This window comes from Lethenteron reissneri, chromosome 8, assembly GCF_015708825.2.
Source record: "Lethenteron reissneri isolate LAM-NWPU_2019-01 chromosome 8, ASM1570882v1, whole genome shotgun sequence".
Classification (NCBI taxonomy): domain Eukaryota; kingdom Metazoa; phylum Chordata; class Hyperoartia; order Petromyzontiformes; family Petromyzontidae; genus Lethenteron; species Lethenteron reissneri.
In genome coordinates, this window is record NC_083786.1 from 12,150,045 (window position 1) to 12,294,223 (window position 144,179).

General features: G+C 46.0%; 2 protein-coding genes across 2 annotated transcripts; one reads left to right on the forward strand and one right to left on the reverse strand.

The window, feature by feature from the left end:
- The first annotated feature begins 52,879 nt into the window (after nt 1-52,879).
- Nucleotides 52,880-77,017, forward strand: CHAC2 (ChaC glutathione specific gamma-glutamylcyclotransferase 2). The gene is made up of 3 exons (XM_061580329.1): nt 52,880-53,400; nt 68,877-68,912; nt 71,901-77,017. The coding sequence occupies exons 1-3, from the start codon at nt 53,266-53,268 to the stop codon at nt 72,312-72,314; spliced, it is 585 nt and encodes a 194-aa protein (XP_061436313.1). The 5' UTR covers nt 52,880-53,265; the 3' UTR covers nt 72,315-77,017.
- Nucleotides 77,018-81,728: 4,711 nt separating this feature from the next.
- Nucleotides 81,729-119,342, reverse strand: LOC133361404 (A-kinase anchor protein 12-like). Its single transcript, XM_061580335.1, is given in 7 exon segments — nt 81,729-87,662; nt 91,139-92,432; nt 92,434-95,249; nt 96,617-96,718; nt 102,199-102,382; nt 117,028-117,172; nt 119,076-119,342. Coding segments are annotated over 5 exon segments (4,467 nt in total). The 5' UTR covers nt 117,133-117,172; nt 119,076-119,342; the 3' UTR covers nt 81,729-87,662; nt 91,139-91,172.
- Nucleotides 119,343-144,179: the final 24,837 nt, after the last annotated feature.

A 144,179-nucleotide genomic window follows, 5' to 3' on the forward strand; every position in this document is an offset into this window, starting at 1 on the left:
GTTCCAGACCCGGGCTTTTGGCGACTGTCGTCTGCTTCGCAACGTTCACGTTCGCACATCCAATTAGCATGCATCGGCTTGCTGGGGCACTGTCAATTCTAGATTGAAACAATACGGACGATATTAGTCATTGCCCCTGGAGGAACGATGAAAATATTTTTGTAAAGCGATTCAAATGTTTTAAGAACAGAGCAAAGATTATATGATAATCAGTTACTTATACATTGCCATAAAATATTGCGAGCACATTTCATTACGTTTAAATCCCATCACCTTCAGACTCATGGATGCAGAAAACAAGGTTATTATGCAGATGTTCCGATGTTTGAAAATAACCCAGACAATCCCATCCATAAAGGGAGCCTCTGGTTATTTTGCAATTAACTTTGCTTCATTATCACAGCCGACTTATTTCACCTCTGATGGATTCAAAATGCATCAGGCTTGCATCAGTTTTGTATAAATGTACGTAGATTCATGTTGCCTCTTGATGAAACAGTAACTGTTTTCATTTGTCAAATATTACAACACATTGAAGGATCTAATTGCATAGCTAATTTAGGAGAGACTTCAACGAGTACAAATTGGTCCAACAATACCAGAGTACAACTGTAGCACCTTCAAAATGACAGCATGTGCCCTTAATGTGCGTCAATGTCGAGTACATACGGGTACATTGTTTTGATATTCATAGCGTGTGAATGTGTATACAATGGCAGGTTTGTGTTGTAGGTACCAAGGTGCGCTGCCTTGCTGTAATGGTGATCACCCTGATTACACGCCACATGAAGTCTAGCCGCAGGTCGGGCGTGGTGGGATAAAGTGTGGGACTCGCACATATTTCAATATGTTCAGCCAGCGTGGAAGATTAGGCCAAAGTACCATTGAGATGGACGCATAATACACGCGTTCGGCTTCTATTGAGCAAGTTGTTTTCAAGCTGCATATTTGCCAACTTAATTCTAGCTACCATGAGCTATCTGCACTGAATTTGCATTTTACTGCATTAAATGGACTGAGCAAACATTCAAACATGATTTAACTTTCTACATTGCTACACATGGTTTTACATATATGCAGGATTAAGGTTGCCACTTGTCTTAGTTGTCCCAAGGTCATATTTTTAGGGTAACTGCTATTCTTGGGACATCTGTAAAAGCCTTCCCTGGGATATTAAAATTGTCGGTGTTTGCCATTTGCAAAACAAGACGCCACTCAGGGGAAACATTTACACGAAGTGTTCTCCCAATCTTCTGGTGCTGTCAGATGTTCTTCGACCATTTGATCTGCCCCACTTTGTGTCTAAGAGGTGGCGACCTTAACATGGACTTTCATTTCTCGGTATGAATCAGCTTATTTTTGTTTTTGAACAGGGGAGACTGTTTTGATGACGCTTGTAGTGTCGATTTTTTTTTATTAAATCAGAATGTGGTCTGGAGAGTTCAATCACTTGACTTTTATTCTTTCATTGTGTTCAGAGGCCCCTACCTCCCTCGCCTTCCCATCTGCCTCCAAACAAACCCCGGACGTCACCAAAGCAGCTCCAGGTTCCACAGCACAGCCACAGAATTCCCTGCGGCACAGACGCACGCACGCGCACTTTGCACGCACGGCGTACGAGGAGGCATTGCCCAGTAGACTCACACATTGCGCGGACAACAGAGAGACAAAGAGAGAATACAAAACATAATTTTGAGGTCAATGCAACAACACACCGTTATTCGCTAAAATAGCAGAGCGGAGACAGAGTGTGTGTGGGCTGACACGCGGCAGGGAGCGAGCGAGCGAGTAGCTGCTGCTGGCTCATCGGCGCGTTACCGGGCGAGAGGGGTGGACGCGAGGGTGGAGCGCTGTGCCTACGCTGCCGCTCGACTCGCCGCGCTGTCTATTAACCCGGGCCAGGTGCGGGCAGTAGAGGTAATTGAAGAGCGATTGCATGCTATTATAATCACATTTACGGTCAATCTAAATACAATGAATCTTCATAACACCTGATGCAGATAATTTGGCAGAATCCCAAGTCTGGCTGCGGCTGCTGCAACGTCTGAATTTACCACCTCCGACTCATTATAGAAATAATGTATATACGTGTCACATAAAGATGCGGTCATGTATTATGTATAAAGCACTATAAACGATCAATCCTAACCATTCTCAATTCACCAGTGGATGAAGGCCTGCGCACACCATGTGCGGTGATGGTTTTTTTCCCATATTGTTTTCCCAGACTTCACCACGATGGACAGTGGGAATCGGTTCAGGGAAGGAAGGGCAGGAGGATATCACTTCACGCCGATGTTCACCGTGTTCATGAATCTAACTCGGCTAGCGAGTGCAGTGTGCCAACCACTCTACCACCGCTCCACCCCCCTCCCAAGAACGGTGCTTGACAACCCTCGCGAAAGGCCCCCCGGCACGATTCGTGGGTTCCGCCACAGTCGAGCGGCAGGTCACGTGTGGCGGGGTAAGGCTTGGGTGCCCCACCTCGTGCAAGATATCTGGCCAACATCCCCTCTACAGAGGGAGCTGGGTTATCTTGATATCCCTCGAGTGGAGGCCCTTCACTCGGGGGACATCAAGAGTGTTGGGTTAACACCATGCAATGTAAAGCTCTCGTCTAAATGAAACCGCATTAAGCAACGGACGTGCTTTCATGGCTTTAATGGCAAAGCACAAACCCGATTGTAGGGGTTGCTTGCTATACAGCTTGACGGCCATGGCAATTGATGGCGTTGCAATCCAGAAGTCACCGGTTTAATTTCTGGATGGGGGCAATTGAAACAGGGGGGCCAAATGCTCTTATTAAATCCTGCCACCAGAGTCACGTGATCGGCAGGCCGCGTGTGGTGGGTTAAAAGTTGTGGGTGCTCCAAAGTCTGCCAAAATGTCTGGCCACTGTGGAAGAGTAGGCCAAAAATAACCTCAAGAGTGGCTTTTGAGATCTTCAACAGCAGTGGCACGATCAAGCCATTTCAGGGCTGCACCTTTACCATTTTATTCGAGTCTGTCTGCTCGTGGTGTTTCTTATTGGGCTTGCTAAGTGAAGCATAGCCCCAGAACTCCAACCTGGAAACGGGTTCTGTGAGTTCAGTGAAAGAGACTGCCCCCCTCCCCCCCGTTCTCGTTGGAACGTTTTTTGCTGCAGGCGCCTGTAGCACAAAATGAACTTTGAAACGAACTTGGAGCAGACTGTGCAATCTCCAAACACCGAGAAAGTAAAAAAAACGAGGTTAGAAGAGTGTCTCGCGTCTGGGCTCTGAGATGGCGCCTCTCCAACCTGTCTGGTGAAGATGTATTTGTACATTTTTGCCTTCCCATTTAACTTACCTTTGAAACCGCCGTTTCGCTTGGCTTTGATTACCTGGAATAAATCTTTACAATTGCATATACATTGTACTACCGCACTTCACTTGTATGCGTCTACCGTTTACAATTTTGAGAATTCATATATAGTAAAATTAATGAGTGAATTAATTCCCGGGGAAAGCTAAACCAAGTTGCTTTGGAAAAAAGTAATTGAAGCGCTATATTACAACCTATATATATGGGAGTATGTATTAATTTTTCAATGAATGTAGATATATAAAGTGTGTGGAAAGAGAGGAGGTAACTGAGCATTGTTAGGATTCCAAAATGTCCAAAGTGTAGTTTAGCATGTTGCGGGGGAGTTGGAGGCAGTGGCCCTCCAGCAACAACAAAAGGCAGAGGAGCGACGCTCACAACAACGAGCAAAGTGCCGGGTGGCTAAAGCGCAGAGAGTTGCCACAGTGGGGAGCGCAGGTGGTGCATCTGCCAGTCATTTCAGTCAGCCAACCCATGGCACCTGCTGGGTCTGTTCCGTGACCTCCTGCACCTAGCCTGGCATGGTAGGGGGTACAGCTGGTGGTGCATCAGCCAGTCATTTCAGTCAGCCAACCCATGGCACCTGCTGGGTCTGTTCCGTGACCTCCTGCACCTAGCCTGGCACGGTAGGGGGTACAGCTGGTGGTGCATCAGCCAGTCATTTCAGTCAGCCAACCCATGGCACCTGCTGGGTCTGTTCCGTGACCTCCTGCCAGCGGGCTTTCGACACTTCACGTGGCCTCAACGTGCACCTAGCATGGCACAGGTACAGTGGTGACATAAACGCCACGTAGTGGTGAACGACGGTTGTTCAGTCATGTTATGCTTCTATTACACAAGCGATTATGTAAGGAACTCCATCGTAGTGTGTTTGACAGGAGGTGTTGGTGTACAATCCAATCCAGAACAATGTGACTAAAACTGTAATTGCCACGAAAAAAACAGTTGAGGAATTCATGAGGTAAAGTATGAACTCAAGAGATTTGTTTAGAAGTTGTGGTGTTTCTTTTCCCACTAATTATATTCCATTTCACGTGCTGTCAATTATCAGAGAGTGAGTGAAGCTCTGTGTCAGTACGAGACGCCCACTGCGAGTTCCCAGAGTGAGAGAGCATTGTGGAAATTGATGGGACAGCAGGACGTTTACACTGCTGTCTGCTCGCTCACCTAATTATACCTGTCCTGAGGTAAGGGTGCAGCCCTGCAATTGCCCGTCCTCTCGAGAGCCCCTCTAGAGGGAATTTGGCCTACTCTTCCACACTTCACTGTTGTGCACCGATTTATGTATATACTCTATGTTGAACTTTTTTTGCACCGTACTTAGCCAACCATGTTAATCGGAGGTGTGGGTCCACAGACGAAGGGGAGGGGGGCGTTCAGTCACGTGACACCGCTGTTTCAACCGTCCCGACGCGAGATTCTGACCTCTGACCTCTCTGCACTCACCGTTGCAACTGCTCAGCACCAGACGTGCGCGTCATTTGCACGAGTCGTCCACCGTTCGTTTCCATCGCGCACATTTCGATACGCGCATCGTGAGCGTAGGAATCTATTTCGATCGGCGAATCGGCGCAGCTAGCACGCCGTGAAGCACGGGCACATTTAATGATGTGGAATCGGTAGCGGCTCTCGGCGACTCGAGTGACGCAACCGAACTCGCGACATGGAGCAGCAGCAGCAGCAGGATGAGGAGTGAGAGCCATAGACAGCCCAGGCAGTAACCTGGGACTTGAAATCAGAGCTCTCAAGTGGGAACGCTCGATACCCCGTATCGGTGATGGCTATCGTCCACGTGCCTTCACTGCGGAGGGCAAACCAGCAACACCCATTGTTGCACTGTACTCCTATGCGCCAACCTCTGTGCCCTCCCGCCTTCACCGACCCGCACTGAACCGCACAGCGTGGGGATTACAGCCCATTGTTACTCCACCGCTGGATTAACAATAAGATTACAGCCCATTGTTACTCCACCGCTGGATTAACAATAAGATTACAGCCCATTGTTACTCCACTGCTGGTTAACAATGAGATTACAACCCATTGTTACTCCACTGCTGGTTAACAATGAGATTACAGCCCATTGTTACTCTATTGGTAATGAAATTACAGCCCATTGTTACTCCACCGCTGGAGTAACAATGGGATAACAAACCCATTGTTACTCCATTGTTCATGAGATTACAGCCCATTGTTACTCCACTGCTGGTTAACAATGAGATTACAGCCCATTGTTACTCCACTGCTGGTTAACAATGAGATTACAACGCATTTTTACTTCACCGCTGGAGTAACAATGATATTACAGTCCATTGTTACTCCACCACTGGATTAACAATGAGATTAAAGCCCATTGTTACTTTACCGCTGGAGTAACAATGGGATTACAGCCCATTGTTACTCCACCGCTGGAGTAACAATGGGATTACAGCCCATTGTTACTTTACCGCTGGAGTAACAATGGGATTACAGCATATTGTTACTCCACCGCTGGAGTAACAATGGGATCACAGCCCATTGTTACTTCACCGCTGGATTAACAATGAGATTACAGCCCATTGTTACTCCTAAGGGCTATGCGTTAACATATATACATACACACACTGTAGAGGACAATCATTTACTCCAATTGTCGACATCTTAATGCGTCTGCTCTTACGCGAGGGCCAGGAATATAGCGCCAGAAGTAATGGGTCACTTTCTGCCTCGCTAAGTGTAGTGGATGGGTCACGCGTTGACAGTGACTTTTCGGTGGAAACTCGTTTAATCAAGGCACATTCACATTCATATCGGCAATTGACTCTTTGCAAGACTTTGTGTGCTGACCACGAAACGAACAAATTTATATTACTTTAACTTTACCCGTTAGCACTAGACTTAGACATTCATAATTAGACCAGTGTTCTGTCAGATCATTCAAATAGGCTTTGAAGTGAGAGACATGTTTTTTTCCCCCTCACAACGTTCCGTGTGGAATAGAAACTCGGAGGTTGCCTTAAGATACGCGTGTCCTCGGCTCCATTCGCATTGACTGCAGTGTAAATGCGAGGCGGCTCCTTGACATTGCGAACTCAACTATCAGAGTCCAACATTAGGCGGAGATTTAAGTTCAAAGCTCTTCAAGTTGCTCTGGATCACACGCTGTTGGGGTCACATCACACAATGTGAAGCTCTCGTGTAAATGAAGCCGCAGGAAGCATCGGCCGTGCTTTGATGGCTTTCATGGCAAAGCACACACACACACACGTTTGCTGTGCGTTGCTTGTCACACAGCTTGGCGGCCGAGATAGTGGTCCCCAACGGACGCTATATTGTTTTACGAACATAATATAAATATGCACATGGTAATATTAAAGATAATTGATGGAGTTGTAATCCAGAAGTCGTCGGTTTAATCTCTCTAAGGGGGCAATTTAAATAAGGGGGGGGGCACGATTTTCTTAAATCCTGCCACCTCTGTCCGCTAAGCAACATAAATCGGTACACGGAAGTTGATTGATGAGTGGGGTGAAGTGTGGGTACTCAAAAGTCTGCCCAAATGTCTGGCCACTGTGGAAGAGTAGGCCAAAATAACCTCTGCAGAGGCTTTTGAGAGGTTCCTCGAGTTGAGGCCCTTCTGCCAGCAGTGGCTTAAGTGAAAAATTGCAGGGCTGAACCTTTATCCAGCATACTATTTCATGAAGTGCTTGTATGCCTCTAGGATTACTAAATTGCATTGTTGCGATTTGAGCTTTTTTGCAAATTTGTTTTAGTTTGTCATCAAAAAGAGGCTTATATTTAGAAAATTAGAATACTCGGCTTATATACTGTACCCGCACAAAGTCAGATACTTTAAAAGCCGTGTACATTTGCATAGACAAAAAATATCGTTCATATTTAAAATCATTGCAAAGAGTATAAAAGTCACCATGGTAACGGTCAATTAATGAACCTATTGAGAGACGAATTAATTAATAAATGATAACACCTTTCTGCCCAAAGCCATCACTCTGCCGCGCAATCTCCCGAAATCCTGAAAATCCTCGACGCCCTTGACTTGGCAGAGTTCACGAGGTGTCAGCTGGGACCGCGCTGCAGAAAGTGGTGCTTCTTGGGTGCGTTACACATCTCTGGGTGGGAAGACAGATTGGCCGAAGGGTGCACCTTCCTTTAGCCTACAACCCTGAGCCTGTGCGAGTAGAATAATAAAACGTAGACATGCACGGGGAGGGGGTGGAGGCGAAGAGGGGTCGCATGCGATGCTCACGGCCAACAGAGGTGCGTGGAAGTTGCCGTGTTACCATCGCTGCTTTCAGCGACTTTCATCGCCCAACGAATGCTATTTTTAAACGCTGAACTTGGAAAGGACTTGACGAGGTGATATTTGCGATGATCTCACATTCTGCTGACGACCAGAGTCATTGTGACGTCCCGGTAAGGATGAGCTGCAAGATATGTTTGAACTTAGAGTTGGACTCAGGTGAAATGTGAGCAAACTAAAGGTCGCGTGCAACAACGTTTGCTCAACGTTCGGAGGGAGGCATTCTGCCGGGAGGCTTCCAATTGGAAAACGCAGTCGAATGTGTGTACCTGGGCCGACTAGTCCATGCGGACAGGAATTAAAAATGATGAACTGCACAGGGGGGCGAGAGCAGGTTGGAGTGCTTTTGGAAAACTGAACTTGATAGTGAAAAGTAACACAGAGTGATGTGCCTAAAGAGCAAAGTGGCTAATTAGTGCGTGCTGCCTGCTGTGACGTGTGGCGCAGACACGTGATCGTTAACAAAGATTTTTGTTTAAAAAAAAAACCTGAAATGTGCACAATAGATCACGGACAGATGTATGCTCGTAATTACATCGAGAGAGAGAAAGAGAGAGGCCTGGGTTAGCGAACTTCCGCGGGTTAATCAAATAATTCAAACTGTTAAGAAAGGTGAGTGGGCTTAGGAAGGATTCATCGCTTGATGGGATGACGGCCGATGGTCAAGAATAATGATTCGTCTTCTTCTTCTTCTCCGTTCGTTGCAAAGCAACAACGGCAATGTCCCATCCAGGTGGTGGCTAAGCCTGATAGCGGCGTCAGGAGCAGCGTATCGCTGTGATGTCTCCTTCGTATTTGTGGATCGGGCATTGCGTGGCTATACGATGTTCGTTCATCAAGAATAATGATGGAGTGGCATCCAAGGAATGGAATGCATCCGAGAGACCCAGTGGAATGGAGCGATGACATCACGTTTTGTGCAGGTGCTAGGCGACTTGTTATATTGCAGGGTCATCAGAGATGGCGACGTTTTGGGGAAGCCGTCACCTAGTAGTGGATTGGTCATGACTTATGATCATGATCATGATTACGAGTATTAATAATGCAAAGTCAATGAACGCTGTGCTTCATGAAAAGGTTACCAAAACAAATGTGATTTCCAGCAAAGCAAAACTGCATTCAGTGTCTTCTTGGTTTTTTCGGTAAAGTCACGTAGAAGGGAAGTAATAAAATAATAAAAATAAAAATAATAAAATAATTCTCACGACGTTTCGGCTACAACGCAAGCAGCCGTCTTCAGGTGAAGAATGAGACACTGCCAAGCTAGGAGCTTATATATAAGCTGAGTTGGAGGTAGAAGAAGAGCGCCTTAACAAAAGAATGTGCATATCAAGAGGAATTTAGCATATTCATGGAAAATGCGTAGGAGGTGGGCGGGGGGGTTTCAAAGTCATATTATGCCCATGCATTATGCAGGATCAGCAGCACCAAAGAAAGGGAGCAGGGTGTAGCATTAACAAAGGGGGGGAATGTTAATAGTATGTAGAAGCAATGAAACATGTGAATGGGAAAACGGTGGCAGGAGACCCGCAGCGGAGCAAATAATTTATTCCCTTTGGAGAACACAAGATACACAGTCAATGCCAGTGAGTGGACTGCGGTCTGAAAGTCACCGTAAACGTGAACAACAATCAGTTAAGATCCGAAATGGTTTATTACGTCCTTCCAATGATTGCTGAGCCAGAATCCATCTTCTCGGTTGAAATTGTCTCTGTGTTTGTATATGTAGATCGCCTCATGAACGAATCTCTCATGGTAGCCAGATGGCTTGCAGAGAACCTCTGTCTTGGAGAAGTCAATGTCATGTGAGCCCACTGAATTGTAACAGTGATCTGCCACGGCTGAAGTGTTTCTCCTACCGTGTTTCAGGTCAGCTTTATGTTCACGGATGCGGTCCGAGACATGGCGTTTGGTTTCTCCAATGTAACTGCTACCACAGAGGAAACTTAGTTTGTAGACGCCAGGGTACTGTATGTCTGGAACCACGTCTTTTACAGACGGGACCAGATCACGGATTTTATGTATTGTGTTGAATCGGACCTGAATCTTGTGTTTAATCAGGATTTTGGAGATATTTTTTGTGACCCCAGCAATGTAGGGTAAGGTGATGGTTTTGAAAGGCTCCTCAACAGGATCCTTCTTGATGGTTGGAGTGATGGCTTTTCGGATTGTGTAGTCGGAGTAACCATTAGCCTTAAGAGCTTGGCGTACGTGTTTGAGTTCACTGGCAATGTGTTCCTGGTCGGAAATGCATTGGGCTCTATGGTATAGAGTCTTGATGAGGGAGTTTTTCTGGGATGGATGGTGGTGGGAATCCGGTTTTAGGTAAGCATCCGTATGGGTGGCTTTCCTGTAGACAGAATGGCTCATTGAACCATCAGGTCTCCTTCTAATTAAGACATCCAAAAAGGGTAGCTTGCCATCTTTTTCGCATTTAGTGTATTGCAGCTAAATAGTGTGCATACACAAAATCGCTCTATTTACAACTCTCAGCAGTTGTGAAAATCAAGTTAAAAAACCAACTGAGGTGATCTCTAAGGCAGCGTGCATTTTCGCGGAGGGTATCTTTTAAAGTGATATGTTAAGTAGGGGCTGTACGCAGACATTACCGCGCTACTTATTTTAGTCACCGTTTCCCTGAATGTATTTTAATGACTGTCCTCTGAATGTAGGCGAGCAGCTTCAAGAACAAGGCACATAAAAAATCCAAACCAGCCTAAAAAAAAGATTAAGGTGCAGGCCTGCAATTGCTTGCTCACACCACTGCTAGCAGAAGAGCCTCCAGTTGAGGGAGATCTATCGAGCCCTCCCCCCCCCTCTCCAGCCCTCCAGGGTATTTGGCCTCTTCTTCCACGCTGGCCAGGAGTCGTGGAAGAGGTGGGAGTCCCCACGCACTCCGCCACCACACGTGACCTGCAATCCGGGCAGCAGCAGCAGCATCTCCCTGCAGGAGACAAACATGTTAAAGACAATGCTACTGTCACGGATTTGTTTCTTTGCTTATGATGCATTCTTATTTTCACACGTTGTTGGCCCACGTGCTGTTCACCGTATGAAACAGGGATCAGTGGTTTCCATTGGTGGTCTGCCATACCACAAAGGTTGAGAAGCAATGCCACAGTCCTTAGTCACTGGAGTACTTTTTGCCTGAGTATAATTTTGGCATCATCAGCAAGTGGAATTAACAGAGTGATTATCGCATTTGCTTTTAAAAAATGGTCTGTTCATTTAACATAATCAAGGATTTTGCCCAATTGAATGATTAATTATTCACGTAGAATGAATACAACGGAAAGTAAAACACTAACTAACGACAAATTGTCTGCACATATTCATGGCGCAGACCGGCAGGAATATAAGATGAGGACTGCTGCAGTCATTAGGGCTGCTCGTGTAACCTGAGCATTCTCACGCAATAATACTGATCCACTACGCACACTTCTGTAGTGAGAACTCACCCCCAGCACTTGAATTAATCATCACAACGCCGGCAAAGATGCTATTGTTATTCCGCGCCGCATTGCAACTTGTAAGCAAGTTTTTTTTTATCTCTCCATGTTTGTAATGAATTCCAACGTCTGTAGTCGCATGCTGCCTGCTTCGACTTCTTCTGGAACACCCAGCGACAGGGAAATGTGCAGCTCTGCAATTACTCACTCACACCACTGCTGGCAGAAGGACGTCCACTAAAGCACCCGTCTACGGCGCATTTTGGCCTACTCTTCCATATTGGCCAGACGCCTTTGAATAGTTGGGAGTGAACTTCTCCTCGCCTCACCTCGCATGGCCTGCTTGTCGACGAGCTGCGTGGTGGAGGTTCAGCCCCGCAGTCATTTGCTCGCGCTGTTGCTGGCAGAAGGGCCTCCAATAGAAGGAGCTTTCGAGAGCCCCCTTTAGAAGGCATTTGGCCTACTCTTCCACTTTGGCTATACACATTGGAACAGATGGGAGTAGCCACACTTTACCGCCACGACACGCAGCCTCGATTCATTGTGGTGAATTCACTTGTACTGCTGGGTGGACAGAGGCAAGCGGCATTAAATAAACTTGCAACATTGTTTCAACTGCAGCACCGGGAGAGATGGAGCCGGCGACTTTTGGATTGCAAGTCCAGTGTGCTGACCATCACACCAGGACGCCTGACGCACCCACACACATTGTTGCAATCACTAATTGAGTGCACACTTATAACGGTGTATATGACCTCCACGTGTCATTCGGATTGCATCTTGATATAAGTGGTTTGTCTGAGATTTGCATCTTTGGACAAGAACGTAGGCAGTCGCATGCAACATAGACAAAAGAATCAACCATTGTTACACTAACATGGCTGCTACATTTCCATACGATGTCCTACATAATAGCATTGCTTGTTGGTTCATTCAGGTATCTCTGTTTCTTTGGAAATGTCAACGATTACAATTCCGCAGGATCTGCAGGCTCATGGTTATTCTTAATGAAAGATCACGGTGTTTCTTTTCCCCATGTCTGAATAGTGGCGCATTGCCTAGCGCACTGCGCACCCATTCCATTGAGACCCATTTCAATTACAGCCTCCCTTGCCCTGGTCGCAGATTCCACCAGGTCACCCCAGCCTGCAGTGCGTGCCTGGTGGCCCCGGTCAGCTTATCCCCCTTTTGCACTGGCATATCCGAGTCGAGCCAGCGTGAGGCTGGCGCTGTACCGATGGCGTCCCACCGGCTATTTGCTGAGATGATGAGCCGGAACTGAACGGTGCCATGCTGGCTTCGCGAGACACCTAAAGCCGTCGGCTTGAGGGTGAACACGTCGGGGCTAACGACGCTTTGATTGCGTTTGTGACATGAGCACGCTGTGAGGACACAGTGTCTCCGCATCATCTACACGCACGGCTCAGCTTTGCAGTGGAAAAACAACTTGGTCCCTCGTGAGTTGCACAACCAGGCTGCCTTGGCACGGCCTCGCACAGCTTGGATATACATGCTGGTCGAGATGTCTTGTGACCGCCATTTAATTATCTAAAATTGAATATATTATTTAGAAAGTAAGGTTCATTTAAAACAGAAAATTAATATGCAAAGTGTAAACAAAAAATTGTTAGTGGGTAAATAAAAATTTTTTTTTGGGGGGGGGGTCACAAGACATCTGGACCAGGCTGTAGAATGGGAAAGAGCCCTGAGCCTCGCAGTGGGTGTCTGGATCAGGGAGCGCGCGGATGGGGTCAAGCTGGACATCCATCCATTCAGCGCCACGGTATACAACACTTCCTGCTGTTTACCTGCCTTGGTCCATGCTCACAATTATAGCGTGTATGGAGTTTGCATGCAACGTTCATGTTCCCAAAAGTTTAACCAGGAAAATGTTCCTATTGGAGTTCTACTAAGGTTTATTTTTCCTGTAAAAAATGGATGCAAACCTCACAATTCACTTTTGTGTCCACCGCCATTCGTGAGTAAAGTACAACTAACAAACGTGTTCCCGTGGACAATAATACATTCTCAAAAATAGATATTTTTCAAACGTTGAATCAACACAATAGCACGCGCGAACCCTCCTGTTGAAAGCCAGACGGTGTTTATTGCCGGTATTGTCCAGCAACTTTGCCGTTCTCTCTATTGAAAATCATTCAACCCTTGATTGTGTTGATGCTTGCTTTGTGAGGGGAGAAATTTGTTTTTCCATTCCCTTGATGTGACAATTTTCCTCAATTACCTCGTTTCTTCTTTAAATTAAAACAGGTTGGGACAAAATATACCCCTGTGTGTGTGTGCGCGCGTGTGCACGCGCACGCTCCTAGCCCATTTATGGACTGTTATGTAGATTTGACGACGTGCGGCTAAATTGTTGGGATTCCTGCGGTGTGATGCCCCACTTTGCGAGGAACAGATGCACAGCGCGACCAGGCAGCAGAAGCAGCAGCAGCTGCTGTCTGCGTTGTTTACGCGGCGTTTGCACTCCGACAGAGAAAGGGCGTTGGGTGGGGTGGCAGCCACAAATGATGATGATGATCATAGGGCCCCAGACGAGCTGCCTTCGAGAGCCCCACGGGAAGGGGTCTGGCCGGAGGAGACAGCGGCAGGGAGTTTGTGGAGGAGAGAAAGAGAGAGACGGGGGAGGGGGAGGGAGGATGGAGTAGGGAGGTGACGAGACAAGAGGGCGTCCAGTTTCGCTGTTCGGGTCGGCGCGTCTCAGAGACCGCGGAGTGGCAAGAAAAGGCGTTCAGAGGAGCACAGAAAGACGCGCCTTCGGAATGGCGAGACTGGACGAGAGAAGCAATGCGTGGCGTTTAGAACAAATAACAATCTCATTTCACCCTGGCCAACGATAACGGTGAGGCAGAGGCAGCGCGGTGTTCCATGCCCCTTGCTCTAAGCAGCAGCAGCAGCAGCAGCGTGTGCCCTGCCCTTGATTCCCAGCGACGTGGAGCGTCTCCACCCATCCCGGGGTTTGACTCTTTAATAAAGCTCCACTGACCAACGTGGTGAAGTATGGTCAAACGTGACAGTCATGGCATGGAGGAGGCCTTCATCTATGGATGGATTGATAAATGACTAAATCATATTTTTTTTACTCTTTGTATTCACAAATATTAATGGACTCGAATGGCACATTTGACTGGGAGAAATTAATAATAGTTGGCTAAGTGGAGGGAAGTTGGTCATAGCAAGATAGCGTGGGGGTGATGGAGAGTGAAGTTATTTTCATTTATGGCCTTGAGCCATGACATCACTTGCGTGTGATCGAGGTGCGTTGTGTGCTATCAGGCACCGATCTGCAATGCAGCATAAACAGCAACCCCCGTGTTTGTCGCTACGTATGTCTATGCGTTGTTAAAGTGGACCAACCAGAATGCTTAACATTGTCCAAGACATCCAAGATCTTTTGCGAGAATTAACCATCAAATACTGTACCGGGCTCTTGGCCTATGACCAAATCACCCCGAATACGCCTCACCTCGCCTGACCTCCACTGACCTCACCTGACCTCGCTTCACCTCGCCTGACCTCGCCTGACCTCGTCCGATCTTGGAAGCTAAGCAGATTTCAGCCTGGTTGATTACTTGGATCGGAGACTACACACTCAGCGTTTACCAGGTGTTGTAGGCTTGCGCTACAAGGTGGCAATGTAACGTCTACAGCATATGCAATGGCATTGCAGCAACGACTTCTTCTATTAAACCATGGGGAGCTTCTCGGCTTACCCTCCTTGTATCCATGTACTCAATCCTACACGAAGTAAAAACTCATTATTATTTTAAAAGCCAAACATGCCAATTGCAGGACCTTCCGGGAGCGGAATCTTGAAGCTCATTAATGCTTTTACGAACAAACAAATGAGATTGTTGTAATTATTCGTATTATCATCCGGTGGATTTCCCTCGCACGTGCCAAAAACAAATGGAATTTGCGAAACATCCCATCGCAGGACTCTCTTGAGACTCCGCAGGGCATTGCTGAGCAAATAAGGGCACGAGCCACCATCAACAAGCTGCTTAGCACGGAGAGTGGCCACAGGAACAGCGGGCGAGCAGACAGACAGAGGTCGTGATCGGCAGTTCGCTTAAGGACGAGAGCCCAGAGCTTCATCAGTCTCGTTACAAAGGGCTGTGCCATCTTAGAGTCGTACCCCATCACCCCCGCTGCGATGCTACCGGCTCGGGCAGTGTCGTAGCGTAGTTTGTGCGAAAGAGCAGATGTATGGCCCACTCAACGGAATGGGAAATTAACCCGGCGTTATTTAAATACACCGTCATTATTACCAGCCATTGTCTATACACTGATGGACGAAGGCATTCCCATGCCGCTGCCATCGCTCTGCGATGCCACAATCGCTGTCGCCCCTGCGCATAAGGCGATCTCGTTGCTCCATCTCCGTGGGTACAGCTTTGTCCTCTTGGGCACATTTGACCCCTTTGGCTGGCATTCTGTCGCCAGTCTCTTCCACCGTACGTCATCCCTCCTAGCCATGATGCGCCTTCATCCAAGCCACCTTATTCTCCTCCATGATCAGCATTAAAGTTGTCATCTTTGAATCTCCTGCCCATTGGCATCGCAAAAATATTCAAATCCTGCAAAAGCACAGAGCTCACATGTCTTCCTGGACATATACGATGTGACTGTACACTTTATTTAACAATACCTACGGAGGATGGCACTAACGCATGTCGTATGTTGTGTGTGTGTGTATGGTCTACGTGCCCATGATGGGAATTTATATAATTTTAAAAATGGTCCATTAAAGTATGCACCTTCACGCTTGTTACTTTATTTGTTTAAATATAGGAACTTTTAACGAGGCGAAAGTCAATGCACTTATGAGCCAATGCACTTATTCAATTATATGAAGTAATCAGCGGCGCAGAGACAGAGCTTCAAAATAAACCCAACGTTTCTTCTGCGCTGCTACATTATTATTATTAATAATGATTGTTGTGATATCCTCGCACTGACATTCCTTGTTCCACTGCTTCATATATATCGGGCATTAAAGTGATTTACGTTATTCTCATCAGAAAGACGCGTCACTGCGGATGACATAGTGCGGGAGGATGATTATAAAATGACATTTCTTGACATTTCCATTCTCATCCTAAACTGATAGTTTCTTAAGTGAGCCGCAACTGATCAAAATACGTATTTTTTTTTAAAGCAACCCAATTTAATCTGTGTCGCGAGCAGACCAATTTGCCTCGTGATTTTTATTTATTTCATCGCAATGTCACCCTCGCGTTAGGCCGCGCAACAAACAGCCAAGCACACAGATGTCCGCTGCCTCTTAATCCGGCACCCCCTTTGTTGCCTCCTTGCATGGAGCGTGGTTGAATATAACACACACACACACAGACACACACACACAGACACACACAAATCTGTTTCGTTTACAATGGAAGGAAGTGTGTTTGGCCGATCTTGCATCTGCGGGCGTGTTTTTGTGTGTGTGTGTGCTGATAATGTGGCCATCTGCTGCCACACACAAAAGCCACAGAGGGCTAAGAAGGTGGATGTTGCTCTCTGACAATAGGGCACAGTGATGCTATGCAGGAAGCCAGCTGGAAGCCCGCACGCCTGCTCACGCACAACCTGTTTACTTGCACTTGCTTGCCTTTCGGCTTCCTCTGGGCAGAGGTGTCAAATTGAAATGTTCTCTTCTCTCTACCGCCCCCACCCCCACCACTCCCGGCCTGTGCTTCCCCACGACAATGTCCCCAACCCCCTCGTCAATGTCCCCGACCTCCACGCAGTCCAGGGTCCCGGCAGTGAGCGAGAGGGCAGCAGCGGCAGCAGCAGGGAGGGGTTCACACCCACACCTCCGGCACGAGCACGCGAAGCCGCATGCGGAATGAATATGAATGTCACTTCAAAACATGAGCACCTTACAAACATCAAGGAGGCATTAGAGACAAAAATACCGAGGGGAGAAAATAACACCCGTGCATTAGCGTGTGGCTGTACTCGTGAGTATTCGATACGTTCCGCTTCAAGCTGCACCGTGAGATGAGGTCACACCTGATGACATCATTGGGAGGAGAGGGAGCGAGAAGGCAGCCACTTGCGTCTCTGCTGCCAGGGCACAGACGTCGATACGAATAGTTTTAGCACTGATTTTGTCTCCCAAGTTTTGGCCAACCATTGAATACATTTGGCCAATTTTCTATAAAGTCCCTAATGGCAACACTGCTCTACACTAAAGTTTTGTTCGTATTAGATGATTTTTACGTGAGTTACCCTGACCTCGTGCTACAGACATAAACACAGACAGAACGAATGCATTAATGCTTTGAATCTTAGTGGAAAAGCGTGAGGAGCTGCTTTTAAGAGTAGCACTCACCGTCGAAGGCTAACCGCTAAAGTAATATGCTGGTATCGACACAGCCAGCTTTCTTGCGCGTCCACAGTGGTTTTAATTTTCTTTCATATGGAGAGGCTGGCCTCAGACATTAATGTTTAATTTCACTATTGGCTGATGGTTCCCAGTAGAAATTAGAATAGCCTAGTGCTTGTTTAGACCATGACTTAGGTCTTTAACAAAGCCTACTCATTAAAAACAATCTATATCCACCCATTAAAAAAATACCATAATTTATCAGTCCACTGCTGGATGAAGGTCTCTTTTCACTATGTGGGGCATAGTTTTTTTTACCATACTTCATCACACTGGTTAGTTACAGTTGTTAAAGAAGGATGCCCATGGCAGGTTCAGGTATCACTCGCCACTGATGTCAGCTTTGCCTGGGTTCTCTGGCTTCATATCGCAGCCACTGCTGCAATCACTGCACCGCAGTCGTTACGTAGATTCTTGTACAACTGCAACCACGAAGTGTGTTCTCCCCTCGGGAGGGCTTCTGCAGTATGGGTCCATGTTGTTGTTGTTCTACCAGCACTTGATGCGGGTAATCTCGCTTCACAACGACAAACTCATCTCGTCCATTCCAAAGCAATGTACGTGCTCATATCACTTCAAGGAGTGAATTGTCAAACAAAAGATCCCAACAACAAAAATCAGTTGCCATTCACACTGTCACGTGCTCCTAATTACCTGCCTGTATTTATTTTGATGACGCTGCTATGTAACTGCCTTACAGATGCCCCCCGTAGTTCCAAAGTCACAAGAAACAATTAAGCACAAATATAATTAGATTTGTTCTTTAACAGAAGGCACAAAACCGTGGATACTTTTTGAAACTAGACTTACCATATTAAAAAAACCTCTGCATCTTAATCACATGCTGTGAGCTCCTCTTAGGATTTGGCCCAAATTGACAAAACCTCTGCCTCGCGTGTCTTCCAGCATAACTTTCAGTACGTGGAGCGAAACGTCGGACATCGTGCCGAACAACGCGCGGAATGACCCGAAAACGCACCGGAGTGGCAAGCGGCACGACCGCGACAAACCCAGGCGCCGATTAGACGACGACGTCACTGCGATGACGCAGAACGTGAACATTGAGGCCTCACATTTGTGCCAGACGAATTGTTTCGTACGTGGCTCCCAAGTAGCGAAGCAAGTAAACCGAGCCCACACTCCGTCTTGAAAATGTTTTCCGATTTGGACACGGGGGTGATTGCTTTTTCATGAAAAATGTTGTTAATTTCATTCGTTTCAAAGTCTATGGAAAAATCCCTTACCATTGTAATCCTCGTTCCCGTTCTCGGTGTCTCTCTTTTGATATAAATAAAGAGCATGTGACGAACGCATTATTGCATTACTTGCTACAATATGTCTTCGGCACGACGGCCTCTTACATGCATTATGTTGACGTTGAAATATGCAGCCCGTAAACTGATGTTGTGCAATTTAAGGGAGATGAAATGTGATTTCACTTTCAATTTCACTCCATACTGGTATCCTCTAAGTGTATTTATTCAATCTTAGCACTGTGGCAGCTAAACACAGTTTTATTTATGGATTATAATCGTCATCGGTGGCTGTCGCCGTGCAGCGGGGAAGGCTGCACAAGTAATGCTCCAGGCCCTGAATGCTCAGATTCAGGGTTCAACTCCTGGCTCCCCGTGCTGTGTAGTCACCACACAAATGTGGGCTGTACGGGGCTTTCTCTGAGGTAAGGGCGCACCCTGCAATGCCGTGCTCATGCCGCTGCTGCTGCCGCCAGAAAGGCCTCCACCAGAAGAACGTCGAGAGAGAGCTCACTCTTGAGGATATTTGGCCTACTCTTCCACGCTGGCCACACACCTTGGAGGAGGCGGGAGTGTTACTCCACCACATGCGACCTTCCCGGTCGACTAATCGTGGCGTACTTGTTGATACCCGCTGGGTGGACAGAGGCGGGGTGGGGGCGGATTAAAGAAACGTGCCACCAGTATTTCGACTGCCGTGCCAGGGAGGCTGAATCGAATCGGCGACCTATGAATTGCAAGTCCATTGTGCTGATCAGTACGCCAAAGCAGCATCTCTCTCCTTTAAGGCTGCATTCAGAAATGTAATCCCTTCCCCAAGCAGACATTAACGATTTCACGTTACTCTTTATAATCGTCGGGCATTGGGGTCCATTTTGTCTGGCCAAATCATTCATCTGTTTTCAGGAATAATGCTTCACAATAATGAGAATTGTGTCTTTGTAACCACACAAGACGCAGCTTAAATAAATAATCCTCAAGAAGGTGCGAGGCATAAGAAAATACAACAACAAAAAAGATGGATATCTCAAAATGTTTCCCCGGATGGTTCCACTGAGACGTTACATTCCACTAACAGGCAATTGTGGCACTCACAGGGACATGGATATCACATCCAAATTAGTTTTTGTGGGTAATGCGGAAATTTGGCAAATTTGGCCCGTAGTCATAGCGCCAATTCCGAACGTAACAAGCTCTCTCAGCCTCATTAGGGTAACCAGAGTTGCATGCCAGTTGGTAGAACTCTGTTGGTGAAATGAATTGCACCTCCGCTATGGTGCAGGAGACACAATGGAAAGGAGTGAAGGGTCGCTGTCTACAATTATCTCCGTTGTACAATCGTGTGTACGCTTAAACAAACAATCCCATCAACATTACCAGAGGTCTGCTTTTAATTCCAGGACCCAAACCCAAACCGCAGCAAGGACCTAACCCAGGGGCCACCAACCAAAATCACAAGAAGAGACTTTTTTTTTTCAAATTCCGTAAAAGAAGAAACCTCATCATTACAAGAGCCGCAATGCACGTGAACCAGAGACGGTCCTAATCAGTGACGAGTCACTAAGCAGTTACCGACCCCTGACCTAACCCATGTTCCATGTGGTGTTTTTGGTTTGTACTGTGCGTTGTCAGGCATGATGTCCGACGTTTCACTCCATGTGCTTGCAGCTTGTTAAGGAACTGAGTTCAGCATGTGGAGCGAAACATGGCACATCATGCTTAACGGCACGTGGTACAACACTGACTACACATCGGATATCTATGAAGCAAAAACCTCGAAAAACTACCCAGTCGTACCTTTTTCAGGTGCCAACTCTCAGCTAAATGTTCATTTGAAAGCACATTATATCCTGAGCATGCTCACTTATTTATTAGCTTACTGTCAATGCCACGCCAAAGTATGCCAGTGCTGTGAGTGAGCAATTGCAGGGCTTCACCTTTACATTTTATCACATACTGCTCAGCTAATCACAGGCACAAGGGCATCAACTTTATTCAATGTGGCATCCGAACCTTTTGACTTTTTTGGAATAAAATGGTTCTTTCTCTTAGCCTTAGATATTTCTGCAGAATCATACGACTTAAAAAAATTAAATACATTTTTCGCAGAGAAAGGACATTGATTGTAAACGCATTGCACATGCCCTGATGTGCTGAACCATTTCACTCTCAAAAGTTGTTTCTTCTTCTTCTTGGGGAATGGGAAACTTTTTAAACACTCGTACGTAAGATTGATGTCCCACGTTATAAAAGAGATAACACTATAAATGTATTTTTTCCTTGCAATTTATTTTATGGAAATAATTCCACAACTGCCTTTTGCTAGTGTCGATGATTGGTGGTGTACAGGCACTGGCAGTTTAAAGCTCACTCATGCAGACAATCTCTTGAAGGCGAAACTGAATCTGCTCGTTTGTGAAACAGAACAGGAGAGAACACGATGCTTATGTTCAACATTTCCCTTGCCTCTGAGCAGATCTGGCACTGTAATTGGCAACACGTTTTATTATAATTCTCATAACGCCAACGGAATCTTAGCTCAGGATGAGTAAAGGTAATTGGCAAATGTCCCTAAAGCTGTATTCTTTTTTATAAATACAGATTGCTGTGGTTTTGAAGACAGATTTTGCCTTTCCTTAGCTAAGTTATAATCAGACGTTGATCATGAACTTGAGTCGATCGTACACTTACAGCCCTTTGCCAATCCACTGCTGGATGGAGGCCTCCCCATGCTGTGTCAGTCATGTGGCTGGTTTGACCATACTTCACTGGAGGACCAGAACCAGTGCAGGTATCACTCACCACTCATGATAGCCATTGCCGGGAATCAAACTCAGATATTCATGTTCGTGGTGCTGGATGCAGACCACTGGATAACTGCTCCCGCTCCTCCTAATGTAAAGGGTGAGTCTATAGTCTTGTGACCACCGTTAAACTATCAAAAACTTAACGTATTTTTAATGAGGTTTATTTAAAACAGAAATGAATATGCAAAGTGAAATATTTTTTTAGTGGTCAATTAATTGGGGGTCACAAGACATCTAGACCACCACCCCGTACGTACAAAGTAAACATATTCACACCCATGGGATGCTAGACGAGGTATCTACATGCGACGCGAGTGTAAAACATCTCATAACGGGGTCTACATTTAAACTCCATTAAGCAGAAACATACAAGCAGCCCTCATCCCATGTGTATCCTATACCATTAGTGCAATTTAGAATATCAAAGTGTTCTTTTTTGTGATAATTATATCTGCTGTATCTGACCTCTGTATTTTTGCCATGATTGGTCTGACTTGGCCCGTCGCAATGCAACATATTATATACTTTTTATCTCTCTCTATATCTCTCTATATCTCTCTATATAGCTATATAAATCAGATCTTGTGTTGATATTATTGTGGGGGTGGGGGGGGGGGGAGGTAGTGAGATTAAAAGTTACCAAACATTTTTACAGAACGTTCGGGTCAATATTTTGCACAACACCTCGGGCGCAGGTAAACACGTCCTCTTTGTTTGTGCTCACATTTGTTTTTGTTTACACTGATTACGCCTGTGAACAGGTGGCAACAGGACGAATGCTTGCCTCTCAATTGCCTGCTGCCTGCACCTGGGGTTCAGAGTCACATTTTGTCCCTGGCTGCTGCTGCTGCTGCTGCTTGGCACAGCCAGTGATGAGTGTGCCTTCCCGTGGAGGGGACATTAAGGCAGCTGCATGAATCCTGTTCCCTCTTGGATATTAAAGTGCCCACTTAACGAGTGGCGGCGCTGGGCTTCCAATCACAGACGCTGCTGCAAGTTTTTCAAATTTCTCACCGCCACCGAGTGCGCGTGCGTCGTTCTGAGCGGCGGTGGGTTCGCACAGCGCCACGAACCCGGCCACCCGAGTTCGATTCCCGCGTCACAAAAAGTCAGACCCCCCCCCCCCCTGAAATATGACGTCACAAAGCTCTGCCCCCCACCCCAAAAAAAAACATGCTTCAAATCGCTTAAAACTATTGTCATTGTAGTGCGTATTAAATGTGCCGCTGCACTATGATGTAGGAGAAAACATTTATTAAATGTTTTATTTAATTAAGTAGAACGTCGATTTAAAGCTTTCGTGACTGCAGGAATTCATCTTCTTGGTTCTTTCGGTAAAGTCACGTAGAAGGGAAGTAATAAATAATTTATTATGTTTTATTTTTATTATTTCATTACTTCCCTTCTACGTGACTTTACCGAAAGAACCAAGAAGATAAGTAGAACGTGTTGTCTATATTTATTTAAAGTTGCGCATTTTGATGTGACGTCACATTTCTAAACCCCCCCTCCCTCGTCACACATCGTCACAAATGTCTGACCCCCCCCCCTCCCCTAGGTGCGTGACGTCATTTATGGACGGCCCCATAGACGGCAACACCGTACACCGCCTTAAAAAAATTGTCAGGACACTGCTGCAGAAGAGTTTTGAGACGCAGGCAAAGCTTCATAATAATACAAATTAAAAAGATGGCATGGCCTTGTTTCACGAGTTTGTAAGTGTGACGAGTGAGCGCGAGAAGTGGAGTCTTGCCGAGGAATGCGCTCCACGTGTCTCTCGCCCCCCCACCCCCCACCGTGAACGAGGAGGCGCGAGCGATTTCACCTTCCTTGCTGCTTTAAATAGGAAAAATGAACGCACACCATGCTCGACCTGATATGAAATATGTTCGTGAAAATTGCCTCGGTGGTGGTGGTGAGCAAAGACAAATAGCTCAACACATTCTTCAATAACACTGCCCTAAATATGTATATATATATACATAAGTGACGCTTCGGGTAGTGGCCTTGCTTAATAACAATTATAGAATAGATAACGTTGCCGGCAAAGGTAATTCCTCATCACTTCCTCTTATAAAGAAATGGCATTGCACGGAACATCACAGTATTCATTTTTTGTTAAGGCAGTGATATTGAGGATCACATTGAGTTTTTTTTTATTCTATTTGGTATCAACATGTTTGGCCTGCTCATGAATGTGCTCATACTTTTGCAGCTAATTTGTGTCAATCCACTGCTGTATGAGAGATATTTGGTCATACTTCACCACGCTGGTCAGTGTGGTTTGGTGATGGTGAGGTTTTGGAGTGGAGAACAACAAATGACGTTCGTGCACTCTCCTCTACTCCAACTTGACACCAACTGCACGTGTCCTCCAGGCTCAAACATGCTCTGCTGACTATTGCTCACGAGATGGGGCACATTCCGCCTCATTTGGTCGTCGGCTTTTCGCCATTAATATCAAACGTCGTTGACTTTTCCCTTTCACTTTCCGGCATTTGCTCAACTTTCAAACGCACCGGCTTCGCGTACAATATATATAATGGGCTCGGAGTTCCCGGTCAAGGTTGCTAAAACTCTGGGGAAAAGAAATCTCAATCCGCCACTGCGTTTGTGTGCTGCAGTGAGCGGGAGTGTGGGCCAGCTGCCGTGCGATCGTGTGGATAACCCCGACCTCTGCCACCCAGCGTGGCCTGTGCGAGCAAGAGGCTAAGTGCCCCATAAAACGCTTTTCACCTGCCTGGGCACTGCACACAGACGTGACCTTTGCCGGAGGACGTTTTCGGGAGTCGATTTTTTTTATCTCTCTCAGGGTTGTGTAGCAGTGAACTTAACACACGTGACGCTGCATGTGGCTGCCACTCAGAATAAAAATGCAGTTGAAGGGAAGGGAACGCTAAAACCTAACCTTGTAGCCACAACTCTAATATATGTCCCAACATAATCATGCTCCTGCGATACTGCACAGGCACCGGTGCCACAGCCACGGTTACGAGATGTTGACTCCCTCGCCTGGTGTGCAGGAGGTCGTGGATTCTACCCCGATCCTGACGCCTGCTGCTGTATATTTGGAATATGCGTGTCTCTCTCCCCGTGGTCGCGTGGATTTTTCACCCGGTCCTCCGGTTTTTCCCTCGACGTTTATAAAAATGCGTTTCGAGCGTGTCACTGCTCTCCCAAAATACCCAGCACTGCCCTCTGACAAACAATGCACCCGTGAGTCACACCTCTTGAGCAAAGCGCGTTAAGTGAATACGTAAATAGATGCGGCAATGAATGCGTATCGCATGTAACTACTCTCAGGGATCTGTGACCAGTGAAATAGCGGAGGTAGACATTGATCGAGCATGTGCTCGAGCGCGTTAGGTGGATATTTACATCGCTGCATCGTGAGAGAAGGAGGCCACCACGGCTGATGGCGATGATGGTGATGATGAGTGAACCAATTAATCGAGTTGTCAACGTGACAGTTATAGTGTCGGCCATGGAGGAAGCTGTTGTGTTCAGCACAGGCACTCCCGAACCTGCCAAGCGAACAGGAAAGGGCCCCTCTGCGTGATTTCTTTTTTGACAACTCGTAATTTAGCGTTGGCAAGCTATTTTTTTCTCTCTCTCTTTCCAAAAGTGGAGACGTTATGTTCTTTGTGATGCCGGGATACAATAGCTTCTTCCACTTTTTGAATTGTCTAAAACACTCCTTTTAGTACCCGCTTCACGGCCAAGGCTGTGTTCTTGCGTTAAGTGCCGGGCAGCACGTGGGGTTTCAACGGCAGCGGTGAAGGTGCAGCGCTGTGATTGCTTTGCCACGCGCCTTCTGGCAGAAGAAGCGCTTCCAATTGGAGGGAGCACGAGACAGCCCCTGCAGACTGTATTTGGCCTACGCTTCCACACTGGCCTGCCATCTTGGAAGAGGTGAGAGCACCCACACTTTATCCCACCACAGGCGATGACGATGGACTAACTGATCGGATATGAACGCGTTAATCTACACTGCTGCGTGGACAGAAGCAGGAGTGTGAACAAAGTAAACATCTTGCATCATCGTTTCAACTGCCACGCGGGCACAAGTCCAGCGCACATCACCATTCCACCACGGCTATCTATTACACCGGTAAATAAATGAACGAATCGAGTTTTACGTTCTCTGCAACTGCGGTCAAGCAGTCTGCGTCAAGAGAGCGCCACGGACCGAGCTAATGAATAAATGAGCATGGCAGCAACGGCAGCTGCTGCTTTTGTTGTTGGAGCTGGCCATCTGCGGGCCTCTGTTGAGGAAGGTACCGTAGAGGACCTTTGAGTTAACCCTTTCATGTCAGTCGCTGCTCTTTTGTTCGTTTGTCTACCCCACCCCTCCCCCCGCTTGGGCAGACGAGTGTTGGTTGTCTTGTTGACTTCATTTTCCACAGATAAACGTCCTGCACGCATCGATTGCGAGTCTGTCGCCACTGAGATCGCCTTTTGGGTGTCCTGGGTGGCATTCGCCCTCTCGTGTTTGCCCTTTTTGGAGTAAGTAAAGAATGTAAGAAAATGGTTAAAGCGCAGCCCTGCAATTGCTTTGCTCACGCCGCTGCTGATTGAAGAGGGAGCTCTAGACAGCCCCTCTAGAGGGTGTTTGGCCACCGCGTCTACAGTGGACAGACGTTTTGGAAGAGGTTGTAGTACATACACTATACCCCACCACGCGTGACTTGCCCATTGTTTCAACTGAGAACAAACCGGTGACTTCGAGATGACAGATCCAGTGTGCTCACTATTACACCCGAACAGCATCTGTGGAGATGGATCAAATAATAATAAAAATACAGAATTAGGTGATAAACAATTTCATGCATTCAAAACCGTTGTAATTCTATCAACATTGTAATCCAATACCAAAGATTCCCAAATCTGGTTTGTCTAAATACTACAGCATCAGCACTCTGCTGATTTAGTGCCTAGGAGGCCGGGGAACAGGCAGCAATGAGAAGAGTGCAGTTGGCTGCCCGCTTGATGGGCTAGAACACAAGCGCTGCTCAACGCGAGGTGGTCAATAATGGGCGGAGACACCCTTTCATCGCAGCTTGGCATACAATGTTCCAGATGTCATTTAACATTTTAAGAAACTTCAGTTGGAACATTCTAAACTTATTTGCCAAATTTAATTCGCGGCCTGTCATTTGCATTCTCACTTCCTTGGCGCGGTGAACGCTGCGACCTAATTCCCGTTGCCGTGGTGCAAATGGAAATGGGATCTCGGCTGTGACGTTACAATAATAATAATATTATTAATAAGGCCGTGGGGAATTTGTGACCGGACAATGGACAGAGAATGATTTCGAGCGATGATCACGGAAGCCGTAACCATTTTGTAAAAGTTTATTTAAATTATAATAGGGGGCCGGGCAGTGGAGCAATGGAGAGAGAGATGCAATACGTTTACAGAACGGGGATTAGGACAGGAGATATCTAAACCCGACCTTCTTCTTGGTTCTTTCGTGTGTTATGTTTTATTTTTATTATTTTATTACTTCCCTTCTACGTGACTTTAACGAAAGAACCAAGAAGACGAATCCCTGCAGTCACGAAAGCTTAACATCGAAATGTAAACCCGACCTATCTCGCCCTTCCCTAGCCCGGGATATGTCGTCCTACGTGTGAACGTTGAACTACTTACGCGCCGCACGCAGACATCCGTGCTCATCGAGGTACGAGGGAAAGGTAACTAACTAAACGTAACAATAAGTTCTAAAGGGATTTGTTTTTGGAGTGGTGGTGCGATAGTGGTGGTGCGATAGTTATGAACCCAGCGGCCGGAGTTTTACTCCTTGCCACGGCAGGCTTGAGTGGATAGTGAAATCTGCACCAGTACCCCCCCCCCCCCCATCACTAATGTGCAATTCTGAACGTGGTGAAAGTTTCGCCAATCAACCCCGCTAACTGGCACAGCACGGGGAAGACGTTATCCAGTAGAGGATTGCTGTACATCTCAACTATATCAGTGTGCAATGATTCAAAGGTGCCTCGCGTCTGCTGGGTGCCCCCCCAAAACAAATCACTAAAACAAAGGTCGAGCAGTAAGCCCTGGCTCTTGGTGAATGAGGGGGTTACGCCGACATTGCGAAGAGAGCGATAGGGGATGAGTGGGGCACTGGGGGCTACCAGGGTAGGGGGGAACAGGAGACGTTGAGTTAATGAGGCATTTTGGATGGGAATTAATAATTACGAGCAGGTGTGGCACGCGATGTCTGGGGTATTTGCCGCCCTCGTATTGTTGTCACGGAAGTAATTAAAACACGGGATCGGTGCGTGAGCGCAACTTTTCCGCGTGAAGGGGGGACGAGACAGCCAGGCGAGGTGTAGACACGTGCGGCGGACAGGAGATGCCCTCTGACCTGCTACCCGATTACCCGCGACCCCGTTGGGTCCACGGAAGTTACAATTACCCCGATTCTTTCGCGTCTTCGGCAAGTGATTTTACGCGCGCAGTTTGCGACAGGGCATCACGTACTAGCTTCCAAAAATACGCACGACGAGGGCATTAATGTTTTCTCACCCAAGAGTAGATGCAAATGCGGATAACCTCGCAGATAATAGGACGCGCGATGTTGGACCACCCTCCCCCCGTGCGTCACCATGGAATAAGAGAAGTTTCCCTGAACATAATTTTTTTCAAGAGGAGGTCACTGATTCATTAATATTGTTAGGATGAACTACACAACTATTCGAATGAAAGCGAAGGGGGTGGCATGTGGGGGCGACGGAGCTGTGAATGATTAATTGCTATTTAGCCCCATCTCAGGCTGGCACGCAGCACTCCTTTAATTGATCGGAGCTCACCAATACAGCAACATATCTAAGCCATGCAAGGAGTCCGGCCGCTTGGCTGTCTGCAGTCTGCCGATACCCTCATTTACCTGAAACAGGCACAGAGCCCGGCTCCTCGATTGATGATTCCATGCCAATACTCCCATCTACCGCAGAGGGGGAGCGGGGGGGGGCTTAAAGGAAAGGCCCTCGGGAAGATTCAGATGTGCCGATACATCCTGTTAACCGTGCCCCTTTAGAGGAGAGTGGGGAACGAGTGGGCGATAAGGGAAGGGGAGGAGTGGGAGATCCCATTTCATCTCATCTCTGAAAAGGCACCCACAGGCCCATCTCTCCGGAACAAGGTGGAGAGAAACACACGCACGCGCGAGTGTTATAACCTTCGTTTTCATTCCTTTCCCTTCTTCTCCTTTGGTGAGTGTCCTTGCTTCGTGTGCACCACATTACCACAATGACAACATGCACGCGCGCTAATTGAAAGCTGCACTTTTGAAAATGTCTTTTTTTTACGATTTGTGTTTTTTTATTTCACAATTATATCCTAATTATGTTATTGTAGTTTTGTCATAAGATGAAAAAATTCCCACTTGGAATATTAGCCGTTAGTATTGGACCACCTTGTGTTGGGGAAAAGCACCAGAAGATGATGTCACATAACCACAAACATTGTGTTGTTCTTTTTAAAAGCAGGTGCCTTGGCTGAGACCCATACATTATCTAAACTTAACAATCCAGTTTAAACACAGGTAGCTGCTAGCGTTGTTGCCTGTCCTGTATTTCCAAGGATCATACTCTTTTTGAGATAGCTCGTTGTCCTGGAAAATCTGTAAGTATTCCCAGATCATTAAAAGTGATATTGCCTTTTTAAATCGGTTTCATGAAGATAATAGTAATACACCATTCAATACAATTAATTATCGTGTAGTTCTGCCCTCTTATGTAAATATATTAATTTATTCTCTCCATGATATGTCCTGATCTGTTTTATATCTCAGAGGTGGCAACCCTAGCAGCTGTCCAGGTTCAAACCCAGGATGTCAGCAGTGCTGGCTTGGTGTTCCACGCTCGCTTCCTGGGCCACCAGGCCACATTCTGCCTGCGAACCAATTTCAGCTTGAACAGAGTTGAGGCTTCCGCAGCCTTTTCCCAGCAACACCTTCCCCGCTAAGTAACGAGCCCAATGATGAACCTATGCAGCTGTGCACTAAATGAGGCACGACCCAAGTCCCATACAGTGCACAAGTATTGACAGAGCGGGTGGCGTATTACCATTACAGTATTACAATGTTTTATAGAAATATTCCTTTGCGTGGCAGACGATGTCGTGGTGTAATTGATAGCACACTGGACTTGCAATCCAGAGGACACCGATTTGATTATATTTTACCGCATGGAAATTGAATCAATGGTGCAAGTTTCTCCAACCACCCCTCCTCCTCTGTCCACCCAGCAGTATAAACGAGGGTGGGATAATTATTCGCGAGTCCTCTCACCTCTTCCAAGACATCTGTTGAAGAGAGCCCTCTCGAGTGGAGGCCCTTTAGCCAGCAGTGGAGTGAGCGAGCAATTTGCAGGGTTGCGCCTTTACCTTTTTGGATGAAATCCACCTCCTCCTGCTGCGCCCGATTTACCAAAGTGCTCACAATTGGCCATAAAGTGGAACTGGACATTTGTGATGGAAAAAAAGAAAGATCTTTATAGCTCATCGGCTTCCTCCGGTATAAAAGAAATACTCTGATGTTGGATGTTAAATGAACATTTGATAATAATTCGAGCAATTGCAGGGCTGCTCTTACGAAACAGTAACGCGTCCCTTCACATGGGGTAAGTCTCAGGCAGAGAGACAGCTGCTGTGGACAGTGGGAGGCAAGAGCCTGGAGTGACGTCACATTAATCACGCACGGGATCTTTTTTTTCTCTTCCCCGTGGCCTGCAAGAAACGGATGTTCACGAGGCGACACACACACGCACGATGTGACAATTACACTCAAATTCAAACACTTCAGCTGGATTTCATACGAGAAAAAAAACAATTGGTTGGCCAACTGGGGTGCGACAGAGTGTGTGGGTACGTTTGCCTTTGTCAGAAGGCCCCTCCTGTGTGTGCGTCTGAAACTGAAATAAGGTTTTCAAGGTTTTTTTTATTTGCATAATTCATGAAGTCTCATCAATCAATACCAGAGGGTTCTGTTGCTCGTGAATTTGCTCGCTAATTTGCCCTTCTTCCCGCAGCCACACATTTATAGCGAGTCGCTTGATGCTTTGTCAGTGGGAAAGAGACCTCGCCAGACGATTCTATGATGCCCTCGTTAGGCCACAGTCAATTAGGGTAGAGGCCACGACGACTGGTGTGCCGCAAGCGACACTTACACGAATGTCGTGGTCTCCAAAAACATCGCCTGATTTGCGAAATACAGTTCCACGCCTACCAGCCGAGGTCATTCTTACATGGGCATTCGTCATCGACTGGACTTATAAGATTGCGCTGATAACAGATGTTCGGACTTACTGGTGTACTTGAGTTTGTGTTAAGTCTCACACTTTGCGTTGTTACGAAATGCATAGGTATCGGATGCTGCCGCAGCGTACGGGAGCGGTTAGCATCACCTGGACTACAGTCCAGACAGAGGTCACGGTTCGACCTCCTGGCAGTCGCAGTTGACACAATGGGCAACTTTCTTAAACCCCTCCAACTCTGTCCACGGCCGTGCAGTATTAATTGGCATAGTACAGTTAGTCCCTCGGCAGGTTGTGCTTCGGTGAGGTGAAGTGTCGGTAGTCACACCTCTTCCAAGACGTCTGGCTGGCGTGGAAGAGATGGACAGATCGCTTCTGCCAGCAGTGGCATGAGCACGGCAATTGCAATTCTACAGCTACGATAAACATTTCAGCTGATATGCTTTATTGAGGAGTGTCATAAGATGGAGGCTTACAAAGTGGCCCCAATAGAGCATCTGCATAGGGAAGCAAGATAGGAAAAGCTTTTTGAAGACGACTTCTCGAGGCATACATTGATAATGCTGTCATTTACTCGGAGTACAGTACATGTTAAGTGTGGTGGATACATTTAGCATAAGGAAGGTTTAATTTGTACGTGACATTAATGCAGCAACTCCAAGCACAAGTCAGGGGGCATCCATGTCCAAGCTGCATCACATGTGAGGTGTTACTGCAGTATGGATAGACCCAGATCAGCGCAGTGGTTGGCTATGTCCGGTACGAAAGAAGTTCAACATACGTACATGGTTTTAGTTGCTCAAGCGTTCCACACCATTAAATACACTCTAGTCACAAAAGGAGAGTGTGCAGCCCTTTCGTCAGTCCGCTGCGGGATTGAGGGCCTCCCCATACTTCGCCACGCTGGCGAAGGTGGAGAAGGTCGATGTGGAAGCATGGTAGTGCAGTACAACAAGGGATAGCAATTGACTTTGCTGCGCTACTTTCTACCGTCCACCGCTAAGCCCCGCAATCCCAGTGACACGACCTGTTGTTCCACAGCGGTCGCCCATCCAATCGCTTGGCAGGCTCCGGCCTGCTTAGCTTGCGACATCTGAAGAGTTCTGGCGCAATTCCAGGTGATTTGTTCAAATGCTGTCAATAAACGCCTTTGACAGATCCATCTGGTCGGCGTTACATTTGCCCCTTTTTTACTGTGGAAATCTAAACAATTGCAGTACGGTTTTGTTGGGGTTCTTCTTCCTCGGGATCGCGTTTATCAGGTAACATTTACACAGCCGGAGGCGTGAGTCTCCGAGACATCCCACAACAAGCGGCTCGGCCACTCGCAAGGCGGCTTCGTGGCTGACAGAAGGAGGCCCCGCAGATGGAAGCCGCTGTGCCGGAGGGAGAGCTCCCGTCGCAATGGTCACGTGGCTCGTGGCGGTGCTTCATTTGAAAGCGGCTCGGCAAAGACGCCGCGGCGGGGTTTTTTCTACCTCTCACTTACGCACAGCTGTCAACCCGTACGATTTACCGCGTCTTCTTGTGCAGGGAAGTTGAGTTTTCAGGTCCATACGACGTACCGCCGTTTCAATGCGGGCATTCTTTTAGTATCTTTGTCTGTGTTTCTCCCTTGTGATGGGACTTTGTAGGATGAACGTTGAGATGTATATGGGCACGGGGTGACCAATGAGGTCTGATGTTTCTGTACTAAGGTAGGGCAGCACTGATAAGGAGTTGACAGGTGTGCTTACAGGTTGCAGAAGGTGGTCGAACTTGACGTGAGTTCGCCTGCGTAGCAGCAGGCGAGCCACAACTTCGCGGCGACCTCGGCGGTGTGCCATGCAGAAGGACCATTGCCCGAAACGTCACTTGTTACTTATCTTTAGAGGCAGTGTTATCGATGGAAGTGTCTTTTTGTTAAACGGCATAGCAAGCTTACCACACATATTGTCATATAGCCCCGAGGCCAATACATCTGTGTATCTGACGCGAACAAAAAGTTGGATACGAACTCATTGTGGGTTGTTGTGGACCATTGCGGGTAAAAGTGTTGCATCAGCAGAACTTGGTTCTGTATCTCCTATAACAACACGCGACATGAGACGTGTCACGTGCCCTGGAGTCAGGGAAAGGAGGGAGCATATCTGGGTGTAGTTTTAGGCTTCCTTTGTTTGAAAATGTCAAGTACGTGTTAATTACTTTAAATACATAAGTGCATTGATGGTCATAATTACTTTATTGAACACAATAAACATAAGCGCGAGTTTAAATGCACTATGTACTCCATAATTACAACAACATTTTACAGCCCTTGTTCAATCTCCGGTTGGCTGGAAGGCACCCCAAGCCACTACCACCTCTCTTGACCCTGAGATATAATAATACACCTAGCACCTGCACACCAACTTATTGAATCGCTCCATCTCCCAGGGTCCGTCTTCTAGGATGCGTCGCGACTGAAACACGAAACAAATGCAGTTTCTGGAGATAGAGAACGGTAATTGATGACAGGCAAGCAGACAGATTCCCTGCGATGTAACCGTGTATCGGTATAAAGTGCCGGTAATTGTTAACAAATGTACAGCCATTGTTAATTTAAAATCTGTTCATGACAAGAAACCCCATCACAGCCGCGCTCGAACGCAGCGTCGTACCACGTGGTTCCATCAATGTAAAAATGAAAGAATCGCCAAACTTCGACCGTGAAGAACCCCAAATCATCAAACGCATCTCCGCCGACGACGATTCGCGCCGTCACCCACGGCGCGTACCCTGGCGGTGGTGTGGCCGCCATCCGTGCCGCGTGTGCCGCCTCCTGGGGTTGCTCGAGGGACCTTGACATTCAACTGTGACGTCATCCACACAAACCTCCCCCCCACCACCACCACCACCACTCCCCCGAGCCGTACGGAAGGAGAAGAAAAGTGAAAAAAGAATGGAGGCTGGGAGCAAACAGCTGGTGATCTTGATAAACCTGGTAACTTTTGGATATGCGGTGCATGTTTTTGAGTGTTATTAAATTGAATGTAATTTCAATTGCACAACCCAGATTGAACGCATGCGGCAGAACAGTTCAAGCTGTCAAGCAGACCCATTATATATGTGCACTTCTTAAATACAATTTATGCTGTTAACTTGTTTTATGTTTTTCATTTTCGTCGTGCTTTGGTAGTAGAATTTATATTGGCATTGCTCTGTTCCAGCCGCCGAATATGTCTCTATGCCTATTCAAAATAAAGTGATAAGAATTATATAACACACGCATAGTGTAGATGGGAATGTGTGTAGATCTGACACATACATAATACATGCTACATTACATTATCCCAAGATTACTTACGCTTCTTTAAAATTGCATTTTGGGACACGTTAGTGGGGCTTTTTTTTATTCTTGAAAGAAGATACATACAAGGGATTTGTAATATTAATGAGTATTATGAAGTAGCCCACTTTAAATTATTGCAAAAATCTTCATTACATCTGATGGAGATATATTACAAAAGCATCAACACTGTTCAGAGTAATATATTTTTTCTATTTCGAGTTGAATTTCAAATCTACCACTCACCGTTTACGACGTTACTAAGGATGAGTATCAGATGTTGGAAATTGAGATTTTCGAATGTTTTGATTTCGCATCGTTTTTCCTTTTTAAAAATAACTTCACTTTTAATTTCAATCTGCAAGAAAAACGTATTTCGGATCGTTACAAATTTCGTGCCTAGGCTTCACTTTCTGAGTTTTTGGATTAGTCCAAAATCAGGAGGACATCCCTAGACTTTCAATTTATTGCAGCCATCGATAATCACATTATAACAGTGGCTACCGGTACAATATGGTTAGTGGTAACAAAGATAACATTCGATATTTAACTGAATGGCAACATGAGTGAAGATTAATAATTTCAATATACAAAAACAAGCAGGTGGAGAGAAGTGTTGGAGATAGTTTAGTCTGCCGTGGTGTAATAGTTAGCACACTGGAATTGCAATCCAGAGATCACCAATGCAATCTCCGGGCACGGCAGTTGAAGCAGTGGGCATTTTTTTACCCTCCCCCCCGCCTCTACCCACACAGAATCATACGTAACTAAGTTGCATGTGGTGGGGTAAAGTGTGGATAATCCCGCCCCTTCCAAGATGTTAGACCGGTGCGGAAGGATAGGGCAAATACCCTTGTGAGCAGCTTCTTAGAAGAGATGCCTCCAATGGAGGACCTTTCACCTGCAGTGGCATGAGCAAGGCAACCACGTGGGCTGCCCACTTACCTTGCACAGTCGTGGGAGGGAGTGTGCAGCAGAAGAAGTGAAAGTCAATTTGTCGCCAAATTTTTTTTTTCAATTGCCTGCAAGTTCTTTAACTCTCGAGAAAAAGTTACGGTGCATAATTTTTCATGATTTGTCAGTGTTCTTCACTTTAAATGTGCTTCCTGGATCTCATCAGTTAAAATAAGGCTTCATTAGCAAACGCGGTGATTGATTGCGCCATTACATAAAAGTGCGTTAATTATAACGAACAGAAGAGACAGGTAAAGCCAACAGGAAAGTACTCTGCAAAGTAAAATATGGAATTGCTAGACTTTTTGGATTTCCATGAACGGTTCCTATTCTAGTCAGTTGGCACAATTACCCACTATAATCACCCAGAAATGTCTGTCCGTCTCGCGCGTGACGTCACTCCACATGAGGCCCACCCCCCGCGTGACGTCACTCCACATGAGCCCCCCCCCCCCCCTTCATTAATATTCATGTCCGCGTGGAAATTTACACGAACGCACAAGGTCGTGCACTCCACATGCTGCACCCCTCCCCAATAACCATGAGGGGGTGACGTCACTTCACATGCTGCACCCCTCCCCTCATTAATAATCATGAGTGGGTGACGTCACTCCACATGACGCACCCCTCCACAATAACCATCAGGGGTGACGTTCATCCACATGCCGCACCCCTTCCCAATAACCATTAGCGAGTGACGTCACTCCACATGAGGTAATCCCCCTCGTTAATAATCATGAGCTGAACTATTTTTCTATTGAATATTTCAGATTTACTGGACAGGCAAAAAAATCTAGCAATACATATTCAAATGCTCTGCTTGCTTGACTTAAAGCTTCGTGACTGTAGGAATTAATATTCTTTGGGTCTTTCGATAAAGTCAGGTAGATAGGTTCAAAGAAGATTGCAAAAAACTACGACGTTTCGATCGCAACACAAGCAATCGAAACGTCATAGTTTTTTGTTATTTTCTTTTAACATATCTACGTGACTCTACCGAAAGACACAAAGAATACTCTACGTGCATTAAGGAACATCTGACCCTTATGGCGGTACCTCGGGGTACCAAATCATACTAAATGGCCGAGGCAATTAAATATTTTATTTCTGGGACACTATTTTTCCCAGGGGTGTACTTCACTCCACGACTCGGGTACCAATCAATCCCGAAATCAGTGCTACTCCGCGATGTCGAAACGCAGCGAGGACGACGATTGCGCCGAAACGCTGAAGGCTCGTACGCACCGCAGCGATGCATCGTGAGTACAGCTCGTCGAGATGAGCGATAGCATCATCGCCGACCATCGACAGACTAGAAATGACTGCATCACGGACATTGTGGTGCCCTGGGGTACCGCCACAAGGCTAAGTTGTTTCCATTGTAAGCTTTTAAAAGACACGTTTTGCCTGTCGCTTGTCATACCTAGCACTTACTTTATGCTGTCAAATAAAAAAGTAGTTCTGGAAATTTGAACGAGTGGCATTTATTCCCATTAGGGTTTGAAGTTAAATTGTAACTTATATTTTAAGTTGGAGGTCATTTTTAATCAAAAAGTAAAACTATAAAGGAAATTGATTGAAAGCCATTTTTAAAATTAAACTTTCATACGTGCCATAATTTTTGACACGATGTTAAACCGTCACATTTGGTTGTGCATTTTATGGTCTAATGGTTACGTGAAATTATGGACATCTGCAAAAAAGGGACAGGACTAATGCACTCGACACTACCGGCGAGTTAATATGCTGTCGTTTGCCCTTTTAAAATTTCGAACATGCCGTTTTAATACAAAGTTTTACACACTGTCCATTCGTTTATTTATTTATACGGCGTATTTCAAGATGGTGAAGCAGAAAAATACGGAATAATGTTTACATAGGATGCATCATATGCCATGCAAACACAGTAAAGTACAATAATTATGCACCACCAGTATTTAAAGACCTTTTAGTCAACAAATGTAAAAAAAAAACAACAACAAATGTGATACTTCGTTGGCAGTGGCACAAAAGCACAAATAACAACAACTCAACACGTTCGATGATAATAATAATAATACTGGCCTCGAAGGAAAATAGAATCAGTGACATTTCAGGCAATATCCCTTCTTCAGAGAAGAATGTTCTCGAATCGCAATTGAGAACTTTCTGCGGTGAAGAAGGGCCATTGACCCTAAACATCACCAATAATAAGAGCGGTACTATTGATTAAACATAATAATTGTAAAGCACATTTCAAAACTTTTTAATGATACGAAATAATAATGCAGTTGATTATTGATTGTGTTTTTGAGCATATTCTCCATGAATGACATGTTTATACATCTACATATATTTAACTTTATGCTTAAAACAATAATCCATTGTTGATGTCCAATTATACTGCTGTTAGTGTCATTGACTTTTCAACAAAAGCCACCGTGTGTAGTGAGCACATTCTGTTGATGGACGCTTGCGCCGTGCTCGACATTTTAAAAAGGTTCCTTCAGTTACAGGCACCGCTGTTATTCCTCGCCAGTTGTGTTTTACACAACGCCCGTTGCCTCCGCTCTTTCATTACAGACCACGAACGACAAAAAGAGAGAGAGAACATCTCCAAGATGCTATATGCTGGAAACTTAAAAAAAACTAGCACATCTCTTTCACATGTATTTGCTCGACTCCTTTCCCACATTCGTCGGCACAGCCATTTATTTAGGTATTTATTTATTTCATAGTCGCGCTCCACAAATCCCCATTGCGGCACGCGGGCTGGTTACGCGGGGCTTTTATTTATTTTTGCTGCCAGTGGCACCAAATCGGTGGCGCGCGCGGGCACGCGCTCGCTCGCGAAGGCGCTCAGAAACAGAGACGTCTGTGGCCACATCTGCCGTGCGAGTTCACGCTCGAATCACGGACAAAAGGCGCACCCCCTCAACCTCCCGGCGGTCGGTTCCCCACTCGACGACGACGACGCTGCTGATGCTGCTGCTGCGTCTTCGCCTCATCTTGGCTCCCCACACTGGGTGGCACAGCAGCGCACGTACGTCCTGGCGAAGGGGCGCGTCGCGTAAGAACAAAGGAGACCGCCCCCCTGCCCCCCAGTGGAGTTATGTCTGCAGACAGCTGCTGCTCTCTTTCAAAATGAGCTCCCCCACCCACCCATCCGTCCGTCCCCACAATGACAGAGCCCAGATCCTGGAGCGACGAGCACCTGTACGCTCTTTCAGGGGCTTTGTATAGAAATGTCAGCTCCTTTTGGCGGACAGAATGATAAATTGCGGCGAGTTAAATGGCGGGGAGAGCCTTTTTCACCGCTGTAAGGTTGCGCGGTCTATCGTGACACCGACCACCTGCTCGCGAGTCGAGCTAACACGATCTATCGGCGTGTTTTATTGAGCCTCTGGGGTGCACTCTTTGTTACCGCTTGCTCTGCGACGCATTGGCGAGCTGAAAACGTATTTATTTTACTTAGTAGTGTGGGGGGGGGGGAGCAGTTTTGGCGTTGACATGACGTGTGGCCCATACCATTGATGCACCGGTCGCCGTTCATGCCGAGGCGACAATAATTGCGTGACACACACACGTGTACAGGTGGGGAACACCGCAGTCGATTGGCGAGTTGCATGTGGCGGGGCAAAGTGCGGATACTCGCACCTGTTCCAAGACGTCTGGCCATCGTGCAAGGGTAGACCAAAGGTGACCTTTCTTGTGCAGGTCCTTCCGCCAGCAGTGACGTGAACGGGCAATTGCAGCGTTGCACCTTTACCGTTTGCCTCGACACACGAGCCGCGTGAGAACCCTGAGGTTGACCCCAGTGGCCGTCACGGTTTGTTTCCATGCTGCAGTAGCAAGAGCACGCTTACTCCTGCTACTACTACAGAATGACACTCTTTCATTTGAATTGTGTCAATGTAATGTCGTGTTTACAGCGTTCGTTGTTAGTTTCAAACAAGTTATTCCTGGCTGTGCAACTTTTGTCTCAAATGTTTCAAAACATCGATTCACTGCCGCCTGCCGGCATGTACATCCGAGGTGCACCCCGCATCGCCGTGCCCGCGTAAATCCCTGCACCTGCTGATGTGGGCTTGTGATGAAACGGGTAGCAAATCATACATGGGAACAGCTGGCCAGTAAACTGCAACACCGCATCTCAATTTTTCTTCCCTAAAGTACAGCGCGAGAACTGCAGAGCCAATCTTTGTTTGTCCTCAGTAAATGTTTCTCCATTGTTTGTGGTATTATTTAACTCAGCGGTGCAGTGAGTGCGTCCACCTTTTGGGCATTCAAACAACCGACTGCGGTGGTGGTTTGCCCGTGTTTTTTTGTGTATAGTTACAATGACTCAACACCGACATTTGTTCGTTGTTTTATCTTGTATGCTTTGTCTGTGTATACATCGTGAATTGTGCGATACAAATGCTCAAGCTAGGCTCATTGCTACTGGGTGGGGTTTTCGTGTTTTGTGTCACGTGTCGTGTAGCCAGAAAATAAAAACACGTGGCACAACCATCAAGCCAAAAACAAAAACCATTCGTGTCATCACCGTGCAGTTATTGGCCCAGATTATCAGCTTCATGACTGTTCATTTGTTAAGATGTTTTAAACGTGACATATATGTGTCCATTGCCATTAAGTGGTTCAAATTGTCAAGGTGATGTGTTTCAGCCATTTAGTTATGATGTATGAATCTGGGGCTATGTCAATACTCATGCGATGCATTCGTTGTTGTTAGGTACTGTACATAGAATATTGGAGAGAAAAAAATATATAGTAGGTCATTGAAGATCTTCACAACAAATAAGGCTGCATTATTGGGCTCAAGATACATATAATATAAAAAAGGAATGATATGTAAAACAAGCTTGCTTAATAAATGAAAATAATCGTAAGAGCAGAACTGGAAAATAAAAATACGTATTGTATATCTATGGAAATTAATCAGAGCAGATCAAGGTCAAATGATGAAAGAAAGATGAAGACAGGAGCAGGGTGGAATGCTTTTGGGGGCGAAAACAAGAATGTGATAATGAAAAGCAACATTAATGCTTGTGTAAAGAAGCTGGTGTATAAACCCAACAACGCCGACAGAGAAAATCGATGAGAACCTGAAAAGTGCACAAATAAGCACTGGGAAGTGCATTCTTGCAATTACACTGCGAGCCAGAAAGAGGAATACATTGAGGAGGGAATAAACAGAGTAGTGAGTCGGCGTGCCCATACATCTACGAGAGCGCGTGGGGCTCTTTTAGTCTTTCATGCAGACATTCTGAGAATGCAGCTTGATTAAAAAAGCAAAACAGCACACGGTTGAAAATCATTCATTCTTTTTGTATTTACAAAAAAGACCCATGTCTGTTGTGGATACATACAGTCGTAAATATACAATGTAAGAATGTTTATATTGTACCAATTGTACGAATATATTGTATGTGAAGGTTAAAGAAGGTAAATAAATGTGCAGCACTGCAGTTATTTGCTCTTGCCACATCTGGCAGAAGGGCCTATCTCTCCCATAGGCTACGGTCTTTGACCTTGCACCGTTTTGTACCATTTGTTTCAGCTGCCGCGCCGGGAGAAAGAATCGTACCAGCGAACCTCTGCATTGCAAGTGTGACGTGATAAACATTAGAGCAGCAGCCTACCCCACAATCTTGATGAGGAGTAAAGAAAAAACAGTTTGTGTTTTGTCCCCACCTTTTCAAAACAGGTTGAACAGGGGTAAGGTTTTCCTGAAGGCATAATCTCAGTGCTTGGACCTGTTTGTCGACAGCGTGCTTCGATGAAAAAACAGTCGCTGCTTTAGAATGCGGTGTCCGTGCCTCAAGCTGGGCCACTGAGTGATTGCCTCACCAAGGTGAAAGTTGATGCCCTGAGAAATTCACGACTCCGAAGAATGGTTTATTGTGAACGTTTCTTTTTTTATACAAAGTGACGTACAGTAAGGTATAGGATAAACGAATATATATTATAACCAAAATATATATCTACATCTAATTTATGCTAATCGCCTTGTTCTAATTGCATTCGTGTAATGCTACTTTGCTCGGTTACATTATATCTACAGCACGCACTGAACACGTTTTGAGATGTTCTCTGAGGATGGCGTTGGTGGTCGCCAATGTCCCCTTTGTGATTACAAAACGGTGATGTTTATGAGCACTGACTTCTGTAATGTATTGCCGGATCCTAACTTTAATCCGTAAACTACTAAAACAACCCCCATCATAACCCTGATTAATGCCAATACTGCCACCTACAGACTAAAACTAACTGCAGGGAATATTTTATTCACAATATTTCCACAGCATTAGTGGTCCAATGGCTAGAACAAATAGCTGCCACCCCGATATCCGGCCTTTCGAAGGCGTGAAACCCCTTCAAGCAAGCCATGTCCAGTGTGAAGCTACTGATGACGACGATGCTGATGAAGACGTGTACTGTGGTTGCGACTTGTCTGGGTTTAAACTAAACTATTTGTTTATCTTACCAGGTAAGGTCCACTGAGCTACATAGCTCTTTTTCAGATGCGACCTGGCCACAAATGATAACTCGACGAAGTGGCTTGTCATATAGAATTTATTGCAGCCAAATACTTTAAATGCATGTTCCTAAATGTGGAAGGGAAAAAAACCGGAGAACCCGGAGAAAAATCCACGCCACCACAGGGAGAACATGCAAACTCCAAATTTACAGGTGTCAGGGTCGGGATTGGGATCGAACCCACAACCTCCTCCACACCAGGCGAGGAAGTTAACATTTCGCCATAGTGTCCCCTTTTGACCCGTAAAATTGGCATCCATGTTTGAGTGGCAGGAAATAAGTTGCACCGACATTTGGTGGTTATTGTGCTGAACTTTATCACAGCATACTGCAGAGTTTTGCTCGACTTTGGCTGACTGGGACAAATATGGCCTGATTTGGTCTCTGGAAAAGGTGACGACCCTAGACGTCAACAAACCTGAAAAACAAAAGGATGCAGCAGATGTCAAAGGTCTAATGATCGTACCGCCTTGAATGCGCAGAGCATTTGAGAGAGGGCGACTGACTCTCAGACTGATAATGACCTACCCAGTGAACACTGCAAACGTATTACAGTACCGTACAGCTAGCGATCCACAGTACTTTCCTCTGATGTGGTGACAGAAAGTGTAAATCGTGACTTCTCCAAGTCAGTGTGTCCTCTATCTGTATACTTTTCATGAAGGATCCTCCACAAACCAGTGTGTCGGTGATTCTTAATTTTATTCTATTTGAGATGACCACACATGGTGTATTTATTTTGCTCTTAATCGTGTTGCCAATGTCATAAAACAACGAAAGAGAATAAAAAAGTGAGTTATGATATTCATCCTGACATCAACAAGATAAATATCTCGTATACATCATGCTATGTAGTGTTCCACAAAAGCCCTTTGTGGTCGTAATGAATTTAAAAACGCATTGGGATCCCAAAGGCTTTGTTTCAATGTATTCCTCGATCCTTGAAGAGATTTAAACATGTTTTTGCCGGATAGATGTATAATTCTGTTAGAAATACTGCCTGCATAAAGGAAGCTAAAATGTGCTTAGGTCATTTTATGTTTGTTTAGTGTTTAGGGTGCTGGAAGTGAGAGAGAGGGGGTTGGACTTTGTTCAGAATTATTTATCAAAGGCAATAGATGTAATGGGCATATGTAAGTTTACACTCAGATATGAATGGGGATATGGGAATGTTGCAAAACTGTCATAGCGGGCAAACTGGTACGTGGATGTATACATGCAAAACATTCAAAATGCACGTTCCCGATCCCGTGCTTACACATTCGTCACGCGACGTGTTTCAGCCAGAGTGGGGTTACCTTTGAAGAATTCCTTCTTTCAGAGATGGCACAGTTCATATGGAGAGGGAAAAATTGCGCGAGCCCTTTGATGTTATCAAAGTTTTGACCTGGTCATGGTGGATCACAAGTTGTATGTTCAAATTCGATCTGAGGTGGTCCACTTTCTAAGCCTCGTGATGATAGGGCTTTGCTACAACTTGGAAGTTGCTCTCTCAAAAGAATTGCCGATATTTTTCCCAGCAGACTTTGCCAAGCGAGCAAATTGGTACGTGGACTTTGCCAAGTCTGCTGCCATGTCTGCTACTCCAATCCAATTGTGCTCTTGCATTAGTACACGTCAGCGGGAGGCCCACTGTGCGTTGGTGCAACGGGGCAATTGTTGGAAGCTGCAGCAAATAAATACCGCATTACTACGGCCTTAGTGATTCGTTGATGTATCGCTTAAGATACGGTAGATTCCTTCATGCCTTTGTTGCATTTCCGATGAGCACGGTTGGCTATGTACGGTGCGAAAGAAATTCAACATACATACAGTGCATGCAATTAGTGATCACAATTAGGATTGAGACGGCGTCTAAGTGCACCGGAACTCAAGATGCAGCACAAATCGGTGGCACATTCATCGCGAGGATCACGGAGATGTGAACTTCAAATCTAGAAAGATGTGAACTTTATCAAAGACAAAGACGCAACACTACAGCTGCTTATTCATTCCCCTGCCGCTGAACGCATCTCCACTCGTCGCAGTTCTAGAGAGACCCTCAAGACGTCTGTTGGCCACACGTCTTAGACAAAGTCGGTTGACCCACATTTGACCTCGCAGCACGACTAACCGTGATCTATCCGTGGATAACTCCTGGGTTAACACAAGACGTCAGAGTGCGACAATTGATATTGCTGCAATGCCTTCAGCTGCCCGCTACACAGTCCTGCAAGCGTTTGGTGCTATGAAGAAGGACCATTGCCCGAAACGTTACCTATTATAGACTTTTCCTTTCAAGGCCACGGTGTTATTGACGAATGTGAGTTTGTGTTTTTGTATGGTGGTCACTCTTCGACGGAGCGCGTATGCAGGATCACGTTGCTGCTTCATGTGAAAGATCTGATCAGCTTTGATGCATTCCGGTACTTCTATTTGGTCACATTAACGGTGAACATCTTAAATACTTTATTGCTCATTGGATGGAGCCTTCTCATAACACGGACCTGCATTTTCCTGCCTGGGACTTTGTTATGACACCCGCCGTGTCTGACGATGTCTCCAACCTCCAATCGCAGGGTTGTATCGCAGCACCTCTGCGTGGCTGCATTGCGCTATTGCAATGTTAAATGCAAATATTGTAGACGCCAAGTTATTAGCAGTGCTGAGGTTGTCGCGGTTGTGCTGTACGTACAGCTCTGAGGTGTGTTTTTGGTTTGTGCCGCATGCAATTGGGGGTGTGGAGCGAAACGTCAGACATCGTGCCGATCAACACGCGGTACAACCCGAAAACACATCGGAGAGCTGCATTGTACAATTTATATTTGCACACGAATATTGTGTTTATCTTGTGTGTGGTTGGTCAAAGGTGTTGTCACAGCCGTGCGGAGTCGTACGCTGTGGTCATTATGGGCAAGCAAGTGCAGTGTTTGCTCCACGTATGACGCGCTTCGAACGTGGAAGGCAAATTGCCAAATTTCTAATTCATTTGTGGAACATGGAATAATGAGAGACACGTTTCAACTTGACAAAATATTTCAGCTTGAGGAGCGAATAAATAATATAAGCAATATAAATGTGGTGAGAATTTAATGTTTTATTTGTATTATTTCCCTTCTACGTGACTTTACCGAAAGATCCAAGAATATAAGCTTGCTTAAAGTATATCTAAACACCTTAAAGACGATCTTATACCGATGCAAATGTTTCCTTATTTGACACTGATCCTAGTTTTCATTAAATAATGATAAATAAAGCTGAGTCGTCGGGATCTGTTTTTTCATGAGGTTCCTGCATTGAGTTTTTATTTCAGGATGTGTTCAGCCAATTGATGCTTTTCAGCCACTTTAGAGTTAAGGTGAAAAGAATAAAAAGAAGCAATCCAGCAACTTGGAGGCATTAGAGTCGTTTGTCGAGCCAGATGAGAAGCAGAGAGAGCAGATTTGGTGGATGGAGCGGATCTCAAGGCCATGAAGCAAAACCGCGTTGGGGGGCCAGGGCATTAGCGGAGTGTGACTTGGGGGGCGGGGGGGGGGCAAGGGTTCGCTTTGCCCCCCCTCACATTAGAAATCGCGGGTGCATATAATTAATTAACTTTTAATCTTAATTGTAAACTACTGAAAATAAATTAATAAAGGTGTCCAGTTTGGGCGGGGCAATGGCCCCCTCCCATGCCCCCCTGCTGCTGCTACACGTGTAGTAGCTGCTCTATTACTATAGTACTATACCGCCTTCAACTTTTATGAACGACTGTGTGTTTAAGGTTATCGATTTGTCGTCTGATCTGGCTGTATAGCAAATGAAAAAATACAATTACTTTACGATGCAAGTTAAACATTTGTGTTTTAATATTTATGTTTTTTTGTTTTAATGTAGGGCCCCTTGATAACGTCATACGCTACAGGCCCCGCACGAACTTCATCCGGCACTGACTCTGTCACCTCTGGTGGTGAGCCAATTATTTATTTATTTTCGGCACGGCTCTCCAGGAACTTGAAACTGACCGTGCAGAATTCATTCTTCATCTATTAGTCATGCATTTGTATTGTAAGACAGCCATGCATCACACTGCTGTGGGAGCGCAACAGTCCATTCACAAGTAAGGCCATATGTAATGGGACGAAAAAACATTGGCCATTCTGTCATGCTTATTGGAAAGATTTTTAAAGAAACATAAGAACAGCCATAACTCAATAGTTCAACAACTTTTAGAAAAACAATTGAACGGAAAGGATAAAACAGAAGCGTGATTTGTGTGTTACGATTATCTTTGATGTCATCAGTTTTGGCTACATTTTATGGGAATAGTGTTGAGTGCTATGCCGTTTACTTAGCGGCAACCAGCAGTCCTCTACATTGTTTGTTGCTTTCCAACTCAAGTTAAGAACGTTAATGCGTTCCGTCTGTCTGCAACAAGGAGTTACTATGATTCTAAATACAAAGAATGTTTTATGAAGTTGTGTTGCTTTATAAACTAACAAAGAGAAGGCCGATCCAAAAGATCAAAGGGTTGCGTAAAAATTGGTTATTGAGAATTAACATTATTGCGGTTAGTTTACATTGCCTTGAGTATGAATGTTTTACTGAATATTGCGCATGCATGATTTTTCTTCCTTGTTTTTACTGCGTGCAGTTTTCAACTCGAAAAAACGTAGCATATGATACGCCTTCAGTCGCAATGCATGACAAACAACTGACACACAGGTAGGGTGTTTATCATAGCAACTGAAGTATGAGTCACAACAGTTTGCTAAATGGGACTTAATAATAGCGACTCTGTGGCCATGCGCGTGCCTGGTGGGATGCTGAATTGTGCTGATTGGCTACATACCACTGAAGTGCCTTCATAATGCACTGTACTCTGTTGAGTTCGATAGAAACAAGTACAAAATGTCGAGCAATGCATGCAAGTTTCTGTAAAAAAAGGTCACCCAACCCTTTTCTGCTGCTGGATAAAGACCATTCCCACGTCATCGCCACCTTATAAATGCCATTTTGAATGCCATTGTCATGCATGCATTTTTCCCATTTGTACACATCCATTTATTTGTTTATATGATAATTATTATTCTGTATTATAAACATTTCCAAGTTATGTTTACATTTCTCTACTTTGTTCTATACTACCCCTGTAAAGCCTCCCTCCCCATGTACAGGGTAGCCCAGTTGTCTTCTGACCCCCAATTAATTAATTGACCTCTAAAAAAAAAATCCTTCGTAAGAAATGTGGACCACCCTGTAGTGTAACACGCTTGCTGCTTTAACCGGGACACCATTGAAAAGGAGTTTGTTAGCTTAAGAGGCCTCGAAATAAACAGATTCCCAGGGGGGCTGATGCCACAAACCACCACGCTTGCGCACCGGAGCTGATCTCATTGCGGCATCTCCACGGTGGTCGTCCACTCAAGATGTGTTCTCTCCTTTGGCTGTCAGCGCGTGGCCAGTCTGGACTCTCAGTAATTATTCCAGCCAGTGATGTGTCCTAACCAAGCCCACTTAGTTTTCTTAGCAGTCAATAATATCCTCATTTCTTGTTTGTTTCTCATCAAAGTGCTCTTCTTTTGTCTCTCGCTATTATTCCCGACACTCAAATCTACTGTATTGTTATTGTGCATATCATATATAGTCTTATTTTGCTTTGCAGATTGTCCACATTCCTGATTCACGTGTTGAAAATTGTGTTAAAGGTAAAGGTGTAGCCCTGCTATTGCTTGCGCATGCCACTGCTGGCCTGAGGGCCCAACCTACAGGGAGTTCTAGATGGTAACTTGGCCTACCCTTGGCCACTGGCTAGATGTCTTCGAAGACGCGCGCCCCCCCCCCTCGCTACGCCCCCTCCCGCCGCGCTACTTCCCCCCCCCGCGCGCTAACCGCCCCTCGCCGCGCACTACCCCCCCCCGCGCGCTACCCCCCCCCCGCGCTACCCCCCCCCGCGCTACCCCCCCCCCGCGCGCTACCCCCCTCCGCCCGCGCGCGCCCTCCCCCCGCCGCGCTACCCCCCGCGCTACCCCCCCCGCGCTACCCCCCCCCCGCGCTAACCCCCCCCCCCCCCCGCGCGCTACCCCCCCCCCGCGCGCTACCACCCCCCCCCGCCACCCCCCCCCCCGCGCCCCCCCCCCCGCGCTACCCCCCCCCGCGCTACCCCCCCCCGCGCCCCCCCCCCCGCGCTACCCCCCCGCGCGCTACCTCCCCCCGCGCTACCCCCCCCCCGCGCTAACCCCCCGCGCTACCCCCCCCGCGCTACCCCCCCCCGCGCGCTACTACTCCCCGCGCCTACCCCCCCCCCCGCGCTACCTCCCCCGCGCGCTACCCCCCCCCCCCGCGCTACCCCCCCCCGCGCGCTACCCCCCCCCGCGGCTACCTCCCCCCCCCGCTCCCCCCCCGCGCTCTACCCCCCCCGCGCTACCCCCCCGCGCTACCCCCCCCCCGCGCTACCCACCGCGCGCTACCCCCCCCCCCGCGCTACCCCCCCCGCGCTACCCCCCCCGCGCGCTACCTCCCCCCCGCGCTACCCCCCCCCGCGCTACCCCCCCGCGCGCTACCTCCCCCCCCCCGCGCTACCCCCCCCGCGCTACCCCCCCCGCGCGCTCCCCCCCCCCCGCGCTACCCCCCCCGCCGACCCCCCCCCGCGCGCTACCCCCCCCCCCGCGCTACCCCCCGCGCTACCCCCCCCCGCGCTACCCCCCCCGCGCTACCTCCCCCCCCCGCGCTACCCCCCCCGCGCTACCCCCGCGCGCTACCCCCCCCCGCGCTACCCCCCCCCCGCGCGCTACCCCCCCCCCCGCGGCTACCTCCCCCCCGCGCTCCCCCCCCCCCCGCGCGCTACCCCCCCCCCCCCCCCCCCCCCCCCCCCCCGCGCCCCCCCCCCCCGCCCCCCCCCCCGCCCCCCCCCCCCGCGCGCTACTCCCCCCCCGCGCTACCCCCCCCCGCGCGCTACCCCCCCCCCCCCGCGCGCTACCCCCCCCCCCCCCGCGCGCTACCCCCCCCCCCCGCGCGCTACCCCGATGGATACCGCTGGGCGGACAGACTGGGCCACTTGCCTGCTGTTTCATTGGCAATGTTTTCTGAGCACATTGAAGTGGTAATTAAACACAAACTCACATTACTGACTGGCCCCAATAATAAATAAAGAGCCTGGTATTACATCTGCTGTGTTTGGGCACATAATTTCCATAGCACGGCTTACTGGTGCCCAAGATTAAAAACATCACGCTGACATCACCTGCAGGGCAGTGAGTTACCTCAGAGAGGCGGTGCAGCAGAAAGACAAACAAACACTTGCCACTGTTCCCCTGAACACTGCCTTCTAACAGAGATCTGTGCAGGAGTAGAGAATGCATGCTGTCACACTGTGTTGGCAGTGCTGCAAAATCACAAATAACAAAAACAACCTCAACATATCCGTCAATAACAGTGCCTCATAATAGGTGATGTTTCGGGCAGTGCTATGAAGAAGGAACATATCCCAAGTCGTTACATATTATACATTTTTATTTTTTAATGCAGTGTTATTTACGAATGTATTCAGTTTTATGTTTCATCTTCTTGGTTATTTCGGTAAAGTCACGTAGAAGGAAAATAATAAAATAATAAAAATTAAACATAAGAGTCAGAATGCAGTCAGACTCTGCCTTCTCGACAGACCTGTTCTCCACCTGAAGACGGCTGCTTGCGTTGTGGCCGAAACGTCGTGAGAATTATTTTATCATGTTTTATTTTTATTATTTTATTATTTTCCTTCTACGTGACTTTACCGAAAGAACCAAGAAGATGAATCCCTGCAGTCACGAAAGCTTTAAATCGAAATTTTATGTTTTTACATATACACTGTATATACGTAGAGAAGTAGGTTACTTATCTGCGCAATTTCCCTTGTCTCTGGTCTGAAGAAGTGCCGTTCTTTAATAATGACAGTCTGCTCTCTGATTTTTTACATGAAGCCAGTACTAACACAATCATGACGTTCTACTATATGTCGTTTCATATTCTTAGGTTTTTTCGGTAAAGTCACGTAGGTAAAAAAACATAAAAAGTAAAATAAAAAATCACGACGTTTCGGAGGCAACACAAGCTTCCGTCTTCAGCTGGTACCGTCACAGCCACGACAGCTGTATCAAGTAAATGAGAGATTGCAGAAGCTACCACTCCGTTTATATAACCATGTGTTGCCTCCGAAACGTCGTGATTTTTATTTTATTTTACTTTTTAATGTTTTTTACCTACGTGACTTTACCGAAAAAACCTAAGAATATGAATCATTGCAGTCACGAAAGCTTCAAATCTAGAATTATATGTCGTTTCTTGCAAGGCATTTTAGATGCCATTGCATAATTTGAAGTGGTTATTATCGTTGGTGAGGTCCTGTGTGCTTATACGTCACTGACAATGATATTACGTAAGGTTTCAATGATTACTCTTCGTAGCCTGCTCTACCAATATTTGCATACTTTTATTGTTCCGGTTTTTTTCTGAACACTAAAAAAAAGACGTTCCACACATTGGATGATAAGAGATGGTGGGGGCTTTGGAAAGCATTCATCCAACAATGAATTGGCGACCATAGATGACTGAGTTCTTTTTCATCATGGAACCCCTTTTGCTAATACCAAAATATACTAATAGGAATTTTACCCTTTTTTCAGGTAAAAAAACTGACACCTTTTGCAAGGAATCATGCTTACATTAACCACAATACTTGCAGTCAAATGCAAACAAAAACAATACTCTGATAATTTATGCATTGTCTTTGAAACTGATTGGTCCACACCAGAGACAGCTTTCTTTGGAGCCTAGTTTCAAAGACAATGCATAAATTATCAGAGTATTGTTTTTTGTTTGCATTTGACTGCAAGTATTGTGGTTAATGTAAGCATGATTCCTTGCAAAAGGTATCAGTTTTTTTGCCTGAAAAAAGGGGAAAATTCCTATTAGTATATTTTGGTACTGGCAAAGGAGGTCCCATGATGTAGCTGCTCACCCCGAGCTCTCATTACTCTGGTAGTGCGTTGTCTTTGAACTGTGTGCCTTTTGGCGTCATCTGGTCGAACACCATATGAGACTAGGCTCCAAAGAAAGCTGTCTCTGGTGTGGACCAATCAATTTCAAAGACAATGCATACATTATCAGAGTATTGTTTTTTGTTTGCATTTGACTGCAAGTATTGTGGTTAATGTAAGCATGATTCCTTGCAAAAGGTGTCAGTTTTTTTGCCTGAAAAAAGGATAAAATTCCTATTAGTATAGTTTGACTGAGTTCTGTTTAATGTTTCGGAGCAATGTGCCAATTCTGCTGAGATCATTAAACTAAATTTCGATTTAAAGCTTTCGTGACTGCAGGGATTCATCTTCTTGGTTCTTTCGGTAAAGTCACGTACGTGACTTTACCGAAAGAACCAAGAAGATCATTAAACTAGTTTTTCAAGTTTAGTGAGTCTATACTCTCAGTAAAAAAAACAATAACATTTCATGCCCTGTCAAATTCAACCGTGGAGAATGAACAATAGCTGCTAGAATACCATGTATGGAACATGTTTCTGTAACAGAGCGTGTACGAACATGCATCTTTTTGCATGTCGATAATGAAGGTGATTTGATGGCATCTCAGAAGTAGTTTAGTTATATCTCTTTCTGTGGGACATTCTCTAACACATGGGGAGATGCACTACTCTCTGAGAGTTTGGAATGACACAATCTCGTAGCATGAACCAATGCAATTGGAATAATACTGGAAAAAGAAAGCAAGATTTAAACATTAATATGTATTGGCCAAACACCACAAGACAGGGCCTTTCTTAAAGTGTTGAGACTCATTGATAGATATATTTTATTTATTCCAGCAGGAAAGGCCCAATGAGCTATCAGGTTATATTTCATGGGCGTCCTGTGACTGTACAGATGATTTTACATAGTAGAGATCTTACATAGTACAGATCTTACATAAATCACAGTACAGATCTTCGTTACAGTCATGGTTACACAGATCACGATACAAACAGCAAGCATCGCAACGTGTTTTGCATGTTACGGGAATCGAGAACCGGAGAAAACGTAAACAATTTATATAAAGGATGACTACATTATTATTTGAACTAAAATTAAGGAAGGAAAAAAATGTCCGTTGTAGGTATGAAAAATGTTGACCTTCTTTCGCACTGTACATAACCAACCGTGCTAATCGGATATGTAAAAAAAAACACAATAAGTAACAGTGCTTCTCTGGAGATGTTGGATTTACTCTCCAACACACCGGCGGGCTGAAGTAGTAACTAATTGGCGTTTTGTTTACGTAACAAATCCCTTACTAATTGTCTGTGTCGGGTGGTGGAGGGTTACGACACATTTATACTTACGCGATCTAACCCAAAAAACTTTATTATGCATACAACCCAATTTGAAATAAGTAATATTTTAAAACACTTTTTTTAAACACGCTTTAATGAAATGTACCGTACGAGTAATGGCAAAACTCCAGGAAGTGGCCCCGAAGCTTGCCATAACGTAAGAGACCGTTGTGATTTACAGCCAACGTTAGTTGAGCGTGGACAATAAGATCCAAGCCGAAACATAACATGTAAAAAAAGATTGTTTAAATTTATTTTATGATAGAATATAGTATTGTCATCAGTATGACATAAGTATACCAAGTTTGCAGTCGGTAGCACATTGGGAAGTGGGTAAAAATTGAGTTACAAGATGTTTTCGAGGATACAACAACAGACGGAGTGAGTTAAATAAAAGCGTGTAATAATAAAATACAAAAGCCTGGGTCTGGCCAGCGCTTAATTTGAGCTGGAGCTGTCCAGGGCTAAGCTCCAGAAAGAGTTTCCCACACCCACCCACCCCAATTTCCCACCGTCATGAGCGTGTCTGGGGGTTAGGGGGCCCTGGGGAGTTCTCCGTGCGAGATGAATGCCAGGAGGGTCAGGAGGGTCAGTCTCCCCCACCCACCCGATTGGACCGTTCCGGTTCCACTGCATCTGAAGGGGTGTGAAGACCCAATTTAAATTCGTAGTCCGCTCCCTCAACCGCGGTAGGCGCAGCCAACTGATGGATATTTACGGGGGGGTGCGGTTGGGGTGTAATTTCAAATAACGAATTATACGGAAAATAAATTAACGTTAAACCGTTGCATATTATATAATATTAGTTATACATTTTAATACATCATCTAATGATATAAATCTACTTGAATAATACAAAAATAAATGACTAAATATCGAATGTTTCACCCCTTGATGTAGCGGGCAGATGGTATCGTCCACCCACGGCCGCCTCTTCGTTGGCCGGGCGGACCAATCGCGTGAGGCGCCGGGGGCTTCCCGGGGCGGATCCGCTCTATTGATTTGAGACGGCCCACGGGGCCGGCCCTCACCCGGCGTCTCTCCGCTCACCACACTCCTCCTCACCACACTCTCACACACAACTCGCTACTCACCACACTCCTCACCACACGCTCACACCCAGCTCGCCACACTCCTCACCACACGATCACACTCAGTTCGCCTGCCGCTCCTCTTACAGGCAGCTGTACGTCTCTTATCGCTCGCCTCACCACCAACAACAACAACAACTCACTCGCTGGACACCGCTCCACGCTCACCACTCACTCGGCCCATCAGCTCAACTCTCACTCACCGCTCACACCACACTCCCCACTCACTCACCGCTCACACCACACGGAGCCATGTGGATCTTCGGCTACGGCTCGCTGGTGTGGAAGGTGGACTTCCCCTTTGAGACCCAGCTGGTGGGCCACATCAAAGACTACAGCCGCAGGTTCTGGCAGGGCAGCACGGACCACCGCGGGGTGCCGGGCAAGGTGAGCTGCTAGCCCCACGTGCCCTGCGTGGTGAGTTGTGAGGGTGATGAGTGAGTGTGGTGAGTGATGGGTGATGGGCGAGTGTGGTGAGGGTGAGTGTGGTGAGTGTGGTGAGGGTGATGGGTGAGTGTGGTGAGTGATGGGTGAGTGTGGTGAGGGTGAGCGTGGTGAGAGTGATGGGTGAGTGTGGTGAGGGTGATGGGTGAGTGTGGTGATGGTGATGGGTGAGTGTGGTGAGTTGTGAGTGAGAGTGTGGTGAGAGTGATGGGTGAGTGATGGGTGAGGGTGAGTGTGGTGAGGGTGATGGGTGAGTGTGGTGAGGGTGATGGCTGAGTGTGGTGAGGGTGATGGGTGAGTGTGGTGATGGTGATGGGTGAGTGTGGTGATGGTGATGGGTGAGTGTGGTGATGGTGATGGGTGAGTGTGGTGATGGTGATGGGTGAGTGTGGTGATGGTGATGGGTGAGTGTGGTGATGGTGATGGGTGAGTGTGGTGAGTTGTGAGTGAGAGTGTGGTGAGAGTGATGGGTGAGTGATGGGTGAGGGTGAGTGTGGTGAGGGTGATGGGTGAGTGTGGTGAGGGTGATGGCTGAGTGTGGTGAGGGTGATGGGTGAGTGTGGTGATGGTGATGGGTGAGTGTGGTGATGGTGATGGGTGAGTGTGGTGATGGGTGAGTGTGGTGATGGTGATGGGTGAGTGTGGTGATGGTGATGGGTGAGTGTGGTGAGGGTGATGGGTGAGTGTGGTGATGGTGATGGGTGAGTGTGGTGAGTTGTGAGTGAGTGTGGTGAGAGTGATGGGTGAGTGATGGGCGAGTGTGGTGAGGGTGATGGGTGAGTGTGGTGAGTGATGGGTGAGTGATGGGTGAATGTGGTGAGTGTGATGGGTGTGATGGGTGAGTGATGGGTGAGTGTGGTGAGTGTGATGGGTGAGTGATGGGTGAGAGTGGTGAGTGTGATGGGTGAGTGTGGTGAGAGTGATGGGTGAGTGTGGTGAGTGTGGTGAGGGTGATGGGTGAGTGTGGTGAGGGTGATGGGTGAGTGTGGTGAGTTGTGAGTGAGAGTGTGGTGAGAGTGATGGGTGAGTGGTGAGTGTGATGGGTGAGTGATGGGTGAGAGTGGTGAGTGTGATGGGTGAGTGTGGTGAGGGTGATTGGTGGGTGTGGTGAGGGTGATGGATGAGTTGTGAGGGTGAGTGTGGTGAGTAATGGGTGAGGGTGGTGAGTGTGGTGTGAGTGATGGGTGAGTGTGGAGTGAGTGATTGGTGAGTTTGAGTGAAATTGAGCGGTGAGCGTGTGGTCGATGAGTGAGTAAATTATATTTTCGGTACCACGGTGGGTGGCAAATGCTCATTATGATTTTCTTGTGGAACGTCATCGTAAGGTCACACATACCTATGATAGCAAGGTCCTATTGGTAGCATTCTATAAGACAATATGGTGACAGTGTACAGGATTAAGGAAGGTACCGTATGTTTGATGGAGAATATAATTTTGCGGGGAAAACAAACGAATGTGATGTGAAACATTTAAGCAATATGAAAGTCGCTAACAAGTGTATCAATGAACCAGGTAAGTACGCTATGCTATCTGCCCATGGTGGACACATGGTGGACACTGCTCAAGGTGTTACTTGCCCATGGTGGAGACCAGAGAAGCATTTGCCACCCCAGGTGGTACCGGCCAACTCAGGTGGGCCTAATGCAGGGGGCGAGAGTCGGGGCAGGGCACGGATCGCTTGTAACCGGAGCTGCCCGGGACTAGGTACAGGAATATCAAGGCCGTAGCCATGGAGTCAACATTGGGGGGGACCAAATCTTCCAGGGTGTCTGGGGGTCCCAACCCAGAAAAAAAAAATCTAAATTTGAAAACTCATTTCCTGCCTGAAATATTAAATAATTCACTAACACATGGGATGGACTTTTTATTTATTTTTTACAATAATGCCTAATAGTGTATTGTATTACATAGCTCTGTTTATACTTTTTTTGACCATTTATTGTTTCATTGTATGCAATGGCAGAGATTAGGGATTAATAAAATACAACCATAACCACAATCATATAAACAGAAATCTATGCATTGATTTATATGAAGACAAGTCCAGATATTGTGGCCAAGGTTGAGCAAATTGTTGTTTTTATTTACATAACATAGTAAAAAATTTGTATCGCAATATATTGGGGAGGGGGGGCATTTTGAGCATATTTGAATATTGGGGGGGGGGGTGTCCCCCCAAATATGTATTATAATTACGGCTTTGCGGAAAATATAACCCCGGGTGTTTGGGCGTTTAGAAGCTCCAGAAAAAAATAGGAGTAGTCCTCGACTTACGAACGTGCCCCGGTCCCTGAGACCCGTTCGTAAGTCGAACGGTTTATGAGTTTGAACACAATACTTTACTGTGTTTAAATGCACACACGGTCAGTGTTATAAAATGTGTTATGGTTAAACATAAAAGAGGAGCATTGTTGAACTTATAAATAATGATAAATATTGTACATTTGAATGTAACGATGTAATAAATACTGTGTAATATTTAAAACATTTAATAACATAAATAGGAACAAATAAGTGAATTATTTTCACTTGGCCTGAGTTCTGATGCTGGCTTGCTTATCAGAAGGGGGGCGCATTGAGTGACCACAATTGTACACACACAGGGGGTGCACACGCACACAGACACCCTAGTGACAAAGATCCCCCGTGTAGCCTGAACGAACTATTACTGGCCAAGACTAATAAGATAATCCATTGAAATTGAGAGAAATACAAATAATTTTAACCGCTGTGACAGCTGCAGGCTTAGTGAATCCTGGAAGCGTATTGCAGTACATATAAAATTAACCAACTCCAACAACATATACGTGTGCGAATTTAAAATGATTTGTATGCTTTGCACGTGTCATGAGCATTTACATTTAATTTAATCACCAAATTGGTGCATCGTTATGTGCCTACTTGCTGTCATTAAGGTTAAAATTCATACACTTTTTAACCATTTTCCATTCGGATGATATACATGTACGTCATCAGTTATTCTTCCGGTTCCGTTCCAACAAAATAACTTTATCGGTACCGAGGCGCCCACAAGGCCATGCGGGACGGCGTTGTGGCACAGTTTGGCGACGGCTGTCATAGAGTGCGGTCGTGTCGCAACAGTTCTCTGCGGTAAGTACGACGCCTTTTAAAACAACGACGCCTTTAAAAACAACGACGCTATGCCTCTCTAAATATAATTTAACGCTAACCGCTTGCGCGTTCCGCGATTCGGTGATGAACAGGCCACCGACCCTGCAATTTGCAGATGTGTTGGAATGGGAAAGGGTGAACTCTGGGATTTAAGCCATGGCCTCTGCGTTTAATGGCCTACGCTTGCAAATGATAGTGTCGCTCTCTTCTTGGACAACTTTGACATTTGCCATGACTTGGTAATGCCCACAGAAATAACCGGATGGCAGCAGGAACACTGGCATGATAGAGTGGTGCGCACACTGGACTCGCATTCCCAGAGGTCGCTGCATCATCCGATCTGCTGGTTCGACAGCTGAAACAATGGGAAAGTTGCTTAAATCCTCCGGCCTCTGTGCACCCAGAAGTACGAGCGTTAGTGTGCACGTGGCTGGGTACAATGTGGGTACTCCCCCCTCTTCCCAGACATCTGACCAATCGTGGACGAGTTGGACAAAATACCCTCTCATGAATGGTCTCTGGAGCTCTCCACAAGCGGAGGCCCATTTTGCCAGCAGTGGTGTGAGCAAGGAATTGCATTGCTGCACCTTTACCAATTGTTTACCAGCAGTCACGTGTCGTATTAGTACTATATAAACTAAGTAAAGACATGCCTAGCTTACGCAGTATGGTTCTATGCTCTTCTTGCTTATGGCAATATGTACAGGAGTTAAATACCAATGTGATGATCTTCTATCCACGAGAGGACTTCAGGAGAGAGTTTGTGTAGTGCGATCCTGTGACCATATGATCGGACATATCCCGTGTGGCGAGTCACTCGTTATGGTTACAGGTACGAGCACATGGATTGTGGCCAGGTGATGTGTAAGTACAGTAATTTCCCGGTTTACGTCGGGGATGAATTCCTGAAAGGGGCGACAACGAATATCGAAACGACGTCAATCGAAGCGGTGCACAGGGCCGTGGGTGGAGGCGAAGGCTGAGAGGCGACAGATACGAGGACGGACGGACGATGCTGTGAGCGACTTGAGTGTGCGTTGAGGCGCGGCAAATAGAGTAGTAGCAGTGTTAATCAAGTGACGACGTTTTTGCGAAACGACATGAAAGCGGGAGACGTGAATCGGGGGAATTGCTGTGCTGAAAATGTAGTTTTAAGCTGTGTTTGTTGTACACTGGTGTCTTGTATTTGTGACTTGACATAAGGGAATATTGAAGGAAAGAGTGAAGGAGATATATCCTCGAGGATGTGCCGCACCTAGTAGCCCAGCCCTTTGACAGACTGCCAGGTTCTGAACCGAAGGAAATATGCATCATGTTGTGACTAAAAGATCAGATATTTATTCCACACATCTATACCGATAATTATGTGCATATGCTTAAACAAGGGGATATTGAGACGTTAGTGGAAGGCCCCAAATACATGTAAATTATTATTATAGATGGTACAATACATTTTTTAAAATGTCCTATTTTATTTTATTGGTTGATAAAGTGTTTTGAATGGAAATATGTTTTACATTAAATATTTTGTTTTATTGCGGTTGAGTTGTACCATTTAGCTGTGTGGACACACCACAACGATGGGGAGTTGAGTAGAATATATCATCGAAACTCGTTGGCTCTTGATTCGCAAAATATTTTTGAGCACGAATACTGCGCCTTTAGGATTCTTTGGGTTCGGAGTTTATTCCCGAGGCTTACGAACAGAGCTTTTGAGAGCAGCACACCCACTGGGAATAAGCTCGTTTAAAGAAATGCTGACGTTCTGGATTTATATTTGTAGGCAAATAATAAAAAAAAAACATCTAGCATGTTGTCTTGAGCAAAATTTTGCATTTGTGCTTGAGGGCTGGCAAAAATTACCATTGAAATTATCGTAAAAACTTGAGGGAGCATTTTGGCAAGTAATTTCACAGTTGGTGGTTATGAATGTGCCCCATTGGCAATGTCATGAATAGTTCAACGATGTGGCGTGCTTTCATAACTCTTGGTGTTGTGATACGGTAGACTTTAATGTCATAAATTTATCATAGGTTAAAGAACTCTGAATAAGAGAAACATGTTTTATTATTGCTCAAACTTGGCTGTAACGTCGATTTAATGTAACACATATTTGCTCTTTCACTCCCACTTATGTTCAATTGTGCTATTATTCTTTGGTTCTTCCGGTAAAGTCACGTAGATATGTTCAAACACATACTTCACCGGGAATGTAACATTCTACAAACAAGTTGAAGGCAGCCCAATTGGTTCTCCCTTATCTCCGGTTGTAGCCAATGTTTTCATGGACAAATTTGAGACAGACGCCATCCAGGCATCCACTCTGCCCATCCTTGTGGAAGAGGTACGTAAATGACACGTTTGTAATTTGGCACATGGCCTTCCAGCTCTGAACCAATTTCTCAACCACATAAATTCCATACACCCAGCCATCAAATTCACCATTCAGGTGGAAAAGGATGGCAAGCTACCGTTCTTGGATGTTGTAATCGAAAAGAGACCAGATGGCTCAATGGGCCATTCTGTCTCCAGGAAAGCCACCCATACGGATGCCTACATAAAACCTGACTCCCACCACCATCCATCCCAGAAGAATTCCCTCATCAAAACTTTACACCATAGAGCTCGATGTATTTCCGACCATCATCACCTAGCCAGTGAACTAGAGCATGTACACCAAGCCCTCAAGACGAATGGATATTCAGACTACACAATCAGTAAAGCTATCACCCCAACCGTTGGGAAGGAGCCATTTGGGGACCCAATCAAAACCATCATCTTGCCATACATAGTAGGGGTCACCAAAAAGATTTACAAAATCATGAGCAAACACAAGATCCAGGTTCGATTTAACACTACATAAAATTCGTGATCTGATCCCATCTGTTAGGATAAGATCCCTGACATGCAATACCCCGGCGTCTACAAACTAAGCTGTCTGCGGCAGTAGTTACATTGGGGAAACTAAGCGACATGTCTCAGACCGTGTTCGTGAACATTAGGCAGATTTGAAACACGGTAGGACCAATACCTCAGCCGTGGCTGATCATTGTTTTAATGCGGCTGGCTCACACGAAATGATTTCTCTAAGACGAAGGTACTTTGCAAGCCCACTGACTGTCACCAAAGATTCATTCATGAAGCCATCCATATATATAGACACGGACACAATTTCAACCGAGAGGCTGGGTACAAACTCACCAATCATTGGAAGGACGTCATCAACCAGTTTAAGTCATAATTAGCTGTGATGTTTTTATCTTGTCACCTTCCGATGTTAGTTTTATTTTACTAAATATGGGACAAGCAATTCCAGTTCCTGCGGTGTCGCCCCCTGCATTTGGAGTACCACAAGTTTTTTATTTCTCCACGGCTCGTACGTTTACCCAATTACATAACCATTGCTGCTGGTTTACCAGGACGCTTGGGCTACGCCCATTTTTAACCTTTAAAAACACCTTGCCTTGGGTGGCTTCCCACCTCCCCTTTTTTCCACCTAATGACGACCGCTTGTGTTGCGATCGAAACGTCGTAGTTTCTAGTTTAGTTTTTTACCTATCTACGGGATTTTGATTTAAAGCTTTCGTGACTGCAGGGATTCATCGTCGTGAGAATTATTTTAATATGTTTTATTTTTTATTATTTTATTATTTTCCATCTACGTGACTTTACCGAAAGAACCAAGAAGACTATCTACGGGACTTTACCGAAAGAACCAAAGAATATGAATTCCTGCAGTCAGGAAAGCTTTAAGTCAAGATACAATTGTGCTGTTGGCATTGTCTTAGTATAAAAAAAGGAATTACTACAGCAAGCAGCACACCACCACGTTATCACGGAGCAGTCCCAGAAGATGTCACAGAACTACTCCCGATGACATTTCAAAAGGCATTTTTTACACAGTACGAACACACCTTATAAAATGTGTGCCGTGTACGTCAAACTGAAATGTCTTGTTTAGCCACGGGGCACTTTTATCGATGTAGTTTTGATTTAAATAACAGTAGTCTGCTGCCACATTACAAAGATGCATAGATGTAATCTAATTCACTTGAACTTTATATTCTCAAATTCACAATCTTATTTTCTGAAGTGAGGTCAATTGGAGTGCTTCTCTCTAATGTGATGGTCATAATCCAGAGTTGTTGGATATATCAAATAAATGGGAAAGCACACACGAAGGTAAGTATGAACTTTCAATTGAAAATAGTGTGTGTGTTTGTTCTGTAATTCACACTCAGGTCACCGACTTTGGCACAATTGTGATGAACAGAAGCATAAAATGCAGTGCTGAACAAAAATTTTGTGATTCGTTAGATATGTTTTGAGTCGGGACAAGTAATGGTGTGGCTAATTTGTGTTGTAAGAACCTCTACCACCCGACATGGCCAAACAAGTGAAATTGTCAAGCGGAGAATTATATGTTTCTAATTATTTTTGTTCTAGCTTACTGGTGAAATGAAAAACAATTCTCGCAACCAAATGTAGCAATTATATACATGACCTTTTGCCTGAAACTATGTGAGTCATCTTCAGGGAAATTCAGGAAGTCCGGTTCATTAAACCCATTGAATGTTTCTTCCACTCATGGAGCAGATGGTAGCTTTGGTACACGCCACATTCTTATCATTATTTTGTATTTAATAACCACTGGCGATGTTTGCCTTTTGCTAATGGTTGATATTGGCCATACAATTTTGTAATATTTCCTCTAACTGCTGAGGTCCCCCGACTGTAGAGTAATTTTGGATACGATAACCCTCCAGGAAGCCAAGCAGGGTCCCATTGGCGATTCTTCAGCAGTGCTCTTCGTTTGCAGTTAAGCTTTTGGTGACAAGTCAAGAGAGACATAATGCCAAAGGCCACCATCCATATTTACACACTTTATATTCTACGGCTTCTTGCAGTGCACGTTTCCACATTAAACTATGGATTGATATCGTGCAGCAGACAAGAGAAGCTTAATTATGCCCCCAAATTTTGGTCGGAGCCAGAAAGACTGCTGTTGTAGAATTGGCAAGTTGTGATACTTTGCAATATTTTATACACACCAGTTTCTTTATTTGATGAGTAAAACATATTACAAATACATTTACAAAAAAAATATATATATTACAATTGAGTAGATTGTGGCGTAATATTTAATTACATTCCGTGATATGTATTTATTGGCATGCGGCGTTTGTGATCAAATACAAGTCGTGTGCTGTGGCTCGATAAATCAGAAAAGTATACTCTATAGACTGTCTGTTTAACACGTAGCAGGCTTTCGTGACCAATATTATACATCATACAGGTTTTTTGGGTTAGATCGTGTAAATGTATAAATGTGTCGTTAAACCCGCCACCACCCGACACAGCCAATTAGAAAGGTTTGTGACGTAAACAGAACATGCCAATTTGTTACTAGTCCAGCACACCCGGTATGTTGGAGAGCAAAGCCACAACATTTATAATTTGTCAGTAATTACAACTAGCTCTATCAGGTGACATCCAGATTTGTGGAGAAATCGCCTGTTTCGTTCCTTAAACAGAGGGTAGATATGTTGACAACACTTGTGTGCTCTTCTTGCGCGAAGTGGGGGGGGATTAATGAATGCATATAGATGACTATGGGTACTGTGTGTAAGGTGCAGCCCTGCAATTGCTTGTTCACACCACGACTGGCAGAATGAGATACACGAGAGGGAGCTCTCAAGAGCTCCCTATACAGTGTATCTGGACGACTCTTCTACCCTGGCCAAGAGGTGGGAGTTACTCCAGTTTTACCCCGTCACACGCAACCTCCCGATCGACTAACCATGTTGCACCCATGCCTGGGTGGACAGAGGTGGCAGGGATTTAAGAAAGTTGCACCATTGTATCAACTGCCACACCGGGAGAACGAAATTTAATCGGCGGCCTCTGGATCGCAAGTCCGGTGTGAAAACCATCACAGCGCGGCAGCGGCGCTGTAGATTGTGTAAACATTCATTATATGGACACATTCATGTTTTATGTGCTTTAAAAATAATTTTGACCAATGCGCACTATAAGTGGGACCTAATGTAAATAACGATCAGACATTTGTGCTGAGCAGTAGCATTTCATGGGACCCGTGGCCAGCACTGCTTTATGGTTTAACCCGACAGAGCCAGCGTGATGTTTGCACACAACAGGAGACATTATTGCATTCAGAGAGAGCCTCGCATCCGAGGGGGAGCGACTTGGCATATAACACCGTAAATATCGGAGCGATAAAAACAGCGGGTTGGACAGCTACTTTGTGCTTGGTTTGCGTTTTGATTGTCGATGGAGAGAAGAAACATTGAACCTTTGTTATTTCGGCTCTTATAAGAAACGGTGAGTAGATTATGTTGCTCTACCTTGGATTGTAATTGCAGAGTTTTGTTTTCTTTATTACATCAAGCACAGCTTCATGGACTATTTGTAGATGTTGCTTTTTTCTAAAAATCATCATGCCGTGTCATTTTGGAGACCCTTTAATATTGCACTGCGTGTAGCAATAGTGCTATGAACCAGTGTCCTCAAGCCTCCAGTACACGAACACAACATACTGACATTCTTGCAACTCTCTGTAGTGAATCGGAAGTGAATTTCAGCGATTGACATCATTTATTGATAAATTGATGCATCACTGCATTCCATTATTCTTTCGTCAACAAAAGCCAATATAAAGTAAATCGTTAAACTGAAAACGTACTGCTGAAATTACAGAGGCTTTATACATTTAGACAGTCACATCAAAAACGGTTTGGCAACAATGTCCCCTTTCTTCCAAAGAATCAACTTAATGAAACGTTTTACTCATTCGCTAAAGCGTCAGCAAACATTTGGGCTACTTTTTTTTGTCTTAAAGGCACTTGAGATTTTGTTTGGCCAAAATGAACGGTATGGCCTCACCAAAACGTCTGAAATGTGTTAGAATTGTGGCAAGCGAGCTGCTCTTTGTAATTTATGCCACGGTTTGCCATATGAATTTAGACCCGTGGTTGCTTCTCTGAATACCAGTGCTCACATTCATTGGCACCGCTACGTTCTATTGTGTTGCACTTCAACGTACTTTTGGTATTTAACCGTGATTCTTCGGTTTAGATGTTTCATTTCAGTTGTGTTCTCCCGATTATACCATCCATTTTTTTGTATTTTAAAGCAAAACTTGGGGGTGCTCTATAATCTGGCAATTGGCCTTCATTGACACCATGGCTACTCCCACCGTTACACGTGCGACCAGGTTTAAATAACATGATTGAGCCTGGCTACATTAGACCACGCTGTCACTTATACCATCACCATATACTCCAGATGATGAGGCAATCTTTTCCCCCAATGTCTGCTCCACGCTCCCTTACTTTATATCTGACAACAATGTTCCCCGCTTTTCCGGGTTGGCGTATTCTAAGTTTCAACTTTTTTTGTTTCAAAATGACCCAAAGGTTGGAGCGCATCTTACCTACTAGAGCACCTTACAATCTGGAGAATACGGTACAGTGTAATAATTGCATTACAGCAATTTAGTTTGGCAAGTAAAATTATCTCAGGGCCTGTATCGTTGATATCATGCTGTGATACCATATGTGGCTTCAACTGGTTGTATTCACAGTTGATATTTAATTTACTAATATATTCTATCATCATTTGCAAAATTGGAAATGCTGTACTGCCTTGTAATGGTTTCACATTAATATGCACGCATGTTTAAACTGTGACATTTACAATATATTTTACATAAGGGGAAATTATATAAATTTGTATCCACAGCCCTCTTATTCGCAATGCCTAATGTCCGCCGGGCTGACTGCAGTCTTTATATTATCCTTGTATTTCACAAGTAATAGAATGTATATAGTCCCTATACAGTATGTTGCTCCTTCCACTTATTCAAAGGAATATCGATACTAGACTAGCCGGGCTGCCGATCATGGGCATCTTCCTATTATCTGGAGGTTTTCAGATAATAATAATATGCAGGAGCTGTATACGAGTGCTAAATGGATCCTATTTGACGTGCCATGCCTCTATAAAGGCCACCAACATTGCGCCTCTAAATCCATCCTCTTATCAGCAATAATCTGCAGATAATAAAGATTGATGATGATGGAATGACTGTGATGGCAGTCACGGATTGAGATGATAGTAACATTTGGGAGTAACGATACATCACCTTGGCAATTTGATCAATTGTCGCGAATTTGTGATCTGATTTTTACAAATCTCTTTTGCGTTGTTTCGGTCTCGTTCACACGCTCTCTCGCCATTATCCTAAATGTAACATGAGAATATAATTAATTTGTTGATGATTTGCGATCACTCGATAATAAGACCTGTTTAGCAGATGCGTCGGGCACATGCAGATTCAGTTCTAGCCTCCGGGATGAATGTTTTCACACAGTTCGTCTGTGTATGCCTAACTGCCATGCACTTTACCCGGAGGCTCAATGATGCAATGCATTAAAGTCACGCAAACCTGTTTATTGTGAAAACAGTATGGCGTAAGGTGAATAAAGCGTGGCTTTCTTTTCTCTGACATGCATTGATTGCATGCAATTTTTCAAAAGGTCTTTTGATTGCAATTCCGGGATTGTATTGCATGTAAAATAGAGTCTGCAGTCAAGAGTTGAATTTCTTAGGTTCTGTGCAATCCTGCATTTGTATTCATTCCATGCCATCGCTGAGGTTATACCACAGCAACAGTTAAATTAGTTTTCTGAAAAGTGAATCATAAAAATAAAGGCGTAATAAATACATAGAGAAAAATTGTAAGCCATCTCAGATTTGCTGATGCCATAGTTATAACAACTGAAATTGAACTACAGAAATTATTATTGAAGATCATCACGAGAGACTGCATTTGTTTTATTTTTTTTTATCCAGTATGGTCACTGGGTAATTGACATTCGTCTTCTATAACCCTGGAGGAATGTATTATTCATCTGGCACAGCATTTTACTCGAGTATAATTTTAGATAACAATGACGTCACCCTACGCCATGCTTTTCATGACATTTGCACAATGGCAAGACCACTTTACAGAGTTTCGGGTGGCTTTAGTAAAAAACATCCTAGAATTGTATGGTTGACAGTATTTTGTTTTTATGAACCGAAACAGTTGAGCAGAGTATTTCAGTGCCAATTTGAACAATACTAGAATGTTGGCGGCCTTCTGAGCTGCCTTGTTCCAGCTCCTGTGGAGGACTTCCCGGCGCGGGGGGGGGGGGTCTTGCCCGTCGCCCCCACCCACGTCTGCTTCTTTCCCCTCGAGCCCCAGTGTGTGCAGATACTACTGACTCTATTGTGTGTAGGGTGTGTAGAGGCATAGACACCTACACACGCTACAGATACTACTGACTCTATTGTGTGTAGGGTGTGTAGGCATATACACCTACACACCCTACAGATACTACTGACTCTATTGTGTGTAGGGTGTGTAGGCATATACACCTACACACCCTACAGATACTACTGACTCTATTGTTTGTAGGGTGTGTAGGCATAGACACCTACACACCCTACATATACTACTGACTCTATTGTGTGTAGGGTGTGTAGGCATAGACACCTACACACCCTACAGATACTACTGACTCTATTGTTTGTAGGGTGTGTAGGCATAGACACCTACACACCCTACATATACTACTGACTCTATTGTGTGTAGCGTGTGTAGAGGCATAGACACCTACACACCCTACAGATACTACTGACTCTATTGTGTGTAAGGCGTGTAGGTAATTATATTGGGGGAGGGGGAGTGTATTGTTGTCAACTTGGGGGGGGGGATTCACTTTCTATAACTTTTTGATTCAGGCCTTCTGAAAGGCTCTCTTATAATTTAGTTGACGGACAAATGGAACGCCGGGCTTTTCTAATCGATGTATTTTGAACCCGAACTCTACCACGGAGTGAGCATGCACAAAATACGTTCATTTTCTAGTTTGTTAGCTGACTTGAGAAGGACACCGCACTGCTGCAGGCTACAAAAGTACTTGGTGGCGTAAGTTTTGCAGTTATCACGGCTGATTACATAAAGTAAACTTTGCATCATGGTTTTGAAAGTTAATTTTCTTGGTGGAGTGAGGCCTATTTGCATGTAACTACTCAAATAATGCCTCCTGTTGTGCCCGGGGAGAATGCTTTAATCACCCTGGCATTTCGTTAATTTTGAAATTGATGGCAGAAGCTGGGCCCGCGCTTAAAATGAGAATAAAGTAAAGAGGTAGTGATTGTATTTCTTGTACCATCATTTAATATTTAACTTGATAAATGTTTTTATAGTATATCAAACGTATATATTATTCCATTTATTTGCTGTACCCAGAATAAGTGAATGTTAATCGACAATGTACCATCCGCTGTAAAGAATTCACTCAATGCTCAGTCTTATCGTATTATCGCTGCTAGCTGATGAGTTTAACTCCAGTAATGCATGGCATGTCATCTGTACACTCTACATTCACATTTAGAATGGATGGTGATTGGCAGGCATTAAAAAAAATCATAACAATGCTCATTTGCATGAGATTGGGCAACAGCATTTTTTCTTGATAATAAATAGACATTATTTACACTTACATTTTAATGATCAATGCTAAAGGGGAAAATGGCTGATCCTGATTAAAAAAACCCCTCCAAAATCATTATTTACATATGTAGGATTGGTGTGAAGATGTTTTTATAACACCTTCAAAAATTATTCTTTGTTTTTTTTGGTAAAGTCACGTATAAAGATAAAATAATAAATTAAATAATAGCATACGATGTTTCGATTGCAACACAAGCAATCATCATCAGGTATAGTGAAATAGCGACATAAAATATAACCAGAAAACTATAGACAGACATATAAGCAGACAGATATCACCAAGATACATAGATCGAGCAACACAGGTACACCTTAAAAAAATCTGTGTTCTTTCCTACATGTTTGTGGTCTACGTGGAGCCCGAGTCACTGACCCCCATTAAGTGAGGAGCGGCACAATTGACCCAGCATACACAGCAAGATGTTTATTTTTGCGCAAGCACATTTGCCGGGAAACCCGGATAGTCTGTCCACGGATGATGAAGAGTTAACTATACTTTGCATTTTTTTAAGGAAACCAATTCACGACTTGTGCCCCGGCGTTTTTGAGCCGAGTACCAAGTGTCGCTGAAAGTGCGAATCAAGCCGCTCGTTTGTAAAGTTCAGCCACGGCAAGCGGCGGAGTGGCGATAAGCCTCCCGGGAGGTGTGCTCGTGCATAGTGATGCGCTCCGTGTTTGTACAGCTGGTACTTTTTAGCGGGATCAGACGTTGAAATGCGTGCAATCCGTCTTTACTGAAACGCGCACGACAGTTTGGTTAAATTGAAAGCAGCAGTAGCAGCCCGCACTTTGCCGATCTCTGTGCACACTGCGGCTGCCAGGCGATGTTTTTTGTTTTTATTTCCCACTGAGCTGGTGCTGGAGCGGACTGCGTATTTGCATTAGAATGGCCAACGGGATAAAATCATAATTTGTTGTTGCTGCGAAAGCTTTTTCTTATTCATATAACTGCCATAGCAATTCAGTTTATAATATATATATTAAAAAATACACAATGTACTACTTGTGTGCACTTAAGCAACATCACGTTGAAAGTGATTTAAAAAAAAATCTTGTTCAAAGGTGGCCGGGGTGGCTCGGAGGTCAGAGCACGCAGCCAGCATCGCTGAAGTCAATGGCCAGGATGGCGTAGACCCAAACACCCTCCAGAGGGTCTCTCCAGAGCTCCCTCGAGTGGAGGGGGACTCCTCTGCCAGCAGCTTGCACTTTTTTTTCTTTTGTAATACAGGCCTGGATATGTCAAATGTCAGAATTAATTTAAATCCGGTGAACTTTGGACTAGAAGCACAGGGCAGCATGCTTAAAGTATGCCTTGTTCTTCTTACAGCATGTGCCTATTAGCAGAGGTGTGGACTCGAGTCATGTGACTTGGACTCGAGTCAGACTCGAGTCATGAATTTGATGACTTCAGACTCGACTCGGCAAAATGTACAAAGACTTGCAACTCGACTTGGACTTGCATAACAATGACTTTGTCCCACCTCTGAGGTGTGGACTCGAGTCATGTGACTTGGACTCGAGTCAGACTCGAGTCATGAATTTGATGACTTCAGACTTGACTCGGCAAAATGTACAAAGACTTGCAACTCGACTTGGACTTGCATAACAATGACTTTGTCCCACCTCTGCCTATTAGTGTTACCCAGAGCGTGAACTGTGTGTGCTGCATCCAGTAACTTTGAATGTGATTTTGTCTTTTGGCAGCCTGGCAGAGTGGTCACGCTGGTGAAAGACCCTGGGGTGAGTACCTTAGTGTTGCATACATGTGAGCTGCTTGAAGGTTTCCATACACACGGTATATTATAGACGCAACTCTTCAATCCCCCCGCGATCGATGCAATGAATCAATGTAATTCAGGGTTGCCGTTCAGGACGCACCAGGTTGGTTTTCCACCGTAGAACCGAAGCCGTGGAGTCAGCCTGTGGCTGACATTACGCGCGACGAATGAGTCGAGGTGCAAGCAGATGATTGTGTGCTGACACTGCGTTTGAGTTGTACTGACTGATGTCACACGATGAATGCGGTATTCATTAGCCCCTGCCTCTGGCCCTGTGCAAGACTCGGATGTCTTCTTGTGAGGTCAGCATATCGCAATTTGGTTGCGGCATCAGCATGGCAAGTAGCCAGTGGAAACCCTTCCCCAATTGTGAGGGCGTGGCACTGGCCCACCCCAGATGTGCCAAAAGAAAAAGAGGTTATTGGTTTGAATTGATTTTAAAGAAATTACAAAGATCTTCAAATAAAAGTTAATACATCTTCCATGAAGGCTGTTTTATCATAGAGGAATTTAATGAGTAGCATTTCTAGCATTGGTGCTTCTTTGTAAAGAAAATTTTCCTAATTATATATATTTTTCTGTGGCAGTGTTAATTATGAAAGTGGTGAGTTTTTTTATTATCTGGGATTGCAAACAGTGCCTTACTTCTCTATTTAAATTCTATAGAGGAGTGTCAATCGATTGGCTGCCAGTAAAATTAAGTTTCAGCTGTGACAAATTGACATTCAGAGTTGCAAAATATATACGATTCAGATAAATGACGTTCCTGTTACAGATACTTTTAGCCACAGGCTCAGTGTTCAATTAGCTCACTTTAAAGTACAATACGGTAACTTTAAGATCTCAAATAAATACGATGACTCGCACTTGTTAAGATGAGGTAGTAACATAGTTGAAGGCTTAATAAATTAATCAAAACTGGCATAAATGTATTATTGACAGCGTTGTATTTGTCTTTGCGCGTAGCTCTACATGTGTTGACGTGGAATGTTGAAACGTGTTCAGCGTAAAACTGAAAGGTGCGCTTAAAAAAATAAAAACTCCCACAGCGTAAGAATGGCTCATTTCATCCCTCGCGTGGAAGCTGACTGTCCAACCTGCTGACGAATGGTTGCATCAGCAGGTCAAAGTCCGCCAATGCTACGAGGTCTCTTTGTGCTTCCCTTTTGGAATGTTCGGAGCCAATCAGGCCGGGTAGACCTCGTGCCCTGTTAATAACTGGCATCGTGTAGCTTGCTCTGCCCCTTTAGCTGTACGATGGAGAAAAATCGTACATCTTTATTTTGAATTATTTTGTTGTCATATTGGTGACCCAGGCCACTCTTGCAAATGAGACTCTATCGTGGTTAAACAAAATACATTTTACTTAATTTATCCTCTTCCATAAAATCAAAAGAGTTGCATCTTCATTAGTTGAGTGTATTGTACAGAAACGATTCAATCAATCATATGTGAAATGTTAATTTACATCAGGTGTGTATTCACACCTGTCCGTTGCACGTCCAGAAGATGAGACGTAGCCACGACATTGTTTGCGTGTGGGAGCTAAGTGGACTTTCGGGTGGTTTTACGGGCCTTCAACCAGCAGTGCATTTATCATGGCTGATGATGGGTCCATCACATGCCCTGGAGAACCAATTACAACATTTCGAACCTGGAGCTGTTCGCGTTACCATTGGCTGAAAGTTGTCTCGTGAGAACTCGTATCGCTTGGCACATGTGATGCTATGCAGGGCAGTTTTATCAACCGGCATTCAAGCTGACAACTGAAACGCAACGGTCAATGCGGAAAGTAACCATTTTTTTACATCTCTTGCATGCGACAGAGCCCCACGATGTGTTAGAGTGGATACCTCGTGCGTTAGATTCAAGACAAATTTGGAAGTGGGCAGTTGAAGAACGCACAGCGTTAGCCTGTTGGCTGTAGTGCCGGCGTTACCCTGTTGGGTGCTGCATGGTGTGGTGGTGGTGAGGTCATCGTTTAGTGAAGTCAGCATCGTGTTTAACTGAAGATGTGACTGATCGCGCTAATTGTTAAATGTGTTGTGCTAGTCATTGCACCGCTATGAAGAAAATACAAGCTTACGTTATTGTATTTGTGAGATTGATTCTGCTTGAAATAATTTATGTTTCCATTGCGTGTTTTCACAGTTAAGAAAGCAAGGAAAATTAATGTTCGTGGAGGTTATTTTATTTGAAAACATGTGAACAAACTGCAGTGTGTGCACTTGTTGAAAGAGCTTATTTCACAGGCTTCAAGGCATGTACTGCCCATTATTAAACATGGTTTTTTCCAGCATGGTAATGTTCCATTATGCGCCGGTATTGCATTCACCGTGTGCTAATGTTATTATTGTATAATACATGTGGTCATGCAGTAACAATTTTCTGACACAGTGTTGCAAGTGTTACCATGGCTGACCTTGAGTGGCACTGTACGGTAACACTACCCCCGTCCTCTCACTATGCGCCGTCTTGAGATACACTTTATAAAAATAAATTACGAGTCTAAATGTAATCACACGTTGATGACGTTTATTTGGTGGATGCGGTAGTGCCGGAGTGGTTACTGCGCAGCGCTACGAACCCGATTCCCAGCTACGGCTAAGATCAGTGGAAAATCACATCAGAAGCGGCGCTTTGATTTGCTGTGGCATTTAGGCGACCTATGAAATGTCATTGCTACGCGGAACCAACGGACGGAACACATCTGAGAGGACATCCATCAAAGAGAATTGAGCGATGAGATCGATTCACGTGTGGGTGCCGGATGGATTGTCGCATCGCAGGATCGTGAGAAGTATTAGTGGCTTGGGGGAGACATTCATCCAGCAGTAGGATGATCATGACAGATGATGATTTTGTGGATCTTTGTGTGATGAACTTACAATACTTTGCGTTACAAGCCAAACCCTCTCTCAATTCCCCCCCCCTTTTCAACATGCGACAGAATTCCGTGTGGGGGGTGGCGTATAAAATCCGCGACGACCTCCGGGAGGATGTCAAGCGGAGGCTGGACATCCGCGAGCAGGGTGGCTACAACACGAGCTTCGTGATGTTCTACCCCCGCGAGGTGGAGAAGGAGCCTTTCCTCTCCATGCTCTACGTGGGCACCGAGGACAACCCCAACTTCCTGGGGCCCGCGCCCATGGCGGAGATCGCCCAGCAGATCCTGATGAGCAGCGGCCCCAGCGGGCAGAACACCGAGTACCTCTTTGAGCTGGCCAACACCATGAGGAGGCTTGTGCCCGAAGCCCCCGACCAGCACCTGTACACGCTCGAGGAGATGGTGCGGGAACTTTTGATCCTCTGCAGCAGCAGCAGCAACAACAGCAGCAATGGTAGTGTCGTGCGTGCTCAGTAGGGCTGCTGCTGCTGCTGCTGCCGATGTCTTTCCCGCCTCTGCGTACGTGGCCGCATGCAGCTGCGGTGTCGCTCCCAGTTTTTTTTTCGTGACGCGTGTGAGCTGACGTTAGCCTCACGGGTAATCGGGAGTTAATCTCAGACGCTAATTGTTAATTGGCCACGGATCAGAATCCTTAGAATGAACTGAAAGTGGAACGTGGGGAGATGTATGGTGCACCTCGGTGTCATGGTTGGAATGCCATGCTTGGGTTTAATGGAGTATTTGATAAGCTACGTTGTATAATATTACAAATATTTAAACGGGCCCATTTTAAAAGAGCATTTCTTGAATTGAGCTTAATTGGCAGGAATGAGTTTGTATGTGTGTGCTTTAAGTGCCTTCTTTAAAGCCACTTTAACGTTTTAGAGAAGTTTGCTGCTCATTAGAAACTTACATTTTATGCAATGCCATATGTTTCATAATTTTCCATGAGCAGAGTCTCATTTAAACTTTTTCTTTTAAGCTAATTACAAAACAGTAAAGGTGAGGTGTTGAGTCCGTAAAAGTTATGTTTGTCAGTTTGTGCAGAGTAGTTGAATAATGAAATTGCAATGTATGGATTCAGTCAAGGTACAAATGTTGCCCACGGCTAGAATACTCAACCTGCCCTGCCCATGGGTTGACGGTTAAACTATTTTGCAATATAAAATGTAAACAAGCATCGGAATTCATAATAATTGACATCGTTTACTTCAGAGTGCTTGAAAGAGTAGGCCAAGTACCCTTGCAGGGCCTCTCTAGAGCTCCTTCTCGTGGAGGCCCCTTCTCGTCGTGGCTTGACCAAGCAACTGCAGGGCTGCACCTTTATCTTTAACTCCAGGTGTGGCTATTACCATAAGTGTGTTGGCTTGCGTAATTAAGTCTTCCACTAAATTGTCCCCAAGTGTTTGGACCAATTTTAAGTACAGTTACCAATGTAGATTAAATCTATTGTCACTCTACAGACAGTGCTGAGATGAACTTAATGGGAACAATAGTTTGTTTTACTTCATTGAGTAATCTAAAATGATATATTAGACGGTTTTGAAATTTATCAAATATTTAAGCAATTAAATTTCGACATACCTCATGTACCCACCACCTGTTGATAGACAACTTTAGTTATTATTTATTTCACTAAGCTAAAGAGAGTTGTGGCAAAAATATCTTTGTATTTTCGGTTCCATATAGGAACAAATTAGTGTAACGTTTAGAACGTTAGCAATAATATAATTGTATGAATAAGAATGGGTTCAGTTAAATCCAAAGTAGTGTGCTAGCTAATGCTTTTAAGTGAAGATTTCCCAGCACTCACCAGATGTCTCGTTCCATTTCCGATAAAAACGAATGGGAATACTTGCCTCGTGTGCCCCCCCCCCCCCCTCCAGTCCTAGCTTCAGCGGGCTCGGGTTCGCTAATTTGTGGTTATTCACGTAAAAACTATCCATAATAGAGAATATTACAGTTGATATAATACAGGAGTGTTGAGATGTTCAAACACTAAATAGACAGCTCTTACGAGACATCAAGTCGGCATTAACCACACACAATTGTGGGTAAAACGTGCAAAGAAACATCGTTATATGATGGATGCGTTGTCCTTGAAGCTGATTGGCCTACACCAGAGAGCCTCCTTCATGGCTTCCTTCACTGGTGCTTTAGACCAAATAATGCCAAAAGGTGAACAGCACAAGGACGATGCAAATGCCAAAGAAAATTAGCCTTGGCGTTTGATAAATCGTTTTTTTTTTGAGATGCGGAATTCAAGTTATTGATGTACGGGAGAACTTCTGTTATCCGAGCCCCTATGTACTCGCAACTGCTATGATCTGCAGCAGCTGTAGAGTCCGCTAAAACTGTTTTTATCTGTGGCCCTATTTTAACACTCGCAGTTATGAGTGATTTTACCCATGGTGCTTAGCAAAGTTGCCTCCTAATAATTACATTGTTTCAGGTGGATAAGAGGGGGTCACGTGGAAAATTCGCCCTATTCACCATTTGGGTTATTTGCGATATTTCCCCCCGCAGATAAGAAGAGTCAAATTACAGATAGCCCTGCCGATAAAAGGATCCACGGTTATTAGTCCCCCATATCACCGTGGATAAGAGGAGATCTCCTGTAGGACACTTATTACAATTTTTTTTTTTAAATGCCATTAGCTCTAATGCACAGCATTATCTGTAGTCCAAAATGACAGAAACAGGCACTGTATTAATTGTCTACCATACCACGCTTAAAGTGCCGTATTGTGTACGCATAATCTATTCAGATGTTGTGTACACAATGGTGAATTCATAATTGAATTACAACAAGTTTACTGACTCGAGGCTAATTTGTTTTTGGACTCCACTAAACCACTGTTTGTGTCTTTCTGTGATGTTTGCATGAACAAATAAGCATCTGTCATTTTCTTTGTTCACCAGTTCGCAGATGGCGATGGCAGACTTTATGGAACATAGAAAGCACTTGGGGCAAAACAAAACCAATTGTGATAAGCTGTGCAATATTGTGTTTTTAAGACTTCCATCTGTAATATATAAACGAATAGACTTGCAAGTGCAGGGACGCTGACGTGGTGCAATGGTGCACACCTCGGACTTGCAATCTCGAAGTTGCCCCTTTGATGTCGATCTCCCAGCTCGGCAGTGGAAACAATGGTGGAAGTTTCTCGAACCCCCCCCCCCCGCCTCTGGCCACCACGCAGTTTGAGTGAACGGCATCCCGCAGTCGGTTGGTCGATTGTGTGTAGTGGAGTCAAGTAAACTTCTTCCAAGACATCTGACCAGCATGGAAGAGTAGACCAAATACCCTTCAGAGCGGCTCTCTAGAGCTCCGTCGCCAGCAATGGCTTGAGAAAATAATTTCAGGGCTGCACTTTTATCTGCACCACGTGGTGGATACTATCTTTGAGACAAAATACTGTGGTACACTAAATGCTGGAGAAGATGATGATGATGATGCAGAAGAGGGCGCTGAATTGGTTGACTGTGCTCTGATCCACCCCGACTTCTTTTATAAATTCCAACCGTAGATAGATTCATGCATACTCTTAGTTTTTTTCGGTAAAGTCACAAAACAACTATTAGTTGTTTTCATTTAGTTTATTTTATTGATTGTTTTACTTACGTGACTTTACAGAAAAAACCAAAGCGTATGAATCCTTGCAGTCACGAAAGCTTCAAATCTAAATTTCATGCATCTTTGGGTCGTCCCATTTTCACTCGTTTTTTCCAAAGCTTCTTTCTCCACTATCATCCTGCAACAGTTTACTTGGTGCTTTCGGATGCGCTTCTGCGGCCGTCTGGAAAGCTCGTCCGATGTTATAAAGCCACTGGAGCTATGTACATTTCAATCTAGATTGAAAACGTATTTCTGTAGAACTGCTTTGTGCGTTTAGGTTGTCCTTCCCCCCACATCTCCAATGAGCACGGTTTGCTACATACAGTGCGAAATAAGTTCAACATACATTCACATTCATTGGCTGAAAATCAATGAATTTAAAAGCATAAAATGCAAGACCCTTCTGAAAAAGAATAATTGGACTCCATGTGGCTTTCTGGTAAATAAATAATACTTTTTATTATTATATTGAATGAGCCAACTTCAACATATAAACCTTGATGTCCAATGTGAACTGGTGTCCTCATATATACATGTACATTCGTATGTGGCAATGACGGAAGTCTTTAACACTTCCGGCAAAATATTGGTGTTATGGTAAGGATTGTTTTCTTTTTAGTTAAGTGGTTGCTTATTTTGTAGATACTGTCAGAGAAAATAAAAACACTCATTGACGGGAAAATGTGGTGCCTACCGATACATCTGGCCTGTGAAGTACATCGGGATGATTACGCATTTGTGAAAAAAAGACAATATGTATACGTTCATATATTCTTCACGCGTTGTAAAGCCCACGAGCCATGCTCACTGTTCAATGTTGCCTTGAATTGCGCGCATGTCAGTTGCGTGTTGTGCGGTGACCAAGCACACGGGGTGCGGTGGAGAGGGAACTCAACACGCTTGCTCGCCATTCTTTAGTTCACACATCGTGAACGCCCGTCGATGTAATCTACAGAAATGGCGTGTTCAGCACCATTCGGCTGTTGTGTAACATTGAAGCCATTGTTTGCACGGACACATTTGAAAGATTATAATCTGTTCACATTAATGGCACCCGACACGTAACAGGGGTGTCTGTGAGGAGGCTCCGATCTCCCATCCACTTTGTCCTCGGATGACTGTGAACGTCTGCACCTCTCGACTTTGCGCTGCGTGCAGATACTCGCACGGCGAACGTCGCCACGCGCAAATGACCGCGTGCGTTCGTGGTCATTTTGCCGCATAGGGACTGCTGTCATTAGGAAAGGGGGGTCCCCTAGGTAATAAATAAATAAATACAACTGTGGCTGGGCATTCGACTTGTTGAGATGCAAGCGATGTAAGGCGCTCAGAGTTGCTGGCGAGTTCAAGCACCCAGCACATTCAAATGCATCGCTTATTCATGAGCATCCCATCAATCTGCTCACAAAAACCTCACTACCACTATAACCCAGAAGGTTTGATGAAAAAAAATTGCATGAATGCCTATCGGGTGTCGGGGATTGTTTATTTATTTGATGGATTTGTTTTCTGCAATGTAACAGCACGACAAAGTCTGCAATAAATACGGTGATTAAATGGATTCGCTGCTCTTTCCGTGGTCACCCATTTTACCCTGTGGCATTGGAAAGTTGGAGAGGTATTTTTTTTTACACTTCCAGCACCCCAGACCTGTCACGCAGCGCTGTGGATTCGATATTTGCTTTGCTCTTGTTGATGGTGCGTGTTCTGTGGTTAACATTGATAGTGTACCGGCCAGCATGTGACGGGCACCACATCCACCTCACTTTTCAAGTGACAACCACAGCACGGCTTGGAGCTACTGCGCAACTTGACTTATTGTTCAGCGCGATCCATTTGTAGACACCCCATAAAATCACCCATGGGTCAATCCACTGCTGGAGGAAAACGTTACCAAACCATCACCATCTCTCGTGATCGTACAATGGAATAATCCAACTCGCACCCGCACACGCTAATTCGATCGCTCCATCGCCTCGATGGACATTCTGATCTTGCCCGAATAAAATAATATGGAGAAATTATAGATTACTGTACTTTCTTTAAAAAAAAAACCCCTTCGTATGTCCTCTACAAACCTCAATACATGTATTACAATATATCGAGAAATCGCTTTCACAATAGACATTCACCCCGTTGGAAGAAATTAAGAGGGAGTCGTTATCGCACCCAGGTCCATGCTTCTTCGTATATCGCACCCAGCTGTGTCTGACTTGGGTGAAATTGACTTGGGTGAAATTAGTCACACCGCACAATCCCATCGGTTTGCATTCACACTGCACTGGTGTAAAGACCAGTGTGCATGTACATCGGCGTTCTTTTGAATGCAGCGAAGCGTTCCTTAGCCTCGCATACTCATCATGGCAACAGCTACGTTATTTGAACAGTCTTGAGATTGTGGTGTTCCTACATTTATAATATTAATAATGCTTCTTCGGGTGCTGCTTTATCACAGCTTTGTAATTTAACAAGCATTTATATTGTAATTGTTTAATGCCACGGGTGGTAGCATTGGCATATCAAAGTGTTCTTCATAAACGGTGTTTTAATAAGTCTCGTAAAGGAATGTTGCCTTTTTGGAATTGTTAAATTGAGTGTCTGCTAAAGGTAACTCAAGTGCTCACTTCTCAGGTTCGACGGCATCAGATGGGATAGTCGTGTGAGCAGAGCTCCACCCTGGCACAGCTGTGAATGCGAAGCAGTTGACACGGCAGTGGGAGACGCATTGTGTGAATACGGCACCTACGTCGAACTACACCTTTGTATTTACCGCAGTCTCTGGATGGGTACGGACAAATGTCAAAATGGCTAAGAGATTGCTTGGATGTGTTTTAATTTTCTCACGCGTGTTCTTGATGTGTGCATTATAACACACGTAGCGCACGTGTTGTGCTTGCTGACGCACGTGCGTGCCACACTTGCTATTATTTGAAGGTCACGTAATTACAATTTAACGTGACGTGTTGTTTTGTGGTGGTAAAAAATACTAAATGTGCAAGAAAAAAATGACGGTCGATCGATCAACGCAAACATAAATTCTAAGACCGTGGTGGTGTCGTGGTTGGTGGCACACGGAACTCGCAATGCAGAGGGCACCCACTCAGTCTTCCGGCACGCCAGTGGCAGCAATGGGCAACTTCACCAATCCTCCGCCTCTCTCCACTCAGCATTGCAAAAAATGGGTGCACTAAAGTCGGTCACCCGTTCAGGTCACGTGTGGTGGGGTGAAGTGTGGGTACTCCCATCTCTTCCAAGACGTCTGGGGCAGCGTGGAAGAGTAGGCCGAATACCCTCCTCGCGGAGTCCTCTCTACAGCTCATTGTCGTGGAGGCCCGCCTGCCAGCAGCAGTGGCGGCGAAGAAGAAGCAGTTGCAGGCCTTGACCACCTTTCAAGTAAATGGCAAGGCCTTGGCAGAGATTGCGCGTGTGGAGCGTGCGGCTGAGAGGGTGAACCCAGGCGGCTGCATGTCGAGGCAGCGCGGCGCGTGCGGACGCAACGTTTGTAAAGTAGCGCCGCCACGTGCAGCGGGTTGTGTAGTCGTTTATCACACTGTGTCACAAATGTGTACTTTTTTGTTCATGGGTATAAGTGTTGTTTCCTAATTGCTTATGGCTGAAAAGTACAGAAAATGGCTTTTATTCCCCACAAACTTTGCTTTTGTGACCGGGACAGTGATATTTTGAAATTCACCTATTTTCGATAAAAATCGGGCGAATTTGTGTCTTTTCGTTCACATAAAATAAACAAACAACATGAATAAAATTAACATGTATTTATACTAAAGTAATACAAAAATTACTACAAAAGATTTAGACATCAAGGCGCACTACCACAGGCGAAACTGGCCACAGCGGACCGAGTTCTCTGTGGGGAGGAACAACGTCAAGTGGGAGCCACTGGTGGACCCCCGGACGGTGCTGATGCCACCACTGCACATCAAATTGGGCCTTATGAAACAATTTGTCAGAGCTGTAGATAAGGAGTCGGCAGCCTACAAGTACCTTCAAGACTTCTTCCCAAAGCTGTCGGAGGCAAAGGTCAAAGCCGGCGTCTTCGTCGGACCACAGATAAAGAAGATCCTGGAGTGCAATGAATTCCCCAAGAAGCTCACTAGTAAGGAGAAAGTGGCCTTGGAACAGCTTTGTCGAAGTGTTTCGTGGCTTCCTGGGCAATCACAAGGTCGAAAACTATGCGGAGCTGGTTGAGACTCTGGTGAAGAACTACGGCACAATGGGCTGTAGGATGTCCCTCAAAGTCCATCTCCTTGATGCTCATCTGGATAAATTAAAGGAGAACATGGAAGCGTACCCGGAGGAGCAAAGCGAGCGCTTTCACCAGGATATGCCCCTCTGAACTTTTATTCACGGGTGACTGAATGCTGTCTTGTGAAAATAGATGGCTCCGTATCGTCGTGTTAAACGGTTGTAAGAAGTGTACAAGAGTATCGAGATTCGTTGGAGACACGTCGAGGATTTAACATTAAATGTCGCGATTATAATTTCTTCCTATCATTTTAGTGTGGTATCTCTAAATGGATGGCCAGTATTTGAGACATTTTAACGCTTGAATACACTGCCATAAAACAGCTGGTCCAACCTACCGCGATTTGCTTTGTTCATTAGGGCTCTGAATGTACGTTATGTTGGGCGATACACAATCACATAGTTGTGTGTGAGTGCTACAAAGGGTCCCATGATGTATATGGCCACAGGTCGTTGTTTTACAGTACTGTGTTGGTGCAGCAGGGGGCGTTAGTCAGTCGCCCCGTGGTACCTGGGTCTGCCCCAGTGACCTCCTGCCAGCGGGCGTTCGACACTTCACGTGGCCTCAAGGTGCACATGGCCTGGCACAAGCGTCGTGGTGACGTCACCGCCACTTAGTGGCGAATGGCGGTTGTTGTTACAAGGCCTTGTGTCAGAACAACACAAGGCAGCGGTTGGCATCTTCATTACGAGTCCAATGTCACGTGACCACGTTGAATGCTGTTTTTTATTCAATTTAAAGTGTTACGGATTGACTCGTGCCAGATTCTCCCAAACAATCTACTTCTAACTGAGTGACGCTTCATCACGACAAATATAAAGGATAATTACTTGATGTACAGATGATACTCATTACAGACTGTGATTTCATCTCTATTATAACTTTACTTTTAGTGTAAATTTGTTTATTTAGAAACACTTCTTGATTATTGAAGAGTGTATATTTCACTCATTTTGGGTAACTATCCAACACACGGTAACTGCGTCGTGCACTTTAAGATGCGCTTCTGCGGCCGTCTGGAACGCTCTTCCTTCTGATATTAGGAAGCCACTGGAGCTATTATGCACTTTTAATTCCAGATAGACAAACTCACTTCTTTAGAACTCCTTTTTGTCTTTAGTTTGTTCTTCCCCTGCACCTCCGACTATCATGGTTGCTAAGTACGGCACAAAGTGCAGCTTATACACAGAGGTACCTTCAAATGCCAATTTAAAACCTGTAGAATGCAGCCTCCAATTATTATCCACTTCATCCCCCTGGCTTATGTGCTATGGAGAAAGACCATTGGCCAACATGTCATCTCTTATGTTTCTCTTTGAGGCCATTGATTCAGTGTTAGTTTTTTTATTCTGCCAATAGGTGATCCTGACATTGCCTTACAGCATCACCCGTTCCACTGGCATTCAACCCACTTGCCCACACTCGCATCTTTGTGATCTTTCACCATGGCCCCACAAGGAAGGACTCTGCCAAGAATGCTAAGATAATGCGGTGGTCCAGTGCTGATTATTTTAAATAATGCCTTCAGATGCCTCTGGATATGGTTAAAGCACTCAGTCGCATTCGACACTCGATAACCTTTCCACGTGAAGCTGCACGCTTCGCAGCCATGGAAGGTTGGTTTATACAGGTAGGAACAACAGGTTCCACACTGCCCACCAGGGATTATCTGTCTGTCGTGCATACTTCAACCTCCAACACGACTACGGTATCCAACACGGATCGCACGAATGCGCTGTCCAACCAAGTTCCTACCTGCCCACTCCGAAGGAACGTGCTCCCAGAGTCGTGGTTTGCATCGTTGCTGTTGCTCTTTTTGACGTCGGGTCACCAGAGCGATGACATTTGGCGTCTTTTGCCACGCGACTGGGAAGACCACGTGAACAGTTACGATCGGTTTCCCCATCCACGTCGTACTTATACTCTGACAATTTCCAGTAAACATGTCTTGCGCGATGAATATTTCCACAACAAACAAAAATCCACAAAATGATTGCGAAACGCAACATATGTCTAACATTTTAATTTTTGAAATAAATTTCACATTGCAAATGTTACAAAAACACAGTGCGCGCAACTTGCACAGCCGGCAAATTAAATGAGCCTTATGGCAAAGAGTAAGCATCCATCTGTTTATCTCCCTTCAGTTAATGCAGTTAGTTTTGTAGATGGGCAAGATATATCACAGCATGCGTTTTAATGACACTGCCGTGGTAGAGCTAAGTTCAAAGCTTAAATGCTAATCTACGCTACTTGCATTTGGAAATGGTACAACTTCTAAATCCTGTGGCTCATCAGGGCTGCTCGCCATGCACCGCTACACGCATGGCACATTCAGCCTTTCTCACGCGTGGAATCGTTTACAATGCGTTGGGAGCAGAGTCGGGTCTTGATGATGCATCACACACCAGTCAGAGCCGCCCACACCCAGTGCAGTGTCTGTGCGTGACGGTCATTTTCTACAGATTCACACATCCGACCCCTTCACACAGATCCGCCTGGACCTCAGGCCCCAGCCAGTCGAATATGTGACGTGCTGCGATTACTCTCGCAGAGAAAATGCACTTAACACTTACTTCATACATTTAACTCAAATGGAGTTCCCACTAAAACAGGATAAATGACTGGTTAGTATGTCTTAAGCATAGAGTGCTGTTGTTTAACCTTTATTACTCATACATCTGATGCAAAGCGCTTTTATGGACATTATTTTAATGACTTACTGTTGTGGAAAAATCCAGGGAATTACATGAAATAGTTTGTTTTATGTTTTATTTGCCTTCTAGAACTTCATCACCAGCAGCAGTTATTTAAGCATGTAACACTCTAGACCAGTTTTCACCTTCTGGGTCTAACACATACTGCCAACAAAAATGCCGCTGCTTTACCAGATGTTGTTATTGGTGAGAGCACTCCTACCAATCGACAGGGTTCCTGGCAAAAGCACAAAACCCCGACCGCAAACCACTGCATGGCAACTTATCAGACTGCTGTGAAGCATGCTGGGTAATACAATGACTGGTTTGCAAGAGCGATTGACTTGCTGTGCCAGACACGGGAGCCACTCGCAGATTTTTCATTGGCCACAATTGGACAGTAAGTCGCTGTAGCCCACGAGATCAAAGCCGATCGACCCTCATGAACGAGACATCTCCTCCTTGTCGTGCTGATATAAAGGTCACGGCATAACAGCCGAGTTTGCGACGAGCCTCACTCATCAAGGGGGGTTGATGACGAGAATGCTTCACGCGAACAAGTATTTGTTAAGATAGTTCACTTAACATTTATACGTTGCAATACATTTATCTCAAACTTTGTGAAGAAGTTTCAGTTCTTTAATACACTGCATGTTGATCAGGTCAGCTTTTACTTGGACACATTCAGGGTTGTTGATTTGTTTTTCTATAGCATATTTAACAGCATTGACGGAATTACTTTGTAAATTATAGGCTTTGTGAAACTTGTATTATATTGCATCCAAGTAGCATTTTTTGTTTAATGAACACAACGTATTCTACCTGACCCAGTGTCAGGCCCATATTCTGTATTATTACCATAAATCTTCACAATTTCAACCAGGAATTAGATGCGGATTAACAATAACTCCCATTCTGTCAATCTTTAACGTTTGCTCACTGGACAGGTGGAAGGCGAATGTGGAACCCAGCAAACGTCTTGCTTACCCCACTTGCTGTCACAACGGCCTCCACCAGAGGAGCCTGTCGAGACAGAGCCACACTGGAGGCCATCTGGCCTCCTCCACGCTGACCAAACGTCTTAAGAGGATGTGTGAGTACCCACACTTTACCCCACCACACGCCACCTGCTGATGGGCAAACTGCGGCGTCCCCATCGACACTGCCTGCCGGACAGAGTCGCGGGGCTGGATCGCAGAAGCTTGCGCCATGTTTCCACCCCTGGGACATCAAACCGACGAACCCCGGGTTGTCGGTCCAGCATGCCGACCATCACACCATGACAAACATCCTTACTGTGTGGAATCATCTTTCTTTTTTAAATGCCACTGAAACAAGTTCATGAACATGATATTTAGTTTCACACGGGGAACATTCAAAACGGAGCGTATTGTTATAATTTGGAAGCGGAGCTTTTTTGCATTCTCTCCCGACACTTAGCAAAGTGGAAGTTTGCAATGCGTTTGCATGTCATATACAAACACGCAAACAGCGCCTCGCTTTCATGCAACACATTGAAATATACGGTCGTATGAAAATCACAGCATCAGTATATTATTGTTAAATGTTTAAATAGGTATACATATTTGTAACACGATTGCATATTTACAGTACTTAAACAGAGGCATGGCAGTAAGGGGACAGAGTGAAGCATATTGGGTTCTCTTACGTAAAGGAAATTACCGTTCAACAAAAAGCTTCATCTAACTTTAAAGTGGAACTTCAGTTATACATTTTAAAAACATTAAATGAGATAAATTCCAACTCAGATACTCTAAAACAGCAAGTTTCGATGTAAAATACCACTAATACCACTAAAGCCAGTAACGTTTATTCTATTTATTCGGGGATGTCACAATGCATCAATTGATAATTTTTATATTGAACCTTATATCTCACAATACAGACATCAAAGCACGTATTTATCAATATCTCACAATACAGGTATCAAATCACTTGTTTATCAATGTTTTTCTATTCATATTAGTTGTGTAATGAGATCGTGTGACCCCTCCAGCCACGAGAGACTGCTACATTCAAACACATTTCTACATTGGTTCTTTTTGAAAAGTCAATTTCCAGAGTTGTGATATTTAATTGAATACTCTGTGACTTAAGACACATTCTTTTTCAACCGTCGTGCTAATATTGTTTGTAACGACAGCAAAAACGAAAGGAAACTGACTGTGTAAGAACTCGGGGAGCAGTGGCACAGTGGTTCGTTCCCTGTGTAATGAACCTGGTGACCTGAGTTCGACTCCCGGTCACGACTAACAACCACACAACTGGTCCTGGGTGACCTCCCTGCGAGTTTCACCAATCTGCACTGACCAGCGTGGTGAAGTATGGTCAAACAACTCCCACAAGCTGCAGGGTGAGGAGGAGGCTTTCATGCAGTAGTGGGGTTGAGAAAGGGCTTGAATCTAATGAGTCAATTAATTCATATGCAATAGCTCTATGAGCATTTCATAAATGAAGGATTTTGCAAATAAAACTTCGCATTAGGGTCACATAACATCTCTGCATCACCACAGGGTCATAGGCTATTTCACACACAGTTATATAATAACTCTCTTATAATGTTTATACCTTGAACCTATATCTATTTCAATTATAGCATCCTGTACATATCAATTTGAATCAATCTACATGGCTTATACTTTCCATTACACAGTTTATAAAATAAAATGTAGTCACGTGTTCATTTAAAACATGTAAATTAGGTAAGTCTTTGATTATATTCACCTGGTTTGAGTGAAGTTCCACTGTAATTGGGGGCTATTTAAGCATGCTGGAAGAATGGGAGCGATGTGCAGTGGAGTGAGATGTTCACAGACAACTTACTGTTGTCTCTATCACATCGGAGCGTCGCTATTCTCTCATGAAGTGTACAGACACTTAAACAGAGCTCTGAACGAGGTCTCATCAGTCTCATCTGGTGAAATACACACATCTTCTGCTGCGTGTGAATATAGCCGAATCTTCAGATATAGTCTCTTTGCTCAAGCTAGTCATTCGATAACTGTAATTAGAGAATGTCAGCTCACTCAATTGCATTTCTAGAAACTGCTCCATGAGCCTATGTAGGGAAAATACATCAAGCAACCCATAACCGCTCGAGCAACAGCTGCCATGTTACCTTAAAGGACAGTGATACCACCACAGTGCTTGTGCCAGGCTAGGTGCACTTTGAGGTGTCAAAGTTTTGCTGGCAGGTTATGGGACAGACCCAGGTATTATGGGGTGACTGATTGAGATGACGGGCAGATGCACCACCTGTGCTCCTCACCATGGCAACCGCCAGATAGCCTGATGGACACAGTGATTGTGGCTCTTGGCTCGAGTGTTTGGGAGTTCAACACGTCTCTCTGCCTTGGCGAGTCCAGAGCTTGAAACCCACGCGGTGTCCCAGGAGAACTCGTCTGGCAACAGCCCCAACATTCGAATTAATCTGCTAACCACCTGCACATTTCGCCTGCAATTTAACAAAACCCACGTGGAGTTTGTACGATCCCAAACTCGAACCACGATAGACCACCGGTGGACAACCAATAAGATAATTGATTCACTATTGAGTTGTATTGTAATTGTTTGCTGGTAACGGTTGCCACGCCATTGTTTATTGTAACATGTTTAATTTGGCCGAATCTGGACAAATGTGCGATAACTGCTCGCAAAATGGGCAACTTGAATTGTGACTTTCAATCAGATCACAGAGGTCACACGACGACCCGAGGTTGCGTGCTCTGCGGAATAATCACTGCACAGATAAGGTCACATGGCTACCTCAAGCTGTGTGCCATGTAGACCAATCATCGTTCATCAAACGCACTTTTAAACAGGTTTTTCATTGTCCAGACATGATTCCATCATTCCATACCATTGTCATACCAAGACCCCATTGCCTCACTAAGTACATTGCCATTCCGAGACCCCATTGCCATACCAAGTCTCCATTGCCATACCAAGTCTATTGCCATGCCATGCCACCACAGCTGCTCACAGTAAACGCATCGCCAGTGACAGTTAGCCGTGGGAATTGCCTTACAATGTCACCAGTTTAGTATCATGGCCTTGAGCCTCTGCACATCGTGAGGGATGGCCTCGCTGTGGAATTTTTTTAATGTGACTATTTTTAAAAAAAGCAAATGTAAAATAAAAAGTCATTAAAAGCAGGACGAGGAGGAATAACTTTGAAAGCGTTGCATTCCGCAAACTTAGCTGCTTGCAGTGAATCACACAGCAAACACGATATTTCCAAAAACCTGCACATCTGCCTCTCATCAGTGAACACGTTCACAACATGTCTTACCATCAGTGGCGGCCAGCTGCTAAGAATATATTGCGCCGGGAGCAAGAGGCTCAGGTTTGAAAGGTTTGAAATAAAAATGCTAATTGGGGGTTGAACTCTGCCCATCATCCCCCCGTGGTCAATCAAATAGGTACCACTTTGTGGGAAAGTCGACAGTGGTGGTCCTATGAAATACTCGCCCCCACTATAGGAATGTGGAATTTCCATCGCTGGCTCAGGGCTGCAAACAGCGGGTGACCACTCCGCCTCAATGCTCTTTTGAGCAGGAACATCACCGACTCGATTAGTTATCTACGCCAACAGCGGTGGGGGGGGGAGGCGGATTGGGAGGAGTGAGCGAGGTACATTCAGTTTATAATCTTTATAATTAGCAGGTAAGTAGTGTTAACGTTTTATTAAAAAAATAATTTCACGAGTAGGACCTGGCCCAAACCAGCTGCGACTAACCAGCCACCAACTGATTACTGTGATTACCGTTATAGCGTATACACTTTCTTTATTCCCTCTCTCTCTCTCTCTTCAACTCTTCCACTCATGTTATTAACAGCCATAGGTAGGTGTGTGTGTGTATATAAACTTGTAAGCTGTTTTGCGTTTACTACGTCTACTGTTAGAATGATACAACTGTTCCACACCACGGCACGAACGAGGATGTACTGCATGTGAAAACGAAGTCCACATGTGCGAAGTGTCGCCGGCGTGTGAGGGAGTGCGTCTCCCCACATTTTCCAGGGTAAGTCTCCCAGTAAGCTACAACAACCACAAAAACAAAAAACCAGGATGGTCCTTCCTCTCCACCCCTAGCCCCTTGGAATACAAAATACTGTACAGCAGCTCACACGTGTTGCTGCTCCTCGACAGAGGGAGCTGGGTTCGCTGGGACTGGTCCAAGCAGCAATTCAGGTTGAGGGCTTCACTCGTGATGCCACGTGTCCTGAAACAAAGGAAAAAACAAACCTTCTCAGCAGTCATCTCACACACAGCCTGATCTTTTTTTTCAAGCTAAAGGTGCAGCCCTGAAATTGCTTGCTGGCTCCACTGCTGGTGGGAGGGCCTTTCACTAGCAGAGGCCCTAGAGATGCCTTCTCGAGGGTATTTGGCCTACTCTGCCTACAGTTACTGAAGACAGTAATTGTACAATGTTTCCACTGTCGTGAATGTTTCACACTGTGCGTGGTAGAAGGACAAGTTAAATGTTTTACTGGGGGCGTAATGTGTACATTCATATCGATTCTTCTGTAGCAGGCTGCATGCATCAAACGTCGTTTGAAATCAGTTCTGTTGTTTGATTCGTATTGTGGGTGGCGCAGTGGTTAGCGTCGAGTTTGATTTTTGGCCACGGCTGACATCGATATCAGAACCTGTCCTACACTGCCCTCCATCAACTTTCCGTGACCAGGGTGGTGAAGTATGGTCAAAAACCCCCATGGCCGACATGGTATGGAGGTTGAGAATGACTGGAATTTATTATTTTATCCATATAGAGTTGTTTTCTAAACTCACTCGTCAACAACACTGCCTTAAAATATAAAATATATAAAACATTTATTTTTTTATTTCAAGTGTGGTTGATTGTTGCCACCAGCATCGCCAAATAATGTGTTTTATGTATTTGTTGTATTATGGTGGCCACTAGAGGCCGCTACAAGTCCACTAATGACGAGAAGAGGCGACGAGATTTGTTACACGCCTCGAACTCTTTGGTTTATTCGGTAAAGTCAGGTCCATAGACAATTAACGGCAGTTCTCCTGCTGTGTTGGTCTCACCTGACGACGATTGCTTGTGTTGCGATCGAACCGTCGTGATCTATTAATGTTCTACCTACGTGACTTTACCGAAAGAACCAAAGAGTATGGATTCCTGCAGTCACAAAAGCTTCAAATCAAGGTTACACTCCTCGTGTTCATTTTTCCCCAAGGCGCCAAGAGAAAGGCAACAACGATGTTGGTACGTTTAGTACAAATGTGGGGTCAGTAACACCACACGGTGGCAGTGATGGCGCATGATTACAGCAACGATCAGTGCACAAAAGGTTGCCTGAAGTGCATTGAGATTATTGGGATTATTTTGGTGCTATAAATGTCCAAATGATGGGCCACTTCGTTGAGCTATCATCTGTGGCCAGGTCGCTTCTGAAAAATAAGTGAATACCTCAGTGGGCTTTGCCTGGTAGGATGGGGATGGTTTAGTTGTTTTGTATTTTTGTTTGAGTGATTTGTTTACCTTTCTTGTACTTGGCACTATCGTGTGTTTGTACTGTTTGTTGTTGTAACGTGCTTACCCGCCCCTACTGAACATCTGTACAAAAAGAGCTTTACAGCTCATAGGATTCCTCGAGTTGATTCTGAACATATTAACTTCATAATTGTGAAAGACGTTCCCCCTTTACAAGCTTGATAAAATATAACACCTGAACATTTCTAAAAGTCCTGGGCCCTTCATATACATCCCAACAATCGTTGATGTAATGTTATCGCTCCCCCTATGCGCGTGATGTTCGGCGTGACGTCTCCACGTGATGGGAGCTTCTTCGGGAACTGGACTGGGCTCCCGTCACATGGAGTGAAACGTCGGACATCGTGCCGAGCAGCAATGCAGTACAACCCGGAAGCATATCGGAGAGGTGTATAGTATAACCACAACATGTATGTTGTACCCTATAAGGTGTCATTTTATTTGCCGAAAAACATTGGTTGAATCATTTTCCTACCACACCCACTCTAACCAGATCGTTTATTTATGGGTTTTTATAAAAATGTTTCTAGGAAAGGGAAAATGTAACCATGACGACCAAGGTCCGTTACAAAGTATGGAGGTCATCTGGTAAGGAACATAAGCCTCCAAAAAGATGTGGCAATGAACTGAAGCATGTGCGTATGTTGTCGGATTTTTCGATGGTTTTATGCTCTTCTATACTGTTTAAATGTCCCACGAGTGGTGAGATATTGACCATGGTAATGTTGTGTGCCAAATTACATTCAGAATTTTAAGAAATGTGGGGGATGGATGCAGACAACCTTCCTCCAGAGACTAAAGACTGCTCGTAAATGCAGAATTTGGCACTAATTTAAAATTGGCACAGTTCCCAAAATACAGGGTTTCTGTTAGCTAAAAATGCGTATTGACACAGTTGCCACAAGCGATGAGATTTTTTTAAAGAGGGAATTTGGGTGAGAATACCAGGGAGCAAAAATGTAAAATTCCAGGAAACTCGAGAAAAAAAACTTCAGTAAGAGGCGTTAAAAAAACGTTGACATTTGCACAATCCACGCGAAATATAAAATAACAAAAGACACTTAAAAGGGGCTGATGTGCTCACTTTATATGCATTTAGCAGCTGAAGTCTGACAAGACAAAGTTTACCAAGATTTATAATGGCAGCCTTGCTATACGACTGCAGTTGGTGAGGCAGGAGAGAAAAACACCACGCGCGCACACACACGCACAGAGGCAGGAATGTCATCTTCACCTGCGGGAGCTGAAGCTGATCAGGGGTAACCAGATGCCGTGGCAAATTAAAAATGTGACCTTTTCCCCTCCGAGTTCTCATGGGAAACATTTTTCTATACATACAAACATATATATTGGTAAATGCACGTGTAAACACCAAAATGCAGATCCTGCAATTGGTTTTTAATTTTATATATATAAAATCTGACCTTTGTTACCTTGTTCGTATATTTGAAAAAATAACAACATGTTTTTGTTCCATAGTTTGATATGTGCAATATAATGAATTAAACAAATACGCTAAACTGTTTCTTGGCACGGTGGAATTTCAGGACAAATCATATTCACGTGGTCATCGTCTGGGTCAAATTAACTCAGGGGCTCTAGGGGCTACAGCCAGCGGGCTCCGATTTTGTGGGCCCTCTCCAAGAAAATATATCTACTGCTCTATCATGGTTAAAATGCAATACTGTAGCACGATCATAAATCCCAATGTCATTTTGGTAATTAAAGCCATAGCACTGCAAATGCGTACTTCTCCCAATTACGTGCCAAAATAAAAGTGATTTAATTGATTTATTTTCATTTATTATTATTTTATTTTATTATTTTTCACCTACTTGACTTTAACGAAAACTAAGAGTATGAGTAAAAATAAGTGTTTTTTTCATTTCACATTTTGATTCACCTTTACAATTCACAATTCAGATTTAAAAACTCAAAGAACCAAGCTGAATAACAATGTAGTTTGTTTGGCTTTCGGCATGGGTGGTCATACAGCAGCCAAGGGATGGAACAGAATAGACAAAAAAAACGATCACAGGCCCGGGTGTCCAGTTGCATAAAATGTGATGGGTGAACATCTCCCTTAACAGACACCGCTTAAACTAGGAAGCCGAACGGAGTTTCGTACTCGAGTTGTTTTTTGTGCAAGAGAACGCCGCTCATCGTAGCCTTACCCGGTAAGCAACGGACAGGCGGCCCTGGAGGGCTCTAGCTCACAGAGGACTGTGCGGCAGCCATGAGCAGACCCCCTTCGGAGAGCGGCGGCGGCGGCGTCTCTTGCGTGTGATCCGCGGCCGTTTCCGCTTGCGCCGCGGAATCCTTTGAGTTACTGTTGCCCAGGCTATTCTCCAAAAGCTGCTGCGCTTTATCCATTTGTACTGCCGAGGACAAATCCTCGGGTCCATTGTTCTCGCTCATAGGCCCATCTGCACGTTTCTGCTGTGACAGTGTTTCGACGCTGCCAGCGCTGTTTGGAATTGCCTTGCTGGTTATTTCAGATGCCTTGCCGCCTTCCACAGAGGCACAATCAAGAGGCGCTTGGCTGTTGACATCGTCACGATGATGATGATTGTTGCTGTTGTTGTGGGCGTCGTGATTAACAGGCAGCCCTTTCCCGTAGTCACTTTCCTCCACAGTTTCTTCCTCAAGCGCCGCCTCCGAGTTTGCCGCCGCTGCCGTCGGCCACTCGCGCTCCTCGGCGTTCACCTTGGCCGCCGCGGGCGTCGGCCGCGCGCCGTCAGGCGCAGCGGCTGCGCCGGAGATGGGCGGACTCTCGGCGTCTTCCTCCATGATCACCTCCAGATCCTGGCCGTGCGGAGCTTGCATGACCATGGTCTCCAAGGGGATTTTGTAAGCCTCCATGGCATCCTTCACGGACTGCACGGGAATTTCTTCGGCCATTTCTTCGGCCGCCCAACTCGAACGCGTTTCCCCAGTTGCGTTCTGCTCGATCGTTTGTTGGGCGACGTTGGCGGCCGACTGGACGGTGGTCTGCTTGAGTTGAACCTCCTGGCACTCCGATTGCAGACGTTGTTGCTTTCCATTCAAACTGCAGCCAATGTCTGTGGCCAGAATGTCACCGGGGAGATCCTGAGCTCTGCTCCCCTCTTTAGCTGCTGAAGCGTCGGTCACAAGGTCTGGTAAGCGAGCTGTGCTGCTAAAACCACCGGATGCGCCGTCTATCCCACCGTCCACCGCGCGAGCGGCCTCCGGCACGGCGGTGCACGGCTCACTCTCGGCACCGGCGACCACACAAACCACCGGCGCACAGTCCTTATCGGCGTTCTCTTCGTCACGCTCCTCCGGCGACGGATTCGGTTTCTCTGGTGCACTTTCGGTCAAAATCAGGCTTGGGGACATTTCTTTTAAACCTTCACGAGCGGCTTCACTGTCGGGCGTTTGGAGCCGAGTGGCTGTGACCGAGGGCGCATCCGCTACGAGTTTTACCTGCGCCAAGTTGTTGTCCACCAGTTACGTTTTGGAGGGCGTTCGACTCTCCTTCCTTCACAAGCGCGCCGCCGTGTTGTGAACGATCGTCGCTCGTTGTAACTGATGTTTCAGATGCCGCACCCGCAGGTTGATCCGTACGCGAAGCACCATCTGTTGGTCCTGCTGCATTCGCACTCACCAGCGACGCCGTGTCGGAGCTCCCGCCCTCCTCTCTATCGTAGCACGGCTCGCCAGCTTTGTTCAAAATGCCATCACCGCCCGCCGCCACCGCCGCCACCGCCGCCACCGCCGCCACCGCCGCCACCGCCGCCACCGCCGCCACCGCCGCCTCCGTGGGCACGCCGAGCACGACCTCGGAAGCGGCTTCGGGAGGCGGTTCTTGGGAGACGGACAGCTCGGCCTCCTCAACGGCCGTCGGACGCTCCACTTGAACCGACAGATCTCCCGACTCGAACTCGGACAGCGGCACGACGGACGGCGTGTCCTGGTGGACCTCGGCGCACTTGACGCGACCGCTCGCCGGCGAGGCGGCCGCTTCCGCCTCGGCGCCCTCCGCGTCGGCGTCGGTCTTTCTTCTCCTCATCCCCGGAAAGAGCTTCTTGATCGACCATCCGGCGGCGGAAGGGTTCTCCGCCTTCGCGCACTCGCGCTTCGGGGATTCCGTTTGCGATTGAGCGGCTCGCTCCACGTCCCGCTTCAACTCCGCAGCTGCCCGCTGCAAGGCGTCCTCCTCGTCCCCGCCGGCCGCCTGACTGTCGCCTTTGGCCTTCGCCTTCTTCTTGGGCGTCACGAGCCGCTTGAAGGACTCCCAGGCGGACTCGCGCTTGGGCGAGTCGCCAGCTCGCGCGTCGTCGTCCCCCCGCTTCGCCGCCGCCGCGCCCTCCGCTCCTCCGCCGCTCCCGGCCGTCGTCTCGGTCCCCTCGGGGGATCCGGTAGCCGACTCGCTCTCATCGCGCCGCTCTTCCTCTCCTGCCGCCGTTGCCGCCTCCACCGCCGCCACCTCCGGACCGTCCGCGACTTCCGCGTCAGACGCAGCCGGTGCCGTGTCGCAGACCGCGGCGTCCTCGTCCGCCCGCGCCTCGTCACTCGCCGCCACGGCGAGGGCCGCCGGCTCCAAAGCGGCCTCCGATGACGCGTCCTCCGCCGCCACGTCTGCCGCTGCGGTTGCCGTGACGACGGCGACGACGGCGGCGGGCTCCGCGGTGCCGTGCACCTCCACGGTCACTTTCACCTCCTCCGCTGCTCCGTGCGTCTCCTGCGACTTGCCCTCGGCGGCCGGCGCGCCGCTCTTCGAGCGCTCGTCCGCCCGGTCCTCCGGGTCGTCGTCCGTGTCGCTCTCGGCCGCTCTCTTCACGCGCTTCTTAGGGGTCACGAGCTTCTTGAAAGAAGACCAGACCGTGATGCCCTCTCGCTTTCTTACAGCGCCGGCGTTCCTGCCCTCTGCCACGACGGCCGCTGCGCCAGGATGCAGCGAATCCTCCGATTTAGTTTCTGCTTCCTTTGCGTGCGCCGGGGACCCCGGATTATTGTCTTCCACGGAAATGGAAGTTTGCGCTCGTTTCCCGTCCGTTCCCGATTCACCCTCGTCGCCAGTGAAGTGTTCACTCTCTTCTCTTTCCTTGGGCACCTTCCTCTTCAGGCTCGGTAACTTTTTCAATCCGGAGCCTTTGAAAAATTTCTTCAGAGGTCCTTCATGAGTCCTTGCCTTGGCCCTGGCAGAGGTGTCTGTAGCATCCCCGTCGTGGTCGTCATCGGCAGCGGCTTCGTTCGTCGCTTTGCTCTTATTTGCCGTTTCCAGAGCGCTCTCGCCATTCGCTGCCGCCAACTCCTGCTGCTGCTGCCCTGCAGGCGGGTCGCTCGCTGCTCCCTCGCACGTGGCCGCTTCGAGGACGTGGGCCGTGGACACCAGGACGTCGGGCGTGGCTTCCGACTTGGACGAGCAGGGCTGCTGGTCGTCGGGCGCCTGCTCTTCGCCACCAGCATGCGCCTCCAACGCTCTTGCCAGTTCGGCCATCTTCCCTTCCACCTCCGCTTTTCTGTCATCGGGACGCTGCGACGCGTCTCCGGCGGCCGCTCTGGCGGCGCCCTCTTCGCGCTTCTGCTTGTCGCCCGCCTTCTTGCGCAGCCCCGCGAACAGCCCCGACATTTTCTTCAGAGGCGGCACGGGAGCTTCTTCCTTCGGGGGCTCGGCGGGCGGCTTGCAGATGCTGGCGGCGAGCGAGGCGGCCGCTTCCGCCGCTATCGCTTCTGCGACTTCCTCCTCGTCGACGATCTCCAGGTCGACGATGTCCTCCTCCTCCCCGGCGCCGCTGCTGCCGCCGCCGCTACCGCCGCTCCACTCCGCCCCGTGCGCCCCACCGCCGCTGCCGGCGTAAGCGGCCTGCGCGGGCTCCATCACCCCCGCCGGCTGCTCGTCCGGCTCGTGTGGCCGGGGCGTTTGATGCGCCGCGTCCGAAGAAGGGGCGCCCTCCTCCCCCCCTCTGCTCACTTTCAGGAGATGGGCGGGCTCCGGTTGAGCGGCCTTGTCCTTCTTCATCGTGAACTTGAAGCCACCGAACTTAAATATTTTCTTGAAGCCAACCTCGTTGCCCTGAGAAGCGCTCGAGGAATCCAGCTCGCCGCGCTGCTTTGGCTCGACATCGGGCCGATCGGTCGCTTCGTCGGTTTGACTGTCGCTTTCATTCTCCGTTCCGTTCACCGGGTCGGAGTGGGCGTCTTGTTGGTGTTCTCCCGCGGGATTGGCAGCCACTTCGATGTCGCCACTATTTGTTCCGCCGCCCTCCTCCACGTCCGTCCCGTTGGTGTTCACAAGCGGCTCAAGCTTCACGTGTTGCTCTGAAAGGACGAGCGGGCAAACAAAAAAAATTGACGAGTCAAATAATTGCACACTCGTGTTTTTGACACTGAAGCAAATGTGTCCCTTAGGGCAAAAAGCAAAAGAAACGTCGTGAGAATTTTTCTTGTTTTATATTTATATTATTTTATTATTTCCCTTCTACATGACTTTACCGAAAGAACCAAGAATATAAAAAAGCAATGAGTTAAGTTACGTGCATATGTGTGTACAATTCAACATTTTACACAAAAGACAGAGAATGTTTTCTTTTAAATTAGAAGTCAAAACTATTTTGTTCAGTTTCTTCTATTTCCCTTATGAAGATGGTCACTTAATGCAATGGTAAAACATACGTTATTTTAACGTGGGTATTGATATTTTCTATATTTTTGCTCAAATTTCCATTACAAATTGGACACGGTATGTGTGAATGCCACAGCAATGTGCTGGCGTTAAACTTTTGCAAAATATGCTCTTGTGCTTGCAAAAGCAATAACAGTGCGTGTTCTTTTCCCCCAGATAATAGCAGAAATGTAATTTATGGCACATTGCATAAACACGTGCACAATAAAAGTCACTTTATTTATTTAGCACTCTGATTGTGCTACAACGCCTAACAACCTCGATAAGAATGTGAAGCCGAGTCAAACAGAAACTCCGGTGACCGAAACCAGTGGGGGAGGCCTTCATCCAGCAGTTGATTGATCGGGGGCAAAGGTGATTACTCAATTGTCTGGATAATAAGATGCTACAAAAAGTAAGACACAGCTCAGACCTATGGCCCCCGACAATACAGTTATACAAATCTGGTCACACAAACAGATAACTACCGGATTATAGGATGTACCCTCAACTTTAACTTTATAAAACACAGGGGGGAGGGAGGGAAGTGAGTCGTAAACTCTGGAGAATGCGGTGTGATTATTGCGCACTTCTGAGAGCCCTGCTGTTTGATTTGCAGTGAGCTCCTTTATATTCCCATCGTAGCCCCGCACGACATTTGCATTTGGCACCGATTCAACTGCGTGAGGATTGTTGATGTTGTTTAAAAGCAGTTGCTGGGCACGGGCCCAAAGCCCCCAAAACGCCAAGTGGCCAGCAACAAATAGTACAAATAAAGGTGCAATCGATTCGAGTCGATACACATTGGCCAAGCTTGTGACCACTTCGAGAAGCGATGGGAGGGATTTCCAGAGTGGAGCAATGCGTGGGGAGAAGCAGAAAGAGAGTGTGGGGGCCAGCGGTGCGCATGGTGTTTGAACGCAGTGTGGATGAGATGAAACGGTCAGCCTGGCACACCAAGTCCTCAACATGCATTTGTCAGAATGCTGTCATCTTGCACGCGTCACATCTTGATGTCGCCTACCTTGCCCGCACTCTGACAAGCGCACCGCGTCGACAGTGGCGGTGTTCACGTGGGACGACGCGACGACAGGGCAGCAGCCCCCTTCCGCCTCGAGGTCTGCTCCTGGTGTTCACATGCAAACAACGGGGCAAACAGACGAGACGGGGCTCGGGTTTAATCAATCAAATATCGATCATTCCAAATGCGGACGACCTAGGCCAGAAGACCAGATGTGCTCGCCCGATTTCCTGCTGCTAAGTGAATCCACATGTCCCCGAGCCCGCTCCCACTAACAGTGGTCACATGATCGCTCCGCTGCCAACTGTGGCAGGAAAAATACACGCGCAGACGATGTCACAGCTGCCAGTATCATTAACTTATACGGAACAGTGACTTATAAATTATTTTCCGAGAAAATATTTTCCTTTCACTTTAGAGAACCTTTAAAACGGCGTTGAATAAAGCGCGTGCCATAACCGTGGATATTTACTGTTAAAAACAGATTGCTTTCTTTTTTAAATATAAAGTACGGCACAATAGATTACTAGCAGTCGGAATGGGGGTGTTTTTTTAATCAGAAAAGCGACGCATCTATCCGTGAATGAATCTGCCAGCTGTGAGTTATGAATCACCTGCAAAAACAGGAAGCCATTGTTCACGATTTAGGTGCGGTTTGGATTTTAGCTTGTGTAGGACAGGGCAAGAGAACAATCGGCTCCCTGGTTTTTTTACACACGAGGCTGGATCAACGCAGGGGCTTTGGGGCCTGCAGTCTGGAGCCTCAGATGTTGACTGACTGCCCCCCCCCTGCTCCCCCAAATAAAGATACTACACTTTATAATGGTTAAAATGCAATACTGTACCGTTGAATTATGACACATACTTTAGCGTACTGTGCTGTTGTCAGTAAAGCCACAGTAATATACTGTGTGTATTGTGTTGTGGTCAATAAAAGCCACAGCAATATACTGTGTGTATTGTGTTGCCAGTTATTTCGTATTCACAAACTAGAACTGAAATGACCAGGATGAATAACAATGCAGTGTTTGGTAATGGGCATGGGTGATGTTAAAACAGAAAATGGATGGAGTTGAATAGGGGAAGAAGAGATGCTCTCCCAAATCTCAAAGAGCCCCAGGCCCCGCAAAAACTTAACCTGGTCCTGACCATACGCTCCATATACCTACAGGGCAAGCTGGTTAGATATCAATGTAACGGAATTCTTTCTCAAGACGAATGAGTGACCTTTGTTAATTTCGGGGCAAGGCTGCCTCTGTTGCCAATCATCCGCATCTTGGCATACAAACAGCTGATCACATGGCATGACTTGTCATGCTCCCCTAAATGGATTGCTTGTAAGTACATCAGAATTGTGCTCTGACATCCAGTTATCAAGTCCAGTTCTGGAGTATCTGTATCATGCATAAGACATTATCATGGTTCTGTTTAAAACATAAGCAGTCATAGACTTGCTCTTTTCATTATCCCGAATGAAATCACACAGTTCATGAAATTGAGGGCTTTGGACTTGTCGCAAGTGTGTTTTTTAATCTATAATAAATATTAGTTGTTAAATTAAGTTTCTTTTAAATGAGGCCCATTGAGCTAAGAAGCTTTTTTTCAATGGTTCGTGAATACGGAGCGATGGATTTGGCTAATGTACAGGTGGTGCTGAGTGGATTGTTACATCGCAGAGTCATCACGAGAGATGGCGCGGCTTGGGGAGGCCTTCATCCAGCCAGGGATTAACCACGTGGTTGATGGTAAGGGAATGCTATGAATCACTGGAAAGCACGTTTGCATTGTCCCACTAATAACAGCACTCTGATACCTGCGAGGGACTAGAACTGCGGCGACTGTACCCCTGAACCGTTACTGTCACTGTAGGATAGTGAACTGTGAGGTTTGGATAAACCTATTGCACTCTGATGAACAATCAAACTCAAGTTTGGCTCGTTGGCTACATGCGAGTGATGAGAGATGCAGACCCATTTGTCAAGGATATGGTGAATTAGGGTAGAGGTCTTGCAAAACGTTCCTTTCTCGTCAGATGAGGTCTTAATGGATGGCCTTCTACTGTGTTTTTGGTTGTGCGGTGTGTTATTGTAACGCGTACCGGGAGTTTCATCGGGAACTTAGTAAAATAACAGCGCTTGAAAAAGCTCCCAAGCATGTGAAGCGAAACGTCGGACATCGTTCCGAACAAGCACGCGGTACGGCCAGACAACACACACGGGAGAGCCGCGCTGCACGATCGCGAAAGCCCACGCCGCGGTGAGTAGGATGAATAGAGTTCTCACGGACGGGCAACGAGAGTTGGCAGGGCAGGCCAGGTGGCAAGGCGACAGAGCGGCTGGAGCGCAGTGGGCGATATAGCCATTGTTGCAGGCAGAGTACATTTGACCATGACAACAGCGGCGCACACAATGACCTGCTCTTACAAAGAGCGTAATAAAGTATTTAATGTCCGCAGGCGGTCGGTGGCAGGCAGCCTAGTTGCCCGTGCTGAAGGACGGCACAGTCATCAGAACGCCGTGCCAACCCACCCTGGGAGCCCGTGAGTCTGGCGAGCGGTCGGGGTGATGCCTGCAAGTCTGCCCTGCCAGCACGGAGATGTTTTGTTTATTGTCGGCATTGTAACCCTTTTAAATCTCTGTGATAACAGCGTCGGGTCTGTTTGATTTTTGTGTGTGGATGAAAAAATTAACTGACGGCATGTTCGGCTTGGGTGGGTGACTTATAATGCTCTTGTTTGTCCGAGTGAGCCACACTGGGTCTTCAGTTTCATTTTCGGGAACGTCTTTCGTTGGGATGTTTGGCCAGTTCCATTAAGGAGTGCATGGCGCGCGAGAGGAAATTGGAGTACACGGAGAAAATGAATGCAGACAAGGGGATAACACTTAAAGCTCCGCACAGATGGATTAAAATATTGTTGTACTACCATTTCCTGGTTGGCTCATGTCTCATAATCAACGTTTTTGGGTTTAGATCGCGTTATTTATAAATGTGTCGTAACCCTCCACCACCCGACACGGCCAATCAGTAAAAAAGTGTCACGTTGACAAAGGACAATTAGTTCACTGCTTTAGCCCACCGGTGTGTTGAAGCGTGAAACCACAACAATTTACAATTTGAGTTGTGGTTTCACGCTTCAACACACCGGTGGGCTAAAGCAGTGAACTAATTGTCCTTTGTCAACGTGACACTTTTTTACTGATTGGCCGTGTCGGGTGGTGGAGGGTTACGACACATTTATAAATAACGCGATCTAAACCCAAAAACGTTGATTATGAATAATATTGGTCGCGAAAGCCTACCTGTTAAACTGGCTCATGTCTACAATACCTGTTAAAGTATGTCTGGGTAGTCTCGAATCCATGTACAGTAGTGACAAGGCTCAACCCCAGCTTAGCTTCTGAGATCTGATGAGATTGGGTTCATTGCGGGTGATTTGAGCGGTGAATGTTCAGCTATGTAAAAAACTGCATAAACATGATTCAAAAGCAATGTTAATTGGTTGGCATTTAAATGCCTCGTAAACACTTCACTGGGCATATCCTGAGCGAGTGACCTTTTTTTGCCAGTATCAAAGTGATGAACAACACACAGGAGGTGCTAAGATGTTCACACACCAAACAGGCAACTATTACAAGGCGTCGAGTCTGTGTTAACCACACGTCCTTTTGGTAAATCATGAAAATAAATATGCTAAAAGAGGTTGTCTCTGGTGTTGGAAAATTAGTTCGAGGACAATCCATACATTATCCAAGCATATTTGTTGTTGCATGTTTTGCCACAAGTATGTATGGTTAATGCAGACTTGATGCCTTTTATGTGTGAACATCTTATACACCCTGTATTTTCAATCAAGGGAAGGGCAATTTGAGGGAAAGACAGTGGGATTTCAGCAAAATATGACTGAGCAAACAGAGTGGTGGAAATGTGGATGTAATATTAATGATTGGAACTGGTGAACAGCATAAACACCAAAGAAGATGTTAAATGGACTTCAATTTGTTGTAGCCTTATCATATGTAAGTACTGTAAATGCTATAAGCCAGGGGTGGGGAATCTACGGTCTATGGCCACATGAGGTCTACCACTTCGAAATGGCCTACAAACAAAATATATCCGTCACTGCAAGAGTCTTCGCTGTAATTCACACAAGTGTATTTAATATTGGCATGCTCAGTAAAAGTGAATCCTAATTATGTTGCACGTTATTATTGGATAAGGCTAAGGATGTGTGGTAATATGTGGCACCGCCAAACGGATTTGGAAGTCCTATTCACCCCACAGCAAGGAAAATATTCCCCCAGCTACTTATGAACAGTACTGATTTTGTTGAGTGTAATTTTCCCCTGTGGTTTTGATCGATTTACTGCTGGTTATGGTTGCATTTGTGGACCGAGCATTGCATAACCTGCATTTCTTTTTTACAAAATCTGCATATTTAAATAACCTGCGTTATTGAGTGGCACTGTGCAGCTCCAGATTCTGGGCAAAGAGAAGTTGTAATGCACTACTTGTTTTCATCAGCTGCAGCAGCAGCGGCATTGTTCTATCCACTGCTGTATGAAGGCCTCCCCCACACCGTAGCAATCCCTCACGTTGCCTGCGATACCACAATCCATCTCGTCGCTGCACATGAGCGGAGCTCGTCAGCTCCATCTCTACGGCGGCCGTCGTTCTTCTTGAGCCATTCCGTGACCGACCTCGGCCATTGGTGGTCATCCCTTGTAGCCGTGACGTGTCGTGCCCAAGGCCACTTCCTTTACCTTGCTAGTCAAGATGATGCCTCCCATTTGTTTGGGGCGTGCTGCATGATCTATGTATTCCTCTTCCTGTCACTCGGCGCACTTCCACGCGTGCACCCTCCGCCCGTTTGTTTGTGCCACTTTTTAAAGTTATGTGTCCCCGCCGTCTTTGTCTGAACGTATCTGATCCCAAATCCCACGGATAAAATAAGTCACCGTTTAAAAATGTACTTCTTTCAGCACGTTTATAAACTTGTGTCATGCACACTTGCCTGACATTTGTATAAATACCGGTTCGAGTAGTGGAGCATTCCAACAAAGTAATTTAGACAAAGTATGGCACGAGTTTGCCTTGCCCGTATTGCTGGAATCTGTAAGTTTTTTTAAGTTAAACTTTTTTAAGCTATAAAACTTTTCCTACAGCTATAGCAGCATAACACGTGTGTACACGAAGCAATTTGAAGCGTTTTGTGCATCATCAGCCAGAAATAAGTGGATGTCTTCAGGGCAGATACTATGAATAACAAAAAGTAACACGTTATTTTTCTCGTGTGGGTTATAACCGTGGCTGCGTGTAGAATCTAATATATTGCCGCTCATATGTAACTTTGCCAAGTAAATGAGGAAAATATTAATTATGGCGAAATTGTTCCAAATTTCCCTGCCAAGCCGCGAATACGATGGTGGTAAAATCCATTGTTTTCTGCACCTATAATGACCGCAACGCTGACCCGCTTCCTTCACGTTCCAAGTTTTGCAATCAACTTGCCTTAAAACAATAATCATCACACGCAAAAAAATTGGACGGAAAGATCTGCGAGGTGCGTGGAATTATTATTCGCTTGCCTCGGTGGTCCATGTTTGTGCTGGCATCGTCGTTTGCGAGTGCCTCTTGCCCTGACGGCCGCTCGCGTTGATCCGCGCCGAGCTCCGCTGCTGCTCCTGTGGCCGGCTCCAGCACCGCCGCTGGAGCCTCACCCTTGAACAACTCGACACTTTTCCTGCATGCCTGAGTCTGTGAGGGCAATAGCTGCAGACGAATAAAAACAACGACAACAAATATATTAACAATAATATTAAAGTAATCATTCACAGCGCTTTGTTAATCAATTCAAGTTAAGGGTATTTAGTTTAACCACGAGGTGAAGACTCCAGAGACCAGGAAAGAGTCTGATTTGACAAAATAAAAAACAAACAAAATAAAGTACAGCAATGAAGCAAAGAGAAATCAGAGCAAACACAAATGTCTCATGAGATATTGAAATATTGCACGAACACAATTAATTGCTGAAGGAAGGCCTCTCCACCCCATGGCGAAGGCCACCCTATACCGTATTCGTTCCTGGGGGTTGTGTGACCATACTTCACCACATTTGGTAACGGGTGGAGGTCCCGGGACCGGTTCAGTAATAGCTCGCCACTGACGTTAAGCGGGAAATGAACTCAGGTCACCGGGCTCAGAGCACAGTTCACTCATCACGACATGAATACATTCCTCATGACGGCATATACAGATGTAAATATCGTCCTCGTGATGGTAAGGGTGAGCACCTGTTAGGGTTGGTACCCAACGGGCCGGGTGGTGGTGTCGACATGAAGCTTGGCAGCTTTTGCCCGCTGCTAGTTGCACAACGTGCTCGGTGCTCCGTTTAGCCTCAGGTGACATTGACTCAGAGATTGTTTTCATTGTGTGTTCACTCCAACACAACAACCCACTAATTTGTGGAGGCGTCGTCACTGTGGCGCCCTACGCCAGGCTAAGTGCACTTCAGAGATCCCGTGGAGTGGTGAAAGCTCATTGGCAGGTCACAGGGCAGACCCAGGTCACAGGGCAGACCCAGATTGCTGTTATTGCACTCTGCACACTCACACCTTTTGTTTTAATAGCCCAAGGGTTTATTCGCTGAGTGCAGCGGTACTTAGTGGTAGGCAGATGCACATACCGTATCTTATCAGGGAAATGTTAGATTTTCTTTGCTTTGTTAGAAAAACAGCTGCTCGCTGGACACAGTTTTCCCGAACGACTGAAACGTCAGGCGGTCACAGCAAGGATGCACACTCACACCCCTAAACGTAGCGGTGGCCGTTCACCCACGTCGCTAACGAGCAGGCTGCACTGTTGTGATGTCTGCCTGTATTGCTGCGTGGCTACTGTGATAGCAGTGGTAAACTGCACCACGTGATGTATTTTTTGGTAAACCAGTTTCCAAGTTCTGCAATTCCCGTCCTGTGCCACAAAAAGAGAACCGATGCCCTTCGCACGACGCCGCTCGGCGGGGGTAAACAAGCCGTCATCGTGACGCCGTGTTTTTAAAGTTGCGGCCTTGTGCTGTCCGTGGTGCTTTAAAAAAACACACACAATAATGCATAAAATGTTTATAGCTCGAGCGGCAACATTTGTTGGCCACAAATAGCCCTGGCCACTTTCATTTTGATGCCCATGTGGATTCTCAAGTTAGCTCGAAAATCCCGACGGACTGTAACGCCGACACCCTGAATTTCTCACCACAGGACCACCAAGGGAGAACCAAGCGAGCTTGCGCCTCATTAGGCAGGCGGGGGGACAAACGTCGTCGATGCATCTCGCCACCGGTTAACATTTGCGCACACGGTGGAGCGAGGCAGGCGGCCGATAGGAGCATGAAGCCCTTTATAACATCATTGTTGTCTCACAGTTTCATAACGTTACATTAAATCTCCGAGATTCACGGTCTGCCATATAACGCCACTTTGGCGGAGAGTTCAAGAACAAAAGGAAACCACACGTCCAGGGCTGATCATTGATTTAGCACTTCAATTTGTGTTTGTTTCATTTGTCAGGGAAAAAGATTCGTAACGATACAATAATTACACAATATCTTCTTGGTTCTTTCGGTAAAGTCACGTAGAAGGGAAATAATAAAATAATACAAATTAAACAATAATATACAATTCTCACGACGTTTCGGCCACAACGCAAGCAGCCGTCCTCTTGCGTTGTGGCCGAAACGTCGTGAGAATTGTATTTTATTATGTTTTATTTTTATTATTTCCCTTCTATGTGACTTTACCGAAAGAACCAAGAAGATGAATCCCTGCAGTCACAAAAGCTTTAAATCGAAAAATTACACAATAGCCGCTAGTAATGTCAATAATGCAAAGCGTACGCTAATTAAACAGTTTTGTCTTAGTTTCTAAAGAAAGATGACCTCTAAGGCACCGCTACATGTGACATGGCCGTGTGGACCGGCTGGCCACAGCCCTCCACCTTGGTGCCAACGCTCGACGTATGGACAACAACACGGTGTCACCTCGGGGTCACAGCGAAAATCAGCGTTGTCTACGGACTTTTTAAATTAACCCTACAACCCAATATCCGAGACGGGGCTGGCAGGTCGCTCGGAGATGGAGCCTATTTGAGACAGCCATCTACAAAAGGAAGTACCGTTGGGTAAAAAAAAAAAATTCTCCGCTATGATGAAGAACCATTCCCTAAAACGTCAGCTATTTAATATACATATAGAACTAATTTCCTTCTAGAGAAATTCTTGACGAATGTGTGTTGAGTTCTTGTTGTACATTGAGAAGGATCGTGGAAGATACATGTGGCATTTGTGTGATCTCCCTTGAATGTGCGGGTTTTCTGCAGGCACTCCGACTTCCTCCCACGTACAAGAATGTGAACAGAACTAATTGGTCCAACGTTCCCAACCAGCGCCCTCCTTTGAGTATGTTCCGAGGCTCAGCGAGGCCTTTCTTGAGTTACGTATACACGTCGTAACCCAAAGTGGCAGCCAAGGAATGGAACGTGTCTGAGGAAGCCATCCAGTGAAGGAAATGGAGCGATGAAAACAACCTATGAGCAGGTGCTCGACAGATTGTTACATCGTAGAACTACTTGGGTAGCCCTTCATCCAGCAGTGGATTGATCTTGGCTGTTGACGTTTTTCCTTTCCCAATTCTCCACAACGGTGCAACAAAGTGAGTCTCTTTACAGTGATATTGTCCTTCAATCGGCAGTCCCATAGCTCACGTGGCCCCTGCCAACAGCAGCAGAAAACTTCCCACAGCATTCACCTCGCCGACGCGTTTCCCCCGTTGTACCGCGCGCTCTTCGACACGGTGTCCGACGTTTCGCTTCACATGCCGCGAATTTCTCGACAGCCGAATTATTTAGTTTGTGAATTGCACCACGTGCCGTTCCGCGCGACGTCGCAGGGAGAATTTTTCAGGAACCGAATTCTGAATTCTTCAATTCCTGAAGAAGTTGGCAGCACATGCAGGGAAACGTTGGTCACCGTGATGAACATCACGTGGCACGACCCAACAACGCATCGGAGAACTGTACAGCACGACCACGAAAAACCTACGAATTTAGTTTAACTGATGATATCCACAACGATTAAACCAGTTCAGAGTTTTCCTGCTTAAACCAATGCCATATTAGTCCTGAAGGACACATTGGCTCATGGATTCGACAAAAAGACTTTTCATGCAGAGATGGAACTTTTGCAGATGCATTTATTCATCACAAGTTGATTTCCACCAAGGCAAATAGAAGCCCACTCGCCAACGTGTCGTTTCTTGGGCAGCGGCAGGAGTGCAGCCATGCTGCAAATAAAAACTGTTGATGCGATTAACAGAGCAGAGTGCTGTGAGGACAGCACTGCGCCAATATGTGCAATTAAAGTCACGATAAAGCATTGATGGGAAACTTGTCATAAATGTCAATGTATAATTGGATTGATTTGCTCCTAGTACAGAGGCCAAAATGCCTTTTTTTCAATAACAGCCCGCTTTTTAAATGCCTATTGTAACAGTTGAATATAAATCTGGCTCCACGGATAATTGTTGGATTTTTTTCAGTTCAAGAATAGATGGAATTAGTGGTGCGTTCTGAAACATTGTGAATCTACATTCTACGAGTAAAATAAAAATGCATCTTGCCTACACTTTGTGGTTGACCATTCTCTCTCATCTCATGGCCTGGCAATGTTAGCACACGTGGCCCGTGACCCAGCAGGGTGTGCAGGCAGCCAGGGTTAGTGGATCGCACAGAAGCTGTGAAGCATCCCTTCCCGTGGACGTCGAGGTACCATCATCCTTAGATTGAAAACGAATTTCTCTAGAACTGCTTTTAGTGTTTCGTTTGTTGTCCTTCCCCCCCGCACCTGGGATTGAAGCGGTTGGTTACGTACGACACAAAAGGACGTAATATATACATCCCCGGCTCGCCAGGCAAAGGCGGTACAGAAAATTGCTCACTGATATCATCTGTCCCTTCCATATGCAATGGTGTTGCCCCCAAGCACACGTGGGTTAACAGTTGCTCCCGCACGTATAAACACTCATGAATCGCCTGAACATATCTTAACATATAGAGGACTGCAGAGCTTTGAGGATTGTTGGGCGTCGGCTTACCGCCGGGCTGCCTTCCTGCTCATCTGTGGCTCCTCGGCAATCGCGAGATGCAATTGGGACTGAACGACGGTGCTCTATACAAACTAAACAATGTTACATTATCTCACACCCGCTCTATAAAAACTAAGCAACGTTATGTTATCTCACACCCGCGCTCATTTCCTGCGGGTCCCATAGCTCACCGCACGTGCTTCCACGAAACAGTGTCAGCTGTTGAAGGCGACGTGTCCTGTAAATGTAACCGCGGCTTGATGAAGATGCAAACAAAAAACTTCAGTTTCGCTCTGACAGCCTTGCTCAAAACCGGCATTGTTGTCAGCCAGAGTGAGTCAACCTTGGCGCAGACAGCAAGCGAATGTAACCGATTGAGTAAGCAGCAGCAGCAAACAGCCCAAGTGTGGCATGTGCTGTTGACCAGTGCATAAGTTCCCTCTCAGCAAGTCATCTCGCACATTTTAAAGAGTCCTCAAGATTGCGGGTTACTGTAAAAGGGGTGGGGAACGCAGTTGTGCATCGTTACTCATCCGCGCTCATGGAATTTCCATGTGTATGTGTGCAGCGAGCCCTTCCCTATTTGTCATGCAGCCCTCTCGTGTTCACGTTATACGTGCGTGCGCTACCACGTGAATATGTCGGTGTCCTAGATTAACGAGCACAGGCATAGTGCTGCAAACGTAGCGCTTGTTATCGATTGCCACCACGACCCAGATACGCTCCGAATCTGCCTCGTGACTGTTTGAATCCAGGGCCGTCCAGAGAGGTGAGGGGGGCAGAGTGGGCAAATTGCCATGGGCCTCACACAAAGCGGGGAGAGGGGGAGCAATGGTAAAGTAACAGAGAGGACCCAACGTGACATTCCGCCCAGGGCCTCCAGGAACCTCTGCAGAGCCTTTTGGTTTGAGTCACGACGATCGACGGCCGTCCAGCAGAGCGGACGCTTCGCGGCCGGAATGCTTTCGTGAGTCATGACCCAAACATTTGATGCACTGCTCGTTGGCCAAAAAAATATGACATGTAAATGAAATAAATTAAGTGAATGTGCAGGAAGCGGGTGGTGGATGTAGCGAGCACTCGACACGTGGCCCCCACTCGCTGGAGATTTGGCTGAGGTGCCCCCCCCCTTTGCAAACCCCCCTCCCCCCCCCCGGGCTTCTGTATAAATACCGTAAAACTTCTTGAGTAAACTTGAGGGCACCGATTGAAGTGCCTCGCTTTGACCGACTGACGATCGGACGGATGATCAGCGACGATAACAAACCGAGCTGGCAGTGTGCGTTGGCCTCTATTTCATTTGACCGTACTTTTATTTTATTATACAGCTGGTACCACAGATGCTTAAATTCAACTGAACAAAGAAAGCTCAGATTACTATAGTTTTTTTCCACACTTAATGGCATTCTTGGGGCCTCCATGAGGGACGAGGCTGTGGGTTCACATCGGACATTCCTTTCCACTCAGACTTGATACCAATCCAATTTCAACACTTCTCTAAAATACATCTTAATTGGACAGTTATAAACTGCGAAAACAACCTAAATTCAAATCAGAATAAGTCGATGGAGCGTAGGGGAGGACACACACGCCAAATTGCGTCGAGCGGAGTCGGTTTTAGCCAATTGAAAAACATTACATTGGTTCCGTTTCGCTGGAATCCAATATTGTTTATCAACGTAAAGAGATAAACTACATGCTATTTTGTTGCTATGTTGTCGCTATTTCTGAATTATGGGTTTATTTAGTTGTAGGAGGTAAAGTAGAAACAGTTTTTTGATATCAGGGCACGGACACTTTTTGGTTTTATTATTTTCTATTAAATTCTAACTTTCCTAGTTTCCAACAAAGACCCAAAGCAACACTACCGTTTGTCGATTTTGTATTCACAAACACCAATTTATCTGCTTTTGCTCAACATTGCCTGCATATACAAACGATATTATACTCACCTCTTGTGCTGGCATCACCCAGCATGTTTGCTTTTGATCATTACCCAGGAGCAGTCGTAACTAGATGTACATTTATAAAGGTCACGTGACTTTCAGTGGCCCGATTGTGTTACTCATGGGACTTGTTTGATACAGGGTGTCCATGCAGGTATCGTCCATTGTTAAAGATGTATAATTAGACAGCAGGCAGAGCTATAGGTCGATAAAGCTACAAACGCACACACAAACTCGGCCCTCTAAACCTCCGCGTGTCTGCCTTGGTATTGGTGACACACATCGTATTGAGATTTCAGAATCCCGGGTGTTTCCCCAACATCTCAGATTTCATCGTCTCGAATGCTTCTGTTCTCTGCTGTTGTGGATTTCTTTTCCCATTTAAAAACTGGAAGCACGTAAAGAATATGTTGCTTACGTTTCCACACCACAGTTCAAACCCATGGCCAATCACATTTCTTTAATAATGTATGGTACACCTTCATGGACACCCTGTAATGTGTATTTGGACGGAAAGATGTGTTCTTGGAATGTATATAGTAGTTATTATATTGAGCTTGAGATATTGCACCTGTAAATTTTAAAGGCAAGTGATCTTGCACTGTTAGCGGAAGACATTCACATTGTTCGGGTATTTGTGGCAGGGATTGTGTCCTATTTCAGGTGCGTTGCCCTCCTGCCACCATTAAATGCTGCCCCTTTGGGTTCTTTAACGATGTCCGCTGAATCCACCGGTTCCTTAGAATGGTGAGAGATATTGTAACATCTCCAATCTTCTCTGCAAAGCCCTGTCTTTTAATTTCCTGGCATTCAAACCGACTTCCATGCTCGTGGATCACTTCCTCTCTCATGCCAATTCCCCTCCCAAAAGTATTTTATTATATAGATTTGCCAAACAGGAACCGAGTAAGTGTTCACGTTTGTGATGCGTGGCTCTCTGATGTGTTTTTCAGGTCGTACCGTGTGATTATCGGCACCATGTCTGAAATTTCGCTCCACGTGCTGAGAGCTTCTCCAGTAACTGAATTCTTCACGAACACTCCGTGCCTGAGAAGCTGCCAGCACGTCAGACATCGTGCCGAACTACATGCAACTAAGCCCAAAAAAACACACGGCACTCATTACACACTAAGTGCTTGCCACGAATAAACCACAATGCCTTGCTGATCTTGTCAAGAAGGAGTAAACCATCACACAAACTGCGGTCATCTTCGCAGCAGCGGCTTTTAGTTAGCCATCGAACAAAGACGGTCTCTGCATCAGACGCTTTCACATGCGCTTCTGCGGCCGTCTGGAACGCTCTTCCTTCTGACATTCGGAAGCCACTGGAGATATGCACTTTTAAATAAACTAAATTGAAAACTCACTTCTTGAGAACTGCTTTGTGCATTTAGTTTGTTGTCCTTCCCCCACCCCTCCGATTAGCACCATTGGCTAAATACAGTACGAAAGAAGTTCAACATACATACGTACATCTCTACAGCACGATACTACGTGTGTGCTTATATCGCCTGCCACCGTTGAGTGAAACCCACTTAACGGCTTGCTTTGTGGAATTGTAAAAATTCATGGCAACAAATGGATTTCATATTAGGTAACCAGTTGCGAAACTGAATTGTTTGGGTTAAAGGCTGTCATCAATACCCCCCCCCCGCCCCCTAACTGTACTGTGAGCTTCGCATACCCATATTATAGTCACGGAGTAAAATACGTCGGAAGGATCACCACCTACCTAGTGGTTCTCACTCGTGGCGACGGCGCTGGAAGTTGACCAACGGCCCGCGCCGTGCTCATCGTTAACTTTGCAAACACGCCATTCTCCCAGCAACTTTCTTTCAGGGTTCGTCTCTGATGAAGCATCGCTGAGAATAACGTTTAATACATTTTTCACGTAGGGCTCGAGTCTGGTGTGCCGTTTGTTTCGATGCATCGTTCACGCGTTGGAAAGCGCAAACGTCTAACCCCCGTGTGGCGAGACTCAGGAGTCGGTGCCGCCTGCCTTTCCCTCGATTTAAGTTGACGTTTGAGTCACTCCCCAAGCATAGCGAATTGATTTTATGAATAGCTCTGCATAAGGTCTTCAATCGTGTCAATTAGCCACGCCAAGCATGGACAATGAGTATGGCGCATATACACGTGCGGCCATTCTGTCAACGGACTGCTGGATGAGGGCCTCCCCATACCACCCATGCAGGTCACGGGGGATTATTTGACCATACTTCACCACGCTGGTCAGTGTGGATTGTTGGTGAAGGTGAAGAGCATAGAATTGCAGAAAAACAATTCGCCTGTCTGCATTGCCCTCTGCTGCCCAACCACGCGGCCCTGCAAGCCGACTACCGTGCAAGATCCTGAAGCCAAGCAGGCTAGAGCCTGGAGAGTGCTTGCACAGTGACTACCGTGCACAGGCGTGCGGCATTGCAGGGCCGCGTGGTTGGGGGCAGCAGCTCCACGCTGCTTGGCTTTAGGACCTGACAAGGTCGGGCACATTCCAGGTAGTTTTTCGATTCGGGAACAAGTCCATCAAGCGGGAGCCCAGCGGGAGAGACGAGCGTGGAAGTTGTGTACACTCAGATCCCACGGTCAGGATTATCATCCTGTTATGAGGGAGAATGAGAGCTGGAAAACTGTTTCTCACAGCTGGGAATTCTGCACTGCATGATATATGATTTCATTGCTATTATTATTATTTATTGCAAAGTGTGGAACAAACCATTTTGTGCCCATGACAAAATCAAACCATTGCAGATGACACAATCATTCACAATGGCAAAAAAACCCCATTTACTGTAACAATAACAAGGTAGAAAAACCATGCATATTGCATGGATTCTGTAATGCTTTCTGACATGCGTTTGTCCCGGGAGGCATTGACTTAATTATCTGTGATGACGTTACCTACTAAACCGCACAACCAGATGACGTCATGCCTAATGATGTTGTGGGGAAGCGACTGATGTCACTGCATTGACCCCAAGACCATGTCCATTGTCACCAATTCTTTTTAATCACTAAGTTTTGGGGCAATCCTTTGGTGAATTTGGTCGATTTTTAAAGGGTGGGTCACAAATAGCAACACAACTTTACACTGAAAAAGTATTTATAAATGGATAATCTTTACAACAGTTATTGTGACCCCTTTGTTACAGATAGAGGGATGGAGGGAGATTTATGCATTTACATTTTCAACTTAGTTGAAAAGCATGAATAAGAATGATGTAGTCATGATAATGGAAGTTATTTATCCAGGAAAGCCTCACCGAGCCCAATATTCTCTCAGGACAAATATGCCTTCGAATGTTTAGCTAATTGCTTGTAAGTATTGGCTGGTATGTGGGAAGGCAACTCGAGTTCTCAAGAGAAAACACACCCACATGAAGCGATACAACTCAAAGGCCCGCACTGATGGGGTCATGAAACCAATTTCTGGACTACCCATCGATAGCCATCTCACAACCCTTGTGTCCAAAGCATGCGGAAACTTTTCTGGGAGTGTTATCTCTTCAAATGTACGGGGTTTTCTCCTTGAACTCCGCGTTCCTCTCACGTACTAAAAGTTCATCACCACCATCAGCCAAGATCAATCCACTGCTGCGTGAATGCCTCCCCAAGCCGTCACCATCTCTCACTGTTCTGCACTGTAACACTCGCGCGCCTGATTTCATCACTCCATCTCCGTAGTGCCTGTCCGCACGGATGCCTTCCGTTCCTTGGCTACCACTCCGTCACTATTCCTGACCATTAGCCATCATCCATTCTTGCTAAGTGTCCTGCTCAAGCCCAATAACTTCTCTTAACATTTTAAAATTATGCTCCTAAAACTGACTGTGATTCCTCTCACCAATGGGTTCCTCTTTTGGTCTCTCAGTGCAGTGAAATTAAAGTGACTGTACTTAAAAATAACCCAAAGCAGCACTTGCATTAAAGTCTTGAGACTCCGTGAAGCATTCCTGGGTATAAAGAAATCATGTGATTCCATCTTAATGTTTTATTCCAAGAATACAGTGCAACATAAGTTTATGTTGGACATGAAATCCACGTTCTTCTTTGACGTTATGACATGTAAACTGTCGCAGAAAAGTAACGCTTTAAATGTGAAATATGAGGCATTTGACATGCTAATTTTTATTAATAGACAACATCAGTTCCTCCCACAAAGAGGCAACATTTTAGAGTTGTATAAATGGCACAGGAATGGACCAGGCCTATTTGGCCATGTCAGCATAAACAAGAACACCTATTAATCATGCACCTCCTGTTGTACGCGAGTATATTTTCCCAGACACATGCTGATGTATGCACGCTGAGATTAAGATATCGCTCCCTTTTTGAATGAGAGAAAATGTATGCAACTTACTTAATTTTTTTCGTGTTCATTTAAGTGCTATTTATTTATTAACGTAAGAAAATATTGAACTCTGAGCCAATGTTCATTTCGCTTGGCTGGGTAAAATTATATTGCAGCTATTTGCACTTCAACACACATCCACCGTGAGTTTGTTATTATATTCTTAAGTATATATTAAGTTTAATTTAAGTTTTGCCAACAGTTATGTTTGCCGGCTGCAGTATGCAACACCACTTTACATGACTGAAACATTCTGGGACTTAAAACTAAACAGCTTTTCCCACTATCTAATCGTAACAATTTCCCCATAATTCCAACAAACTTGCTGCACCACGTTTGTGTGCTGACACGGAATCTTTTGGCCAAAGCAAGCACAAATTAACGTCTCTTGGGAAATTGTGCATCAAATGGCAACCGGGCTGACCGACTCATGAGAACCGTTCCACGGCAGGGAAAGCGATGCACAGCTATTGCTCTGTCTGTCCCCACTGCGAACCCGGACGATTGAGGGTGATGGCTCACTTCCCTGACACGTGACCCTAGGCCAACAAGCCACCTCTGCATTCGCTTAATTCCATATTTATGAGATGGATTTGTATTCAACATTTGGAGCGGACCTCACAGGTGTGTGTGTGTGATGGCAATGAGTTAATATGCTGTCTCAAACATCAGCTGCCTAGAACAATGCATTTAATTTAATATATCAAACTTGTGGGTTGCTGCCACCTCTTCCAAGATGTGTGGCCAGCAGGACAACGTAACCTCCAGAGCAGTGGTTCCCAGCCTTCTCGGTTGCGCGCACCCCTTTCCAACCTCCAAACATTTTGCAAACCACCACACGCCGTTTGAAATTGTTACATTTCCTTGGTGAGGGTGACGATATATCCAGAGCAGACACGTTTGCCTCGTGTATATATGTTACACATCATCGTGAGTTTGTGTACTGTGTAAGGTAGCTCATGCAACTACCACAGATTTAGAGTGTAATTTGTGAAGTGGAGCGATGGAATCAGCTGGTGCTCTGCAGGTGCTGGTAGGTGGACGATTACATCGCAGGACCACGACAGATGGCTTGCCTAGGCCTTCATCCAGCAGTGGACTCATCAGAGCTGACGATGATGATCTAGGAAGTACCTTGCCGTGTACGTAGCACTGACCAGGATGGTGATGTATGGTCAAACAACCCTCACTGTCCAGGATGGTGAAGTATGGTCAAACAACTCCCAAAACAGGCATGGCATAGGGAGGCTTTCATCCGGCAGTGCTGAGTGCAACGTAACGTAGTGCAGCAGTCGGACTATTGCACACATCTCTGTGCCATTTGTGAACACTAAAATGAATATTCCATAGAAAATGCGATGCTGTATTGTACTTCTAAATCAAAACCACATGCACAACACACTGGTGAATCGCTGCCTTTCTGCTGTAGAGGATGCAGTGGTCTTGATTCCATTAAAATACCCACCACGACACTCGCCGTAATATTTACAATACCAGACAACACACAAACAGCCGTCTGCAAACAGCTGTCTGCAATGTTAATAGACATTAACAATGTTGCTTATCTAAATAAACAGAGAAACGTAAGATGACTCTGTGGAGGAGACTAATCCGTTATAATCCGTCGGAATTACAACTGCGTAGCTTTGCGCTGCACGGCTCTCCGTGGTGTTTTCAGAGTTGTAGTGCCACCACGTGATGTTCGACATGACGCCCGACGTTTCGCTCTGGGAGCTTCTCCACGAACCTATTTTCCCAAACGCTCCCCAATTGTCCAACGAGCGAGACATCGGACATCGTGCCAAAGAAGTTCCCGAAGAGGCTCCGATCACGTAGAGCCAAACGTTCGACATCGCGCCGATCAATACGTCTACAAACGGAAACACATCCGAGTCTAGAGATGTGCAGTAACAGCGACACAAGTTGTACTCTCTGTTGGATTGAGGGGATCTGGTCTAGCTTATGAGATGTCCAGAGAACATCCTTCTTGTTTATACACCTCTATTCCATTTACAAGTTAAAAAAAACCCACACTGCTTTGTTTGGCATACAATCTCTAAACTGTGTCGCACGGGCGTTGTTGATGGACCAGACATTCGCCATTATCTCTGGTTTGCCTCGCATCAGTCACCGTCCACCATGTCGAGACGCGGGTCCCAATCGTAGAGTTGGGAGCTTATCCACATCGCTGCCAATGACTGCGTGTGCGCACTGTACGGGCCCACGCCGTAATTACCATGAGTCACGCATTAATCCATGCGTGCTTCGTGGCGTCACCAGAAGCTCACAATGAAGTCCAGAGAAAGAGAGGGGGGGGGGGGAAATAATTTGGGTTTTTTTTTTGGGTCTCTCTGAAAGCATCCCGATGCAGTGGCGACTCAGGCGCAACATGTGTGCGGCTGTTGAAAAAAACATGCCTATGGATGATTTATATTCACGTGCATTCTTTCGCTTGCGTTATTAATAAAATATATATTGCGGTCATGACATGTGGTTCAGAAACATGGTCATTCGTTTCACAATTTTTTTTTTGCAAAAAACTGAAAGAAAGTTGCACAAAGAACTGGCACGAAGAGATGCTTCGCTTGGAATGACATCGCGAGGCAGGAGGAGGAATGAATGCGTGGATTAGAAATGTATGCGGGTTAATGACATCGTTAGAACTGTGATGAAAATCAAGTAGGCTTAGGCAGGACACAACGCAAGAAGGAACAATGGACGATGGTCAAGAATTATAATAAAGTCTTGTTCTTCTTTCGTGTGGCTGCTGATGCTGATGCAGAGCAACAACTGCAATTTGACATTCAGGTGGTCGTGCCCAGATAACGGAGTCAGGAGCAGCAGCCGAGTCGCCTATTGCTGTGAAGTGGCTCCCAGGGAATGGGACACGTCTGGTGTTGTTCACGAAGGCGATGGAGCGATACAATAAGTTCATGTGTAGGTGAAGGGGGTGGATTGTTGCATCGCAGGATTCGAGAGATGGAAGTGGTTTGGAAAGGCCTTCATTGAGCTGGCTGATGATTATTTCTTTGTTATTGGTAAGCAATCTGACAATCAACACTGCCTTGAGGATTATTTTTAGGCACATTAAAAATCAAGGCCTAGTTAATTACACCGTAGAGGCACAACCTCCTTCTTGATTCCACTGATTACCAACTGCAGTGAATGAGCAATTCAGAATATTTTAAGCAATGTCTACATTTATGTCGCTGTGAGGCTGTGAAAATTGCCAGGCTTCGGGTGAGTGATGGACAGCATTTTAATTGTTGGTGCTTCAGTAAGCCTTATGAAATAAATCACAGTTGAAATAAAAATAGGACTGTTAAAGTCAATGGAGATTAAACGGAATTGGCAATCATTGTTTGCTATGAAGGACAGCGGTACATTCATACTCGGTGGAGCGGTGGCGCAGTGGTTAGCGCGCTGCACTATGAACCCACGAATCGTAGGTTCAATTCCCAGCCATGGCCAACGCCAGTGACGGGTGATATCTTAACCGGTTCTGGGTGCCCTCCATCCCTTTACCAACCTGCACAGACCCACGTGGTGAAGTATGATCAACCACGACATGGCGTGGGAGAGGGCCTTCGTCAAACAGTAGATTTTACAAAGAGCTATCAAATGTATTATTATGTTGTAGTATAAGTATCATTCAGACCGATACTACACTCAGATATGCCTGCGTACTCACCACTCGCTTAGCTAAGCAGCGACGTCTATTATGCCATCCATGATGTAGTTTTCATACTAAACGATCAGACCCAAAAGCATACACGTGTTAAATTATGTAGTTTGCCGTGCCACAAAGTTGAACTTGTCTATCAGTCCACTGACCCATCCCCCCCCCTCCCAAAAGTGCAGCCCTTTGCTTATACAACGAAAAAAACCTCACCAAATGACCTGGGAATACCGAGCCAAGAGCACGCTCGGAGCGGAACCCGCTCGGAGCGCAGCACACAATAGAGTGGGGGGCGCGCAGAGGAAGCTCACCTCTTCCTCCTTGCTGTCCTGCCCCGCGGGTGGCGGGAGGACAGCCACAGCTGCTGCTGCTGCTGCTACAGCTGCTGTGGACCCCCGTGCCTCCACTGCCTCCATCTCAGAGCGCGTCGTCTCTCCTCCGTGCACGGACGCAGCTCTTGAAAGGGAACAAGGCAAACGATACATTTTGATTTTAAGCTTTCGTGACTGCAGGGATTCATATTGTTGGTTCTTTCGGTAAAGTCACGTAGAAGGGAAATAATAAAATATAAAATAAAATAAATAAAAACCGCCACTTTTTAAAAAATGTTCTTGCTGTGAATTTCACACCTGATGACGATTGCTTGTGTTGCAGTCGAAACGTCGTGAGAATTTTTATTGCTTTATATTTTTATTATTTTATTATTTCCCTTCTACGTGACTTTACCGAAAGAACCAAGAATATAACGCAAACGATAATGAAGCACAAGCCAAGCAGCAAAGTCCACGGGAGGCACTCGTCATCCGACGCCGTGCGAGGTTCACGCAACAGGTATCCTGGCCGCGTTCACCTCCATTGAATGGGGAAGCCTACACTACATACGTAGTGTCCACCTCTATTGCCAAATTATAGGGCACTGTGCACTCTGGTGACCCTATAAGTAGTGTCCACCACTCTCTTGTTTAATGGAGCAATATCATATGCAAAGGGTCTGCCTCTAGTGCCTGATTATAGCGCCCTACTAAACACGATCGTCTTGTATGGAGCAGTGATGCAGTGGTTGACACACCGAGTTATAAACCCGAGTTCCATTCCAAGCCACGACTAACATCATTGGCGGATTATTGAGCTCAGTCAGTCCTGGGGTGCTCCCATCCACCAACCCGCACTGACCGGCGTGGTGAAGTATGGTCAAACAACCCAGGCGTGTGGGAGGCCCTCATTCACCAGTGAATTGACACAAGGGCTATATGGATGTAATACATGCACTATGTTTGTGTCTCGTGCCCTCTGGTCTAATGGAGCAATGCAATTGCCAATATCAAGTGGGACATACGAGAAAAACAGTCCACTTTTCTTTGTAATTGGACACTAAATATATTTATCGGCACCCTTATCACACACGCTCTCTATAATGGAGCACTATATTTTTCACCAACTCAATGATGGGCTGACATCGAAGCCTCATCTCCACATACGAATCATTCCCACGTACTAACAATCATCTCCACATACCACTAATCATCTCCACATACTAACAATCATCTCCACATACTCATCCTACTGGAATTAACACATTGCAATGCCTTCTCAAAACTTCGTGTGCATCCATGAGTTAGTACACGTGTTCTACACTCTCTACGATTAGTTTAGAATGGAAAGATCTCACCTGGTTAAGCAAAATGCACTTTAAAAAATAGATACTATGACAGTGCTGATTAAAGAGCCATGCGTACAAACGTGATGCTTCAACTTGGAAGACACAATCACTGCACATCACAACATTGCAACAACGCTCATATTCGTCAGTAACACTACCGAGGCGACGTTTCGGACGACGGCCCTTCTTCTTCACACCACACAAGACAGGCCAGAGGTTCACGTTGTCAGAATCCACGTGAGCCACGCACGAATGCCTCCAGTCGTGACACATTGGCACCCCCGAAGCTTGCAAGGCGCAGCGCTGCAACTGCCGACTCGCTCCGCTGCTGGCGGAACGGACTCCGACAGGAGACGTCGTCCTCTCGAGAGCGACCTCGGCCGACTCTTCACCCGCTCACCACCACAGCGGGTCGAGGTGGGAGCACCCCGCACTCTACCCCGCCACCCCGCGACGAAACCCACCGAGATTCAGACCCAGCATCGACATGGACGCTGAACTGCGTTTGGTGGTTTGGAAGTTAACAAAATAAAAACATAAACTTGCACATTGTTTCAAACGCCGCCCCTGGAGATCGAATCGAACTGGTGCACTGGTGGAATGCCGACAACCGGTTGGGTGCGCCAATGACAACCACGTGCGCTGCAGCACGCGGGCTGCGGGCAGGATGTGCCCCTGGGGTGACCACGTGCCGCTTACCAGCCTGACGGCGAGGGCGCGCAGCTCGCTGATGATGATGCTGATGCTGCTGCTCGTGGTGAGGGGTGAGCTCGTGGTGAGGGGTGAGCTCGTGGTGAGGGGTGAGCTCGTGGTGAGGGGTGAGCTCGTGGTGAGCTCGTGGTGAGGGGTGAGCTCGTGGTGAGCTCGTGGTGAGGGGTGAGCTCGTGGTGAGGGCGAGCGAGCGCGAAGCCTCCTCCTCCGGAGTGTGTCCCACGCAGGCGCTCAGCCCGAGTGGGGTGCGAGGGCGTTCCGCGGTTTCCTGTCTCGCGTGGGGACGCCTCGAACTCCCCCACAACTCCATCCCTCCCACCACCACCACCCACAACCACCCCCACCACCACCCAGCATCCCTCCCACCACCACCACCCACAACCACCCCCACCACCACTCCCCACCCCCCAGCATCCCTCCCACCACCATCCACCACGCACAACCACCCCCCACCACCACCCCCCACCCCCCAGCATCCCTCCCACCACCACCCACCACCACCCCTACCACCCAGCATCCCTCCCACCACCACCCCTACCACCACCCACCACCACCCCTACCACCCAGCAGCCCTCCCACCACCACCACCCCCACCACCAGCATCCCACCACCACCACCACCCACAACCACCACCCAGCATCCCTCCCACCACCACCCACCACCACCACAACCACCTCCCAGCATCCCTCCCACCACCACCCACAACCACCTCCCAGCATCCCTCCACCACCACCACCCACCACCACCCACAACCACCTCCCAGCATCCCTCCCACCACCACCACCCACCACCACCACCCACAACCACCTCCCAGCATCCCTTCCACCACCACCACCCTCGTCAGCACCCCACCACTCATCCCCAACTACCCCCACCACCACAACCACCCAGAATTCCGAACAGCCGCGACTACCACCACCATCACCACCATCACCACCACCCCTCACCCCCAGCATCGCGACCCGCCCATCCTCAACAACCCCCCCACAACGCCCCCCCACCCCCCACTCCACCCACAGATCTCTCCTTCTAACCCCAAGCTCAATAACCCCCGACATTAAAAAAAACCTCCCATCTCCCCTTCATTCGAATCCAAACACAACACCCCCCCACCCGCACAAGCCTCACCCCCCACCCGCACAAGCCTCACCCCCTCCTCCCCCTCACCCCCCGCCCCCTCCTCACCCCCCCTCCCCCTCCTCACCCCCCTCCTCACCCCCCTCCCCCTCCTCCCCCCCCCCTCCTCCCCCCCTCGACTCCCACTTCGCGGTCCTCTCGGACTCCCCGACTCCCATCGCCCCATTACACCAAAGGCAAAGCTCACCCGTGTAGCCTGCACGGGCTGTTGGGGCAAGTGGCGTTAGCGAGCACAGATTCGGGCTGGAATTGTGCGCGAGAAATGGTGGTGTGGCCGGGATTAGCACCACGCCCGACCGCCTTTGTCTCCTCAGTGCTGATGGTGGTTAGGGGCTGTCCATAAATGACGTCACGCAATTTTGGACGATTTTTGACCCCCCCCCCTTCGTCACACAGCGTCACAAAAAGTCAGACCCCCCCCTCAAATATGACGTCACAAAGCTCTGCCCACCGCCCCCCCCAAAAAATGCTTCAAATCGAATCTAATGTCATTGTAGTGCGTATTTAATGTGGCGCTGCACTCTGATGGTGTAGGAGAAAACATTTATTAAAAAGTTTATTTAATTAAGTGAAACGTGTTGTCTATATTAATTTAAAGTTGCGCATTTTGATGTGACGTCACATCTCTCACCCCCCCCCCCCCCCATCGTCACACATCGTCACAAATATCTGACCCCCCCCCCCCCCCCCCCAGGTGCGCGACGTGATTTATGGACGGCTCCTTACACACTGCATGAGGTGCTCATTAAAGGCTGAGTCGACCTAAAGGAGGCCCATCCCCGGTTCAAATAATTATCACTGATCCAGAGTTGCTGTGGATTGCGAGCCATTGTTTACGTGCGTCAGCAATTGGATTGTCTTTTGTTACCATACTTCACCATGCTGGTCAGTGCGTGTCGGTGAAGGCGCAGAGGATCGAAGTGGGAGCACACGAGTGCATGTACAACAATGGCTTTTGCGTCACTAAGTAGTTAATTATCAAGAAACCATCACTAAGTATGTCAATATCAGTAGAGACCCCGTTGATCTGTAACGAGGAATGAGAGGCAGCTGTCGTTCTCACACTTCCCACAATCCACCCGGGCTCGGAGCACGACAAGTAATCGTCTTTTATACGTGATGAAACTCAACGATAATGTGTATTTTCACTCGTTTAAAATTATCAAGGATTTAAAGAACATTGCATTAACAGTAAGACAAATTGGCAAGTTTGAGTATTTTGAAATTAACCGTGTCCGTCTTTTCTACTCCTTACTCCCACCTCTTCTACGGCACGAGATTCGTTGCTATATTTGATTCTTCAGTGTGTTTAATTCTCGCCAACATATTTAATCAACTTATTTAATAAATCCTCAATTATCGACGATATATTGCATCACTTATTTTCATGTATCCTCAATTATCGACAGAATATTCCAAATAATTGTAGAATAAAGAAAGATATTGTTGCACATAATAATATAACTTAGCATTCCTATGTTAGATTTTTGACAATATAAAAGGAAACATATGTTTGATGAATGGCAATGTACAATAATTAATGTGTTTAACAATCCCGGACACATCAAATGAAGAACCATTAAACATGTTCAATGATAAATATATAAGTAATTTATTATATAAATTTGCTTCGTTTAAATATGCTGTGGATTGTCCACTACTCGTCCTTGCTGATTCGACTACATATCAAATACAGACATACCTCGCTGAACGCGGGGGTTACGTTCCTGGAAAACGCCATTTTGGGCAAAACCGCGTTCGACAAATAATAGGCCTCATGGGAAACATTGGGTTGCGTTCCTGGGTCCAAAATGATCACCCCCTCCCACTTTGTAGAACTGACTCGACAGGATGTCCACCCTTGTGAGTGCACTCAGGGATGCTGAGCCGCACTCGATTGCTTGTGCAAGTAAACTCACTTGAGTTGTTAATGTCTCCTCAACACAAAATCCCCATCGCCTTTCCTCTTCCCGCCCTCACGCCCGACGCTCGCTCCCTGATGCTGTCACTTGAACGTTCATGGTTCGCCATCTCGACATCCTTAACTTGACGGCAAGATGCATGCGGCAATGTGAACATTTGCGATGTGCTGTTGTGTGTGTTGAGTGTGTGTTACGTAACAACACAAAAACGCGCTAGAAACGTACACAAAACACATTCGTGGTAAATCAGTCGCTCTCACAGTCGATTCGTTCACTGCTTCCAACGGGTGCAGTAGCACTCTCATGTCACGACTTGTCGATTTGGAGATAAAGAAAAATCTGAGCCGCGTAGAGTCGAAACATCACCCCCGTGTTTCGTAAAACAGACCTCGTTAGCTAAACCGCGTATAGCCCAAACACGCGTTAGGTAAAGCCGCGTTGGGCAAAGTTTACCTGTACGCGGCTATTTTATATATGTGCATTGTCTGGTCGGATAGTTGTGTGGGATGCATTGCTCTGGTCTCGTGGCCATAGCCCTCGTGCAGAGTTACCCACGCACAGAGCCAGATGGGGAGAGGCAGGAGACTGCAGTCGACCGGGCAGGCCACTGAAATCACGTGTAACAAAAATCAGCAAAGCTGTAGACGTGGGTCTACACTGCTGCCACCAACATTACATAGTAAAGCCATCGGAAGCAAACAACCGTGATCATGTTTAGTTTTTCACTAAATGACCATTACATTATTTGGTCCATGAACGCAGGCGAATGTGTGTTTTGTTAATGATTTCGTTTCCCATACCCACACACACTGGATGTCTCTATCGAGAAGACGTCGTGGTTTATGGAGGGAAGGTGAGTTATTGTCGGAGTGGACAGGAGCCCAGCCAGTAGGCAGCCAGGAAACTCGAGGCATAGAAAATTACTATTAGATATTTTTCATAGAAGTTTGCTAATCTTGTGTATACTGTGCACATGGGGACACTTAAAAATAATGCATACGAGTCACTTTGGAATTTTGTTTGCCGGATTTTAACTTATTACAAAATATATCCTAACAGATGTTCATCTCCATAACTTGCACCTGTTGTTTGTGGAGCATTAGTTTGATTATTTCAACCTTGCGCACATGCCGTTTAATCCTATGGATCTACTTCATGCTCGTGTTGCTGACTTCTGACGAATGCAGCGTGTGACTGGCCATCCTGGTGGAAAGAGAGGGCCAGAGACAGCGGTGGCCAGAGTCATTTTTTAAAATTTGACTGAAAGCTCCCTGAATGGTTGGGCTTGGCAGGCGACGTTTATTTATTTGGTCGTTTTGCAGCGTTGCATGGCATGGCCGTTGTCTCAAGAGAGCACGCGCCAACGTGTCCTTGCCGCGTGTCAGGACGCATCCAATGGGCCATCACTCAAACACGTGGTATGACCTGACCCACTCCTCATGACACGTGTGGCACCACCGTTCTAGAAGGGCGGGGGGGAGGGGCTCCATGATGTCGGTGGAAGGGGTGGGGGCTGGGGGGTGGGGGCTTGAGGGACGCGGGGGGGGGGCTGTGGCAATGGCGCTGATGCTGAGTAGGACACCCCTGTAGCTGTATTCATAACGAAAAGGCAACAACACATTCGTCAACAACACCGAGAAATAAATAATAGTTGACGTTTCGGGCAATGGCTCTACTTCATAACACGTAAATACGGAGGCCAGAGAGACAGAGTGGATAATGAGAGTTGGAGACTGACTGCACGTTAGTTACACTATGGGGGCCTGATGGGAATTACACTTTAATGTTGTCTGATCATCAGTTTTCAAGTTTGGCATATGAATAGTTACCTAATAATAGCTGATGGGTAACACAGGCATATTTGACAGTATGTAGTGACAAAGCGTGATGGTTTGTAAGCGCTTGTAGCCAAGGGCATGTGACACGAGGCATCTGGGTTGTGTGCGACAACGGTGCAAGCTGAAGTCTGCGTCCCGGGTTATGATTCCTCCACCCACTCCCCGCGGCTACAGCATCTCTCCACTGAGAAATCATCCTCCCACACCTTTTTTTTATCTGGAAAGCGGTTTGTCTTCAAAACACATTATGCATTTGTGCCTCTTTTTTTCACTCTCCCGTTGTGCCAAATTGATTCTAGCAGGGGGCAAAAGTCGATCTATCGTTCACCTCCTCAGCCTGCCAAATGTCAGAGGCCCGGGTGGGAAGCCCCAAGTTTCCCCCCCCGCCTCCCCGAGTAAACATCCAACATTGGGCTCATACTGGCCCAACGTTGATCCAACTTTCATTGTTTACTGAGCAATCGTCTGCAGGGCTACAGTGGCACAAGCATGGTTGGGCTTTTGGGAAATGGGTAGGCGACCAGGCGAAGACTCCTGTTGTTGGAGCACTGCAGTTTCAGTTTCCCCATTGGTAGATGTTTATTTTCTTTTTCGTATTTGTTTTAATATTTAACCTTTGCTCTGTCTCATCGGCATGTGACTATTTACACCTTAACAATTCCACATCGGTCATCCGGTGTGATGATTGTTTTGATTCTGCATTCAATTAGTTTGTTGTCTAACTTAATATCGTCTCATTCGTATTGTTCCTTACCTTTATGCCGCCGTTGTACAGCGTTGCTCATTCTGTTAGGCCAAATGAAAAAAATATATAATAATAAATTATCCAATTGATTCGAGAGAGCGCTACGGAGCCCCTCTGGAAGATATTTGGTCTACTCTTCCAAGGTGGTCAAACGTCTTGGAAGAGTTGCATATCGTTTTAAAAAATCGTGGCTAATAATTTCTCACTCGTACTATTATTTGCAAAGGAATCAATTTAACAGACTGAAGCAATGCACCATTACATGAATTGTCATCCCACACTTGTGTTTGTAAAGGCAGAATGCCGCTATTTAAAAGCCACTGAATATTTTTTGTTTTGCCTGTTCCCTTTATACTTATCCTGGTCTCCCCTGCCCACGTGTGTGTACACCGTTTTATTTATTTTCTCACCATTGCTCAAGCTAATGTGGCCCAAAATTAAAATATGTTTGTGAAGCCACACCAGCCTCTGTGTGACTGTGCAAGTGTGAATAATTTCGCGTGGAACAGTCAGTCCGTTTGGCAAAGGTTTGGAATGAAATCTAAGCTGCCTGCTTGTTGTTTTTATTTTTACCTGCCACATTTCATTTATCTGTTCATTCGCTTCGACACGTGCTCATAACAACTTTGACATAATTGCGTTTGAAAGCACAGGGCTGCGTTTTTAAAATGATTAATTAAATCAATTCATATTAAAACAAAAGCAGATTTAACGTGAGAAAATACATAGACAGAAGTGACAGTGTACGCAAGGTCATTATGCTCCGTAATACTTGGGATATGTCGGATATTTGAGATTCATTTAACATTCCTAAGCCTCAACGGTCACACTGGAAACATCACGCATGAGCGCTGCGCCGAGATAGCGGCGCCTCTGTCAGACCAAAGTGGGCCCTTCGCCTGCGCACGCCAGCAGGGCTGCCCGCCGAGGGTGACGCCTGGTGTGCATCACGAGGTCGCAAGCAACGCGCGGTGGCAAGAGACATCGCTCTCGAGCGCAAGGGGAGGCCTCGGACGGCGGCGGTGGGGAGGGTGTCGGGGCAGCACTGACGTGTGTTTAGGTCTGCGGGGACGCACGAGATTAAGTTAAGAGACTTCCTCGACCTGCTCTAAGCAATGCGGACGATGTCTGCCTTGTGATCCCAATTAGGGAGCGCTCTTCGAGAAACCACCCGCGTGCCCTTGTTGTTTTTTTTACAACCGCGTGTTTTCGTCATCCGCGTTCCGCAACAAAAATCCACCACAATCACTTAAGCTGCTCTGTGATAGGACAAGCAAATGTAGTTGCCTCTTAAACGCTCCACTTTCCTGCCAATTCCCTAAGTAGGTGCTGCATTACTGTTATTTCGCTGGCCAATTAATTATTGGTTTATTGTCTTATTTGCAGACCGTATGGGGTTAGCAGCAAGACCCACGCTGCTCCCATCACCCGAGTTGTCTTTTTAAAGTTTTCCGTCGGCGAAGTGGCATGACAAAGCGTTCCTACAACATTTGCTTTGTAAAGTAAAAGTATGAAGGACTAAGGCGGTGGAGTTTCACGCTGTTCAGTGTCACTCAAATTTATGTGCCGTGCAAAATAGTGATACTGGGCAGCACAAAAAGGGTCCCTGGAGTAAGGCTGCCGAGATGATGGGAGACCCTCCCCGAGACTGTGAAAGCATTTCCACCGCTGTGGCGTTCGTGCACAATAAAAGCGTCAGCGCGGTTGTTCACGAGCCAGAATTTTAAAGTGTTGTGCGTGGATTTGTGGAACAGTTGATGGTTCGCAATCAATAAATAACCAAAGTAAAGTTAAAGCTGAAATTCTCCGTGTGTATATATTTCTGAACAGCTATAAAAGGAGTATTCAGGATGAACACAGTCCGCAAGGACTGCTTTTAGATTTGTTGAAGCTTCTTAAACAGTGATTTTAAATTAATGTATTTGGAATACGATGTACACGTTCCGCACGTGTGAAACTGCTCTTCAAATGTTACGTAAACTGTGATGTTTATATTGTGTCCACGAGTGCTCTGTGAGTTCTGCGTGTTATGGGGGTGCGGGAGTGCAGTGATTAGCGCCTCGCGGCTGCGCTACGAACCGGGTCGATTCCCGCTCAGGGCCAACACCGCTGACGATTATCTGAGCCGTCCTGGGCCTCCCGTAGGTCGACTCAGCCTCAAATTAGTGCCTGGTGCGGTGTGTAAACATCGGCACAAGAGAGACAAAGGCGGCCAGGCGTGGTGTGGCCACCTACCGCAATTGTTTGCCGTGCCGGCCTTCATAGGTGCTCGCAAACGGCACTTGTCCCAGCGGTCTGTCAAGGCTACACGGGAGATCTTTATCTTTGCGTGTGTGTACTCAAGAGCAAGTCGCTTGTCATAACAAATGGGCCACGTCCTCCTCGGCCTGTTGAAGAGAGGCACGCCCCTTGCCACAGTGCTGCACGTGTAATTGAGGAACAGGATTTTCTCAAGGGCCAGGTCGAGATGTCGTAAGGGGGCACGTGAGTGGGTGTGTCAGGCGGGGAATCTGATCGGTAACATTCCCAGCACGTGGCCCAGCTTCAGATCTCCGGGCCCTCTTTCAAGTGAGACCTCAGGGTGCGTGGAGTGTGTGGGGGGAGCGGGTGAGACGAGGGGGTGAGGTGGGGGGAGTGGACAGGGAGCTGCCTCGGTTATCATCGTCATCAGCAGCAGCCATAGTCTATTCACTGCTGGGTGAGGATGGTCTCCCCAAGCCATCGCCTGCACACACATTGGAGGCGTCCACATGCTAAAAGATAAAGGTGCAGCCCTGCAAAACGCCTGCTCATGCCAATACTGATGGAAGGGCCTCCACTCAAGACATATCTGGAGGATATTTTGCCTGGCATTTGGAGAGACTTGAGTACTCCGACTTTACCACACCATAAGCTACGTGCCGGTCATATGTGATTACCCCATTTACACTGCAGGGTGGACAGAGGCGGGGTGGATTTGTGTTTTAAATGCCCCATGTTTCAACCACCGGGACGGGGAATTAACCGGCTACCTTTGGATTGCAAGTCCAGTGTGCTAACTCGTTACACCACGACTGTTCGTGTCTTGTGATTATTATCACCGGCTACTCCATCCAAGGCCGTAGTTTTAATATATATTGGGGGGGACACATCCCTCCCAATATTCAAACATGCTCAAAATGCCCCCCCCCCCCAATATATTGCTATAAAATAGATTTCTGTTGATATGATTGTGGCTATGGTTGTACTTTTTTAATCCCGAATCTCTGCCATTACATACAATGAAACAAGAAAAGGTAAAAAAAGAATTAACAGAAATGTAATACAATACACTATTAGACATTATTGTAAAAAATAAATAAAAAGTACATCCTATGTGTTAGTGAATTTTTTAATATTTTAGGCAGGAAATTAGTTTTCAAATTTAGATTTTTTTTCTGGGGGGAGGGGGGGACCCCCAGACCCCCTGGAAGATTGGGTCCCCCCCAATGTTGACTCCATGGCTATGGCCGTGACTCCATCTACCCAGGTGACACCATCGCTGATGGATCCAGCGCTGCTGGGGATTGGTAGCTGTGGTTTATGTGCAACAGATATGGGAGTGTTTTTTGACCATAAAATTCACCACACTGGCCAGTGTGGTTTTGGCTGCCTCTTTCTACTCTCGTAACTATCCACCATCTTCCGTGAACATTTCTAGTGTTGAGACAACTGGGGAGAAACTGCCTGCTGTGAAAACATTCTTCATCTCTACTGCTTCTCAATTCGAGGTGACACCCCAATCATTATCCGTAGACAGATCACACGGTGGTCGGCGTGTCTACCGTTTACCTCGGACTGTGGGTCTTCAATTGACCATCCTTTTTACCCTTTTTGTTGAAAGTCACCTGCTGTGAAACGGACAATAAAAACCAAAGCGAGATCACTTCCAAAGGTAGGCCATTAAATCCATCTGTCATTGAGGCGGCTGGGTGGTTCAGCGTTCAGAGCACCAACCGACATCTTTGTTGAGACTGCAGGAGGAATCCGATGAGCTGTGAAGCTCTTTTCACAGATGTCCAGTTGGGGGCGGGCCAGAAAGCTACAACAAGAAACGAAACAACAACACGACAGGAGTGCTAAGTACTGTATAGGAAAGGTGAGAAAATCACTAAAGACAATTTTAATACAAAGTTTAGCAAAACCGTGTGGTACTTGAAATCACATGGCGGGGTATACAGTACTGTGTCCCGCATGTAATGGGCCTGGGGAAGGGGTGGTTGGTTGGAAGAGCCATGCAAAGCGATGCTGACTTGTAGATCACCGAGTCTCCAGGATGAGCAGAAGCGTCACAAGCCTGGCAGTCCTCGTTTAACACGACAGTACTGCACGAGACGGGCAGTCCTCGTTTAACACGACAGTACTGCACGAGATGGGCAGTCCTCGTTTAACACGACAGTACTGCACGAGACGGGTCACGACTGTTGCAATGCGTTCCAGAACGGCATTGTTATTTCAGTGGGTTTAGCGGTAATTTTGCGTTACCTTTGTTCATTCCCGATTTGTATTACTATTATTAAAAACACACAAATAAATAACATCGCAAGCTTGACATTTGCTCATTTCCGTCTTCCAGGGTGGTTAAGAAAACAGACAGAGCGGGCCACCCCGCGAGAAGAACACACCGCACATTTCACTGAGCTCTGCTCTGATTAGTTAACTTGAACATAAACAATTTAAACATTATCTTTAAGAGTAAACGTTATGCTCAATACTCCCCTTGTAACGCGACTCTCCGGGCATAACCCCGTGCCCGTCTTTCCCAGCCCCCCTCCCGTCCCCCCTATCTCCCTTTCTGCTGGAGGTGAATCTGTGGCATTGCGATTTGCTACGGGGGGAGGGAGAAGTTAGTGCAGCCGGGAAGGTAATTCCCCAGTGCCGGCACCAGCCAACACACGTTGCTGATGAGTGGATGAGCTTCGCTGCATTCGAGTTGACCGTCAGTCCGATGACTGGATCGACACGCACTCTCTCTGCAGGGAAGTCCACTGGCTCAGCCTGACGTGCGTGGGCTTGTGTGTTCTTGTTGTTGTTCTTGCAAATAATTACGTACAGATATAACCGCTCACGGTGCAATGTCTCGCTTGGGTTTAGCCGAGCTGCCGCGTCTCTTGCTGGTTTGAAACACGAGACAACAGAAGCCCAAACAAAGGATCAACCCACGTCGCCAAGTCGTTCAAGGAACCCCAGATGAATCATGGAAAACATAGGTGAAGCAATTATCAGCTCAAATTAAAATGCCAATAAACAAGCTACAGCAATGAACACAAAAAGCCAATTCATCTCTCTCATCTCGATCTTGTCCGCATATCTTCTCTCCTGTCATCTTACTAGGATTTGGGTAATTTAAAGGGAGTGCCCCTCGCCTCCACACACAAAAACAAATCCATAAGGCCTCTAAGTGGGCCAGTACCATGCTGGAAGACAACTATCAAACCGTATGATCATAAAAGTTTAAACAGAAAAAAACTAAAGGAGCAAAATGACTGACTTTTAACCAAACAAAAGCCCATTGCGATATAAAAACAGTATATGTAATATATACAGTACAGTGCATACCCTTTCTGAAGTATGCATAGCGAATATAAGGTGTTGATTTATGAAAAGCCAGAATGGCGGCTGAAATCCCAGTTAATCATGAATTGGTATTTTCGCGATTGTAAGTTTGTAACCCACAAATAGGCGCTTAAGGGGCAATAAATTTCAACATTCATAACACTGTGTAACAATGTCTTTTTTGTTCCTGGGTAGTAAGTGTTATTTCCTAATTGCTTATGACTCAAAAGCACAGAAAATGGCTATTATTTCCCAACAACTTTGCTTTTGTGACCAGGACATTGATATTTTGAAATGTACCTATTTTCTATGAGAAAACCGGCGAATTTGTGTTGTTTTTGTCCATGAAAACAACAAACAGGAACCAGTTCATGCCAAGGACAGCGGTGGCGTTCCTGCAACACGCGTGTTCGATTTTAAACAATTCGCCAGCCTTTCGTTTGTGACATGATGCAATATATAACGTGCGCAACAGCAACTACCTTTGGCTCAACACATTTTTTTTTGCAAACAATTCACGTGCCCCACTGGTCCAGATGAAACTGCGACAATTGCCAGAGCTGGAAGTTAACGCCTGTTTAACGGCGGAGGCTTTGGCTCTGGGGACACTTGGCTTGCTGGGTTTGACGGAGCAGTGCAGGCAGACCTGAATGGATGCTGCTTTGCCCACAGGCATAGTTATGTTTCTGTCAAGCCACATCGGCGTGATAGCCTCGCACTGATGAGATATTGACTGGTGTTTTGCGAGTTAGCCTAATTGGCAGAGCGGCGCTCAGCCTGGCAGAGCTCTGCAGTGGAATGTATTAAACATTACCAGCTGCACACACAGAGAGCGAGAGATGGGTGGGGGTGGGATGATGGGTGATGAGCAGTGAATGCCCCTGCAATCCGTAATCTGACATATGTGTACGGGGCCGTGCATTGTATTGTACGGAAGGCGACGTGGAAGGGTTCGGGTGAGGCGTTCGTGCGGACACCGTGAACGTGGCGGGTCCACCGCTGATGCCACTCTTCCTCGCCGTTTGGTGACATCAAGTGCCAACGGAGGGGGGGTGGAGGCGTTTGCAACATTTGAGGTCACCGCTGCTGTGAGTGCCAGTGGCCTGTCCATTTGTTTGTCTGCACTTAATGCCTCCGGCATGCCGGCATTGTCGATACACATGCGACCACTGCCACACGAGAACAATCCAGACCGTCCATTGTGTTGTTTGGTACAACGCCAATGTTAAGCAGGGAGAATGTTAATGGCGTAAACGGACAACCCAAAAAAATCCACTGTATAGGACTAGACAGTTTTGTATTTAGAAATAATGTTTTGATAACGTTATGCTTGATAGTTGTGTACTGTATCCTGTGTTTTTTGGGGGTTTCTTCTCTACAAGTTGCTGCTTCCAATGATTAAAAATAACAACGGCGCTTGATTTTATGGTACCTTAGAGGAAAGGAAAATGTTGATGTTTTGGCTGACCGGCCTTCTTGAGGAAATGTTGAGGTTTACAGAATTGTTGTGTCATGCAAATGATTTATAGGACATTAACCGTGAAGACACTTTATTATTCGCCTGCAACAAGATTTATACAAATGTCATATATAGTCGTCAAGTCATGATCGACTAAATTACCCAGAATACACCCAATCTCATGAGATCTCGAAAGCTAAGCAGCGTTGAGGCTGATCAGTGCTTGGATGGGCGACGCCGAGCCGTGGTCTATCCACTGCTGCACAAGGCCTCGCCACGTTGTCGCAATCCCTCACGGTCCCTGCGAATCCACAATCCATGTAAACTTTATTCGCCTTAAAAGTAAATCGAAGGGTGAAGTTTTGCTGACGTGTTGTGTCTCTTCACCGTTGTGATGCGCTGCTTGTGTTATAACAGACCAGCGTACAGACAGCATGGCGTCTGCTGAGATTGGGGCCCACTTCAAATGAATCATATTTCAGAATCGTTAACTCTGCTCAGTCAATTTAGCAGCTGTCGGAGATTGAAAACAGGCTCCCAGTGAATTCAGCTCACGGAAATTTCTCCGGAGAAAAATGTAAACTTTCAATTCATGTAAAGGAAGAAAAACGTAAATGGTCAGCCTGCTCGTGCCAATGCTGACAGACGCACCTCCATGAGAGGGACCTCCACAGAGCTCCTGTGGAGTGTAATTTGGCCTACTCTTCCACATTGTCTCGTTCATTTATAACTCGTGGCAGTATCTGCGCTTCACCCCATCACACGCAACCTCTGGTGTTCCCATCTATACAGCTGGGTGACCAGAGGCGGAGTGGTTAAGGAAACGTTCCCTTTGCTTCAACTGCTTTGCCAGGAGATTGAATGAAACCGGTGTCATGAATATTACACCCGACGGCTGATGTGAAGAGCTGAGACATTGTGGGGGTACAAGCGTATGTCAGATGAACAAACTCTTGTCCGTGAAAACAACAAAATATTCTTTAAAGCGAATCCCGTTGTGTCCCCCTTCTTGCCCATTCAGCGGGAATCTGCTGGTGGTCAGTCCCAGTCCGTGATGTCGTGGGGCTTGTTGGACCAGGGCCAGACAGCCCCGTAGAGCCAAACTTAGCCAGCAATGTGGAAGAGTTGCATTGAAAGCAATGCACGCTGCAAGGCTGCTATTGTCATATTTTATACATTCTGTCATGCTACACTTAAAGAGTGCCGGTTTAATTATTTCCATGCGCTTTGCCTTGGCAGCCATTCGGTGTTTGCAGCCTGGTTCTTGAAAGGAGAACGGCCAGAAAAATTGCGGATTATTTTTACTCCACAAAACTGTGTGGCGATTTGTCATTGTTGTGAACGACAGCACTTGGCGAGTCCTTTAGCCAGGAGTGCTGCTTGCATGTGGAGGGTTTACCTTACACATATAACAATAATAATGCATGAATGCTTATTCGTTTTTTATTATTTTGTATTTTATTTTTATCATTTTTACTTACATTTTTTTTATTATGATTTTTCTTCTATCTACGTGACTTTACTGAAAGAACCAAAGAATAATAATCCTTTACGGACAATTTGGGATATCACTCGCCACTCACGTGATCTTAGCCTTAGTCGAGATTCGAACTTGGGTCGCCGAGTGCGCTAACCACTGTTCCACCACTCCACCCGTTGCTGTTTCTTTTCCCTCGGACTTCAAGTTTTTGCTGATAAAAAAAAATCATCCGACGAGTTTCAACGATTGTATCCTGGGGGGGCGACTGCGTAACAGTCATCTGTGTGTGAGTCACCGTGGCGGCGGATTGCAGTGTGTGTCTGTCACTTGTTTCCTCCTCTTTGTGGATCAGGGCCACGGGCGCTGTGGGTGTCCAGTCAAGCCCCACAGTGTTGGGAGCACGGGAGGAGACACCCCACGCAAGTTTGGACATTTTTAGAGTCTGGAGATTTTCTCCCTTTGACAAAATATCACAATGTATATGCTGATGATGAGGATGCTGATGGCGGTGGCCACAAACAACAGTAGGACTTCACACCGAGCGTGAAACGTGACGGATTGCCGTGTTATTCAAAGCATGCTGTCTGATGTAAATTCACCATTCCAAGACCCAGCGACGTCATTCTCAAGAGAATGCCATTGTCCTGCAGTTTAACGTCCCAAAGTTATACATTACGCGTCTTACGCTTCACATCCCCATACTCCCCAGCGATTCGATTATTCTTCACGATCCGGGTCTGTGATCATCCCATTTGTTATGTTATTCTTTTTGTTTGCCTCTTTTGCATAATTTTGGTTGCTAAATTTTACCAAGTGTGAAATGACCATTGCAATAGCTTTACTAGTGTAGAGTGATAAGTCACTGTCACTGTGAGTAAATTATTGATATCATCAGCCAATATCAATCCACTGCCGGATAAAGGCTCTACCAAGCCCGCACCAGATCTCTCGGCCTCGCGATGTAACGATCCATCTCGCTCTTGCACACACACGCGGATGTGATTGCTGCATCCTCACAGCGAACGCACTCTCAGGCGTGTTCCCAACTCGGTCTGTCACGCTGTCATGAGTCTCCACCACCAGCCATCATCCAGTCAAGCGACATGTCCTGCCCAAGCGCACTTGATTTTCACACACAGACAATATGACGCCTCTAACCTGGGAATAGTGATTTCATGAGAGCGTAAGTGTCAAATATTTTTCACAGGTCAAAAGCTGTCAGAAAAAGTTGAACCTTTTGTGATTCGAGTCAGCAACAAAAAACACAATTTGACGTAATGTTAAATAATTATTAACACATAACTATCTTCCATGAAACTGTTTTTTTTGGGTTAGATCATGTAAATATATAAATGTGTCGTTAAACCCGCCACCACCCAACACAGCCAATTAGTAAGGTTTGTTACGTAAACAGAACGTGCCAATTCGTCACTCGTACAGCACACCAGTGTGTTGGAGAGCAAAGCCACAACATTTACAATCTGAGCACGACGTTTCGCCAGTAATTACAACTAGCTTCATCAGGCGACAGCCAGATTTAATCATGGATAGAAAAAAAAACTAACTCCACTCATTCTTAAAACACTTAAAAATCAAGAAATCAACGCACTTTTCAGGGTTCCTTTTCCCGATGTATTTTAAAGTTGGCTGAAAAGCCTCCAGGAATAGAAACGTCTAAGTACACATGTTAAAATAGTTGTAATGCTCCATGTAAATTCACATACAAATGTTATAAACCATGTTCATTCTCAAAAGCAGGGACTTGCTTTTCCCACGTCTGAGCTTAGGGAGTGCAACATCTACTCAAGACTCTGCATCAACGTTATTGAAGCATATTACTCGCGATAAACGAACCTTACGGCGATTCTGAATGACTTTTTAAAAATATTTCCATTCCACTTCAGTAATGAACTCAGATTTATTGTAACTGCGGATGTTCAACACATTTTATCGGTTTTTATCTGGTTTTGGCAAATCTTAAAAAACCATATATCTGGCATATGTCGAGACTCACAGATAGGAGTGGAAAAATTCAACCGAAAAGTAAAAAAAAAGTTGGTTTAAATCCCAAGAGCTAAATTCTTTGCATTCCGTTGCGTGTAATTTATGTTGTTTGCGTCATGGAGAAAGATAATGAGGGAGGAAAAGGTGTAGGAATGCCGTGACATGTGTAAGTGTCGGCTACTGGGCTCTGCTAAGGATGTATATGTAACCTCACCGTGGCAGCACGGCCCTTCCTGATCGGAACATCACCGCAGTTCACCTCCATAATGACTTCCGGCTACTTAGTGACATGCGAGGAGCGGAAAGGGGTTTGCATTATAATAACGTGCAACATTGCTTAGCAGTTCGTATTATAGCATACGCAGCAGCAGCTATGCCTGCTGCTGAAAATATACATCACAATATACATTGGGTGGGTAAAAAAAATACAAATGTTTATTATTTGTAAGGTTTTTTTCATGGTGAAAAATGTTTGGAATGGTGCCAAATTTGGTTTTAAAGGAGCAGAAAAAAGTGTTGCTGATTCTTCAACAATGCACTCTGGGAAAGGGGAGTGGTGGGGACGGTGGCAATTGATTGGTTGGTGCGAGCAGGAGCATTCCACAGTCATGCCATCATATTTTAAGCAGTTGTGTGTTTTGTGATAGGAGGGGCGACGTCTTATAACCCCACTGCCGCAGAACAATTTGCAGGAGCTATTGTAGCTATTGTAAGCAAGAGTTTATTTTACACAAACGGTGGTTCATTGTATCTATCAATTTGTTACAACCCACAGATTGGTAATCTCAAGACAGTATACGATTATTGATAGATGTGTCTGTTACTCAGTAACCACGAGGACATTTTAAAATGCAACTTCTCATCACGTTCCACGTTGTTAAGTCCAGTCCCCAACCCTTATTAACTCCATCTCCTCTAACCTCAATATTGATGTGCTATGCACAATGGACACAGCCAAGCATATTATTGTCTATTTATTTTAAGGCCACATTGTTACCGACGACTGTGTTGGGATTTTGTTGTTGTTATTAGTTGTGTTTGTAAGCCACTACCACTAACACAGCAGCATCAACAAATAATTTGTTTAATTTAACCGCATCATTGGACGACTTCCACATTGCGCTATATTTTGAATGCGCCATGGAAGGGTCATGCCCTTTCTCCTGTGGTCTATTCAAAAGTGAAACCGCCGAGGAACACACATTTCTCTTTACTGTCATCAAAATCAGACTCAAGTGCCACAGCAATTCTCGGAAACTTTCGCCTCTTAAATTGCGTAAGTCTCTCAATGTGTATGACCTTTCAATATTACTGCACAATATATGTAAAGCACATTTTCTCGTAATTGCATCATATATTTGAAAAAGCACAGCCCTTTATCAATCCACTGTTAGATGCAAATCTCCCCAGTCATATCGTCCTGGGGGTTGTTTGACACTACCTCGCCATGCTGATAAGTGTGGGTTGGAGAATGTTTAGGAGGTGCATGACTAGTTATCACTCGCCAATGATGTTAACCGTGGCCAGGAATGAAACTCAGGTCACCAGGTTCAAGTCCACAATCTTTCCTGTACCTAGGGCATTTGACCCAAAATTCCAGCAGTTTCTTTCGAGATAAACCCTTAACCTCCTCTTCCTTTGCCTCTTTTCTCCAGTTCTCGTGAAGGATTTCCTCCTTCAAAAGTAGAAAACTGACTGACGTGCCTTGGAATTTCTGGAGGGAGGAAGGCGTGGGTGGGGAGGATGGGGCCGGTACACCGAGATCTGAACACACACAATGCTGGGTGCTGGTCTCTTGAACTATGCGACGTTACCCCCTTCACCCCCACCCCTCCCCTCCCTCCCTCCCTCCCTCCCTCCCCCCACCGGTCTGGGATGCAGCCAGACTTTGGAAGTTGAGGGTGTCCTACTGGCTCGTGGTGGCCAGTCGTTATTGGTTGGATGCATCACAAGACCATGGCAGACTGTGACAGCTTCGGGAGGCCTTGAAACCAGCAACCCAGTAAACATGCCAAGGTTGGGCCAAGTGTTGGCATGTGGCTGGAACCGTTGGGCCAACGTTGACCCAATGTTTACTGGGAATGGATTGATCGTGGCCGATAATGAAAAGTTGTATGTGTCAGTTATTCGTGTACTGACCCTGGCCACCTGAGTTAAACTCCTGGCCATGGGTTACATTGGTGGTGAATTATTTATTAACTGGCCCTCGGTCCCACCTTCACCAAGCAGCACTGACCAGTGTGGTGAAGTATGGTTAAAAGAACCCCCAATGACCGGCACGGCATCCGTTTTTTTGTTGCAGTAAATTAACAAAAGGCTTTGGGGTGGCAGATTTGTGCCAGGATAGCACCAAAAATAAATGTACTCGACTCATTGTTATTCATCTGAGTATTAGATAGAGGTAACACTTAGTTTTTAAATAATTTGCAGCAGTTTCCACATTCACGTGCAATGATATAAAACTGAAAACGTATAAAATGTGTCTTTAATTGTGCGTTTGTGCATAGGAGGCACCCTACTGCTGATACAAGTGGAATCCTAAGAATTTACTGAAGAGGTACACATTCACATTCCAGACACAGACATTCATTCATTAGTGGCCACATGGAAAACAATGGAACTTATGACGTCTACTGTATTATTACTATTATTATGCCAGCACTGGCAAATCTTTATGTGAACAGTTCCCTATTATGAGCCAGCTACTGTACTTTGAAACCTTCAATAGTTAGAGGCATGGACATAAAAAGTTAGTGGTGCAAGCCTTGTAGTTTGGTGGCTCATGCCGCTGATGGCGGAACGACATCCACTCAAGGGAGCTGGAGAGGGTACACAGGGTTTGATGCTTTCTTCCTCCACGCTCGGCAGACGTGTTGGAAGAGGCGGCAATATCCATGTTATGATGTTACTGCGCCTCTCACGACCTGCCCCAGTGCCGGATTAAGCTAGCGCGGGGCCTGTAGCATACGTTTAAAGGGGCCCTAAATAAAATAAAAACACGTAAATATTAAACACACACATTTTTGTTGCTTGCTATACAGCCAGATAATACGATAAATCGCGAACCTTAAACACCCAGTCGTTCATAAAAGTTGAAGGCGGTATAGTACTATAGTAATAGAGCAAGTGCAGAATCACTGAATCGGAATTGATAGCTTGAAAGCATTTAGCGTGGGGCCCTTGAAAGTGCGGTCCCGTAGCTACTACATATGTAGTAGTACATATGTAGTAGCTACCAGAGGTGTGGACTCGAGTCATGTGACTTGGACTCGAGTCAGACTCGAGTCATGAATTTGATGACTTGAGACTCGACTTGGACTTGCATAACAATGACTTTGTCCCACCTCTGAGGTGTGGACTCGAGTCATGTGACTTGGACTCGAGTCAGACTCGAGTCATGAATTTGATGACTTGAGACTCGACTTGGACTTGCATAACAATGACTTTGTCCCACCTCTGGTAGCTACTACATGTGTAGTAGCTGCTACATATGTAGCTACTTTTGCTACCAGGATAATCTGGCACTGGCCTGCCTATCCACTCAATGTTTTATGCTGCTGGGTAGATAGAGGTGGTGGGGGGGGGGTCATATTTCAGAAGCTTACAGCATTGTTTAAACTGCCCCACCAGAAAATAGACTCAAACCAGTGCCCCACTGGATCAGTTTCATTTAATTTCGAAACACTCCGTGAGTTAAGAGGCTCTTGAATCGGGCTTCATCAACATAACCATCGGTTCTCTGGCAAACATAACACACGTCAAAGGTCGCAAGGACATTTCAAATACAAATGTATTTGGAATGAAGACAAAATGGCAACAAATCTCGTAATGTAGAGTGTATTACAACATTATCTTTTAAATATTTGACTAAAGTGAGGATGAAGATTTAAGAACATATTGCAAATAAGGCATAAAACACAAATGGTAAAATAGTTTCCCTAAAAAACATCAAATTTCAAGTTCCATGTAATGATTGCAACAATCACGATATTGCAATGTGTAAACTAGCGCAGCAACTATAGAAAACAAACATCATGAAAAAAGGCATAGAAAATATAACAGGTCACTTACATATTCTTGGTTGTTTCGGTAAAGTCACGTAGAAGGGAAATAATAAAAATATAAAAATATAAAACAATAACATTTCTCACGACGTTTTGAATGCAACACACGTCGTGAGAATTTGTATTGTTTTATATTTTTATTATTTTATTATTTCCCTTCTACGTGACTTTACCGAAACAACCAAAAATATGAATCCCTGCAGTCACGAAAGCTTTAAATCAAAGGTCACTTACAGGCAAATAATGTTCACAAATCATCGAATTGTTTATGCAGTGACAGTTTGGCAGGAATCCACTTTAAAGGAGTTATTATTTAAAGTGATTGAGTGACGGTAGCGACTGCAAATCAAGTCGCGTGGCAATATTATTCAATATCATTGTTATTTTACGGATGGCAAATTCACTGCGCTAACCATTACGCCACGACAGCGCCCTGGATTCATGAAAAGCAATGGCAATTGTCACGTGGGTGTATATATACATGACAAATACAATTAGCAAAGCACAATCAATTGGTTCTAAGTAATGGACTGGAATCGCACCCGAATCCTTTTGAGGAGCATTGTTCATCCATGAATTTGTAGCATAATGTCTCAAGCCTGACTCAGAGAGACCGCTCGTGGATATCCTGAGGAGAGGAAGGATTTATGATTTCGTCACACTGTACAAAGACAAATATCCCCCGTGTAGCCTTAACATACTGGAGGAGCAAGTGCTATTAGCGAGTAGCACCTGTGAAGGCCGGCACGGCACACGAGGGGATGGGTGGCCAGCACCACGCCCGGTCGCCTTTGTCTCACCGGTGGCGATGTTTACACACCGCAAGAGGTACTCATTTGAGGCTGAGTCGACCTAGGGGAGGTCCAGGACCGGTTCAGAGAATCGTCACTGGTGTTGACCGTGAGCGGTAATCTAACTCGGCTCACCGGGTTCGTAGCGCAGCGTAGCGCTAACCACTGCGCCACCGCTCCCCACGGCGCGCGCGCGCGCACACGCGCACATTTTACAAAATGTGTTTCTCTTCCAACTTCCTCCGAACAGCATCAAAGTTTGTTTAAACAAATACAGTGCTGTAAATGGGGGAAGGCACTCTCGTTTCGTGCGAGTTTCAGATGGTTTCTCCTTTGGCAGAGAGTGTGTTTTGTAAACATTTTGATACTAAATTACGCTTGTAATTTTTAATAGGAAAAATATATCCCCGCAGGCTCAGTTGTTATCGTCACTATCGAAAGCTGTTGAATATAATGAAAGTAAACAGGACGGAGTTTAGTACGAAACGCACTCACGACTTTCAATCTCGATACGCATGCGACACGATCGACCCGCAACTCCTCTTAGGTACGGGAGCTGCAGGGTCAACTTAAACTCATGTTACTCATGGCCCCACTTTTTCCTAATCGTCATTATCCATGGATCATATGCCAACTCTTGACATGCCCATTTTCCAGAAATGCACTTTGGATATTATTTCAGAACTATGAAACACCAATTTATCCACAGCTAAGACGAGTCATGAAGAACATTCACTCATTTATCTGCGATTACTTTCACTTTTTGGAGTACATTGGCAGGCAAATCCCTTGGATAAAAAGATCCACGATGTTCGCCCCCCACAGCACCGGAGATCAGGGAGGATAAGGGAAGTTCTGTATGTGTAGGTTTGTATTGCTATCCATCTTGATCGGAAGGCGGGCTTATTTTGATAAATATTATTAGTCAACGTCAAAGTTATTTCCTGTTCAAATGGGCAACGACGGTGTTCATCTCCTGTTTACATCCCTGAACCAATGTTGAAACTTCCACATTCCTATGGCAGGGGTGAGTATGTCCGAATGACTATTGTTGACTTCGCAACAAAGTGGCACAACGTTGGGTCACCGTTAGCATGTGTGGTTGTAACCGTTGAACTAACAACGTTGGCTCAACGTTGGTCCAACATTCCATGTTTACTGAGCTCCCTGCCCGGTTTTATACTGGAGCTACTGATAAATATCACATGGTCATGACAACATAGCGACACAACAGCTATACAGCAGTGAGTACTACTATGTGAGAGCATTATTAAAGAGACAGCGCGTTTCATGAAAGTCCCGCAACACTGCCCAGTGAACATGCCAAGCAGCGTTGGAAGAACGTTGCACGCTTCACTCGGGGGTCAACTTTTTTATTATTTTAATGCTGGTTTATTCACAGCTGCAGAGTGCTTATCTTATAGTGTCTTTAGAGCAATAAACCAGTTTTAATAATATTTTAAAAAGTATTTTTTAAACAGGATATGTACGTGATGATTCACTCAGTGAACACACGTTATTTTTCTATTCATTTATTAAATATTGTACCACGTTCAAATAATTATTTATGAAAGATTTAAACATGGTACACGAGCCGGCTACGGGTTACGACATGTGATGGTTGAGTTTTGATGAAGGCCAACTGTATATACAGTATACTGTATACAAAAAGGTAATAGAAGACAAAGCCTTGTAGCCCGACTAAGTACAGCACCATTAATAATACAATCATAAACAGCCCTTGGCAATCCACTGCTGGATGAAGGCCTCCTCATTCTGTTTCCCATGACTTGCTTGGCCCTGCCTCAGCAGCCTGGTGGAGGTGGCCGTGCTCACGAGGGTCATCCCCTCGTGGACGCACGCTTTGGTCATCTCATTCTACTCGGCTGATGGAATTGGCCAAACGACCACTCTGAAATAGTCTATTTTTAAATCCTTTATATTAAGTTCGCTTGCTTGCTTGCTTGCGTGCTTGCGTGCTTGCTTGCTTGCTTACGACCGTGCAAATATTTCGGTCGTTTTTTAACCCATTTCCCGTGATCCAATCGAGCTGACATTTTCCACACAGACTCGTTGTGCGTGACAATTAATTTTCGTGAAATTTTTTTCCAAAATTTCACACTGTTTAGGGAAATTATTTTTACCAATCATCTGACCCATAGGTGGCAGCAATCTCAAGCCAGAGGACGAGAGGACTCTAGCCGCCACGCATATAAAGGATTTAGAGTGAAAAACTTTGTTTTTACGGGATTAATTTTTTAAGACTCATTGCGACTCTTCTGGGTAAGAAAGTATAATTGATTACGCGCACTCTCTCCTTGCACGGCAAAGTATGCAGCCTTGTAGCGCTGATAATGTTGCATATTGTGGAGGTTCTGCTCGAGAAAAAAACCCAGTTCAGAGTTAGCTGCAGACACTGCTGTTGACAATGTATTATTGTTTTTAGACATTCAGGGAATTTCTGGGTGAGTAGGTTAAGGCTAAGAGCCAAAAAAAAGCATACGCAGCAATTTCTTGTATTTCACTTTTCATTCTCATTCTGTTTTCTTCTTATAACCGCTCCGTGATGCAGCAGCAGCAGCGGCAGCAGCGGCGGTGGTGAATAACAAACGACAATGAGTGGGGGGGCGGGGGGGGAGCAGTCCCCGCTTGAGATGCGTGGCGCGCGAGTGCAGGCGGCTTGACCCCGCGGTTACTCTGCCGCCTCTCCTCCACACAGAGCCCTTCCGCACCGCGCGACGCGCCTTCCTCTCGCCGGAGAGGGACCGGCAGCCTCCCCCCAGGCACGGCAACGAAAGGTCACCCGGTCCAAGGCACCACTCCCCCCACCAGCCACCCACCCACCACCACCACTGTTCCCCCCACTCCACTCCTCCATTCATGATCATCATCAATGTTGTGTGTCGCTTGGAGAGGACGCGAAGCCAGCTGCCGTGGGGCCCTCTCTTGCTGCGCATCGAGAGGGTCCCACGGCGTCGTGGCCAAGTCGCCCACCTGCTACTCTGGCGTTCGCACCCAACACAAGCAGGGCATTCTTCTTCTTGAATGGCTGCGCACCAGCGTGCTGCATTGGTGCCGCTGGCTCGCGGTCTGCGTCCCCGTGGTCTCGGTGCGCTTATGTCGGCACAACAAGTGACACCCGCAGGTGACGCGAACGTGTCTTGCCCTGTGTGCAATACTCGCCGACGTGAATAGATAAATCTGCTTTCCAGCTACCAGTGAAGCGCACGCTGCCGTGGAGGCAATTGGTCGCACACGGTGGACTTGCAATCCAAAGGCGCTGCCGATTCGAGTCGCTACCCGGGGCAAGTTGAAACAACGGTTCAGGTTTCTGGAATCCCTCCCACCCCGTCCGCCTCTGTCCATGCAGCCGTGTGGATGTGTGGTGCAACCGCGGATGGTTGGTGGGTAGGTGGCGTCTGATGTGTGGATGATCCCACCTCTTACAAGGCCGTCTGGCCATCGAGGAAGAGTAGGCCAAATACCCGATTGAGGAAACCCTCTCGCGCTCCATCTAGCAGGGCCTTTCCGCCTGAAGTGACGTGAGCAAGAACGTAAGATATGCAGCTTTGCCTTTAATATCATTTGAACAATTTAGCGATCTCAAGGAAATGTAACATTTGTGACATTACTCGGCGGTGTCCTTGCACTTGTTGTGCCAGGACGTGGTTTGTATTCACTGCTAAAAGCGAATATTGATAACGCGTGATGGATGACAATGCTGATTATATATAACCAACATTCGGTTGACTTTAGGAATGTTATTGAGCACTTTTTTTTGGTTAACGTACGTATTGTAATCGCATGATTTTAAACTACATTTTTGGCGATGCGTCTCAGGATATTCCAAATCATTCGGCCCCTCGAAGAAGCCAAACAGCCTTGTCCAACACATGTAACCCAACACGGAATATCCACTTTTGCATTTTAAAATTTTATTTAACAGATGTTCAGCACAGTATAATTTCCATATTGTTTTTATTTAAAAACAGTTATTTAACATTGCAAATAGCTTATGTAAATGTAGATTCTTTTTTCCCCCCGAGATAGACCAACGCAGAGTAAAATTGTGATTTAT

Excerpts from the sequence above, each read along its gene's own strand:
- CHAC2 (XM_061580329.1), top strand. The coding sequence starts at position 53,266 with ATGTGGATCTTCGGCTACGGCTCGCTGGTGTGGAAGGTGGACTTCCCC. Across the intron at positions 53,401-68,876 it reads ACCGCGGGGTGCCGGGCAAG|CCTGGCAGAGTGGTCACGCT; the intron begins GTGAGCTGCTAG and ends GTCTTTTGGCAG. Across the intron at positions 68,913-71,900 it reads CGCTGGTGAAAGACCCTGGG|AATTCCGTGTGGGGGGTGGC; the intron begins GTGAGTACCTTA and ends AACATGCGACAG.